Genomic DNA, 104,925 nt, shown 5'->3' on the forward strand with positions numbered 1-104,925 from the left:
AAAGGTGGAACGAGAAGGGAAATCCGCTCCACAGCTCTCACTGCTCTCATACAGGGAATCTACATACGTTTCCACAGGATCAGTGCTCTAATCCCTGCAAAGAACCATGATTTTTACCAACTTCCCCAGTCATAAACAGCGAGAGAGACAGATTCAGTTCTAATGGCAGCCATCGTGTTGCCCGCCATTACCTATCTTCGACATATTGTGCATGCATGAGCGACAGAGACCTACTTGGATTTCCAGCATGGAACAGAAACACATCCGGGAACCAGGGTCTGCTAAGATTCCTGCACCCATATCCACACCATGCAGGTAATTATGCATTGTGGATCTTATTGCTCCGATTCTATAACCTTATCTAGTGTTTTCTGTCTGCTCTTCTCACTCATATACATAGTGTGTCCTGCTCCACTGACCCCGCTGTCTCTCTCCTATGCTTTAAAACATTCAATAATAGCTGTTGTGGTGTCGCTAGCCCCCGCACCATCACCACACGGACACCATCCACTTATCTCTGAAACTGAATAAAACAGAACACCCAGTTTCTAGTTAAACCCTCCCCATCTTCCTCAAAACCACAGTGGTCAGAAACACAAGGCAGCAGGAACCCATTATGTTTACACTGTAACGGAGCAGTTGTATGACAGAGAGGAAGGGAGGCAGTGGAAACGCAAGTTGCTTTCTGCCCCTTCTCTAAGCCATACAAACTTGAAAATAAGCCATGATGTTGATGGAATGAGTAAAAGCCTTATCCAAGGCTGTTACTCCTTGTTTCAGCTCTATTGAACATGATCCCCAAGATGCTGACTGATACGCCTCCCCAGCCTCCATCATGGCTCACAGCCCCTTTGGTCCCCATCACACACAATTAAAAATGCCTGAAGATACACAATGCACCTCCAGATTCCTCACATATCCCAATATCTGTCCAGTTCCTCAAATCATAAAACGGCAGCTAGTGCCTCTTGCCTGCCTGCCTCCCTCCCTCTAGCCCCAGAAACAGAATCTTCTACCAGGGATATGTGATCACTGCAAAATAAACATTATAAAACTGAGCTAATCTCACTGATCACAAACAAATGTGTTCAGTGATTCATTGATAAAGTGCCCCAAAGAATTTATAAAAAAAAGGGTACAGGGGTAAGGGTTAACAGGATGGGTAGGAAGTTGCAAAGGAAGCCATTGGGGTCTCTGAATACAATCAAGGAAAGGGGTATAAAAATGCACTTTTCAAAATAATAAATAGACTTTCCAATTAACAGTTGACTGGTTCATCTTTATGCTGTCTTTCATGGGTTTCTCTTGGTCTTTTTCTTCTCTCTTCTGTACCGTTGTATTTGTTGCCATCATATCTTTCATTGTACCAACTCATTAACTATTGTGACAAATCGCGGGATTCATTCACTTCACCCCAGGGGGAGCCTTTCCCTTTGAAGCTGGGGAGGTGAGTCTGCTACGCAATACCCTTCCTAGGGTAGAGGCAAGCAGGACCTCACCGGGAAAGACACCCCCCTTGGGGACAAGGACTCCCATTCTGATGAGGAACTCCCTAACTAAACCACCAGTAACGCAATAGTAATAACACCTACCAGAAGAAAACATGAACAAGCTGATATTTGTGATTGTCATGTAGAATCCTTGAGTGAACCAGAAAAGATATGCTTATGTAGTACTCAGACAAAGAAAAACACTGGAGCAGTACAGAGTACAAGCAGGACAGAGAAGAAGGACTTTGAAGCTCCACTGTGGATGTCCCACGGCAGCGTCATAAATCTTAGAGTAGGAGACCCGATAAGGAGAGAAGCCCAAGATATTCAAATCAGCTGTGAGGGTGGAGCTGAAGGAGAAGACGCCGCACGGCTTCAGGTGCTGAGAAGAAGCTGGTATGCAAGTCCGGGCATCCTACCCTCAGGAAAACCTGAAGTACGGCAAACTGAAGAGCTAACACAGTGTCTACGGAGTTACTGAGTGAGAAGTGCCAGAGTGACCGAAGCCCAGTGGACTTGGGAGTCCCTAAAAAATGCTGAGGCTGCTGAACGAAGAGGTAATGAAGAGCCGGTAAGCCACCTTGACAAACACTGAGGAAGGCCATGTGCAAACCGCAAGCCAAGTGACAAAATCCCTGAGACAGAAAGGTAACAGGGAGAGCGGGAGACCCGAGTAGAGGTTCATTTATGCTTGTCCCAGTAAGGACCAAGTATGGGAAGGAAGAATCTAATATAAGTGGAAATCATTACTGGAACACTCATACTCATCCCACTAAAGACCAAATAGTGGAAACAAATGAGACTCATTACTGGAGCACTCATATTCATCCCACTAAAGACAAAGTGTTGGTAATACTTAAGAAAAGTGAAAGCTATAATTGGAATAGTTCAATGGGTCCTAGTCAAGAAAAGGATTGCACACTAAGTAAAGAGAAAGGATCAAGTTTAACAAAAGAAGAGCATTGCCCCAAGGAAAAGGGGGGCTAGAAACAAATAAGATCACAAGAGAAAAGAATAAAATAGAGAGGGAGAAACAATATGTAGAAGACACTGTTGAGAAATTGAAAAGCCCAATATCTGAACTATCTACAAACTCAGGGTGCCTGGTAGGCCTTGATCTTCCAGGATATAGTTTGCATCAACAACAGAACATTGTGAAGGCCTCCATGTCACAGAGTATCCACCCACCTCTGCTCAATCACTCAGTTCTGCAAAAATAATCTATTTTATTCATGTATCAAAAGTAAAAAAATGTCCATAAATGTGAGTACATCTGCAAAGCTACAAACAATTCATATATAACTAAACATAAATCAACATATGATCGACAATACATCAGACACAAAACCCTATATATTCAACATGACTCCAAGACAGACTGTAAATAACATACATATATAAGCTAATGTGCAAAACAACCCAGACACATCGGGGGAACCCCTACAATCTTATTAGTCCTTTTCATGGCTGCCCCCTTATTTGCAGTGTCTGAATTTCTTCATAGTCGACACGTTGTGTTTCGGTCTTTCTCTGACCATTAATTGGTGCTCCAACTGTATGCAGCCTTCATTGGGACAAAACCGATGCTTTAACGCCAACCCGATGTGTTCCTGTGTCTTTCGTATATCTTTTGGTCATAGTCGCTCACTAGCAGACTCTAAATGGCCCACTTTCTCTGCCTGTGATTTTCAGTAGTCACTTTTGCCTTATTTGGTAAGTAGCTGTGCCATAAATAATGAATTCAGCTCTAAGAATCGCAGTTATTCAGAGAATCTGACTATGAACTCACTCAACCTCCTGTGTCTGTGCAGTCCCGAAAGCTGTGATTACTCCTAATACCCATTTTCGGCCATGTCAAAGTCAGCACGTAATTAAGGGACCTGCAGGCATGTGTGAGCTGTGGTCGGTCGTGTGAACCAATATCTGAACTATACGCCCTGATAAAAGTAGTTACAAAGAACAACATACGAATACTTTACTAAGGAGAACTTGCTTAAAAGTAGCCCACAGGAGAAGGAAGTCATTTGCCTGTGCCTTAGTTGTTTTTGTAGTGGCAGGGACAGGTTTGATTATTTTGGACAGAGGACAGATCTTCCTTTTGAACTCACTGACAACTGATGAGCACCCAAGTTCGTTTTTGTTAGGTAGGGAAATCCACAATTCAGAGAAAGTCAGGAGTTTTCACTTTTCTTTTAATAAAGAATATTTAAAAATGGAAGACCAAAGTCTTTGTCCTTCTTCTGACCCATCGTATAAGTTGTCAGGAGTGGGATCAGGACCAACTGATAAAAGTGGGGGGACTCTACAGTTTACAAAGCTAAGCCCCAAGGCCCATGCACCCACAGTGGCCACAGCTACATTGTTTGGTTTTGACTTACAAAGTACCTCTGAAATAATAATACCTGCAGGAGAAAGACATCTTCTCACTACAGGTGTCACGTTCCACCCTTGGCGTCTGTGGAAGAGATGGAGATTGAACAGTCCGGACACTAGAACCGTGGTTAACGGTCTAGTCTCCTTCCAATATGGCCGATGGATGTTTATAGGTATACTCTTCTGGGTACTTCCTTGCATTGTATCCGTCTGGAAGCCGCTCTGTTTTTTGGCCATTTCCTGGCTGCTTTCGCTTTTGCTCTTAGAGTGCTATTTTTGCAGTGCTTTCTTTTCTATCTATCATTTTGGCCCTCTTTCACTTCCTTTTCTGTGCTGATTCAAAGTACTACATCTTGTATTCTAATGTTAGTTATTTTATTTCATTGTGCCTTGTATTTTTCTTCCTCGGTTCACGTCTACCCTTGCCTACCATTCTGCCTTTACTTCTAATCCTTCTGCTACTCGTCTTCTCTGCAGTTGCCTATGTTTCTTTCTCTATTGTTCTTGGTGCCTCGCTGTAACTTAATTTCTATTCTTACGTATTTCGGTACGCTTCCTCTTTAGACTTTCTAATTTCTTCTATCTTTAGTTTTTCTTAGGACTTGCTGTTAATCGGTGCCATTCTGTGACCCCGCCACCCATCGGGGGCTGGTGTCGCGGTACGTTTGGGCTTCGTACTCGCTTCTTTCTATTGTTTCCTTTGTTGTTTTTTTACTTACCAGTTTTTCTTTCCTGTTTAGCGCTGTGTCACTTCTTCTTCTGTCTAACTTCCGTACATTTCTTTACTACGCCTTTCTTAGCTTAATTTATCTGTCTTGTTCTGATTCCTCTGTCCTCTCGGTGTTGGTTCTTTTCTATCTATTCCGCTATTCAGTCGGTGGATTCTTCCTATAATCCATTTTTGCCGCAGAACCTCTCCTTTTCCTTTTCTTTTGAAAATAAGGACTTGAATTATCTTGAAGATCTGTTTCACCATCTACCCAGAATTCAAGAAGAACTTACCTTTAAGAAAAAGGACTGTTCCATTCCATCAAGGATAAAACTCGATCCTACCCAGGGTTTTTTCTGCCATTGCAAGGCTTTTTCCCTGGAAGACTTTGGGAGCTTGCTCCTTGGGGGGCACTTTAATCCTGCATCCGAACAGGACAAGGTGGCCACTGAGGGAGCTTGCCCCTATTTGCACAAGAAGAAGGAGAAAAAACCAAAGGAGACCAAGAAGGAATGAAGAAAAAAGATCTCTGAAGGGCACAAACACACCTCTGAAGAATCAGGTGAGGAGAGGGAACGGGAGAGTACCTTTAATCCTGACAACAGGGTTACTCTTGTCACCTCCCAGGGGACCATACATAAGGTTAGCCTCGACATTGGGACTAGCCTCGAGACACAGGTTCGACTTAATGGCAGCAATCATTAACCCAGACTATAGGGGCGATGTGAAAGTCTTTTTGTATAATCATTGGAACAATCCATATACAGTGGACGAAGGGGAGAAGATTCTCAACAGGAATCCAAGGAAATCGTTCTCCTATCCGATTTAGCCTTCGCCCAGTGGACATTGACAGAGGGCGTTTCCAAGATAATCAAGGAGGAGGAAGGCAGAGCTCAGGTTGGCCCTTTCTTTTATTTTTTTTATAAAGTACTACTTCACAGGGGGAGCATTACTCTGGAGGGAACTCCTCAATCCCAACTAGTAATACCTTGAAGCCAAACGAGAGTGGTCTTGGAGTGAGCTTACTCACACTTAAAAGCAGGCCATCAAGGAGTTGTGTTGACTCCAAGTCAAATGACGCTGAAATTCTATTGGCCCGGAGTATTTGCTGATGTTAAGAATTTTGTATTAGCATGTCTTCTTTGTCAAAAAATAGCAGCTACCCCAGTCCAACCGGCCCCTTTACAAGCCCTCACTATTATTGATATCCCCTTCCTCAGAATAGCAATGCATATAGTGGGACCCTTAGGACCATTTATATTGGATAATCGATTTATGCTTGTCATCGTCGATTACATCACTAGGTATGTTGAAGATTTTCCATTGAGAAACAACACCAGATCCTGAAACACCCAATTGCCTTCCTTTCCCGGGCAGGGTTCCATGAGGCATGGATGTTTTTCTGGGGGGGACAAGGTTGTTTGTCCCCGAAAACATTTGTGGCTCACCATTTTGACCCACTCATTTGGCAGGGGCCCCTTTCATTTAGATGTTATGCCCCTCCCCCAACATTTTCAGCAAAGTTACTCCACTGCCCTAAGGGAATATTGACAGACCAGGGTAGCCCCTTTATGTGTCCTGCCTTATTTGTGAAGTGAAGGAAATCCTTCATATAAAGACCCTGAGGACCTCAATGTATCACCCTGAGACCGATGGTCTTGTCGAGTTTTTTAATCAGACACTTAAAAGAATGTTTTGCAAGCTTGTAGAAGCAGATGGCAAAAATGGAAATACCATGATCCTATGGGCCCTCTTCGCCTTAAGGAAGACACCTCAGGCCTCTTTGGGGTATTCCCCCCTTGAATTGCTTAAAGGGAGAGAGCTACGGGATGTCTTGGACATGCTTAAAGATACCTGGGAAGAGAGAGAGGAGGCCATTCTGCCCATTTCACAGACCGAACAAAATCTACGCCGGCACATGGCAACAGTGAGGGAAATTGCCCAAAAACATCTAGAACAGGCCCAGGAACCTCACATGGCCAAATACGATTAAAAAGGCTGTTCCCGGAACCTTTTTAGTCAGCTAATTGGTTCTAGTCTTATTGTCAACAGCACAGAACAAAATGTTGTTGAAGTGGTTTGGCCCCTATAAGATCTTGGAGAAAAAGGGCCCCTTAACTACCTAATTCCTCAGCCTAATAGAAAACACAAGACACAACTGTATCATGTTAATCTCCTGATACAGTGGAGGGTAGATCCCATTGAAGATTCCACCATGACCACAGCCACGCTGATCACGGATATGTAACAAGAAAATACCTTGATCTACCTAGCCATGTCCCCATCTCAACAGGTAGATATCAGCGATTTGATAGCTCAATTACCCTATGTCTTTGTATATGAACCGGGGAAAGTTTTTCCATAGTATCCGCAGTCCTCAAGGGAAAATTATAAATCTCAGGCCCTACTGGATTCCCAAATCCCAGAATAAGATAATAGAACAGCAGGTAGAGAACATGATTCAAGCGGATATTGTAGAACCCCCAGAGAGCTCCTGGTCTTTACCAATTATATTAGTTGCAAAGGCTGATCAATCGTGGAGATTTTTCATTGATTTCCAGAAGCTTAATTCGATCTCACAGACTGACAATTATACAACCTCCTGATAGATGACTTAACTGACAAACTAGGAACGGAAAAATATAGCTCTTCGATTGATCCCCCAAAAGGGTATTCGCCAGTCCCCCTTAATCATTCCGATAGAGAAAAAACAACTTTCTATACCCCTCAAGGGTTATTTCAGTTTAATGTACTACCATTCGGGCTTCATTTGGCACCTGCCACTTTCAAACGCCTAATTGATAACATTTTGAGAGCCTTTTCACATTTCTGTGCAGTTTACCTGGATGATTTAGTGATCTTCAGTAAAAATTGGTCGGACCATGTTTTTCCTCACTACAAAGTCGTTAGGGCTTTACGAAAGTTCAGATTAACTGCCAACCCCAAGAAGTGTCACCTAGCCGAATCGGCAGTGAAATACCTGCAGTTCTTCTTGAGTAACGAATTGATCCAACCCCAAAGTGAGAAGGTAAAAGCTGTACAACTAACTGCAGCGCCCAAAACTAAGAGAGAGCTCCCAGCTTTTTTATGGCTGCCGGGTTATTACAGGCAGTTTATACCAAACTACTTCACCATAGCCACCAACCTAACCAATAAGCTCAAAAATGCACATCCTCAAACGTTCGTATGGAACCCTGAAGACCGAAATAGTTTCAATAGGCTAAATAGCCTCCTATGTAATGAGCCTGTATTAAAGGTACTGGACATTAAAAAGAATTCATCCTGCAGACAGATGCCTCTAACACAGGTCTTGGAGTGGTGTTACACGCAAAAGTACAATGGCATAGAACACCTGGAATTATATAAAAGCAGAACAACCTTTCCAAGGGAACAAAATCATGCCACCATCAAATTGGAAGACTTGTCCATCAAATGGTCAGTAACACACCTCAGTATTACTTAACTGGAAGGAAACGAGTTAGAGCTACGCGCGGTGTCAGAGAGAACTGAACTAAGCAAGGAGACGATGCCGGATGAATAAAAAATCAAACGAAAACCCATCATTGTAAAGGAGAGACACATTGTGCAGCCATCTACAGCTGTGATTTTCCTACATTAACTGACCCACATAATCTATCAGTGGGATCAAATCAAGATACAGGAGCATAAATGCTTTACTTCCAAATGATGAAATTTATAGCACATTTCGCGCAATAAGTCATTCTAAAACGAAAAGAGAAAATCTCTTCGATATAAACTCAGAAGCTCATTTCCGATATTACAAACAGAGCACAGTGACCACAATGCAAGCCTTATTGTGGCCGATTTGATGCCTTCACACAACACACAAGTAACACCCTGTCCTAAAGACGGCTAAAAGGAGTAATAGACACCAGGGGGGGTGCCTAGACCTACTCAGCCGAAACATATGTAGACATATCCCGGAGAAATACAATAAGTGTTCTCAAACTTCAAAAAATTGCTTTAACTTCTTTTTTCACGTAAAGAATTGAATGAAAATGATTGACAAATCAATACAAAGTGGATTAATCTAATAGTCAATCAGGAGACATATAAATATATGTCACGTACTAATCCCACCATCGATTTTAAAGTGAAAAAGAGAATTTCTAAAATATTGTATAGGTTATTTTCAGTTGTGCTATGTGGAATATGCACAAGATAAAGGTGATTAATATGTTTTTTTATAAATGTAGATATATTGATGAATGAATACATTTTGTTTTAACTAATTTAGAAGACTGAGTTGACATTGGTTGTGTTGTGTAGACTAATTGTAGCTTACAACTGATACACAGAACACTGCGGTCTCTGTAAGCGGAGATAGAGAGAGGTAATTGGGCTCACTATGTGCTTGTTTTTGCCTTACCTAACTGGAAGAAAGTTTAGGTTGATCACTGATCATTCTCCCCTCACATGTATGAGTTTAAGCAAGGATGCTAATGGTTGTATTAAGAGATGGTTCCTAGACCTCCAAACATTCTGCTTCAATGTGGATTACAGAAAGGGGCAAGAACAAGGAAATGTTCACTTTCTTAGTCGATTTCCATTTGGTGAAGAAGGGTAATACAGTAAACCAGGGGAAAGGGTATGTGACGAATTGCGGGATTCAGTCAGTTCGCCCCACAAGGGGGCTTTCCCTGTGAGGCTAAGGAGGTGAGCCTGCTACGTAATACCCTCCCTAGGCGGTACAGGCAAGCGGGACCTCACCAGGAGAGACTCCCCCCTTTGGGGACAAGGACTCCCATTCCAATGAGGAACTCCCTAACTAACCTACTTATAGCCCATCAGTAATAACACGTACCAGAAGAAAACATGAACAACAAGCTGATTTGTTATTGTCCTGTAGAACCCTTGAGTAAGCCTGAAAAGATATACTTACGTAGTACTGAGACAAAGAAAACCTTACTGGAGCAATACAAAGTGCAAGCAGAATGGAGAACAAGGACTTTGACTCTCCGCCGGGGAAATCCCACGGCAGTGTCATCAATCTGAGATCAGGATACCTGGGAAGGAGAGAAGCCTGGGAGATTCAAAACAGCGGTGAGGGTGGAGCTGAAGGAGACAGAGACGCACAGCGTCAGGTGCTGAGAAGAAGCTGATGTGCGAGTCCATGCATCTTACCCTCAGAAAAACCTGAAGTATGGGAAACTGAAGAACTAACACAGTGTCCACAGAGTTACTGGGTTAGAAGGTGTGGCATGACTGAAGCCCAGTGGACGTGGGAGTCACTAAACAATGTCGAGATCACTTACCTGAATGCACACCGCTGAGCATGCCGAACAAAGAGGAAACAAAGAGCAGAGAAGCCAACCTTTCAATCACAGAGGAAGGCTCTGTGCGAACTACAAGCCTGGTGACGCGATCTCTGAGACAGAAAGGTAACGGGGAAAAGCCGGAGACCCGGTGGGGGACCGAAAATAACAAATGGAACATTCATACTCGTCCCAGTAAGGACTAAGTATGGGATTGGGAAGTAAGTAATAAGAGTGGAAATCATTACTGGAACACTCATATTCATCCCAGTAAGAACCAAGTGATGGAGAAGAGTGGGAATCACTACTGGAACACTGTTATACATCCCAGTAAGAACCAAGTGGTGGAGAACGAGTGTCATTACTGGAACACTCAGACTCGTCCCAGTAATGACCAAGAGTTTAAAATATCTAAGACGAGTGAGAATCATTACTGGAACACACAGACTCATCCCAGTAAAGACCAAGGCCCTCATTACAGTGTTGCCGGTAAAAACCACTGGTAGGCAGCGAGTTACCGGCAACCCTGTATCATGGTTAACGCTGCCTGACATCCCAGTGCTAACGGGATATCACAGGCCAGGTGGTACGGTTATTTGCCATTCCCACGGAGTCCAATTGGACTCCGTGGGAATGGGAAACCTGAAGCGCTGTTAGTACCGGAGTACTGTGCCCCTACCGGCAGACTCATACATTGCTACCGGCACCTTTATTTCCAGATTGCCAACCTTATAATGAGGCCCCAAGTGTTGGAAATACTTAAGAAAAGTGAGAGCTATAATTGAAACATTTTTAGGTGTCCTAGTCAAAAAAGGATTGAACATTAAGTAAAGAGAAACTCTCAAGTTTAACAAAAGAAGAAGAGCATTGCCCCAAGGCAAAGGGGTTATAGAAACAAATACGATCACAAGAGAAAAGAATACAACGCAGAGGGAGAAACAATGTGTAAAAGACACTGTTGACAAATTGAAAAGCCCAATATCTGAACTATATGACCTGATAAAAGTCGTTACAAAGAACTACCAATGAATACTTTACTAAAGAGTAGCAGCCTACAGGAGAAGGGAGTCATTCTCCTGTGCCTTAGATGTTTTGATAGTGGCATGGACAGGTTATATTTGTTTGAACAGATCTTCCTTTTCCCCTAGTTAGTTTTTGTTAGGAAAGGGAAAACTCGAAGTTTAGGGAAAGTCAGACGTTTTCACTTCCCTTTTAATAAAGAATATTTAAAAGTCATTGTCCTTCTCCTGACCCGCCACACTATGTACATCACTTTGGAGTAAAGCGCTATAGAAGCAGAATAAAATATAAATACAAATGTAAACTGTTGCAGTGATTACAGTGATTTAATTATTTTATTGCAATATTATGAACCAAAATAAATCATGATTCATCGATCAAAATAATGCAGATCTTCTAGCCCACCTGCTTCCTAACCCTCCACTCACCCAGAAGAAATGATGTCTACTGTCACCAGACCGCTTCCCCTACTAGGGCCATACAACCGTTCATGCCTTTAGAGGCAATGGGATGACATCCTACAAGTGCCGCCATAAGAAGCTTCCATATCTTGCTTGCCCTAGAAACAAACAGGCATCCTATCTCGGGTGTGCCCCTCAGAAACAGAGGAGGACTGTTTACCAGTGCCTCCCATGCCCCAGGCTACCCCATCAACCCGGCCAGCCCAGTCTGCCCTCCCCCAATCACATAGAAAATGCTTGGCGCCATACCATCCTACCCCGACCCTGCCTTCCCCAAAACATAATATAATATCTGTTGTCCCTGTACGACTTTCCCGACCCTGGAACAGAAAACAATGCTTACTGTGTCCTGCCATCTTTCCAAACCTCAACAATGGCTTCCTTCCAAAAACTGCCAAAAAAGATCCCCCTTTCTCCTGCTGCTGCCAAAGGGCACGGTCTGGACGTCTGTTTGGGTTATAACGAATTTGTTTTTCAATCCCATTTTCTCCACTTTTGCCCTGAAAACCTTCCAACTTTCCATAAATCATCAGCGTTCACCTAGCTGTCACCTGTGAGCCTAACTAGGGAAGTGGTTTGAAATGGTGGTGTATATATAGGTTATTCCCAAAGGATGCCAGCAACTTCCTAAGAGGGCCCAGTCTCCACAATTCCTCAGGAAACTCCCAGGCCTACTGATAAGGGTGAATTGGCTGTTTGGGCCGCAGCCTCGGTGCTGCAGTGTCAGCTGGGAACCTACATACCCAAAGCCACCCCTATATGGGAGTGTCTTCAGGGTCATAATAATAATAATAATAATAATAATAATGATTTCGCATTTATATAGCGCTACGAACCCTCAGGTATCTGAGCGCTGCTTATTATTACCCATGGTGTGTGGTGCTCATTTATCGACCTGAGAAGGATGAAAGGCTGATTTTGGCCCTGCCGGGATTCAAACCTGCGTTAGCAGGCTCTGCATGAATGTCAAAGCGAGCGGTATACTTACTATAGATTTGGCTAATGGAGACTGAGTAGGCCTCCAGCACAGATCTTTTGGTACACTGTTGCTTACATTGTTGCGCGGCAGCCTCCCTCGCCAAACCTCACCTCAGTGCTGTGAGGTGGCCCTACTGTGGCATAAAACGCTATACAAGCATCAAGCATATCATGCACTTATGTGGTGACAGTCATGTAACACACACAACCCCCTGTAGAGGAACCAGAGCTGTGCAGAGAATGCACACTCAGAGAAGGCTACTGTGCTGTGAAGGTTAACCAATGACAGCTAGGCGCTTAACTGCAGTCAGCTGCTTCAGGATAAATGATCGCACTTTAACTCATTAAACACTCGCAGCGTCCCAATAATAGGTGGCAGAGTCATATTACAGTACTAGTCATCTCTGCCAAAGCAATTGCTATTCACCTGAAAATGTTATGCTCAGTCTATCAAGATGTTTTCAGACTGCAGAATTTCCAGAGAGCCTAAATAAAGCACGTTGGAGCCATAACATTGCAGTTAGGAACCCTACGGTTTAATGGAATTCTAGACCAGGTAAAGAGCATTCAAAGTCAAAGTTATCTGTCACACTAACAACACTGTATTTTGCCCACTTAAAAGTCTGGATTCTGGAAACGTCTTTAAGCATTAAATTGGTAAAGTACCATCCATGGCAAAGGTAAGATGACAAGAGTTAAACAAGAGTGCGGGAACCCCTCTACTGAAGCTGATCATGGTTCAAGTGTCCTGTTCTATGGAATTTCTTCCACTCGGAAGGGTCTGCAACCACGTTTAGTTCACTGCACCCTTCACAGATCAGTCTGGTCCCACCCACAAGGGCAGTCCAGCACCGAAATGCCAGTTAATTCTCCTCTGAACAAGAGCACCAACAGCAACCCCAGACACGTGTTTCACCCTTGTTGGGCTTTCTCGGTGAGGTGAAGCTGAGCCTTTCTAATGCACAGTGATCAAGGGGTCCACATCTGGATAATCTTTTATTATTTATGGTGAAGTCAATGTGGGAGGTATGGGCCAATATATGGATATTCAACAGCTCATTCTAGAAGTATGCTTATATATTTGTGCTTACCCCTATGAAGGAGGGAGTTGCATTATCAAAACCGCCGAATACACCAGGCAAATGTCCTCTTTGTTCTTCAGCAAAGGGGTGGGAGACTTACTTCCCCCCCCCACCCCCCCGTGGACATGCAATTTCCGGTGCACGTTGCAAATGCATTCATGTGCTGTGTCTCCATGCCTCCCTGGCTGCCAGCAGCCTCCCAAGTGGCAAACTATAGTGTGATAGATGAAAACTAAGTAAGACATGTGAACCCTTTCATCTCTTGGGACAGTTTGTAAAGGAGCCAAGCACAGTCATTTCCATCACTTACTCTATTAAAGGTTACAGAGGACAGTCATCTCTCGCTTATCTAACCATTTGAAATCAAATATTTTAGAAAATAAGCACCGCTTTCCTCTTAAATAATAAAGGTATTTACTCACTTAAAAATATTAAATGTTTATGGTGTTGGAATTATTTTTAATGAGAAATATTTCAGAATCCTCAGACTTAAAAATGCCTGTGTTTTATATTCATCTGTAATGTGAGCATTCGGGCGGTGTTTGCTTTTAAGACCTAACTTGTTGCCTGTGGATGCGGGAGAGCCAAAGTATTCATGGCTAGAGCCGAGCCAGAGCCAAGGCATGAGGCCTGGCTTGGCTCTAAGAGCCAAACGAGAGCCGAGCCAGTAAAAGATGCAGGTCGTGTTGCATGCACCACCTTCAAACACAAATCCCTTACCTGTCATACTGACTCCTCAAGCCCTACAACAAAAACCCCATACCTGGCATCCTCCTCCTTGCCATCACAATGCAAACCAATACCTGATTCCTTGTGATCCTGTCCCTCACAACAGGGGTACTATTTGGGTGTTTATTGAGTGCGACCTAGCATTTTAGGGGGAAAAACAAAGAGAGGGAAGCAGAGAAAAAGGGAACGGGAAGCTAACGGTGGAGGGCGATGATGGTCCATTGACAGCAAGGGCTCTACAAGCATGCAGGGGAGGAGATAGTGGGGAGCAGATCACTAAGTGTCAGGTAGGGTGGGAAGTGCAGGGTGTGTGGCGCTATGTGTTAGGGAGGTGACATTTCTTGAAGAGGAAGAACTTGAGCTCTTTCCTGAACTGTAGAAGCGATGGGAAAAGTGTGAGTGTTGATGGGCAGGAGGTTCAAGAGTCTTGGAGTCTAGACAGAGAAGGCATGTCTTCTGGTTCTTTCCATCCTGCACCGTTGGAGCTCAGGTCTGCACATTTCCTTACTTCTGTTGGATCGTAGGCCTCTGGAGATGCTGGGTATCTCAGTGAGGTAGCTTGGGGACTTCAGGATGACAGCCTCATAGACAACGCAACAGGATTTGAAGATGCTACGTGCTTGCAGTGAGAGCCAGTGCAGTTTGATGAGGGTCTGGTGATGTGGTCGAATTTGCAAAGTCCTTTAATGAGTCTAGCTGCAGTATGCAGGACACATCTCAGGGGTGTCAGGGCAGTTACCAGAAGGCCTTCCAAAAGGGCATTGCCACAATACAGGCTGGGTTAGGACCAAGGCTTGGACATCGGATCTGAAGTTGTTTTCTGGGGTGAAGGGCTTGATTTTCTGCAGAACAGAAAGTTGGTACCAAGCTGTTTGTGTCTTCCTTCCTATGTGCTGTTTGAACGTGAGGTGTCTGTCTATGTTGAACCCAAGGGACTTGGCACAGGTGGTCAGCTGGGGTGCAAAGCCCTCAAGATTAATAGCAGAGAGCCAGGTCTGGATTTCAGGGTGTTCGTTGTTGTTAGTCAGCAGTAGGAATTCAGTCTTGGAAGAGTAGAGCTTCGGGTAAGCATTGGGCATCCAGGAATGGATCAATGTGAGGCAGTGGATGTCTTCAATGGAGGATATCTTGAGGCAGATCTGCGTGCCATCTGCATATTTGTGGATGTGGATGTTGTGTGGAGCGTGGAGGGCTCTGAGAAGTTCCTTGCAAAGATTGATGATCACAGGAGACAGGATAGATCCTTGCGGGACTCCACAGGTGGTGGGTAGAGTTGGTGATCTGGAAGAATTCATTTGTACAAACTGTTGGGGATTAGCAAGGTAGAATTTGGAACACCTGAGGACGATCTCACTGATTCCCATGCAGAGATGTACATTGTTGGTAAGTGTCTGGTGGTCTACTCTGGCAAATCCTGCTGAGAGGTCAAGGGGAACTAGGAGGCAAGGAAGGCCATCATCAAGGATTTTAAGGGCATCGTTAATCACCTTGATGGTGCACATTTGTGGAAGTGCTTTCTGCAAGTGCTGTTTGGCTGACCAGGCTGCCCGGACTCTATTTCCTGTAAAGAAAAATACCCTGACAGAACAGGTGGAATTTAGTTGCACTTGTCACTAAGGCATTGGTAACTCCATCCATTTCTACCCACAAGCCATATACAAGCGCCCGCATTCGTGGAAGTGCTTTCTGCAAGTGCTGTCTTGCTAACCAGGCTACCCAAACTCTATTTCCTGTAAAGAAAAATACCCTGGTATGAACCAAGGATTGCGTCAACAGCAGCCCTTCTAATACACCGACTTTGTTGTTAGCAGCTTCCTACCTAACTTAATCTTCATATTATTATCTTTGTTTCACTTGTAGGCATAACAGTTTGAATTTAGCTGCACTTGTCACTGATGCACTGGTAACTCCGCCCATCTCTACCCACAAGCCATATATTGGGAGCGCATGTGCGCGCGCATTCACAGAAGTTCTTTCTGCAAGTGCTGTTTGGCTGTTTAGCTGTGCAGTGGCAAGCGCTGCTTAATTCCCCCGACTCGACTTCACAGGCAAGCAAGAATCCTATTGTCTGCAATTTGCAATTTGCAAATTAAAACCACTGAATTTCGAGTGCTAGTGAATTCAGCATGCCGTCCGGCTCATACACACTAAAATCCACCATGCCGCTTCAAACGGAAATCTCAAAATTGTTTATCTTTCCAAAAAGGACGCTGCAGAGGGCATCTCACATGCTGAATATTGCAACAAGCAACAATGCTATCACACGGACACACACAAAATCCCTCACCGCTGATATTCGAGGCTTCTACTCTCCTGAGGCTCTAGCGCTTGAACGTGTTGCACTAAATAGTAGCGGTTCAGAAAGGTTTATATTCATTCCATCGACAGCCAAAGCATCTAATGCCATACCATCTAAAAAAAAGCATCTAATGCATTTTTTTTTTTAATGGGGGTCCCTCCCAACCCTCTTTTTTTAACGTTTAAAACCTCATTTTTATTAAACTAAACCCTTTACCATCTAAAAAAATGCATTAGATGCTTTTTTTAGATGCTTTTTTTTAGATGGTTTGGCTGTCGATGCTTTGGTTGTCAATGCAATGAACGGATACCGTTCTGGGGAAATACACCCTATACCTGCTTCGAGAGATAAAATATCAATCTCACTTCCTCCCGTAATTGATCTTTCCACACCGCCTGATTCTCTGCTGGCAGCGGGCTTGACTACCATGCCCTCGTCCTTACTCCAGTCAGCTCCTCCCAATCCATCCACAATTGCGTTGCAGCAAACCGAAACCTTACATCACCAAACTGAACATGCGATTTTAGGACAAACTACTATTGCTAACCAGATTCACAATGAAGTCCTGACTGATCATTTCATAGAAATCCCCCTAGTAACAGACAATCGGCAAGCCAGTGATTCTTAACAACTGAATGCTGCGGTCCAGCAAAAGGTGTCCCCTGTTCTGCCCAACTCCCCAGAAATACTCAATCTGCCCTTCCCCCTACCCTTCTAGGCACCATGAATCTTTCTCAATCACCAATCATGTTCGCTAACTCTTCACATAATTATCTGCCCTGTCCATATCCTTTACGAATCCCACCCCGAGAAAGCATACGTCTGTTAAACACCCTGAACAATGTTTATCTCCCAGAACTACAATCGCTCTGTTTGTGAAGATTACACTTGTTGCTATGAATGCAGCCCTCATGTCATTGACCAAACTTGATGAGAGTCTGGATAACAAAGTTAACATACACAGACATCTTTAATTTTACAACTGCTCCAGAACGGACCGTGCACTGTTGATAGTCCAAAATCACCCCCACAAATTGTCAATAACCCAACCTCGGAAGCTACCTCGCCTAAGAGCTGCCAAACCAAGGTAGCTCCTCTGCAAAATGCTGGAGAAGATCCCTGCGTCGCTGACGCTTCGGCCACCCTTGAGGTTATTGATTCAATAAAAGAGCCTCCAGCTGAATCCCCTTCACTGAATATACCTCCGGACAAACCTGCACTTTCTATGTGTTCTACAGCTAAAAGGAAAGCTACGAAGTCCTCACAAAAACCTAAGAGAACAATAAATATGAAAGCAATTGCATCACAAACTCGCCCCAGCTCAAGGCACTTCATAAACTCTCTGCCCTTGCCTAACAAACAGACAGAAGCAGCTTAATCCGCGATGATGAAGAAATATGTGGTCATTGCCCACAGTAAAAAAAGTTTGGGAAGCAAAGATCCTTCATGTGACTCAAGATATGAACCGATAGACGATCTCCTAGCAGCAGAAGAGCTGGAGCAGGATCGTATTCCGCCTCCTGTGATTCTCGCCTTAGCAGTGTCTTCTACTGCAGCGACCATCCCTTCTCCTTTGCCTCCTTCATCGAATGGCCCTGCATTTCTAACCTTGGAGCCAGGGACGTCATTTCACCAAAATGCCAGGGGTAGGGGAAGTGACATCACACGACCCTTGACCCCCTGATGACATCACAGGAAGTGATGTCATTTGACCCCACCCGAAGTGATATCGCGGAAGCAATGGAACACGACCTTTCCCCCGTTGACAAAACAGGAAGTGGCATCACATAGCATTGTATGAAAAATATGGTTACAATATCACTATAATGTGATGTACATTTCATACAAGAATGGATCGCCAAATGTACCATTAAGATCAGTGTGTATAGGCCCATATTACCAAATTACTGTGAATGCAAGCAGACGTCCATGACCAAATGATAATGATGCGTTATTATATAGCACTTACACTTAAGCGCTTTATATAGAAATAATATACACCCAATATCACCCAACCTGTGTTGGTACTCATTTATCGAGATCAGAAGGTTGAATGGCTGAGTTGAGGCGTTTAAGAACAGACTAAATCAGTGACTCACCCCCTGAAGTGTGCCTGAAATAAACCTTTAATGAGTCTAGCAATTATTGTATAGAATTCCAGAAAGACACATTATTTGGTATTCCTATTCTTTCTTGTTTAGGGTCAGTGCTGAAAGTGTTAGACTTGTGGCACTCCTGTTCTTATTTTTCTTCTTTTTTTTAAGGAGCATGAACAAGAAAGCCTGTCACTGCAGAAGTAAAGAGCCACATGCTGCTGGACACAGCCCAGGAGGCTGCATTACCAAAAAAAGAAATAGAAATATATACTTTTAAAAATAATTATTATTATTTTTTTAGAGGTCGCAAGGGAGACCACAGAGATCTCAGTTGCGACCTCTGGCGACCCCTAAATGAGGTACCTGCTTGGAGCAGAGACGAGTAGAAATAGCTAAATCAATCGCCTTTTATTTTAACTCTTCAAAAATGTTCATTCTGATTCGCATGACAAATCTAGTGCACAATCATTCACAGCTACTACTAGACACAACAATTTGACATCTAATGCCCAAACTAACATAGGGAAAACCACCACTTTCGCTGACAAAAGCATGAATGCCATTCTTCAATCTCATTACCACAATCTAATAATTGAATGCAGACCAAGTCCTTATATGGCATACGATTTGAATAGAACCAGAATTTTCAACATATTTAGTGATATCCCTAGCCTGGAAGATCTGGCATCGTCCGATATAAACCAGGTGGAGTTCATAACAGGCTCTGACTTATCTGTAGCAAGATTGTGGATACAATCTGGGGTCATCCTCAATACAATATGGCAAGCAAAAGCTTCTCTCTTCGATCTGGGTTTTCTCCTTTCCCAAGAACTCTCGTTTGACAAATCCTTTAAATCCAAGCAACAAGTTGCACTGAACATCCCCAAAAGAGCAGCGTCTGTCCTCCCGTCTTTGAAAATTACATGCACACAACCATCTTCTCTTTATCCACGACAACTACAGAACACCACAAGAAATAAGTCCCCTTCAATCACGCGGCTAGTTACCCAGAATTAACAATCCAAGTTGGACGCCACTGAGAGCTACAGCCTTGCTAGCTGGAATGCTGGAGGTTTTAAACAGCCTTTGAATTAATGACCTTGACAATTATGATATTGCTGTTCTACAGGAGACGTGGCTATCGGAACCACCTATATGGGACAGTCATAATATACTATTATTGCCTGCGAAAATTGCCTGAAAGGAAGACCCATGGCCGGATTGCTAATTGCCACCAAAATATCATCCAGCCTACATATAGAATCTTGGGCAACTCCTAATATCTACACCAAGCTAGCAAAAATCCAATTTCCTTTGAAAACAATTGCTCTGATAAACGTCTATTGAAATTACTCACAGATATCTTTTTTCGCTGTTGTGTTCTTGGCTTTCAGCTGGATACAATGAGAACATCTTTTTCCTCCGGGGTCAGGGCCTCGTCACCGCCCCTCCAACACTTGTGGGCTCCCTTCTTGGCCCAGGGGAACAAGCTTTTCTTATTCAGGACTTCAAAAGGGATCAGCACGCCTCCCGGCTCCATTCTATGGACTTCTGCAGCTCCCTGGAAACACAGCTCCCTTGCCAAGCTTCCTCTCACTGCCTTACTCTGCAGGCTCTTGGCATCTCGTAGTCTCGTTTCCACCGGCTGGTCCTGGGCTATTCCGACGTCTCTGCTGCTCTCCCAGCTCGCTCTATTTCCTTTCGGCTGCTGTTCTTTTTATACTCTCCTAGGACTTCAATAGGTGCAGGTGGGCATAGTTAGCTTCAATTGCCTGACCTTGCCTGAACCTATTAGTGGGACATGTCTGTTCAGTATACTGGTGTGCCTCTCACGTCATCTTCTTCGTCTCAGTACCAAAGTGGTGACAATGAGTGGTGTTTACTACTCCCAGTTGCTTCTTCCTGGTATCAGTACGGAAATGGGGCGAGGGTGCAATGTTCATTACTGTCAGATGTTTCTTCCTCATCACAGTAATGTCAGGTACCCCAAGAGTGGAAGAAAGAGAACTGATCTATAGTAAACCATAAAAGTCGAGGGAGGGTTAATCTGGTTGATTAAGACAAGGGGAAAAAGGGGATACAATGGAGGTCATTACGACCCAGGCGGTACGTACACCAACTATACCATCATGGTGTAAACTATGTTTACACCATGGTGGATGGCGGATTTACCACCCCATTCCAAGGTGAGCGGGGTGGTAAATCCCCATTTCCCATTTACCCTTCCCCATTCCCATTTTTGCCCCAAAGGGCATAATGGGAGTGGGGAAGGTGCTAATTACGGCACCGTAAATTACGGTGCCGTAATTAGCACCAAGGCGGTTTAGCGCCATGGATTTTAACGCCTGCTAAAAGCAGCCGTTAAAATTGGAATCAGGCGTTAAGGGTTAACGACGGTGTTAACCCTTAACGCCTGATTTGCAATGACCTCCAATGTCTCACCTAAAGGTACCTCACTATCAATCCCCAAGGACCCCAAGGACCCTCCAGCCAGGTCATCCTCCCTCACTCGTTCACACTCAGGGATGGGATCCAAAAGCAATGGCCCTTCCCTGGCCAACTGCATAGAGGATCCAAGGGGAGTAGATGTTAGGACGCCCTCAGGTTTCTCACACTCTTCCCCTATAAGAACGGCTTCCCGCACAAGGGATGGATGTTACTGGATTTTGAGGGGGTGACTCACCCTGTAATGTTTTGAATGGATTCCCTTGCCAAGTACTAGATGGCAAAAAGGAGGTCTGTGAGGGACTGACTTACTGCAATAATGATGTAGAATTAGGGAAGTCAGTGCCAATACTGGTTTCTTCCAGCACTATGGGAATAATGGCTGAAGACATACATTTATTTCCAATAGTTTTTTATCTTAATTGTGCTATCTGGGAAACCCATTGATCAAACCGGGGTAATTCCGTTCCCAACACCAATTGAGTGGGTAAGTTGAGGATGACAGATACTACCAGATGGATCTTTTTACCCAGAATAAAATGGGTATTTGAGCTTGTGGATAGGTTTCAAGATGGTCATGTACACAGCCTACCCTTTCCTCACCCTTTTTCGTCCAATTAGGAGTAGTAATTCTGCTTGAAAGGCACATTTCCTACTCCCACAGTTTAGTTGGGCCCAAAGCGTTTTCTTTCCCAAGATGGCAGGAACCTGATAGGAGGTCTTATTTCCTGTACATAAAAATATATCTGGTGGTTTCCAGCTTCCCTTCTTTTTTCATGGTGACTTTCTTCCTGGTAAGTTTCAATTTTATAAGGCTGTATATGTACTTCCTTATCTGACGGCACAATTCTCTTATCTCTCTGAATATCATTAGATGGTTTGACCTATGGTGAATGAGAATGGTCAATTCTATTTAATGGAGAGTATCTGGCCACATGCCCATACCCCCTACAGGAAAAGCATTGTAAGGGTCGAGAAGGGGGTTATTATTTGGTGGATAACCTTTTCCTTTTTCTTCATCTCTTAGTGAATCACCCTTTTGCTATATCATGGTTGTAATCAAGAGTGGGTGGATAGTGATTCTTTCGAAAGTAGCTAGAATGCTAGATGACAACTCACTAGAACTGCCTAAGATACCTCCCAATGCATTCCCCTGGGTGTTTTCTCTCACTATCTGAGGAGAAAAAAATTCCTCCAAATGTTCGTACCTTAAATTACCGACCAATTGGCCCTGCTTAATTTCCATGGGGTCATCTGAAAAATTCAAAAAAGATAAACTACAATTAATCTTCGGAGAGAACGAGAGATCTCTTTGATTCTTTCTCTTCCGGCGGTATCACATACAAACCTGTTCCCAGGGGAATGCTTACCTGTAACCCTAAAGAGATCATTACTTTATTTCCTCGGGTACCCGGCATTCGTGGGGGCAAAAAATATCAAAATCATTCCCCTCTACAACTTTCCTAATGGGAAGAATGGCTTTAGGGTTCAACAACTTAAATTTCACCCCTAACGATTGGGATTTATAATGAATAAGGTGAAAACTGTCCCCCAAAGTCTCAATTTTTTAGTTTGACCAGCTGGAAAAAAACATTTGGTCATCTTCTGCCTCATAAATTCTTAGTACCTTACTATTTTGTTGGGATCTCAGGCTAGAAGGCTCATCAGAGGTCATAATGGTTTTCCAAAACCTCTGAGTTTCCTCATCAACTTTCTCTTGGAGCCTAGGGAGCATAGCCCTCTCCAGTACCCCTTGAGCGATCCTATGACCTTGAAAAACTTGTAAGGGGTCCTTCGCATGATTTATTACCAATATCTTCACCTCACCTCTGATGTTTGGGTCTATTATCCCAGCTAGAACATCGATCCCAAACTTCCAGGCTAACCCTAACCTGGGCGCTATCCTGATGTAAGTGTCTGGAGGTCAAATCTGTGGGTATTAACTTTCTCTCACCCGGAGGGATTAGCTAATTCCTACTGGTACAGATGTCATATCCAACAGGGCCCTTTGTGGCTACTAAGGGGTCTGATCCTCTGGCACTCAACTTTTATTTATTTTTTTTCAACTTGAATTTGATTGATTTTAACATTGGAAATGAACATACAGGTGGATATATATTATGCATTAACAGTTACATCAAAAGATTGCTCTGGTCCACCTTGACAATACATAACAACAAAAACGTGTGTCATGCCAATGAATGTAAAATTTAAAGCCCTGGCCCCCTCCCCCCCCTCCGAGCTCTTAAGTCCTCCTTGTTCATGGCATTGCTGTGGCGAGCCGTAGTGGGCTGTGTGACGTTCTTCTTTGGTCATACTTGGATCATGGATCTCCAATGGGGTCTGTGACAGGCATGGGTGGGTGGCAGTGGGTCATATGATGTTCCGCTTTTGGTGGTGTGGGCTGCGTGCTAATGTTTTGCTACGTCGGATCCTCCGTGGTTGGGGATGTGATGTATTGCTCGATAAAGTCGCACCAGGCTTCTTCTTGTCGTGCGGCCTTTTTGTGAAGTATTGCTGTTATTTTCTCCATTGCATAAATGTTTGTGGCAATCTGTATCCAGTCCTTTTTATCTGGAAGGCGTGGAGATTTCCATTTTATGACCAGGCATGGCCTTGCCATGAGCAGCAGGGGGGAGACTAGTCCTTTTACCCTAATCAGCACGTCTTCTTCTTCTTCTTACAGGCCAAAAAGAATCAGGAGGGGGGATGGTTCCCTCTCTATGCCGTCCAGCTGTTTAATCCATCCCTGGACTTCTTCCCAGTAGATGCGAACTTTGGGGCAATTACATCACATGTGCCAGTAGTCGGCATCCTTGCCACATTGTCGCCAGCATCTCGGGCTGGAGGTTTGGAACATTTTGGACAGCCTGTGTGGGTCGTACTGCCACCTGTGGAGTAATTTTATGGCGTGTAGTTTATACTGAGCTGCGATCGATATTTTGGATGGCGTCTCGCAAATTTTGTCCCAAGCCTGTTGGTCAAATTCTCTGCCAAAGTCTCTTTCCCATCTTGCTTTGAGATGGAGAATCAGAGCATCGTCTTTGGTGATTAGGGCTCTGTACATTCGTGCTATTAGGCCTTTGGAGGTGCTGGACGTGTCCAGGATCGTCTCAAAGGGCGTCAGTTCTTTTTGTGTGGTGGCCTTCCATTCTCTTCTGGACAATACTCCTTTCAACTGCAAATACAAGAAGATTGGTATCGGGTGAATTTGAAGGGCTTCCCCTAGTTCCGTAATAGAGATGAATTTTCCTTTTATCCACAGCTGACCGACTCTCTCAAGACCGGCGTCGAACCATGTTTGATATCTAGCGTGTTCTGGGATCTCTTCTCTGATCCCGGAGGACCAGAGATGGCTCAGAGGTGAAGGCCACGTGGTGACACCCGACATTGCTTTCCCTTTTTTCCATATGTTTCACATTGTGCCCAATATCGGGTGATCGCGCAGTCTTCTCGTGAGTTTCGATCTGGGGACCCATAACCATTCTGCTAGTGTTACAGTGGCTAGAATGTTGTTATCCAGCTGGACCCATTGGAGGTCCTTTCTGTCTCGTAAGTGTGGGATCAGGATTCTGAGTTGCGTGGCTTGATAATAGCGTTCTATGTCTGGAAGGCCCACTCCGCCTAGTTCCTTTGGTAGGATTAAGACGTCGTAGGGGATCCTGGGTTTTCTTCCATTCCACAGGAATTCTAGTATGGCCTTCTTGACTTGTCTGAAGAAATTTTCTGGGATCGTGATGGGCAGGACCTGAAAGGGGTATAAAAACCGTGGGAGGGTCACCATTTTGATTGCGTTTAGGCGTCCCATCCAGGAGACCGTCAGTGGTTTCCATTTCCTAAGATCAGCCTTGAGGGCTTCAAGCAGTGGAGGAAAGTTTGCTTCGTAAAGGTTGTCAAGGCGGCGCGTTAAATTGATCCCTAAGTAAATTAGCGTTGGACCTCCGATGATCAGCTCAAGGTGTTCGAGTGCTATTTGTTGTTCAGGGGATAAGTCATGGAGTGGAAAAAGAATAGATTTGGTTTTGTTCATTTTGAAACCCGAGAGTGTGCCGTATTCCTCTATCAGGTGGATCGCTCGTGGGATTGAGGACGCTGGGTTTGATACATGGAGCAGGATGTCATCGCATACAAGGCTAGTTTATATTCTCTGCCATTTACCTGAATCCCCTCCACAGCAAGATCTGCTGTGAGCATTAGGGCAAGAGGCTCCAAGGACAGCGCGAAGAGTATTGCCGAAAGGGGACAACCTTGTCTCGTACCCCTACTGAGAGGAAACCAGCAGGAGAATTGGGAGTTCACTGTCACTGATGCTCTCGGGGCTGTGTAGACAGCCTTGATCCCTCGACGGAGTGTAGGGCCCAAGCCTATCTTCTTCAACGTGGCCTCCAGGAAATGCCATTCGACTCTGTCGAACGCCTTCTCGGCATCGATTGAAAATAGTGCAGGCATGCTCAACGATTTTTGGACCTCGTGAATTAAGTGCGGGTCTTTCGGGTAGAGTCTGCACCCTGTCTGCCTAAAATGAAGCCCACTTGATCATTGTGGATTATTGAGGGCATGTGTGACTCCAGCCTTGCATTGAGGACTCTCGTGTAGATTTTAGCATCGATATTTAGAAGGGATATTGGGCGATAGGAGGCGCACTGCTTTGGGTCCTTACCCTCGTTGGGAATGACTGTTATTAAAGCTTCTGAGAAGGATTCAGGCGCTACACCGGATTGAAGGATGCTGTTAAAAAGGTCGACCATGAATGGAAGAAGAGCATGTTTGAAAGTCTTATAGAATCCCTGCTGTATAGCCGTCGTTCCCGGGAGCTTTCCCAGTCGGAGTCTTTTGATTGCTTCTTCAATTTCCTCTCCTGTGATGGGAGCTTCCAAGGTTTGTACTGTATCGGGTGGGAGAGCAGGCAGGGATATTTTGTCCATGTAATCTGATATCGCTTCTGGGTGCGGGGCAGCGTGTGAAGTGTATAATTTTTTCGTAAAAGTCGGGAAAGGCTTCAGGGATGCTGTGGGGATATGGGTCGCTGAGGCCTCTTTGGTTTTGGATTGTGGGTACCCATCGCTCTTGGCGTTGACCGCAGAGTCTTGCGGCTAATAGGGTGCCTGCTTTATCCTCATGTTCATAATGCTTCTGCTTCAGGTATTGGAGCTTGCGAGCGATGCTACCCGCCTCCAGCGCCGTAGTTCTTCCCTCTTGTCGTTGGCCTGTTTAATCTTTTGTGGTCCATCTTGTTCTGCAGATTGAGCCATGAAATCGAGTTGGGTGATTTCGTTTCGGAGCCTGCATTCTATCAGTTGGCATTCTCTTTTCTTTGCTGCTCCCTCTTTAATGAGTAGCCCTCTCCAGGTCGCCTTGCCTGCTTCCCATACTGTGTTCATGGAAACTTCGCCGTGTTGTTGTGCTCAAAGCATTGGGTAATGTCCTGCTCAAGCTGTTCCCGAAATATTGAATCCTTAAAGAGAGTCTCATTGCAGCGCCATTTGGAGCTCCTTCGGGGGAGGGCCACCTGATCAATAGTGACCGTGACCATATCATGGTCTGACCAGTGCTGGTGGATTCGGACATCGCTGCAGTGAGGTCTGAGGTTAGGTATATATAGTCTATTCTGGAGAACGTCGCATGCCGTGTTGAAAAGAAGGTAAAGCCAGTTCGGTTGGGGTTCATATGTCTCCATGCGTCAGTAAGATTGTAGGCATCCATCATGTCTGCGGCCGGTGGACGTCCGGTGCTCAATGGAGGGTTCGTGGAAGAGTGACCTGATTGCCTATCTTGATTCGGATCCATCCACGTGTTCAGATCACCTCCCAATATTACTTCACCCTCTGCTTCGCTCATGACTTTCGGGATTATCTGTTGTAAAAATCTAGATTGTCCTGTATTGGGTGCGTACACTGACGCAAGGGTGATGACTGTGCCTTGTATCTTGCCCACTAATACTAGCGCTCTGCCACTCACATCCCTCCAGGACTTTAGGAGTTCAAATCGGATCATTTTATTGACTAGGATGCCGACTCCCGCTTTCTTTAGTGGGCCGGAGCCCCAGTATTCAGAGCCCAGCTTGGCGTATAGGACTTTCCTCTCTTCTCCTTGCTGTATCGAGTTTCTTGTAGAAAGAGTATGCCCAGTTTTGCCCTCTTGAACTCTCTGGACACCAGCGATCTTTTGGTGGTGGAGTTAAGTCCCTTAACATTCAGTGTGCCAATTTTGAGTATGCCATGCCTGTCACTTGATTCGTTGTGACTGTGGATCATTGTTATGTTCATAGTAATCGGTCGTGACGTCACGCTGCCCATTCCAGGAAATTGCCAAGGTGGAAGTAGTGTGATAGCTGGTCTTGATTAACGGAGGCTTTAGGATTTGGTGTGCCCCTTGCCCCCCACCCCCTCCGGGTATTAAACCTCATACCCGTTGTCCCCAGTTTCAACTGTCCGCCCCTCATTTTACTTATGGGGGTCTGTGTCCCAGTTGGATGGCGTCCGATTTGGACCAGGTGCATGCAGCCGGTCTACTGTTGGACCACTAGTGAGGGTCGTAACCGCACGACCCCGACCGCGGCTATCATCTATATAACATTCTGAGCCCCCCCTTTTTCATTTCTTTTTCATTTTGCTCTTACCAACACATTAACAAACAATGGTAACTGCTATTGAGATCTAGTTTGTGCATTGATACTTGCAGTTTTAGGGTTCATCTCCACCAGCTGATCATTCGTGTGCTTCTGATGGCGGTCTTGTCATGCGCCTGAACAGGCTGGGCCACTGTACCGAACTCGAAAGTACCAATAATCACCTGGGCTTGGCATTAAGGCGTACGTCACCGTGAAGAGGGTCCTGCGTATGTCCTGTCACTTGTTACAGTCTGGAGTATCATTGGGCCGTCTATACTTTCTAGATCCCCAAATTTCCTTTTCAGGCCCTGGGGTCCCTCTCTTACTCTGTTTTGTAGTGATTCTTCCTGCATTCCATCACTTGGGTCGGTTCCGAGCAGGTCTGCGATACACTCACGGATATCCTCTTGAGAGCGGAGGATTACCTTCCTACTTCCGTGTTCAAACGTGAGGGAGAAGGATATCCCCACCTGTATCTGGTCCCTTGTTCTTTCAGCCATTTCGTTAGGGGGCTACAAAGATGGTGCACGGCCAGGGTAAGAGAGGATAGGTCTTGAAAGATAGTTATCTGGGCTCCCCAAGGGTGAGAGCATCACAGGACCTGGCATTCACGAGTATTATGGCCCTGTCCTGGTATTTGTGAAATCTGGCAAGGACGGATCTCGGACCACCCGGGGGACCACCGGCTCTGTGTATTCTCTCTATTGTTGGTTCATCAATGTTCTCGTCTGCGGCTAGGATTCTAATGATGTAATTCACAGTTTGTTTGAGGTCCTCCTCTGTTTCCCCTTCACGTTGCGGGATACCGAAAAACCGCAGGTTATTTCTTCTTTCTCTATTTTCTAAATCGTCAATCTTCAAACGAATTTCATCCTCCTTCTCTATGTTGCGCATTCTGAGGTCCAGTTTGGTTTCTAATGTATCTATCGAAGCTTGATTGTTTTCAACGCCTTCCAATCTCTCTTCAATTTTGTCCACTCTTTGCGTCATCCTATCAATTTTGCCGCCAAGGTTGACACCCATGTTCCGGATTTCGCTTAGGAGGGCGGCGATGTCTCCCTTCGTGGCTGCCGCTCCTGGCTCAGACGTTTCCATTGACATGGTGGCGTTTGTATCCGGTTCCAGGTGTGGCGTGGTGTAGGTGAACCTGGCCAGCTTGCTTTGGAAATTCATATGATGCCTGTATGCGAGGAGGCACACGCCCCGGGAGTGAGGGCCTTACCCTCTGCACTGGCGTGATGTAGAGTTCTCGGAGTACGTGGTGGAGCGCCGTTTGGGAAGTCCAAAATGGTAGGGTCTTACTGGCGGGAGGAGGCACACGCCCTGGAACCAGGGGCCGTTCCCTCCACTTGCGTCTGTTTCCGGCTCCGGGACCGCTGTTATGCTAGGGGGGTCTAGTGTATGGACCGATCTTATTGGTGGGCTTGAGAGGGGTCGTGGTGAATAGGTCCCGCGGCGGACGGCCCAAGCTTTGGCGAGGTTCAGAGGGGTACCTGTATGGGTGTCGCGACTGTGTGTATTGATGATCCGTCTGCGTGGCTCTTAGCGGGGGCAGTTGAGTATACGGTGCACTTAGGAGGGCACACGCCCCACTGGTGGGGGCCCAACCCTGAGCGTTGTCCTCTGTTTAGAGGCTCATCTCTTGCGTCATGTGGCGTAGCCCCTAGGGGTATATCCAAGAAGCGTTCTCCCGGAAATGAGCGGTGGGCCTCAGCCTGTAGATTATGGCAGATGGCGGAGGGTAGGGCTCAAAGTAGGGTGTTCTTGATTGAGGAACACTGTATGTGGAGGTTGAGAGGATTCCAGATGCCCTGACTGTGCTATGGGTTGTTTTGTGGCCAGGGGCTGATTTCATCGCCTGAACCAGGACTGTGAAGGGGTGCTTGGGCCACAAGTCACAGTTCGTATGGGCCCCCGGGCCTTTCAGGGTAGGGAGTGCTGGGGGAGGTCCCCGTGGAGGCGCCCCTCCTGGATGGGCCAGGTGGCGAGTGCCGCTGTCTGTGGCGGCAGATGCAGGACGAGGCACAGATCACTCTGCGTTCCGTCCGCAGCCTCGTCCTCTGTCGGAGGCAGGGTCGGGGAGCAGGAAGGGCCCTCCCTCCGCGACTAGGCCCACGGAGGGCGCCTCAGGGGAAAGCAAGGTCCGGTGAAGGCACAGGCTCGCCAAGTGTTCCGAGGGAGGAGTCGGGGGGGACCCACCCACTCCGTTGTGCTGGTGCTCCTTTCTTCTGGGCGCCAAAGTCCGACACCGCACGAACGGGAGGACCGGGGGCACACCGCAGGCCTCCCTGTCTTGCATCCGGGGGCTGCTGCGGAGTCCTCGAGACGGGCAGGGAAGCCAGGACTGCCTGTGGAAATCGCAGCGGGGTCTGCGCTCTACATGAGCGGGCGGTGGGAGGGGCCGGGTACCTCAGTGCCCGCTCCAGTGCTGCCGTCGGCTCATCTGCTGCGTGTGCGCTCGGAGGGGGGGCTCATGCCGGGGGTCTTTTCTTCCGTCTGGGGCCATCGTTTTCCACCAAAATTTCGATCCTTTGGTGGAGGAAAGGTTCACGCTTCAAGGGGTGTCATGGTTGTGCGCGGGGGGGGTCAAAAGTGGGGGCTCAGGTCACTTTTGGGGCCCGTGTGTACAGAGCTCACACGGAGGTGCTGCTCATCCGTGCGCCCCCTGGTGGCCAACCCGCACTCAACTTTTCAAACATTACGATCCCCAACTAGCATCGGATGAGTGGCATCCCACTCCTTACACCATTGGTGAGGTTGGCTTCATAGAAGGAGACACAAACAACAGATTCAATATATAATAAAATATTTTTTATTAATGAAGATGTCAGGATGGTGTAACGCCTAACTGGCCCTATGCTTAGGTGGGATTGCCCTACCTAAAGAAACTAAGGATAGTCTGAGTGAGCAAGTTCAACTGAAAAGTCTATCTGTGTCAAAAACCTATGCTTGCCCTCACAACTAAGACAAAACAATGTGTAGGAATGTCAACCATAAAATAAATAGTGTTCCAAAAGTAAAGTTCTCAGCTATTTCCAGCTCCAGCTTAGTCACCAGCATCTCTTCCCAAATATAGTTCAGCACAAAGTTCAAGTAACCTTCTCTTGGATTGAAAGTCCAAGTTCCACACCTTTGTAATTGTGGGAAGGATGCCCTTCCCCAAAGTCAATATAGTTCCAAGACAGCAGGTCTTGGGGCTACCTTCCCCAAGTTCAATATAGTTCCAGGGTAGCAAGTCTCAGGGTTTCCTTCCCCAAATTCAATGTAGAAAAATGTCACAAAAGAAGTACCTTGAAGCGTTATCTTTAAACTGAGTTTCAACATTTCCTGAGAGCTCAGGGTTCTCTTCCCCAAGTCTCATATGCATCAATGGTGGTTTTACTTTTGACACAATGACAGGTTTTCTTGTTAGCATATAAGGGCTCTCTGGTCCTGGCGCAGTTGCCAAACCACATGGTCTACCCATTACAGGTCACGCAACCAGAAGCCTTGAATTGCACATAGGTGTTCCCTTGTATTGGCACAGTTGACAGACCACAAGGTCCACCCGTTACAGGTCACACAACCAGGAACCTTGACTTCCCTTCCAGCAGTTCATTATTCAACATATAGGAGTTCTCTTTGTGTATTTCAATATTTAACAAACAAGTGATTTCTTAAATGCAGCTCTTAAAGAAAACAGTTTCTTCAGACTTGACTTCAACCCTGCAGTCAGAGTCCTTCATTCACTTGAGCTTCCTGTTTTCTTTCAGTTCATCATTACCTTTTGGCATATTTGCTATTTGCATTCAATTCAAAATTTAAGTTTAGCAGTTTTGCTGTTTTCATTTGATTTGACGTTCAATAATAGAAGTCTGCTGGTTGATAAACATTCAAGGTTAGCAGTTTGCTTATTATCACACAGTTCAATGTTAAATGTGAGCAGTTTATGTATTTTCATTCAGTTTGGTATTCAATATTATGCTATTTTGCTCACACTTCGCTATTTCGCATAGCTCCCCTTTTCGTAGCAGGCTTTGTTTCTTAATACAGAGGCTTTCGAGAACGCATCTTTTGATACGCGACCCCTTTGTTACATAGTATTCCTCAACTTCCCTGCTGATCATCATTCATTCTTTAGCTTTGCTCGGGGATTGTGAATGCATATTTGTTCACACACAAGTTACTTTGTATTCACTCGCGCCTTTCACATACTGGGTTTCTTATTGTTTGAAACACACCGGTTGTGTTCTTGGCTTTCCGATGGATACAATGAGAATGTCTTTTTCCTCCATGATCAGGTCCTCGCCACCGGCCCCTCCAACACTCCTGGGCTCCCTTCTTGGCCCAGGTGAAAAAGCTTTCCTTATTGAGCACTTCAAAAGGGATCAGCACACCTCCCGGCTCCCTTCTGTGGACTTCCCTGGCTTCCTGGAGACACAGCTCCCTTGCCAAGCTTCCTCTTACTGCCTTACTCTTCAGGCTCTCGCATCTCGTAGTCTTGTTCTCCACCGGCTGGTCCTGGGCAACTCTAGCGTCTCTGTTGCTCTCCAAACTCGCTCTCTTTCCTTCCTACGGCTGCTCTTTTTATACTCCCCTAGGTTGCAGGTGGGAATAGTTAGCTTCAGTTGCCTGACTTTGCCTGAGCCTATTAGTGGAGCATGTCTGCTCAGTATACTGGTGTGCCTCTCTGGTCATCTTTTTCATCTCAGTACCAAAGTGGTGAAAGTGAGTGCTGTTAACTACTTCCAGTTGCTTCTTCCCCATCACAGGACCAGAGTGGGGAGAGGGTGGAATGGTCATTACTCTCACTTGTTTCTTACTCGTCTCAGTACTGTTAGGTACCCCAAGAGGGGAAAAAAGGGGAACTGCTCTGTAGTAACCCATACAAGTCGGGGGAGGGTTAATCTGGTTGTCACGAGGATAAGGGGGATACAATGTCTCATCTAAAGGTACCACACTCCCAATCCCCAAGGACCCTCCACCCAGGTGATCCTCCCTCACTCGTCCACCCCTAGGGTTGGAATCCAAAAGCGAAGGCCCTACCCTGGCCACCCGTGTAGAGGATCCAAGGGGAGTAGATCTGTGGATGCTCTCAGGTTTCTCACTGGGGGTAGACGTTGTTTGTACAGCTAACCCATTTTTTCCTCTCCCACACGGCACCTTTCTAACTTAGCAGAAGGCACGGCCTCACTCGCACACACCTCTGCACTCACATATAACACAAACACTATTGCACAACACTTCTGTCATAAGAATTAAGCTACCTTTCATGACACAAAATTCGACCTGTAGCTACTCGCATAACTCTTTATGCATTAAACACAACCCCTCCTGCTTAGTTCTTAGTATACGTCCTTTCTGAACATCCACATGCCATTCAGACATGGGTGAATAGCAGGTATTTGGCCAGCCTCTCATAACTTTAGTGCCTGAAATGCACACATGCATAATAACACCTCCCAATTGCTCCACATTTTTGGGACTTTGGTCCCTCTGAGGACGTTCAACCAACGGTACGTGGGACCATAATTATGGTGAATGTTCCCAACTGTGTCGGTCCTCTTTCACTACCAGTTTCCTCCTTCCCCACCTCCCTCTGCTTCAGTTACCTCCTGGCATAAAGAAAGTGTTGCGGGTGCATATATGTAAATATTGAAACACGTCTTAGCAGTTTCTTTAATTAGTGAAACACAAAGGAGATCATTTTGATTAAATTAGTAATTTGTCGGCAGGGAGCTATTACATGTTGACATACATGTAGGCCGCTCCCCGCTGCCGAATTGTCATCATTTGCACAGCATAGTGCAAAAGTGCAAAGCCCTGCACTTTTGCAATCCACCGTGCAAAGTGAGTAAAGTGAGTAAACGCTGCCGGGCATGCTTGCATGCCAGGTAGTGATTACATTTAATTGTGAGCGCTGCTTGCCAAGGGAAGGCAGGCGGTGGAAGCGCAGGTTGCATTCCGCCTCTCCTCTCCGCCATACAAATGATTGAAGATATGGCGTGGCATGATTGGAAGACGTTAAATCCTTTACTCATGGTTTTTACGCCTTCCATTCACATTACACCAATAAAGAACCTGAGCTCCATAGTGCTAACAGAAGACATGAAGGCACTGTTTGCGTCACTCCTAAGTCATTTTAGACTGAAATTCATGCATGGTTTCAAGCCTGCAGTTATAGGCAAGGGTCTGCAACCCGTGGCTCTCCAGAGGTTCTGGACTATGGACCCCATGATCCCTCATCGTTGAATATACTGGCTAATATCGGTAGGAGTTGCAGTCCAAATCAAATGACGAGCCAAAATCTGCAGAGCCCTATCCTATAGTATTGCCCTACAGTATGTGAGGTCTACTGCTAGTCCCCACTAAATAAGTAACAATTACTGTAGTTGAGCAGTAGTTATAATCCACACCATTGCATTACCAATCTGTTTATGCACATGCATGCCAAAATATAAAATTGGATATCAAATTGGGGTTTGGCTTGATGAGTGATTTTCATTGAGAAAATTGCTATATTTAACACAAATGTCCCTTACACCAAGGTTATAGTATAGCCTTAAAGTGTCAAACGTATTGACTTCTTTTCTTGAGTTGTGTAGACAGCCAACATGTATTTCAAATGGAATATGAATTTTTGGGCTATTAGGTGTCGCTTGTGTCACGTATAAACCGAAACTATTGCATTAGAGTACAAATAGGGATATATGGCATATGTGGCGGGACACACAGCTTGTGGTTGTTTGGTTATTTGCCCACCCATTTGCTGCCCATGGCCATGTTAATCCTTGCCATCCCCACCCAGTTCCTGCCCATCCCCAACCCACCCAAAACACCTCCTCATGAGAACTCTTTCAGCTCGCTTTAATCAAGCGTTACCATAAAACTTTGCACTCCAAGCACTTGCCAGTGTTTTTTCATAGCAGTCTTCTGAGATTGAATGCCTTAATTGGAGCTGTAAACCTACGACTCATGCACACTGGGCCTCATTCCAGGTCCGGCGATAAACCTGCCAGTGCTACCGGCAGGTTGCCGCCGAACCCGTAAACAATTACTGGCACCGGACTTCCCAGTGCCACCGGGCTATTCCAAGTCCGGCGGCCAGGAAGTCAGGTGCCGGTAATTTAGTTAATCCCCATTACCATAGAGTCCTATTGGACTCTATGGGTGTGGGGACACGGAAGCACCAGCACTGTTGTTAACGGTGCCGGTGCTGTCGTGACGGCTTTGCCTGTCGTGACCACTGTGTCCGCCATGGTCAGACCTGTCGGGCACAGCGGCTCTGGCAGGCAAACCCATAGTTTGCCGGTCCAGAAACAAGGGGGCCGGTGAGCTTACTGGCACCCCTATTTCCAGACCAGCAAACTTGTAATGAAGCCCATTGTCTAAATCAGGTCTGGCTTCAGTCACGCGATTTATAAGCCCTATGCATGTCCTCCACTGAAGTCCTGTTAAAAACAAGCCTTGGCAAAGACACCAGTTTTGGCTTGTGTATAAGTATTAGACATTTGCCAGGCACTGCTATTAGATGCCCAGGTACTCACACGATTTTGCAGCTGCTACCATCAATGGCCAGTTACTACCACTACAGCTGTGCCAGGCAAGTGCCTTTCCCATGTCTACACAAATGTCCAAACTGTTGGCATTCACAATGCTTGCTATTAATTGGCGTGCATAAATTAAGATTGACAAGTGAATGACGTGGTTTATTGCCACCCCTTAACTACAGTTCCAGTGTCCAAAACCTCAGCTTCAGTTCAGCCATTTTGTATTCAGCTAAAGACCTTTGCATATTTTTCTTTTCATAGCCGAATCGTTAAACAAATACAATATTCTGATTGAAACTAAACACTTAATTTCAGAAATGGGAATTACACATATTGAAACGAGGCTGTCACTTGATGACTAGTTGTTTGTTTCAAGCTTCCATTCTTTCAATGATACAAAGCCAAGTTTTTATGGCTTTTGTTGGACTAATCCCCTAGATAATAAACTGAGATGGCAGAATGCATTAGCTTTCAAAGTCCCATAGGCTTCATAGTGAGATGGTGGCCATAGGCTGTGCTGGTGAAAAGTGAGAGGAATAGATGAAACGTGGGAAGAGGGATGCACAAAATTGCATTGTTCTTGTCTTCACAAAGATTGATTATCAAGTTGGGAACATTAATTCAAAATAATTTACTTGGCTTTATGTTGGACTTCGTAGGAATGTGTAACCAATTGTTTGGAATATGGTCAGTGAAGAAATCACCTTCTGCGCTGTTCATGTGAGCCTCAAGCTCCTCACACTCAGTCCATGATTACCAAGAGCCACATAGTCTATCCATAAGCCCTCCAAGCTGGCCGTGAATGTCAAGCTTGACACCCCTGTCCTTGCACCCTCAGCTCCTCACACTGTCTGTCCATGTGCCCCAAGTTCATCAATACGCCTGTCCAAGTACCATCAGCTCTTCACAATGGTCATCAGTGTACCTATGTACCCAAAGCTCTCCACATTGTGCAGTGTGCACATGCACCGCGGTCCAACAATGTATATCAACCCCTGCACATGGTGTGTCTGATCCCAGGTCCTCAAACTGTGATGCCCGAGTATCTCACACTGTCTGTCCATGCATGTCCACGCACCACCACCTCCTCACATTGGCCATCCAAGTTCTCCATGATCCGTAAGGTCTCTGACCAGATGTCCAAGGTTTCACACACTATCTGTTCTTGAACTACCAGCTTCATGCACTGTCTGTCCATGCTCATAAACTCCTCACGCTGTCCAGGTAATGCCGGCTCTTCTCAATGATTGATCATGTGCCCCAGAGCCCCTTACGCGGTATGTCCAGGTAATGCCGGCTCTTCTCAATGATTGATCATGTGCCACAGAGCCCCTTACGCGGTATGTTCACAAGCTCCTGGGGTACTGGCCATGGGCCTCAAGCTACTGACGCATTCTGTCCATGTACAGCCAGCTCCTCACAATGGTCTTCAAAGTCTACCAAGATCGTTTTGCTGTATATGCACATGCTCCAAAGCTCATTGCACTGTCTGCCCATATGTCCAAAACTTCTGACATTTTCTGAGCACTGGTGTGGCAACTGAACTAGACCGAGTGATCGATTTACAAGCTCTGAAAATCATTTAGGGAAATAAGACATGTTCCTAAGCTCAAGAACAGCCCGTCCCTCACATCCATAAACTAACTGTGCCCATATGAATGTTTATGGCTTGTAGTTTGCAGATATTATGGTGTTAGGGTGAGTGTTGTTTTTTTAATTTGCATATATATGGCCATTATACATGAATAACATTTAATTTATAAAAATAAAATCATCCTATATATTTAACATACACAATACATCAACCATCCGAGACCATAAAACACATTCTATACAATGGAATGATTATACATACAACATTTCAGATATCATAAAGATCACTGAGTATCTCAAATATTCTCTCACATAAATAAACCACATAATACATTAAGTTAAAATCATCTCCATTTAAAAATCTAGACCATAACAATTGTAGATCAAAACAGGAAATTTCATTACTATATCTTCTTAAAAATTGCTGCCTTAAATAGCTAAGACTGGAACATTCCATCACTAGATGTTGTGTTGTTTCTAATTCTACCCATAGACAACAATACATTTAACTGCAAAATATTTTCGAATAATGTAACAATACGGGTTTGATTTTGAATATCTCAGAGGAGTGCAACGGTTATTAATATATGCCAAGAACTCTCTACAGTTAGACTTCGTAGTTAGTGATAGTATATTTTGTCCATATTACAACATTCTCAGAGAGTTTCTCACTAGTCTCTTAAAATTCCCCCCATTTTCCAACGTGGACCCACGGTCTAGTTGTTCTACAACTAACTCATCAATAGTTCTCAAAACAATTGTGTCTCAGTGGAGCGGCCAATAGTTTGTAAGCATGTCATAGCCGCTTTTTGTCTACAATGTGGGTCGACGGTCCACAAGTCCAGCTGCGGTCCCAGAAATGTTAAGTATTCCTTCTAAAATATTTGCTAGTATTCTTCTTGAAGAGCTAACTGCTTGGAGTGATCAAGTGGATGTAATGCCTTTTAATCACACCATATTTCGGAAGGGCACTGGTGTAATTGGTAAGTTATTGACACTGCTCAGTATTTATTGAATATTCTTGGTACAGGTTTGGTTTTACAGTTTATGCAACATACATTGATTATTCAGCAGCATTGTGTACTTTCTCGTGTCCATGTGCGTGCTAGGGAGACCGGCAGGTGTCTTATATGTACTTGGCTCCTATGTAATAGCTAGTGTTCTTCGTGTATGGATCATGTGTTAGGGGACTGCGATGGAAAATGATTTTCTTCTTATTTATTGAGTATTTAGCTAATTCTGATGTGCATGTTATATTTCTTGTTGCCTCTTGGGACACCCTTTACCTATTCTCTATGGAGTTTTTGGCACGTTGTTCTCATGCACCCGGACATCAATGGCTGTCTGTGTTCCTATTCATTCGATTAACTTGGAAGGCTACTGCATCGTCTCCTGGGATCTGTTATCGCGTCTCTGCGTTCTTCATTTCCACTACTTCCTTCTGTGCCTGGCCTTGGCACACGCTACAACTGCTGTCTGGTGCAGCGTCACAGCTTCTAAAATAATGTGTTTTTGTAAATTCAGCATCTCATTTGAGGTCTTGCTAACTTCTAGGCCTGCTGCGGCTTTTAAGATAAGAAAATGCCTGCACTCCTGCGCTCCTCTCGCCTCCACATTGGCCACCTAAATTCCCACGTGATACTGTTAACATTTGTTTTATATGTCTGCCATACATTGGGTTCCCTGCTCGCGTGTTCAGCATCTATCCTACCTATACCTTTACGTGCCCTATCAGTGTAGTGAGTCGCTCTCTTGGTATTCTGGAACCCTCCTGTGCGGTATACAGCACACTACTTGTCCTTTCTTATTATCTAACTACGATCCTTAGAATCAATACTTAGTGTTGCACGACCTAAACTCTTTCTTTATGGCAGAAGCGTATACATTGATTGCTTAAGGCATTGTTTCTTGGGGTCTATCTTAGTTTGTCTCGTCTTCCCCCCTAAACTCTTGGGGCGGTATGGCCGTCTTAGCTGGTACCGTTTGTCACCTGGGCGGTACTAGCGGGGATCCGGTATAGGAAGTGGTATTTGCATACTTATCTGAGATGGGGCAGTAGGAGTTACCTGCATATTCATCTGCCCCATTACATGAGTATTGCAGTGGTGCCATTACTCATTACTTCACTATGTTTAAAGATGACTCATATCAGTACAGGTCTTCTGTGTGCTTTTTGATTTTAAAGTGTAGCTGTGTGTAAAGGCTTGATAGTAAATAATGCTCTTTATGGAAACTTATAGTAGTTCTTAGGTATATATATATATATATATATATATATATATATATATATATATATATATGGGGTATTGGTGCATCTCTGCTAAATCCCACATACAGGGTCAGACGGGCCATGAAATTGTCTTGGGTACCAATGAAAAAGTGGCCCACAGTTGCAAATGACTATTCATTCCTTTTGTGACACTGTTTGAATAGAACCCACGGGGGAGTTTTTTGATAAAACGTAACGTGATGCAAATTGTGCATTTTAAAGAATATTTATTCAGCAACACTGGTCACAACTACTAGCCGCAGAGTGAAGTAACTCATCAGACTGGCCCACATTGGCCAAAAAGTGGCTCACTTTGAGCAAAAAAAACTGGCTCACACCAGCATTGTGTGTTTTTGGTTCGGCCATGGGCCTAGTGCCCTATGGGCCAGTCCAAGCTACCTGCCCACATAGATTGATAACTGGGTATGTGTCTAAGTGGACTACTAATGCTTGGACAACTGCAACCTGTGTTTGATCTCACGGTGCCAGCTTCAAGTCCACCAAGCTCTTCCTGCATCTGAACTTTAAAAACAGGTGTACAGTTGAGTTTGGAAACAATAAACATCTGTTATCTGTCTACAGCACCAAGAGCCCCCGTGGGGATCGTTATGAGCCATACAAATACACAGGGTGTGTTATTGATTGAGCTGCTCGTGTATCGGAAACTCAGGCGTTTTCCAAAAATAAGTCGAAATATGAACAATGGCGTGTTCCCAGTATTGGCGGTTGCTGTGGCGTGGGCTTGTGGTGCAGCAGCGTGCGTGATCGCGTGCGCAGCGCGGGGTCAGTCACCTGCCGTTTCTCCGTATTGCTCCTCATTTTCAACTTCCAGGGTAACCTGAAACCGCCGTCCTTTTTTTCTCAGACTTTTCGAGAGGCTCCTACGTCAGGCCTGCAATGCTGTCAACAATCTGTTGCTGGGGGGAAGTTCTTGGGGTCGAAGGTCAATGCCTCTGGCCCGCTCCTGGGACGGTATATTTACCAGTCGCGAGGATTGAGCTCTGCAGACAAGTCCTGCAGGGTTGGCCTCTGATGTGCGAGTGCCAGGACGAGGGGCGAGCGGGGAACTAGAGGGGCAGAATACCAAGAAGGGAAGAAAGGGCGAGGGAGGGGGGGCGTTATACCAAGTGTAGCGACTGTGAGAATTCCGCACTTCTGGGAAGCGAATTAGTGAGAACTGCACTTCGTGTACTCTCAGAGTACATTTCATTTTGCAATTTCTTTCTACGAAATTTAGAATAGATGGGAATTCGGAACTGCTGATTACCAAATTAGGGGGTAGTAGAATTGCGAAAATCTACATATAAATTAGGGGGAATTGGACTTCAGGCTACCTAATTAGGTGGAACTGGAATTTAGATTTTTTGAGTAGTGGGATTGGGGGGAGTGGACATTTGGAACTCCAGACTGGCAAAACAGGGAACATCATAATTTATAACTTTTTAGAGCCAGCACCAGGGGAAGCATCGCCTCCATGGACGCCCTTCACGACTCCGGGGCCCAGATGGTTCAGTACCTCCAGGTGCACTACAGGAGCTCCCAGGACTGGTTCATGTTCGTCTCCTTCGCCGCCGACCTGCGCAACACCTTCTTCGTCTTTTTTCCCATCTGGTTCCACCTGCGCGAGGCGGTGGGCATCAAGCTCATCTGGGTGGCGGTGATTGGAGACTGGCTCAACCTGGTCTCCAAGTGGTGAGTGCCCATTTCGCGTGTGTGTGTGTCACACGGCAAGCAGCTTGTTAGGGAATTGGAGCATGGATTATGAAAGTGCTTAGAGGCCACAATGGAATCTTTTTATACATTCCTTGAATCATCAATTAAGAAAAATAAGGTTGGGAAATGGAATGTATGTGTACATGGAGAAGAGGGTAGAAAAAATGGGGTGTGGAGGGAGGGGTGTAAAAATGAGGTATGGGTGTGGAAGGGGCAGGATGTATTCTCAAAAAAATTAAAGAGCCAATAAAACTCATTACAATAAAGGGCCATTCAGAAGCCCGTGACCCCTACCCCTTTAACTAGTCTGCTCTAATTTCTCATAAACTGGCATGGCGGCTCGGTGGGTTAGGCGTTTACTGCTGTGACAGACTAAGCCTTTTGTCTGCTGTAGGAGGATAAAACGAGTACCATTGCGTCAGATGATATGTTAGCATATTATTTGTCCAGCCGAGCAGCAGTTTAACTCTTGTGTGTGCTGTGTAGAGTGCAGCCCTCCTCCATCACAGCCACTCCAGATGGGGCAAGCATTCATAGTATTCTGGGCCTACTCTGATGTTACTGGGTTGTGCTCTATTAGGGTATATGGGTGCATGTTTGTTTGTACGTTTTATATAGCGCTACCAGGTATCTGAGCGCCGCTTATTACCCACAGTGTGTGGTGCTCATTTATCGGCCTCGAAGAATGAAAGGCTGAGTTTGGCTTTGCCGGGATTCGAACCTGCGTCAGCAGGCTCTGCTCAGATGTCAAAGCGAGCAGTCTACTCTCTGTGCTATCTATCTGACCAATATATGCCGACACCGATGTCAGACCGCCTCAAACCACAGACGGAACGGAACCTAACAAAAGCCACGAATAGTCTAATCTCAAGAGCAGACGTGTTTATTTACAAACCAGCAGCATGACGTCATCGGTGACACTTTTCTGGACTGGACTACCATGGGCTGACTTTGAACTAGACTTGGAATTATTCGTCCAAAGTCTGGACTACAGTTGACATTATTCAGTCCAGAGTTTGCACTAGAGTTGAAATTATTCAGTCCAGAGTTTGCACTAGACTTGGAATTATTTGTCCAGAGTTTGCACTAGGCTTGGAAATATTTGTCCAGAGTTTGCACTAGGCTTGGAAATATTCAGTCTAGCGTGCACGAGGAGCAATAAGGCTTGAGATTCGCAGCGCCGCGGCCGGGTGCGCTTTTAAAGTTTATTTTCCGAGCGTCATCAGGAAGCACACATCATAAAACACAGCCCCTGTCCTTGATGCAGACAGGGTACGGCCACTGAGGACTGGGGAGGTGGAAGGGGTGATTTGCCTAGGATCACACAATGTGGTCAATCGGAAATCCGGATCAGAAATCACGGGCCTGGCTCGCGTACCTCTAGGCCACTACGTTCTCAGTTTCTTCGTTCGATTGATACCTCGGCGCAGAAGCCCTGTCCTTGGGAAAGCCTGCAGACAACGGAATTAGCAAACTGAGCCAAACCATCCAGTGGCTTCTCAACAAGCAAACGTTGTGTTCATTGTACGCAATAATGGCACCCACAACGTATTGTGCTGAATTATTCTTCGAATTATTTTTTTACTCTATTCTGCCCCCCTGTGTTTCTTTTGGGGCGGCGCAAACGGGACTCAAGGGCGCGCTCAAACCAGGCCGCCCAGAGTCTCCATAAGTTAAGGCACACCAAGATCAAATCTCCCCGTGACACTCTGCACTTCAAGTCTCCCCGAGACATTATACATACCAAATCACCCTGAAACACTCTACCCTTCAAATCTCCCAAAGACACCCTGCACTTCAAAGCTCCCAGAAATGCACTACAATCAAATCTCCCCGAGACATTATACATATGAAATCACCCTGAAACACGCTACACTTCAAAAAATCTCCCAAAGACAGTGCACTTCAAATCTCCCCGACACACTCTATACATCAAATCTCCCTGATACACTATGTACTTCAAATCTCCCTGAGACACTCTGCACCACTTCAAATCTCCCCCAGACCACCAACACGTCAAATCTCCCTGAAACACTGCTCTTCAAATCTCCCTGGCCGAGACGCTCTACATATCAAATCTCTGTGAGACACTCCGAACTTCCAATCTCCAGGAGACCCTGCACTTCAAATCTCACTAATAATTGTATTGTATTTATTGTGTTTATATAGCGCTTTAATCCAAAGCTTGCAATTGCAACGGAGCTTCTTACTATAGATTTTAGTATTAAAGAGAATTACATACTCGGTTAAATACATCGCGTACAATTGTGACAGACAATCTGTGAATTTTCCGTGTTTTCCCTTCTCCAAACTTGATTTCCGTTCTAAGATTTTTGCAAAAGAGATTTTCTCCATAACTTTATATCGGGGCATTCTCAAATCAAGGACAGCTCAGCCACAAGCGGGCCAGCCCCATAACCCACCGTGCCATCCATCCCAATGCGTTATGTACTTTGTGAGACTCGATGCTGGGGTTTGTGTTTCTGATAGCTCAGCGGATTTTGCGCCTGCAGGTTCATAAATGTATGTCATAAAGATGCACAAAATGAGAAAGATTTTTAAAATGTTCCGAATGATCTATAACGTGTAATACCCCTCTACAGCTACATAATTAGTATATATTTAAATCGTTCAGGAAATTTCAACCTGGGTCTAATCCTCACTTCTGTACAGATCATTCGTGATTCTGGGCAAATCACTTTGTTTCACTGTGCCTCAAATTGCAATGGGCTGATTTCTGCTCCTCCTTACTTTCATCCACCTCAAACCTCCTCCTCTTGGGTGACTTTGTTATCCAATTGGATGCCCCTGCTTCAGCATCCACTCTTTTCATTGGCCTCTGCGCCTCTCCCTCTCCATCCTGCCCTCCGGTCCAACCCACTCGGCTGGACAAACCCTGGATGCCATCATCCACTCCTACCTCTCGCTCGCTCCCCCTCTGGTCACCCCTCTCTCCTGGTCAGACCATGCTCTCCTCTCCTCCCACCTGGGTCCCTTCGGCCTGCCTACCACACCCACAAAGGCCCTGCCAACCTCGTTCTCGAACATTTGCCCGATGGACCGAGTGTCAGCTGCTGCCTTTGCTTCTACCTTCTTCCCCCTTTAGCCTCTACCTCAGACTCTACTCTCTGCAATCTCCACTTAGCAGTCACCAATACTCTTGACATTGTTGCTGCTGTCACGAGGGTCTGCCTGAAACCTGCCTCTAAGTGTAACACCTGGTATGACTCTGAACTTGCAGCTGTGCCAAGAAAAGGGCCCACATTCAGGCACGGGTATTAGATTAGGTGCATCCAATAACACGGCTGAACTTTTCAAAATCTGCAGGGCGCTAGCCAACCCTTCCACAGTCTCGTCCTCCCATCTTCCTTCGCAGGCTCTCTACAATGCACTGGCCACACACACTGCCACCAAAGCTCAGGACATCCCGAATACCATTGTTACTTACCAACTAAACCCACCCCACACCCTCTGGCCTCCCTTGACCACTCCCCCCTCCTCCTTCACCCCTGTCACACCTGAAGAAGTTACCAGAGTTGTCCGCTCTATGAAGGCTTCTTCCAAACAGGTTCCCCCCCTGTTCGTCCAGAACTTTCAAGGGCAACATTGGCTCGCTTACCCCTGGACTCGCTGATTTTTGCAACTACTCTTTCACCACTGGCTGTTTCCCCTCCTCCCTCAAGCACTCCCTTGTGTGCCCACGATTGAAAAAGCCATCAGCAGACCCTACCTGTCCATCCAACTACCGCCCTATTTCAATCACCCCCTTCCTGGGGAAGCTGCTGGAGAAGCTAGCATTGCCCCATCTCAACTCACACACTGAACTTGTCCATGGTCTCCACGATCATCAATCTGGATTCAGAGCATCCAGAGGCACGGAAACTGCTCTTCTGAACACCCATAAAGAACTGCTCGCATCCCTTGACTCCAACTCCCCAGCTGTCCTCATTCTACTTAATCTCTCTTCTGCAATTGACACTGTTAACCAGTTCATCCTCATACAAAGGGTCCACGATACCCTTGGTATCTCAGAACAGGCACTGGAATGGCTGACCTCTTTCCTAACTGACCACTCTTCCCATGTCATCTTGGGCACCTTCTCCTCTCCTACTTCCTTCTCCACCTGTGGTGTCTCCCACAGATCTGCCCTCCTAAACCCTGGCTCTTCAACATTTAAGCCGGTCCGATAGCACAGCGAGTAGAACGCCCGCTTTGACATCCGTGCAGAGCCTGCTGACGCAGATTCGAATCCCGGCAGGGCCAAACTCGGCCTTTCATCCTTCTGAGGTCGATAAATGAGTACCACACACCGTGGGTAATAATAAGCAGTGCTCAGATACCTGAGGGTTCGTAGCGCTATATAAATGCTAAATTTTTATTTATCTATCTCGCTCAGCTGGCACACCTCATCTCCTCCTTCTCGAACCAACTACCAGTGTTATGCAGATGACACTCAACTCTTTTTCAGACTTTCTACTGACTCACTGCACCTTCCATCATCCCTGACTGCCTGTCTGCCATGCAGGCTTATTGCACTTCCAATGATCTCTGCCTCAATGGCAGCAAAACTAAGATCCTTCCGATTGGGACTCCTGCTCCCTCCTTCTTCCCTTCTCTCCGACACCCCACCTTGGGCTCTAACCCTGCTCCTTCTTCTGAAGCCAGAAGCCTTCTGCCCCAATTACACACTCCCAGTTACACCCTGGCTTGTCATCTGGACTCAAACGCACCCCCTACTGTCTGATGGATAGCACTGCACATCTGACGTGCTTCTGCTACAAGCACTGTGTCTGTAAAGCGTGCAGCTGCTTTTTGGCGCTAGTATCTGCACGATGTCAGATGCCAAAATATAAATATTTAGTAGGTATTGGAACGTTCTGATATGTTACGTTAAGCCACATCCTGAGGCTGAAAGTGACATTCAGGCATCATGACATCAGTCTGCGTGTACAAGTGTCGGGCACCGCCATGTCATCTTGGGCACCACTGCTGATGCTCAAAAGGGCCCTCCACAGACGGGTTTATGACCCCATAGTCTGTGCTCGGCAGGATTCCATTTCGCTAGGACAACACTTGTCCGTTCACGCTTCCCTTTTTCAATTCATTAGTATGAGGTGGTTAGGCCATATTTGTTGGCTGGAAGAGAAACAATACTACAACTCCCAGAATGCTTTCACTGGGTGAATGAAAGCATGGTGAAGCGAAGTCCTGGTGTAATGGGGTCACCAGGGCCTCCCTGCCGCTGGTGCCTGGAAACAGGATACCTAGATATTGAGGAAAGGTGAAGCCCACCCACCGGGCCTTTTTGACGGCCTTGTTGAAACCACAGACCCTGCTGTATCTCCAACCCTGTCTTTGCTCTCGCGCTTCTTCTCCCGGCACGCTCCTGTCCCAAAGGAGATGACCACTGCGAAAATAAGGCAGATTCAGCTGTCGAGTGAGTGGTTCGTGATCGGCCACTCAGCAGAGTTCTCTGGGAGACTTGCTGAGCTTAGTGAAAAGGATGCAGGATACTTATCTGTGAACGCAGGGCCGGTGCACACTTCCTGCGCCAGGGCGCCAGGGCACCGGTGCCATTCACCCCGCGCCCTGTTCGTGCAAATCCTCCACGGGTTATTGCACCAACGAAAGAAGCTAGAATGAGCAGGCCTCCCCGCCCGAGGGACCGCTGCGATTGGTCGCCCATCTCCCCAATGAGATTCTGACCCCAAGTATCTTTGTGATGTCGACCCCCTGCATTTAAAATCTACAGAAAATAAAACAAAAAACATATGGCAAGTGTCCACAAACATGGCTAGGATGATCCCAAAGGTACCAGAAATAGGCCAGCATATGTGCATGCCCCGACTACATGCAAGTTGGGGCCACTGCTTGCCCACGGTGTCCCAGCCCACGTCAGGTATTGCTCTCAGCCACTCCGTGCCACGTGCTGTTATTGGTTTATGGTCACTGCATCAAATTCCTTGCATCGACATGCATTTCCATCACATTTTTTCCATCTAAAAAATTTGCATCAAATGCGTTTTTTTCTTCTTATTTTTGTTGTTGCCCCAACCCTCATTGTTACCCTTTACAATGCACCTAAACAAAAATTAACCCTTTACCCACAAAAATATGCATTTGATGGACATTTTTTAGATGGAAAAATGTCGATGGAATGGCATTAGATGCAATGACCAGAGACCGCTGTCATTGTATGCCTCCTATGGCCATGATATATGCAGGTGCTCCTACCACAAGCCAGGCCTGGCCATCACATGCCCATGCACATCCACTACATGACAGGTATTGTCACACTATGCCCAGGTACTCCCGGCATATGCCAGGTACGGGTTCCATTGGACCAGCAAATCAAGTTCGAAGACCTCTGCACTGTGTAAAAGGTCCCTGCGGTGGGGCCCACTGCAACACTGCCAGAAACGCAAAGTCGAGCGATAGGCCAAGTGAAATATAGAACGTGGGAACGTGAAGATGATCCACGTGGGAAGAAGCCCCCACCTGTAGGGTGCTTGCAACCCCAATAACAGCGACTGACCCTTCGGGAAACTGTACTAGTCAACACTTCCACAAGCGCAAACCGCATTCTCCCGTAAGTGAGCCTGGGACTGTAGCCCCCCACAACTCCATATGAGAGGACCTACCATTGAAAAATAGGTTTTGTTGTCACCCCAAGTAAAGTTGGCTAGTGTGGTATTCGGGAGGGGGGGTGGGACTGGGAACCAAAAGAGGCCCTGGAAAGAATGTTCAAAGTGGCCCCATATTACACATTTTCAGCAAGCCCAGCCCCTTTCCTATGAGAGAACATTTGGAAATACCCCACAAAAGAGGCCCAGGGTGCAGAGGCCCATCAGGAAATCTCCAGGGTTTCCTATAGGCCAGTCCAGCCCTGGTGGTATTGATGGGGTGGTCGGGTCCAGGTGGCTCATTTAAACCTTCCAAGTGGCCACGTGCCATGCGTGACAACTCCTGGCAGGCTGGGCTTCTTAGACAGAAATGCTTTGCATGCAAGGACTACAAAAGCGACACTGCAAATCCCAGAATGCAGAGGGCTGTTGTCTAAAATCCCTGAACTGGCCGAAGTTGTCTCAAAAGACATGGATCCACTTGGCAGCTCTCAATCGTGCCCCTCAAAACCTTATCACTCCCGGGATTGACAAATACTTTTGGCCTGAGCAAATTTCATAAATTAGTGAGTAGCCCTTCTGTGCCAGAATGCTATCTACTAAGGTTAAATAGGCCGAGCCTTTTAGGTTTTTAGAAATAAAATCACGTGGGTAATTCTGTTTCAGAAAGGAAGGTCTGCTAATGAGACCCCCACAATTCTCCATACCAAAATCATGGTGCACTCATGTGTCTTTGCTCAGACAGTCCCCTAACATTCCCAGCACCAGCTCTGCAGTGGCAGCAGGGCAGGTTCAAAGGTCACATTTGCATTCCCAACAGCTGCTGGAACAGAAATTTCCAACAGGCACTGGTGGCTTTTAAAGTTCTACCCTCTGATTCAAAACATGATAACTGTGTAGCGTAGTCACCCTGGTGACACGTTAAACTGTAAATATAAACTGTGTCTGGTTATGACATAGTGGCTACTCGGACCACACAATTATATAGCCACAGAAATTTGGATATCATATTAGCGTCAATTTTGTGAGCACTGCTTAAACTGCAACAAGGCTGGTGCGTATTGGCTGTCTATCCTAGATGTTCCTACCATGTGGGGCAATACTCGGGAATCTTGTCTTTGGATCCCCCTTCCTCCGAGATAACAGCAGCCCTCCCAAGGAGGTCCCCTGGGAACCAGTGCTTTAAAGCAATTCCCGACATAAACAAGCATCTCTCACATTAGAGTGCTGATCACTGGAGTGCATTTGAAGTCAGTGGACCTGGGAAGGGGTAGAGTTACAATAACCTATAAGAGAGTTTAGGCTAGGAGCAGAGTTTTACCATCTTGGTTTCTGCTAGTGCTCCCACAAATCCTGCCCCTACCAACTTCCTGCAGACAAGGCACTCTGGGTGTGATGTCAGAAGGTGAAGGACAGTTGTTACAACAGTCTGAATTAGACCACTGACAACAGGCTTGCTTTGGACCAATCCCATGTAATATTTTGCCTTTATATGGGAAGCAAACCCTTCTCCTAGTTTTATCTTTGAACTCTCATACAGTCTTTTCCAAAGTCCTCTGCCACAGAGGTGAAGACAGAAGGCTCAGAGGCAAGCTCTTCTCCCTACCCTAAGAGCAGATTTGAGGTGACCAGCTGGCAGGATTAGGCCTACTGCAATTGAGACACTTGTACTCAAGACCCTGCTCACTAGAGGTGGTAGAACCCTGCAAGTGTGCTCTGCAACCCTCCTGGAAGAGAGGTGTAAACATAAAGGGCTTACCTGGCACATGGGCATCCTGGATTGGGTCTCCCTGGCACCCAGACGTTAAGGTGAAGTTCTAGAACCTTTTCCCAGCTTTGAAGCATTTTCCTGCTAATACGTCCACTTAGAAAGTATTTTCGAGCTGCCATAAGCCACAGGAGCTGCTTTTGACACTTGCCGCTGTCTGATCTGCTGTTGAGCCGCTGTGCCGCTGGCTCCATCTTCGTGGTGGTCGCCACTGAAGCACCACGACTCGCTGCCGGACCTTCGTGAGACAACTCAACTCATCGAGGCAGCACCTCCACCCTTCGCTTGCCTGTGCTTTGGCCGATTGAGCCAATCCTTGCTGCGGATACTGTATCACACCGTTATACAGCTTCAAGGTGTCTCGTCCTGTCTCAAAGCTCGCAATCTACTGCAACCCCAATTTGAAACACCTCGACTGATTAAAAACACCAAGAAGCTAGCTTGATGTTGTCGATCTCCAAAGAAAAGACACAAAGATATTTGAAGTTGCCCTGTCGCCATGTCTGTTTTTTAATTAGTTGGGTCTATTGTTAGTTTTTATTAAAGTTCCTACGTTTCTGGAGCCTTGGACATTCTTTTATTTCTGTACCACCATAGTATTGTTTTTGTTGCAACTGCATCAGCTCACACCCCTCCTGAAGAGTATAGCATGTCATTGGCCTGCGCTACCAAAAGAGGCAAATGAGGTATACCCATCGGGCTGCGCCCGTTTCACCTTCATGATTGGGATCACTGATTGAGTAGGCTGTTTAGCTCCTTCTCATCCCTGTACTCCTGCAGAGGAATTGTGATTTCATCACACCATCTCAACCCCACCGTGAGTGAACAGAATCAGTGTTCCACATGTAGGCAGTTTGCATTGAAGAAAGGACAGAGTCACAGGTGACCCCCTACTGCAAAAGGTAAACGTGCAGCACTAGTGACCAAAACTAAACATAATTGTCACGTAGCATTGTGCAACATTTCACCTATTGCAAGATTTTTAGCCAGCAGCACCCTAAATGTGGTCCTACAAGTCCCAGTGCGCAGACTTCTCACGTTATGTATCAGTTGTGAGAATATAGCCATTCCTGGTTTTGTTCTTGGTGTTCTGAGGCTTTTAGTTTTGCATTAAATTCTACATGCAAGGCAAAAACACACAAAGGCCAATAAGAAAACCTTAACATAAGAGTTACTTACTTCGGACATGGGACAACTTCAGAACTCAGTAAACTATAACGGAATTCTGGCACTTGTAGTGTTTTTTTCTATGTCCTTGACTGAAAATCCAGGAGTGTCGAAAGATGTCATCAGTGTAATTGGAACACTTGCCAGCTATAACGATGGCAAATAACCGTCACTAGCCAAAAACAAACCTCCCTAAAAAGGAGTGAGCATTTTGCACAAGTACTCTGGTATCTTTTGGCCCCTTCCTGCCATAGGTTCATGCCTTTGTAAACTATGGTATACCAGAGGACCGAGGCTTGTGCTAGACAATCACTGTACAGCAGAGTAACCAGGGCCCAATGAACCCTCCCCCGGTAAATGACGGAGGACTCAGCCAAGGGCAAGTTAGAAGTGTCCTTTATTTTCCATAACAGACGGGGATCATACAGGAAAATAATTCTGCAATCACAGCTCCTGAGCCCGTGTTATGAGTTGTTAGCAAATTTCATCACAACTTAGAACCATTCCCCAAAAAGCTTTGAGCCCATACTATTGGCTGGAGTGGTAGTGCCTATAGACAGCACCTATAGAGGTTAGCTGACTATTCCTTGTATGTCAGGTGGTCTCGCCTGAGACTTCCCCAAAAACGATCTATTACATTGTTGCAGGGTGGCAGGACTACCATTGGCCCTTGCCCTTTTCCACTCATCCCTGGATTTGCATTCCCTGATTGGCTGAAGTGCATCTCCTCGGGCCTGGGATCCCGCTCTGTTCTCAGCGCTCTGTGTGCCTTCTGAAGGTGATAAGAAAGACTATGTGTCCCCATTGTTTCCACTGGTATAACCACCTAGCCTGAGAGACTGCTGCAGGTTGAAACATTGTTAGACAACACGTGTATCAGTTCTTGTCTTCTTCGCTGGGAACTACTCTCTTCCCACAGCGGGTAAATGGATATTGCTCAGCCGCACCACGTGGGTGAGGACCGCAAAACTGAGCTTTTTTTGTCTGCAATTAGTGAGGATTTATTCTGCAGGTGGCTCCCTGTCCTTGAAGACAAGAATGTTCTGCTTGCCTCTGACCTTGGCTGTGAGCACCAGTTCTGAGAACCATGCTGTAAAATCGGCTTTCCTTTGTGCCTTATTACGAGGCCTGTGCCTTCATGTAACTCTACTATAGTGATGCTATGATTTCTATATGTCTAGATTGTACCATTTTCCTTATGGGTTAGTGCTAAATGGCTCTTCCAGGCTCCTTACACGGCCCTGTATTTCCATATGGTTAGTTGCAATAAGCGGCTGCAAGCTTGCTCTGCATCTTTTGCTTTCTTGCGTTTCTGCGTTTGGCTAATGAAAAAAAAATAGGAAAGACTTTCGACAGTATGTGCATATATCATCTGTCCTCTATCTATGGAAGTGTGTATTCATGTTTCTTCATGTGTGTGTCCGTGCAACTTCGTGCAGGGATGCAAGTTTGCTTTGTGGCTAACGTTACTATGTCGTGGTGTCTCTAATAAGATCAGCACAGCTGGATATTTATCATTAGTCAATCAGATCCAGTGTGGAGGCACCTGTATCCGCGAAGAGATCAGCTGGATAAGGTTTGAATGGTTGTCTAAGACAATATCTGGTCACATATCTAGAAGTTACTAGTCCTGCTGGGGGCTGGCCAAAGAGTGACTGGCATCTCTCGTTTCTTAGTCTTCAGGCTGTCATGCGTATAGGGGTCTGAAGGGGCACACCATGGACCCTCTCTTCACCTCTGTTAGAACTAATAGTAATAGTGGTCTGGCGTGTCTTTGAACGTCCACTCTGATCCCTCATGCAGGATGTCCCGTCTGCAGCACCACTAATGTGGCCCTTAGTAACGGAAGAGCTGCCTTCAACACTCGTCCGCTGATCCCTCACACAGGAAGTCCCAGCGTTAGCATTTCTGCTCTGATACGCAATCTAAAGTCCCCACCAGCGTGGTCATGTTCCAGAGGCGAAATCGAGGACCAGAGGGGTGGCAGAAGAGTGTGACTCACAGGGGGTCAAGGACCAGGGTGACTCACTCAGCAGGTAGTCAAGTACCAGAGGGGTCATGGACTAGAGGAGCATCTCACAAGGGCATTGCTGCCAAGTTGGCCCATGTCGTGCTCGACACCATGAGCCAGTCCGGGATGTTCACTTTGCTCAGCCGCATATTTATAATGGGAAGAACAAAACTACCAGTCCCAGCATTCCTCAGGAAATGCCTGGACTGGCTCCCACGTGGCATGGGGCTTCTTTGCAGCTATGCAAGGAAGCCAAGGACCAGAGGGGACAAGGGCCAGAGAAGACCAGGACCAAAACAGCCAAAGATTGTATAAATCCCATTTGTACCAGAAATGAAAATAGACGCGATCAGAAAAAATAAAATGCAATATAAAGGCTTCCCTATACTTCTTACCCTCTCGCATCCTGCAACTAGCGCCTAGACGCCCCTGGGTTAAGTGCACGCCTACAAAGGTTCAAATAAATAAATAATGTTTTTATGCTTTTCTTTGTATGTTTGCATTATTGTGTTATGTTTCTTACTTTTGAGACCTATTAATAGTTTTAGATGTTCACTTGTATCTGCAGGTTATTTGGTTGGAAGTCAGCTTGTTATGACAGGGCATCCAGATATTTTGTTTCCTTCCGACCTGGCAACTGGGACTACAATGGAGCTCGGTACCAAAATATGCGACCCACGTTCGCACATCGCAAAGCAAAAAAGAGAGGCAAAGGCAACGGAGGGGTGTGTGTGTGTGTGTCTCCAATAAGCAGAAATCTCAAGGAGTCACGTGTTAAGCGTGGCTAGTTTGCAATCTGGGACAAGTGGCCATTTCTAATAGGTGAATACGTATCAAGAGTGCATTCTCTCGACTTTTCCATTAATCTCAGGGCCCCCAGGGCACCAGCTGGGGGAACTTTGGGCACAAGTCGAACCAGGGAAGGGCTGTATCGCCAACCAAACAGGGACACATTGATATCACTACACCAGCTGTAGTGAGGCATTAAAATGCACCTATGCGCTAGTGAACCGGTTCACACTATGCCACACTGCTACTTTGTCCTGCTTACAAAGGACACCATTTTCCCCACCCACCACCCTTAATACAGGTTTGTTAAGGGGCTATTTCTTTGTCACAACCACGAGGAGCAGTAAAAGTGGCATACATGCCAACATATTCCATTCGGGAGACACTAGTTCAGTTCAGGTTAGTTTTGGCCTATATGCCATTAGCGTGCAGCTAGGGGGAAATGGCATATGAGGAGGGATACAAAGCTTGTAGGTGTCGTTTGGTTATTTACCCACCCACTGACTGCCCGTGGCTTTGCTAATCCCGCTGGCCATTTCCACCCACTTCATGCTACTCTCTGCCCAGAGCACATCCTCATGGCATCTCTTTGAGCTAACTTTATCAAGCATTACCTTCAAACCTGGTGTTCAAAGTTCCTTTTTTTTTTTAAAAGCAGTCATAGTTAAATTGGAGCTGTAAACTCGCTACTGGTGTAATAAAAATGTCCTAACCAGGACTGCCTTCAGCCACTCGATTTATATAATGGATTCACTGAAATCCTTTTAAAAACAAGCACTGGCAAAGCCAACAGTTTTGGCCTGTGTATAATTATTAGGCATTTGTCAGGCACTTCTCTTAGACGCCCAGGTACTCACACCATTTTACAGCTGCACCCATTGATAGCCTGTTCATACCAGTAGAGCAGTGCCTGGCAAATGCATTTCCAATGCCTACACATTACGGCATTACAAATGCATGTTTTCATTTTGCTTTCTGGGATTTGTAGGCCTGGATTTCCTCATTTTAAACCCATGACTACAAGTCCCGAAATGCAAAGTTAAAACCAGGACTGGTCTTTTGTCTCTCTTAAGGAATGAATATTGATGGCATGTACGCAATGGGGGTAATAACCCAAACCCTTATAGCGTCTTCTTATTCTGCTCTCTCTGACAAGAGGAAACGGGGGTAACACATCACCTCTGATACAATGGGATGGGAAACAGCAGCTTGAAGGCCCAGGTGGACCGGCGCCAGTGCTTCCACCAAGTGTGGGGGCTGGGTGGTACTGTCAGCAGGGTCCTCCTATGGGCAACCACTTCTCTCGCCTTGGCGTGACGCGCTTGGGCTATTCTCACCATTTCAGATCAGCCTCTAATGTTTCAATCGAAAGTCTTAAACTCAAGATAACGCGCAGCCTCATTCTTGTTTTAGTTCCTAAGTTATTTGATATATCTCAAAGTTTCTGTGTGTGAGAATAATGTCACCCTTCTGACACAAAGGGGCGAGCGGGACCGGCCCAACCGCACTCCCGCCAAAATCCTTCTTACTTCCCTTTGTAGTTCTGGGGAAGCGTTTGTTTGACCACCTGGAGTGTGTGCTCACCTGTAGCCCTGATTGTCCACAGAGGTTCCAGACTGCATTATCAGTGTGCCCAAGCCATGTTGTTTAGCAGTGCATTGTCTATGAGTTCACTGAACGGCCCTCAGTAATAATATGATATGATAGGTTATTTATAACGCGCTTAATACGGAGAGGTTTCTAAGCACGGACCCGGGGATCGAACCTGTGTTGCTCCATGTCGTCTTGCTTCTAAGGCGAGCACATTGCCCCCTGAGCTATCCTCCCAAGACAATCTGTTATGTTCTGTTATAATATCATATCATGTTCTGTTATATGGCATTTGTATAGTGCCTACTGCCATTGGTATGGCCTCAAAGCTCTGTGGGGTGAACGCCCTTGGAAGGACCGGGGTCTGAGATGTGAAGGAGGATTCTATGCGGGTGCATTTTTAGCCAGCTCGAAGGTAGTTAGGGGTGGCTAGATCCCTGATAGTGACCCAAGGAGATCTGGCTGGTGGATAGGTGCTCTGATAGGCTGTCGGAAGAGTATGCGAGTTAAGAAGACTGATTATGTGGACAGCTGGACAGAATTTTTTTGTGGGACTCTGCTGCATTCTATTGGCACTGGTGATGTGTGTTGTGGAGTCAATTTGTGATTGCTGCAGATGTATGCGGGCGGGTAGCTGTTCCCGGGAAGGATACAGCTATGTTCCATTGTGATGGCGGTCTATGCTATATATTGTTTCTTACACACATATAGCGGCACTCGCGTCTCCAGTGGTCACATGTTTGTGATCACATGTAGGAGTTCAATTGACTCACAGGCAACCACCAGAGTCATGGAGCCGGCAAAATCATGAATCATTGTGCATTTTAGGCATAGCTAACCAGACAAGAACACTGGCAGTGGATATTGGTTTCCGGCTATCCCCTGCACACGGTTCTCATGTTGGGAGAACTGTGAAGGACCACTAGAGTCAGTCCATATCAAGTAGACGAGGCGGCAGATGTGGATTGCATAATCAGGCACTTGGAGGTCTACATTGCACCTTTCCTGGCAGCTCACACCTGAGTGGGCTCGGGCGGGTCTACAGGTTATGGTTACACCACAGGCACTACAAAGCTGCTAGCATTTACATCATGGATGACCTTGATTGATGATTGCTTCCCTGATTGTAGTCTGAGAGTCGGAAGCGGCTGTGTTTGCGATTGCTAGCGAGCGACAATGCGGCTTGACTCTGTGAACTCTGCAGGTCCCTTCCTCTAATCTCTCTAATCCCGAGTTCGCAGGAAACGCAGTGCTCTGAGCTCCGAGGCTCTGTGACGGCTCCGGGAAGGCTCAGTGAAGGCAGAGGTTCAGCTGTGAAGCTGTGAGGCGCGGGAGCCGAGACGCCGAAGCTCTGATTAACTGGCAAGTCTGTCGAGGCAGCTGTGTGCACAGAAGATTCCAAGTAGGTCTCGGGGCTCAGGGCGATTGGAAGCCGTGCCGAGCCGAGGCGATTGGGAGCCGAGAGTGAGAGTGTATGAGTGTGTTGCTCGGCAGCGGGGGGTGCTGAACGCAGGTGCTGGGCTAGGTGCTGGGCTAGTGGTCCGCGTCCTGGTCCAGACCTAGGGCTATGACCATTGTTGGACTCGTGGTCCCCAGCGGCCGGACCGCCGAACTGCAGTTGAGGTGCTTATTGGAGGCGTGTTTTGTAGTTTTCAGCCTCTAGCCCCCAGCAGTGCCTCCAACATCCTGCGGTGCCCTAGTGTCTTAGTGCACCGTCCGTTGTCCCAACAACGTATCTCATGAACACCATTTGTCCGAGTGTCTGTGTCGGAAGCAGCCTCACTGTGTGCGTAGTGGAAAGCGAAGTGCGGCTTGACACAGGGAGGTAAGGAGGCTCCCTGCATAGCTGACCTGCAAAACACCGATTAGCGGCCTACTGTACTTGGCCTCAGGTATCCCGCAGGTACCCCATACCCACCCTCTCTGACCTGCCCACTCACCACTGCGCTATCGTTGCACCTGCCGGGAGGACAGCAAGACCAGCGCAGGAGTGACAGTAAGGAGTGGGAGTTTGGAGGTGGGATCAGGTGGCGTAAGTATCCCTGATATCCCTGATAACCGCTCCCCTAGGGTACCGGAAAACAGACAGTAGGGGTGTTTGGGGAATAGGAGGGGCGCAGGGCAGTTGGCACGTGAACTGCACTGACCGTCTGCACACCCTGCATTGGTCCTGGAAGCGACCACTTCGGGGTGGTGCACCGAGTAGTACTGCTATCATTGAAGTAGGACTCTGACAAAGAAACTTCCTACGGATTGTGTTGTCACTTTGTGGACATGCAGCGGGGGAAAAGAGTTCCCCAGTCGAATTACAACTTGCGGAAAGGTAAGACACAACTTTTGAAAGAAGACAAGGAGAACAATAAGAAAGGCAAAAAATGCAAGAAGAATTCAATAAATCCAGTGCCTGCGGCACAAGGAGCTATCACAGACTTTTTTGCTGTGAATCCACCACCGGAAATAAATTCAACAATTAATGAGGAAACAGCTGTACCAGGCATTAATGGCAGCATCTCACTAAATTCCACGAACTTTGAGGACATTGATAACAACTCATTACTTGACCTCTGTCTGAGTATTCAGAGAGGAATGGCATCACAGAATCCACAGAGGGCAGCTAACAATTCAACTCATCAAAAAGAAAGCATCAGTACAACGTTGGAGGTATTTAATTCCGAGGCCAGTTGTGGTCGCCTATCTGCTTCTCCAAATCTAGCGATGGCATCCATGGAGGACGGCCCCGAAAACGAGGCCGAAGAGGATAACAGCCCGCACGCCAATATTACGGCAATAACCGAGCTCCAATCGTCAGTAGCCTCTTTACAATTTGCACTTAAAATACTCTTGCAAATGTCAGAGCGCATATTGACAAATACTAACACCATTACGAGGGCATTGGAGCTTAAGGACCTCCCTCGAGATGAGGTGGAAGCGAACCTTTCGGATGCAGTTCATATTGTGGAAGAGATGGAAGAGCTGGAAAAGTTTATTGAGGCAGCTGCCGAGCATCCTGTCCCTAAGGACAATGCCCTAGTTGAGGAACTTTCAGTAGCAAATGTAGAAGATCTAGAGATTGCACAAAGTCCTGGGACCTTTCCCACACGGAAACAACGTAGATTAGCCAAAAGGGCACTCAAAAACAAGAAAGTATCAACGAACGCCCCACTCCCTATCGCGAGACCTCAATCAGCCCCGGAATCGCGCTCTAAAAAAGCCAGAAAAAGAATGGCACGAGCGGCAGCTCGAGCTATAAAAGCAAAGGGGCCTTTGTCAGACTGGCTAGTACCCGGGAGAGAAGTCTAGTGTGGTGGATCTAGATGAAGTCTCAAGGGTGGACTCGGAGCAAGACCTAGACTACAGTGCTACATTATATCCTGAAGATCCCATAGGGTCGGGCGGAACAGGAGAAACACTTGAACCTACACGGCCCGTACAAAGAAGTTCAGATGAGGAATGTAATCTGAGTCGCATCTGTTACATTAAGAACCTCTATCCTAGTGGAAAAAATCCCTGGTTGTCGCGATCAGAATTCTTAACTAGACTTCACTATATTCCTCAACTTCGAGTTATGAAATCTGATGACTTCTTGTTTGTTGAACCCTTACAGGTTCCTAACTCCCATGTCTCTGCCATACATTGCACTTTCTTGGCTTCTGCGCAGATGATTAGAAAATATAAAGAAGAACTGATAGCGGTAGATATTGCCATTGACGTTGATCCACAGGAGAGGGACGCAAATGAGGAATCTGAGTCCATTGATATACAAGCCCCCACGGCCAAAGAACCTAATTTGGTGGCACTGGAAAACCCGGCGATGACTGAAATACAGCAAGCTCTTAAAACATTGTTGGAAGCTCTCCCGCGAATCACACACAACCATTGAAGCTTTTCTCTTATATCGTGGAACTGTCAAGGCTTTGTCCATCTATTGAGGCCAGAGGGATCAGTGGACTTGCTGTCTAAGCATAATTGCATATGTCTCCAGGAAACATGGACACTGAATCCACTAATGCTTGATGGTTTTGTAGTATATCAGTCACTTGCCAAAAGGGGGGACAAGGATCGCCCATATGGGGGTTTACTCACGGGGGTGGTTAACACGGTCAACTCTCGGAAGATTCAGTCCAAAGCCGCTGATTACCTTCTGGCGGTTGAGGTGGACTATCCAAATGAAAATGGGCAAAGTAGATTTTTAGTAATTAACTTCTATAATCCCCCTGGAGCGTTGTCAAGAGAACCACTACAAGAGGCTATTCATGAGTTATTGTCATCTTGGACACAAAGGTCTGGTAATCTAGCGGTAGTGGTTATGGGGGATTTTAATTGCCATATGAGGGGCGATCATCTGGTTTCTCCTAACCCTGTCCTGAGTGAAATATGCTTGATGTCTCATGGGAAAAGGGAGAGTGAAGGGTTAGGGTGGTTACAACTGTTCGATACCTGGGAATTAACCATGATTAATGGTCGAACATTAGGTGACCGGCCGGGGAAACACACATGGTCCAATGGCATATCATTTAGCACTTTGGACTATATATTTATGTGCCCCGTAATGCAGTCCATAGTTACTGACATGAGGGTAATACCCAATAATTGGAGCGACCATGCGTTACTTCTTTGCTCACTCAGCCTCCCTCTCCCTTCCGCCTCTCATTTGAACATTGGCAATATTCAAACCAATTGCTCAGGATCCAGAATAGTATGGTCGGAGAGAACCATTAGAGCGGCTACAGAAGCACTTACATCTCCCGCTCAGTGGTCTCTTCCTCATTTCGAACAGATGACCGCAAACGAAATAGAAGAATGGATCCTAGGATTCTCGGGTTTGCATGCCACAATAAAAAAGAAGCACATGATAAAATTGGGAGGTTCAACTCCCCCTTATAATAAGGGTATACGTGACGCCAAGAGAGGGCTAAGAGCAGAGATTCGGGGTCTTAAGCACTTTCATATAGTGGGAACAACCTATTACGAAAAAGTCAGAAAAGCCAAAAATAAATACAGAGCCTGTATTAGGAACATCAGAACAATAGAGAGGAATATCAGAAATCAAAAGCTTGTTAAAACCGTTTGCTCTGGAAACTCGCGTAATATATGGCTACTATTAAATGAGAACAGAGAGAAGTTTAAGGGCCATTTAGACAACCCCCTTGGTGAGGAATCATGGGTAAAATCTTTATTAGATCGTAATTCTGGAGAGGCGGATGATCCGATTACACCTGTAGTGAAGGCTCCCTTTCCTCCGCCTCTTGATGTCTCGGAAGAGGCCATATATAATAAAATAGCCACCTTTAAAGCTTCCAGAGCTCCTGGCCCCAATGGGTTGGCCAATGCAGTTATTAAGAACCACCCTGCTTTTTGGGCACACCTCCTCTCTATTCTTTTCAAAAAGGTCTTAGCTCAGGGGACGACTCCCCGCTCATGGCAAACGGCTATATTGGTGCCGGTGTTCAAAAAGGGTAGCCGCATGGATCCAAATAACTATAGGCTTCTCTCCATGCTTGATACCACGGGAAAACTTTTTGCAGCACTTCTGCTTATGGAGCTGCAGAATTGGGTAGAATACACCAACATTCTTAGCAAATTCCAATGTGGTTTTCGCCGTGGCTTCTCTACCACGCACAATCTTTGGGTGATGGATACGCTCCGAACGCGGGCACTTAGCAAGGGACAGCCCCCGCTCTATGCGCTATACATTGACTTCAAGGCTGCCTTTGACTCCATCCCAAGAGTTAGGCTGTGGACTAAGCTAGAATCCGTGGGCTGTCCGCCTGGTCTCCTTCACTATCTAAGACAGTTGCATTATAATACCACGGTGTGCCTCAGATTAAACAAAGAGGGCAGTATGACTAGACAGGTGAGACAGAACAGGGGGGTACAACAGGGATGCGTAACAGCACCCCTGGTGTATAATCTATACGTTTATGATATCCCATTAGCACTGGCCGAGGCGAATAATTGCCCACCTAAAACGGGGGAAGCACCGTGCACTGTCCTAGCATATGCAGACGACCTGGTCGTCTTTGATAACACTATAGCTGGTATTAGGCGCTCTGCGGTGACTCTATGGGAATATGCCAAGATCAATGGTTTGTCGATTAACCTAGACAAGACAAAGGTGATCAGATTTACGAAGAAAAGAGTATCCCGAGTCGAGCTCTGGGTGTATAATAACAATATACTATATTCTCCATCCTATCGCTATGTAGGTGTTGAAATAGAACCGCTGGGCGATTATTCCCTGTGCAGACAAGGGCGAATAATTAGGGCACAGCAAGTAACAGCTTTAATTGCGTCATTCACCTGCAAGCAAGCCGGTTTTACCCTATGGGGGACGAGACACTTATATATTCAAGTGTTTGCGCCCATGATTACGTATGGGCTGGAAGCCCTTTCTTCATTCGACCTGCCCTGGTTGCAAGTGATGGAGGGAAAATGTTGGCGACGTATACTGGGATTACCTCCGAGTGTCCCAATGGCCCTGATTAGGCTTGAGCTGGGCCTTCCATCACTTAAAGCACTGGTACTTAGAAGCCCGCCCTCTTTTTATCTCAAGATGAAGAGCAGTTCTCCTAACCCGTTATTGGCTGTTATACATCAAGAAGTGAGTAAAAAGGATACCACTTCCCCCCTCCAGAAAGATATGATCAAATTTCTCAGAGACATAGGTTGGACTCATAGAGGGGCAACTGTCTCCCAGGACGTTTTAACAGCGCTTGGTAAAAAGGTAGACCTCTGGGACTGGTTAGAGAACTTCTCACACTTGAGTAATTTAAAGTCATGTGCTTTTGTTAAATATAGACTCTATAATTTTATGAAACCCCAAGCCTATTTGTACCTCTGCCCCTCCATAAGGCTCAGACGTTTTATTACTCTGTTCCGCCTGGAGCAATTACCAACTCTGTATAATTTAGGATCCAGGAAAAAGATCACTACTACTGAGCGAGTATGCCGTTTATGTAACCTCCCTGAATGCCTGGAGACCGCCAAGCATCTACTAACCGAGTGCTCTGTATTGGGATCCTCCATTTCTAAATATCTTGGGGAATTTGTGCACGACCCTCAAACTATATGTGAAAGACCATTCTGGCTTTATTGTACTAAAAGTTCCAATATGCATCTCTATATTGCATTGTATAATGTATGGCTACAGATCGAAAAAGTTATGGGCGCCTTGATTTAAAATGTCCTAATAAGAAGGGTTCACTAATAATCGAGTGACTCTGATTGGGAAGAGGTAATCCTTCTCCCACACAGTTAATGGGTATAGAGGCATGACGTCTCTGGTAGGGGTGTATAACTCCTGCATAACCATTACAATGTGTGTGTTAACATGTAGCCAAGGATAACTGACTATGTAGCATTTTGTATTTTACTTTACTTTCTCTTTGAAGTAATCTTGATGTATGTAAAGGAACTATGTATTGATGTATATATTTATGTCCTATTTTAAAGAGCTCATTTTTTTAATGTAATTTGTAATGTGTAAAGTTTGAATTATTTTCAATCTGTATCACATTAAAGTATTATTATTGTTTCCCTGAAGAATGTTCTCAGTGATAAGAACAGAAACATGTTGGACATTATAAAGAGCTGTTCATATTAAGTTTTGAAATACTCCTCCATGCAACAGGGGTGAAACTAGTCTTATTCCGACTAGCGTAGCCTTTTGTGTCACTGGGTGAGGTGTTGGATACTTGTTTAGAGTCCTATTGTTGTTATATCATTGTGTGGTGGTCTATTATATAAGTCAAACCTTTTTAATGAAGTGCACAAGAAAAAGGTATGACGAATTCTTAAACGCAAAAGAAATGAGGATATATTTTTATATTTTCACGTGTAAGTGACCCATATTTACTAGTGCAGTAATTTCATTATACCTCATTGCAGAGGCCCTTTAGTGAGGGGATTTCTTGTATTCATATAGATTGCTTTATCCAGACATTACCCTCACTTATCTGGGTCCCTCTCTTTTGTGTCAAGGTGCTATGCGTACCAGAGATCAAAGCTGATATCTAGTTATACTGAGGTTATGCAGGTCGTATCATAGGGATTGACTGGAATCCATTCCGTGCAGACTAGGTACTGCCTTGTCTCCTCGGATGACTTGTCGGGTCTCCCATCTTCCTGTCTGGGGTTGATAGTTCACCCAGGAGGATGTTTTGGGAAGAGCCCCCTTTACCGTTTCGCCAAATTCTGTGCTTGGCATCAAAGTGGAGGATTTCCCCTCCATCGTCATCTGGAATAAATTACATTTCCGAAACATTATTATTCCCAATTGCACTCTGACAACCATCCAGCACTTTCCCAGCTGCCACCAGGTAGCACAGTTCTACCCACCAAGTGGCCACATGCCATGTATGACACTGTCAGTCATAGCTTCTTGTATATGAAGGATGACTTAAAGGCCCATATTAAATATGGTGAAACCCCCACTACAACTCCCAGAACGCAAAGTGCTGTTGGCTAAAATGCCAGGGCTGGCTGAATGGGTCACCTGTGATTACAGACCCACTAGGCAGCTGGGCATAATGAGCAAAGAATCCAGCCACTATGAAGAATGAGAAATGCATGATGTGATTGGGGTTGTTCTAGCAGGCTGCTGCCATCTTCATGCAGCAGTCTACCCCCCCATCACCCTGAATCCAGAAGTGTTCACCTGTGGCCCTGATTGTGCGATGGGGGGGGGGGGGTAAGCGAACGAGTCATCAACAGTTCAGTCTTTGTAAGGAATGTTCTTTCTGAATTCCACTAGGGTCCTGTTCGGCCAGAGACCGTACTGGTGGATCCACGACACTGATTATTACAGCAACGCATCAGCGCCAGTTATCGAGCAGTATCCGGCCACCTGCGAGACCGGCCCCGGTGAGAATAAAAACCTTAATAACTTCTTCCATACAGGGGAGCGAGCAACAACTCCATGCTACTCATTTGATCAGCCTCGACAGAATGGATGTTCCCAGTCGACATGTGACTAGAAGGTTGCAAAGATGTCTGCATCACATGCATTAACCTACTGGGCTGTGATTTCCATGTAAATATAGGGGGCGGGGTGAGCTGCTTAACAGCATCTGAAGGCCATAGCTGTTGAATTCTAGGGAGGTTTGCTCCTCTTACTCCATCCTAGGCCATTAAAACTGGTCCCATTTTTCCTTGGGCTGTCAGCGCTGCCAATGAGCTGGAACTACTGGCAACGGTGGAGACATAGAAGAGAGATGGGATGCGAATCGGGGTTGACACCCTTTGAGAATGGCCATTCTCAGCCACCCACCACTAGCTGTCCCTCTACGCACTAACACCTCATCTCGCACATGCACCGGATCTCGCTGAGCTAGGTCTATGCTTTTACGGGGTAGCCAATGTTACATCTAAGCAGTCTTCTGAAAGGTAATGGCTTAAATGCAGCTGTAAACCATCTCCTTATGTAATGAAAATGTCCTAACTAAGTCAGCCTACCGTCATTTGGTTTCTAAGCAATATGTATGTCCTTGCATCTGTTCCCTGCACTGAATTGCCAACAGTCTTGGCTCTCGTATTGGCATTAAGAAAATCATAAGTTTGAGTTTTGATACATTTTATTGGTCTAACTGGAAATATTACGCCGAGTTGTAATAATGCATTAGCTTTCAAGGTCACAAAGAACATCATCAGATAAAAAGCAAAAATGAGGGGCTTTTTACCATCCGATTAAGAAACCCTTTGTGACTTCTAAAAGCCAACACATTATTCCATTTCAGCATAACATTTTCATTAAGAACAAAAAAAAGTATCCGCACTCAAAATTGTGTGATTTTTAGAAAAACTGGACTAAGGCTGAGAAAAACCTGTTTTGCACATTGCAATGAATAGGCATTTGACATTTGCCAGACGCTGCCATATGTCCAGGTAGTACCATTTGCCAGCTGTTGCCACCTACGGCCAGGCAGCACCATTGTGTCAGGACCTGGAAAATGCATAGCCCATGCCTACACAAAAGGCAAAACCTTTGGCTTTGCCAATGCTTGTCATGTCTTCCTAATAGTTCAGTATAAAAAGTGTCATGTTAGTTACAAGTAACCAAATGATTGACATTGGTCATGCAGAAAGAAATGAGTCCAATGCTATGCAGGGGCTTGTTGGAGGAAATACATACACTGAGAGGTTAAGAGACACCCGCGTGCCTTTCTTCAGGGGTTAATCCTGTGCTTTACCCAGAATGCTCTCTGTGTGCGATCTTGCAACGTTAGACATTGTATAGGCCACGAAAAACGTGCAAGGAAGGCAGAGCCTGAAATATACTCTGTTATGTGACTGTTGTGGTAGTGGAAACAAAGGAAGTAACAGTAGTATTAAAATGAACAGTAGCAGTTGGCAGAGTAATAGCATTTTAGTGAATTTAGAAGCAGCAATAATACTAGCACTGATAGGAATACCAGTAATAGTGCTACTTGTAGTAATTCCTGGATAATATTTAAAAGTCGATTGAAATACTAGTAGAATATGTTGCGCTAATAATAGTATTACTAATAGTAATAACATTAATAGTTTTTTAATAATAGGTAGTACTATTTTTATTTAATGTGTTGGAAGCGCCCAGCCCGAGAGGTATCACAGCGCTGGTACATCTTAGTAAAGAAAGGCAAAAATTGAACAAGGTGGACAGTAGATGGGACAGAATGGGTGCATGGAAAGGAGGAGCCTTGCAGAGTGCCATCTTGCTGTCTTAGTTGAACAGCCAAGTTTTGAGTCTTTTTTTGAACGCTAAAGTAGGAGGGTCTTCTTGGATGCAAGGGGGAGGGCGTTCCACAATGTGGGGGCCGTGACAGTGAAGCTGGCACCCCTGCTCGCTTTCTGGAGTATCTGGAAGTGGCCAAGGCCCGGGCAGCAGACCAGCGCGGTTTAGGCCTTAAAGTTATGCACTGGTTGAGGAAGGCTGGGGCAGTGTTGTGGACACATCAGTGAGTTAACGATAAGATTTTGAAATCAATGTGGCCGTTGGCAACCAATGGGCCTCCCGTCTTGTTTCAGATGTGTTGTCAGTTCGCTTCATGCCCCAGGTACCCCGTAGGGCGTTATTTTGGATCAGTTGGAGCTTGGATATGTTTTTGGTGGATGCTTGATAGAATGGGGTTGCAATAATCCAATTTTCTAAATGATGGCCCTGTCGAGGGTGAGGCCAGGGTATGGAAATGTTCTGCTGAGGTTGATGAGCTTAGTGGGCTCAGCTGCTGCTGATGCAAGCACCTTGACGTGTTTCTGCATGTAAAGCTCTGCATCAAGGTAGATGCCCAGGGTCTCCACATGGCTTGAGACAATGATACTATTGCCATTGATGGAGAAGGCGGCGAACGCAGGATCCAGGCATTTAAGCCGATGTGGGATCCAACAATGCGGAGTTCAGTGTTGTCATTCAGGCAAAGATGGTGCTCAGTGTTGTCGTCATTCAGGCAAAGATGGTGCTCAGTGTTGTCATTCAGGCAAAGATGGTGTTTGGCCATCCATGTTCGGCCATCCAAGCCTGGACGATGCTGTGTACGTGGTTGCATTTAGCAGAGTCTAGAGTGTGACTTCCGGTGAGTTTGAGCAAGATTTGTATGTCGTCGGTAAAGCTGGTCTAGGGGAACTCGAGATTGTCAAGGTGGTTGAAAGGAGTTTGGTATACTTATTGTACAGGGTGGGTGAAATGCAGGAGCCCTGCGGGCCCCCATATGATACAGGGATGGGGTTGACCGCTCCAGAGCCAACAAAAACCCTCAAGGAATGTTTGCTGAGAAATTAATTGACTCAGCTGGCAGCTTCTTTGGAGAAATTGAATTTGGTGGTGAGGTGTTGACGGAGGATGTCATGGTCAACAAGTTTGAAAGCTGCAGAGATCAAGTAGGAGGAGGATGGCGAGTTCTCCTGAATTCCAAATGCTGTTGAGCTGGATCTTGAGGTCAAGGAGGACGGCCTCTGTACTCTGTCTGGTATAAAGCCCGATTGACGTGAGCCAAGGAGGCTGTGGTTTTCCAGGTGGGCTTGTAGCTGGTGTATGCAGTGAGGCCAATCATTTTAAGAAGGTATGGTACAGTAGTGATGGGTCGGTAGTTTGCAGAGAGGGCATGGTCGAGGGTGGATTTCTTAAGTAGGGGGGTGACCCAGGCTTCTTTGATGGCTGTGGGAACACACCTGGATTCAAAGAAGGCATTGATGAATTAGGAGATGGTGGGTGCCAGTGCACATTTTGATGATGTGTGAGGGACAGAGGTGGCCTTTGAAACTTTTTGAAAGGTTTTAGGGGCTAGATGATAGTTTGGATCTCTGAAGGTGTGACTGAGGAAAAGTGGAAGGGGTGGTCATGGACAGTTTGGCTTGAAAGGTGGGGGATACATCTTTAGCAATCAGAAGAAATATCTTAAGGAACATTAAGCTTGTTTCTAAGCTTGACAGTTTTGTTAGTGCAGATTGGACGAATGTGCACCATGCTTTGTCCTTTGGGAAGCTGACCGTGGGGGGTGCTGAAGATTCAAGTTCTGTAAAGATTTTGAAGAGCTCTCTGGTGTTGGAGCAGGCCTCCCTGATTCTGGTGGTGTATATTTCGAATTTGGTGGTGATGATGGCTACTTTGTATATCTTGACTGAGGAGAGGAAGGACTCGAAGGACTGCTGGTCGACTGCGGAGGGGTTTTTCTTTCAAAAGTGTTCTTGTGCCCATTTGGGTCTACGCAGGGTGATTAGTTCAGCAGTGAACGAGTTGTGGAAGGCAGTCTTTTTCTGGGATGTGTTTTTCTTTTTTTTTGGGATGTGGTTTTAAGCGGTGCGTGGAGGTCAAATATGTGTAAGAGCATGGCATTGTAGGAGGCAAGGATGGCTTTGGGTCGTTACTGTCTGGCAGTGTTGCGAGAAATGAAGAAATGGTGGGTTCTGGTAGCTCTGCCATAGGTTTGCGGGTGTGCCTTGAAGTAATGTGGGGGGGCGGTGGACGTCCTTGCTGCAGCACACGGACTCTAGGGGTAAGAGGAATAGGATCAGGGAGTGGTCTGTCCAAGGGATGGGTCGATGGAGGTAGCCTTTAGCGTAGATGGGGGTTCTGATGGCTTGAGAGAAATTCATCTATAGATTTAATAATACCAAAATAGCAGTAGAAATAGTTTATTACTAATAGTAGAAGCAGAAATAGTAATAGCAGTACTATATGTTGTGGTGGAAATACAAGTCGTAGGTGCAGAAATGTAACAGTAGGGGTGCTAGTTGTAGTAATAATAATGGTAGCCACAGTAATGGTAGTGATAGTAGTAATAAGAGCAGTAGTAATGGTAATAATAGCAGAAACAGTAATAGCAGCACTATATAGTGTGGCAATACTAGTGGCAGAAATGTAATAGTAAGAATTCTAGTTCAAATAATACTAGTAGTAGTCATAGTAATGGCAGTGATATCAGTAATAAGAGTAGTAATGGTCAAGGTAATCATTGTAGCAGAAATAGTCATAGATAGTGTTGTGGTAATACTAGTAGTAGTTGCAGAAATGAAATAGTAGGAGTTCTAGTAATACTAGTAGTAGTCGTTGTAACTGTAGTGATATTATTAGCAAGAGTAGTAGCAGAAATAGTATTACCAGTACTAGATATTGTTGTGGTAATACGAGTAGTACACACAGAGATGTAAGAATTATATTTGTAGTGATAACACTAGTAGTAGTCACAGTAATGCTAGCAAACGGAGTAATAGTAATGGTCATGGTAATATTGGTAGCAGAAATATAAATAACAGTAGTACATATTGTTGTGCTAATAGTATTAGTAGTCACAGAAATGTAATGGTAGGGGTTCTAGTTGTAGTAATACTACAAGTAGTAGTCACAGTAGTGATATTAGTAATAAGTTTAGTAGTAATGATAAGAATATTAGCCGAAATGGCAGTACTAGATATTGTTGCAGTAATACCAGTATTAGTAGCAGAAATGTAACCGTAGGTGTACTAGTTCTAGTAATAATGCTAATAGCAGTTCCAGTAATTCTAGTGGCAGTAGTAGCAATGTTAATAGTAATAGTACATGCAGAAATAGTAACATTAGCAGTACTAGATCTAGGTGTAGTGATGGTGGATTTGCCAGAGTCTTGGATTTTAGGAGGGGGTCCACTTTGATGCCCCTGCCACTGGCAGGCACCGCTTTTTCGTGTATGTGGCAAAGCCATGCCTTCCAAATATTTGGGGGTGGAGGGGAGGTAGAAGGAAATTCGTCTTTTTGGGCGGTGTGTAAACGTTGCCCATTTCCAGATTCAGAAAGGTTAGAAGAAAGAAATCAGAAGGTGAGAGCAGAGGCATAGACAGACGCCAACCAGGGCAGCGTGACCAAAGAGGGGTCAGAGTTCACCGCGCAAGCGCCTGCTCATAAATCCACAGATAGTCTGGATGTCTGCGCATAGTGGGGGGGGGGGGCATCCCGATTGTTTATCCTGGTCCCAGCACCTCTGTTGGAAGGGAGGTTGAAGGTCAAGTCTTGGCCCCCTTACCAGATGTCGACATCGCATTAGGGGTAGAACTAGTTCCCACTGGATTTCAGCGTCCCCATTCCAGTTCCTCCTGCGGGGGCCGGTATGGAAGGAGTTGGGGGGAGGCCCCCCACAGAGTCTCTGAAAGGCTGGCAGTACCCACCCGCGCATTCAAGCTACTATATTACAGCCAATGGCAAAGCCGGTGAGGACGGCTTCCTGCCGGTGAATGGGACGCATGTAAGTCTGTGGCACACAGAGACAACATGGATAGACGGAGGCGCGTGTAGGGTACCAGACACAGACAACATGCATAGACGGAGAAGCGTGTAGGGTATCAGAGACAACATGGATAGACAGAGGCGCGTGTAGGGTATCAGACACAGAGACAACATGGATATACGGAGGAGCGTGTAGGGTACCAGACACAGAGACAACGTGGATAGACGGAGGAGCGTGTAGGGTACCAGACACAGAGACAACATGGATAGACGGAGGAGCGTGTAGGGTACCAGACACAGAGACAACATGGATAAACGGAGGAGCGTGTAGGGTACCAGACACAACATGGATAGACGGAGGCGCGTGTAGGGTACCAGACACAGACAACATGCATAGACGGAGGAGCGTGTAAGGTATCAGACACAGAGACAACATGGATAGACGGAGGCGCGTGTAGGGTACCAGACACAGAGACAACATGGATAGACGGAGGCGCGTGTAGGGTACCAGACACAGACAACATGGATAGACGGAGGCGCGTGTAGGGTACCAGACACAGAGACAACATGGATAGACGGAGGCGCGTGTAGGGTACCAGACACAGACAACATGCATAGACGGAGAAGCGTGTAGGGTATCAGAGACAACATGGATAGACGGAGGCGCGTGTAGGGTACCAGACACAGAGACAACATGGATATACGGAGGATCGTGTAGGGTACCAGACACAGAGACAACATGGATAGACGGAGGAGCGTGTAGGGTACCAGACACAGAGACAACATGGATAGACGGAGGAGCGTGTAGGGTACCAGACACAGAGACAACATGGATAGACGGAGGAGCGTGTAGGGTACCAGACAGAGAGACAACATGGATAGACGGAGGAGCGTGTAGGGTACCAGACACAGAGACAACATGGATAGACGGAGGCGCGTGTAGGGTACCAGACACAGACAACATGCATAGACGGAGGAGCGTGTAAGGTATCAGAAACAGAGACAACATGGATAGACGGAGGCGCGTGTAGGGTATCAGACACAGAGACAACATGGATAGACGGAGGCGCGTGTAGGGTACCAGACACAGACAACATGGATAGACGGAGGCGCGTGTAGGGTACCAGACACAGACAACATGGATAGACGGAGGAGCGTGTAGGGTAACGCTGGCAATACATAGTTGCACACTAACCTCAAGTTTACTTATACTCGCGGAGGGCGGTGCGCAATGCGTTGCAACACACACCATATATTGCTAACATATGCGCAGGTATTGGTGACATGGCGTCTACGCTCAGTGAGTAAAGTGATGGCTATTAGATGACGGCAGCCTGCACTGCGCAAGTTCGAATCGCGAGGTTGATAAACGGAGTACTGATAAAAAGGTAAAGAATAACAGCACGTGTAATTACAGCACTTAGAAGCAAGAAGAATCTGCATGAAGCACTACATAAGAACACACATTATTATGAAGTCAAGTATGATCCACATGCCAGGCATTGTCATCCTATTTTTTTTTTTAATTATTTTTGTATGGTTATATAATTTTAACCTTTAACAAATGACTAGGTTCTCCCAGCACACTCCAGATGTTGGCATCATACCCTCCAGCTGCTAGATATTGTAAGCATATGCCCAGAAGCTCCCACCACTTGCCCGATAGTGCCTTCTTCGGCCCAGGTAATCTCCGCATGTGCATGGCAGTCATCCTATTCAGTTTGATCATGGGGGTGTGGACTAGAACTTCAGTATGGACCTGCAATATTATATGTGCATTGAAGTGATGATATATATGCGCCCGCCAATCCTAACAAAGATTCACGTTTCCTGGAACCTGCAGTTGCTGATGGTCCCTACACTATCTCCTGCTAACCAACACGTCATCTCTCCGCAGGAAGCCCCTCCGGCCACGCCATGGCCGCTGCTGGCGTCTGCTACGTGATGGTGACCTCTGTCCTCGCCACCCTGCTCCGGGAAAAGCAGGGCCACCGCTTCCAAAACAGGTAAACCCGATCCCCACCGAGCATGGCCCCTGCCCTCGCCACATAGAAAGCAAGGGGAGTCCTAGACATATGTCGAGGGGCTTCGAGGCACTGTAACCATACAATGAAGAAGGGAAGGATTGGGGATTCTGAAAATACAGGCACCTCTGAACAGTGGTTCAGAGGTGCCTGTATACCCTGCACCAAAGGGTGTAGGCCGGCTGCCGAAGCCTACTCTGAATCGGGATTCAACATTTCTGGGAGCTATTTAGCACCTGCTTAGAGCCTGGAAGTCTCCGGTCATCTTGAAACTAACCGCTTCAAAGAGCTATTTTTAACGCCCCAGATTATCTAGTGCCATAGAAGCATACCTCTCTAACATGAACTATGTGTGCTTGGTTATGTATATGAGAGTATTCAGACATATGTTAAGTTATGGGGCATTTGTATAGCGCCTTTCACCATTGGTATGATCTCAACGGGGTGTGGGTTGAACACCCTCAGGGACTGTAGTCCAGGATATGGCATGTATAAAGTGCCTATATACAAGTGTTTCAAGGCGCGACGAGACAAGGGAGGTAACCGAGGGAAGACAGCGAGAACGATCTTACTAGGCCAGGTGACATTGAGATCGCGCTAGTGCAGGAGAAAGGGATGGGGAAGTGCAGCACATAGGATGAACAGTAAATAAATAGAAGCAATAAATAGGAACAATAAATAAGTGCGGCCAGCTGGTGGCAGGTGCAAGGGTAAGTGGAGTCGTCAGGTGCTGGTAGGGGGCTGTAGGGATACAGAAACAGCCCCAGGGTGCAAGGGTTGCCAGGGGGGCAGTGCAGGTGTGCAACTGGCGGGGAGGGGACCTGGGCCCAAGAACAGAGAGTAGCCAGGGCACTGGAGAAAGTAGGATGGTAAGTAGTGCGTGTGTGTACTCACTGTGTGCAGATAGACCGAATATTTAGGTGGGTAGCTGCATTCTAATGCTAGTTGTGTGAGTGTGCAGCTAGGCCGGATTGTCTTGGCTAGCTGCATTCTAGCGGATGTGGTATATATATATATAAGGTTATGTGTGCAGCTAGGCCGGATTGTCTTGGCTAGCTGCATTCTAGCAGAGGTGGTGTATATAAGGTTATGAGTGTAGCCAGGCCGGTTTATTCATGGGGCATAGCTGCGTTCTAAAGATTGTTCAGGTGTGGGTGGAAGCATTCAAAGGATAACTTGTCATCATGGACAGAGTGTTATAGCTTGCATTGCATATGAAAGTTAGATTGGCAACTTGCTATGTACTTGCTGCATATTCTCCATAGATAGCGACTGCTTACTGGGAGATGCCTTGCTCCCGATCATCATATCTGTATTTCAATCCATGTACACATTGTTTCTACTGGATTCCATTTCTGCTATATGATCTGCTTTGAAGACAACACTGGTTGGTGTCATTGGTTTATTTCAAGGCTCTGGCACCCCTGGCCAGCCAGATGTTTTGGACCACAGTGTCCTTCAGCACAAACAAGCTGGTGCGTCAAGGAAAGAGATCATGGGAGTCGTAGTCCAAAACATCTAGGGAACCGCAGATTGCAGACGCCTGGTTTATTTTAGGACAATGGTGTAATTGATGTCACAGGTGTCTGTCTACTGGTTTATTCCAGCAGTAGAATGCTCCTTGTTTTACCCATGGACTTATATTGTCCAATGTCCCAAAACCCATATGCAGCCGCTGGATGTAGTAGAAACCATTTGCAACTGGTCATTTAATACATGCCACAGAGGTCATGCATCCTGGGCTACTCCGATGGGATGGATCCGGATTTAGGACGGCTGATTGTACGGGACCATAATTGGAGACACGTAACGTTAAGAGACCATTGAAGAAGCCAGAAGCCTCCTCCCACCTGCCAATGTCATGACTGAAAGCCCCCACTAAGACATTTTTTGTTTTTGTTTATTGATTTTATATGGCGCGCCAAACCCAAAGGTAACGGGGCGCCACAGAGAACAGGAAAACAAGATTGCTTAAAAGCTTAGTTGCAAGGCACAGTATAAACATATACATTACATCAGTTAGATGCCAGTGTCGAGTATAAGCATATACTTGACATCACGACAAATCAGTTAAAGAATATACATATGTACAGTTAGGTTAGCAGGTATGGATTGGTCCATGGTTAAACTTGGGGGTCATTGGAATGTAGCCATGCGAGTATATTCCGTCTAAAGCTGCAGTTGGACTGGTCTATTCTGATGTCAAGTGGGAGGGCATTCCAGTATTGGGCCGCCTTAACTGGGAAGCTACTACTGCCGCCTGTTTTTTTTTTTTTAGTCTAAATTTTGGTATCTGAAGGCAGTAGCAGTTGGCGGTTCTGGTGGGGCGAGTGGAAGTTTTTCTCACAATTCTTGCTACCAGGTGGGGGGGGGGGCTGCATTATTAAGACATTTGAAGGTGAGTGATGCTGTCTTAAGTGAGATTCTGTCACAGATTTTGAGCCATTTGTGTTTTCTTCTAGTGTTAGAAATGTTTTCTTTAGAAGGTATATTGAGAGCAGTTCTAATAGCGTTATTTTTTAATTTTGTCAATGATGTATTGGTTAGCTCCCAAATACAGAGCATTGCAATAGTCAAGTTTGGAGAGTATTAGGGCATTGGCAATGATGATACAGCTGGCTTGGATGAGGAAGGCTCTACTTGCCCTGATAAGCTTACAGGTGTAAGCTGTAGAGGATGCAAGGGAGTTCACTTGTTTCTTTAGTGTTAGGGCTGAGTCAAGGTGAAAACCTAGTGTTTTTACTGTTTTGGAAACTGTGATTATGTTGCCATCAATGTTAAATGATGAGTAGTCGGGGCTACGTTTTTTTTAAGTTGGCAGTGGATCAGAGGAGTAGGATTTCAGTTTTATCATCATTCAGGCATAGTCCATGTGTGGCCATCCATGCCTGAATGATGAGATATATTTTGTTTACCAAGGCCGTATCCGTGTCGAAATTGCCCGAAAGGGGAATGAGGATCTGGGTGTTGTCTGCGTAATTTGTGTAGGTGACTGTAAAGACCAGAGGGGGGGTCTGCACTTCCGCTCTCTATATGGTAGAGGGGAGGCACAGAGACCCCTGCCAAGATTCTCTATTATTGGTGCGTGGACGAGCAATCAAGGCCTAGCTTCTCAGGAGGTGATGCGAGCTGATTCGTAAATACAGTGTAGTCCCCAGGCACCCACGGAGGAATGTCCGCACACTGTATCGGTTAAAATACAGTCTTTATATAATATTCAAAGTCATATACACGATCACAATAACTCACTTTGTGCTCTGAAAATCAACAATGGTAAATATGTACAATTCTAAAGTGGTACCACTAACGTTACTCGATCTTATTAAAGTGCATAAGGTCAGAATGACACACAGATCAAAATAAAGAGGAAAACCAGCAGTAGAGAGAGGAAGGAAAGCAAGATGGTTGAGCAATAGGCAGAATACTGGCCCGATACCTAGACACAGTTCTGTGTGGAGATCCCCCCCCCCACCTGGGCAACCTGTAGAAGAAAGATACAAGCCCAGTCCATATATTGTTCACACTTAGACTTTCCAATAGTTCTGCAACCCCAAAGTACCTGGTGTTGTAGCGTTCCTCGTCTGGGAAATCGACAACCCTTCTTGAGTGTCCTCCCTTTCAGGCAGGAGTCACGGGTCGTCGAACGTTTGACGGAGAACAGGTCGAGCTACAACAGTGAAGTGGCCGCGTCGTTCCTAGCGGTGCTCGTTGACGGGGAAGCATTAACATCCTGCCAGGGAGAGGCGTGCGGGGGACATCGGTGTCGATAGTTCTGGACCGCAAAGAGTTGAAGAACTGTGGCCCAGCAAGGGCGTCGAGTCGTCGGCGTCTCTGTGGTCTTTGGGTGGTGGGAAACACACCTGTGGATGCTCGTCGGCGGTCAGGCCTTCTCCAGCAGGATACAGCGGCTACGATGCGGACGAGAGCGTCCTTGGATCAATGAAGTTCTTAGGCAACGGGAGCATGGCGGCTCCAGTCGGCGACGGCGGTCGTCGACAGTGGCAGACAACAGTCTGGGCACTTCTCCTTGGTGTTCCGCAGCAGTCCCTGTATCGGGTCGGCAGCCTGTCGAAGGTCTGTCTACCAGGGAGCTTAGGCAAAGATCAGCTGTGCACAATGGTCCCTCGTAGCTCGGGAAGAGGGCGCCTTAATAGGTCCTCTCTGGGTCAGTTCTTGAAGCACAGCAGCTTTCAGATTGCGAAGGAGAGCAACAGCAATTCTTCTCGTCCAGCAGGGCTCAAGGTTAAGCTTCAGTTACTCGTCGTAGTGGACTTCAGCTTCCGAACACGATTCCTAGCAGTGAGAGGTCCCCAGATATACTGTTGATCTCCCATTCATTCCGCTGCGTCACACTCAAGCATCCAATCACGACTACGGGCATTCATGGAGGCAGGCAGCTAATCGGGCACACGAGGTAATCAGGCCATTCACTTCTCTCCAGACATTCACAACAAGTTGTGTATTGGGACAAGTACCAAGCCATTCAACACTCCAAGCTGCATTCATACTGGTTTCGGGCAGTGCTGTCTCAACCATTGTGTCAACCACCAGATACTAGACAGCCACAACATAGAATGCATATTTGTCACACACTCCATTCACCCAGGTCCCACCCACAGGCGTACCCACAACATACGGTCGTTGAGAAGGCTCCAGCCAGTCTGGTCGGCCCTTCCCCACACTACCATATATACGGAACTTCCACCCAACAGCCAGTCAGGGGGAAGGGGCAGAGGCAGGGCTTCCCGGGACTCCGGGAAGATCGAGGTAACAGGTGATGGAAGGCAAGAGGCCATGGGGGCCATTTTGTCTCCATCAGGAATCTACCGATTCCAATGACAGGGCCTGGGCATCCCAAAATGGAGGACGCTCAGGGCACTAGTCATTTCAGCACGGAGCTTCCACCAGCCCGTACCCTGCTCTGTGGGTCACACACAGGTGCCCAAAAACATACACTAGGGGCACAGGGTTGTACCCCTACCCATGGGTGCCATAAGGGTATCCCACGGGTATGTCATCAAACCAAAAGAGAGAGAGCTGCACCACCAGGAGTCCCACATGAACTCCTGCACAGAAAACACAACAGAACACACGCTAAAAAGCAGTAAAGGACAAGGATACGGAGGCCCTGTCCCTCCGATGCATTTCCAGCATCACAGTGACACCCAGTCTGTCCAATTTGTCAAATAAGGGCTTGGTAAAGATATTGTATAGAGTTGGCGAGACGCAAGAACCGTAGGGTACACCGCAAGTTATTTTGATAGGGTCTGCTGATGCCAATGTTGAGAAAACTCTCATTGTATGGTTGTCCAAAAATGATTGGATCCAGGCTATAGCCTCATTTTAAAAGTGTGCAGCCGATGCCAGGTGTTTGCCAGCACTGCGTGATCCACCAGATCAAAGGCCGCCGACAGATCAAGGAGCAGTAGCCTGGCAGTGTTTCCCTTGTCATTGAGTTTGTCAATATGTACTTTAAGATTAATTAAAGCAGCTTCTGTGCCGTGCTGTGGTCTGAATCCTGATTGGCGGGTGCCTAGGAGTTGGTTAGTTTCAAGGTAGTGCTGGATTTGCAGGTATGCTACTCGGTCTATAATCTTGAGGAGAAAGGGTACTGTGGTGATGGGTCTATAGTTAGTGGGAATGGCGGGGTCTAGGGTTTGCTTTTTGAGGAGGGGTAGGACTCTTTTAGGTTACTTGGGATGGTGTTGGAGGAGAAGGAGGCATTGATCAGTTTGGTTATGAAGGGGACTAGGTCTCTTGCGGCGTCCTTAATTAACTGGGCTGGGCAGCTGTCTCCCTTACAGTTGGATGGTTTGAGGGAGGCAATGATCTTTTCAGTTTCCAGGATGGATATTTTTTGGAATTTGAAGGGGTTGAGGCCACAACATAGAATGCATATTTGTCACACACTCCATTCACCCAGGTCCCACCCACAGGCGTACCCACAACATACGGTCGTTGAGAAGGCTCCAGCCAGTGAGTTAGTAGTCATAGGGATGGTGATGAGTGATGTTTCATTGGGAGTTAGGGAGTCTTTTTTTAAGGCAATTTTAGTTTGGAGTATCTTCATTTTATTTGCTAGGGCATTTTGGATGCTGGTGCACCATTGTTTGTCTTTGGCAATGTTGTTGGGTGGTGGTACGTCCTCTCTGGATCAACCCAAGTGTTTGTCCAAGCCCCTGGTCACAGCCTTTTCCAGACAGTGGCTGCAGTAGTTTATCTTTGCAAAGGCAAACTTCACACTTCCTGAATCGGTTTGCAGTTGTAAAGACTCCAACTTTACACCACCCCCCACATTGCACATTTTCTGACTACTCAGATATTATTTGCCAAGGAAGCTAAAAGCAATGTCTTCCAAGCTCTTACGTTCTACAAGTGCCCCATTCAGATGTTCATCGGCAACCAATCCATTACCTTGTGCTCGCCATCTATCCCTGCCAGCCCCAACCCTTCCTTGCAAGCACAAACCTTACTGCACCACCTGTGAAGTGATGATGAGCGTTGCTGTTCCCTGCTGGCGTTGTTCCACCTTGCCTCTCCATCCCTGTCGGCTGTGCCACCTGCAGGGCAGGAGGAAGGAAGGGGCAGGAGAAGGAAATGTGCTTCATTAGCTTATGCTGGTAAAATGCTTGCCCGGGCAACATTTCTCTTTGAAATGACTTCCATGCTTTGAACAAATACATAATCGCTTCAAAGCACTGGTGAAGACCAGGACAGGATGGCGAAACATGCAAGAGAGGAAGAGTGCAGAAGGTAACAAAGGGTCTGGTTGGAGGTATATTTGTTTCAGCTGGTGGCAGTGTAAGGGTTTGTTGGTGGCTATGCGGGTGTCTGGTAAATATCTATTGGTATGCTGTCCTGCCATGTCTGATTCTTGTAAGGTACCTAAAGGCCTCTTAAAACTCCTGCAGGAGAACAGAGGGCTCAGTGGAAGTGAAGCACTTGTTGTGTTAACTTTGTGGCATGTTTTGGAGTGTCTTGCAATCTCCATCCACCATCGGTCCCATATGCTGAGTCACATAGGCTAGCTACCTTATCATTATGACTCACCCCACAAGAACCACCTGCTGCTGTACAGTACCCAGGAGCTTTAACTCCTCACCAAATCCTGCCTTGTGGATTGTGGTCTTTAAATGCTGCCTGCTTATTAGAGAAAAACAAATGGTACCCTGTACGGTCCAGTGCCATCTACAAACCGCCTTGTTTCCTTGCTCCGTTTACACCCAATGCCAGGTTATGGCAGTGTTATGTATTATTTTCTTTTTTTCTTGTTAAGTGCACTTTAGCTAGTGAAACAAGCTTTTTGCACTGTATACAATAAGAAATAAACACGTCTAGAAAATCTTAATTGATGATAAATCAATGCTTAAAAGAACAAAGGCACATAAATAAGTACAATTCATCAATTTCTTCAAAGTTAAAAGAGAAAACAAAATAATTAATAAAATCCATCAATTTCATCATGGTTAAAATGGGTAAAATTGAAAATGCGCCATTGCCAGTAATGTTTTGTGTCATTTGTCATGTGTTTTGATCAGGGTCTGGATCATCTTCCAGTTTGTTGAGGCACTATCAAATTTATGACTGCGGACCCAGTTCTTGTATTTAGTGCGGAGGACTATAATCTCTTTTCTTTTCGCACTCTCAGGAATCTGCCATCCCCTCCTGATTTAACAGATAGCTGCGTATAGGGCTCTCTTGCTCTTGACGATAGTCGAATATTATGGAACCCCGACTTTCCGGTGGATTTATGTCCAAACAGGTGGCTAAATTCAGTCGGCCAAAAATGATTTTTTTTTTTTTATTTGTTTATTTATAAAGTTTACACATAATCAATCAAACAATCAGAACAAAAATACTCAGCAATAATACACAGAATAACAGAATTACATATACATAGCTTGCAATAAATCAATAAATACTCAGAAAGTCATCCCACACCTTTCCGTACAACCTTAACTTCCCTTGCCGCTTGTAGACCACCCTTTCCATGGATGCAAGGGCAGACATCCCCTCAACCCAATCATCAAGAGAAGGTGCATTCCGTGACTTCCAGCCCCTGAGGACCAACTTTTTGCCCATACAAGCTCCACGGAATAAAAACTTTTTCCGTGACATAGAGAGATCATCCAGCAATTCACCACCTCCCAAAATCATCGTCATAAAATCCAATTCAACATCCAAATCCAAAACACGCAGACAGGCAGCACAAACCTCGTGCCAAAATCCCCGTACACGCATACATTCCCACAACAGATGTTCCAGACTTCCCTGTCCATTCCCACAACACCAGCATTCATCAGAGTCCATCAGCCCCCTCTTAAACATTCGCTCCGGGCTCCAAAAGACTCTATTGAGGATCTTTATCTGTCTTGACCGTTCCACCATATCAATTGCACAGAGTTTAACATTCGCACACATATTCAACCACATCTCAGGCGAAATCTCACACCCTAACCTCCGTCCCCATTCATCTCTCAAATTTGAATTTTCCTTATAAGCAGATACAATACAATTATATATCCTGCTAGCAATGGAACAACCACCTGGCGCCCTTCCCATAAGATAAAGATTCACCATTGAACTTCCTAGTTCCGCCACATCTCCGATACATCTTTTCAATTTCCTGAAGTCTTCAGTTCTGAAATTATCAATGTGAAACTTTGCTCGTAACTCACATTCCCCAATCCACCCCCCGTCCACCAGAACATCATCAATCCAGAGCACTCCGCCTAGAAACCAATCCGGCCAAAATAGAGACCTGCCCCCGATAGCAATCAATGGATTCAACCAGATGGATGAGTGAATGGTCCTTGAAGCAACCGAGCCTAACAATTCATGAACCTGTCTCCACGTCTCTCTCAGAAAAACCGTCAAAGGTGATTTATTACATGACTTGTTGGTCGCTTGGTCGCTGTGAGAATTGCCCTTGGAGGGAGCGGACCCAACATACTAGCCTCTGCAATTACCCATTGATCTGGCAAATCCATCAAAAAAGGCACAATAAAATGACTTGAAAAGGCTAAATGATATGCCCTGAAGTTCGGTACTCCTAGACCACCTTTTTCTATTGGTAACTGAAGTTTCCACAATTTAAGCCTAGGCGGCTTATTATCCCACAGGAATGACTGTAACAAACCATCAATTTTCTTCCAATAATGCTGACCAATCTTTATCGGAAGCATACCTAGAACATAATTAATCTTTGGGGCTGCATTCATTTTGATAGCGTTCACTTTGCCCCATAGAGACAAATGAAGCAAAGACCACCTCAAGATGCTCATTTTTAAATCAGCACAAACCTCGTTCATGTTCACCACAACCATCTCATCCACCAGTAGGGTTAGCCATATACCCAGGTACTTTAGTTTCCTTTCACACCATTGAAATCCTATCCCAGTAATCAAATTCTTGTCACAATATCCTGAAATTGGCAACACCTCAGATTTAGACCAGTTAACTTTAAAGCCAGATACAGCATGAAATCTATGATTTACCATCTCCTCATGGTCCCAATTACTACTAGACAATAGTTCCCTGGGGGTTGTTAGGGAGAATTCTCTCTTTAGGCTGAATTTCCTAACCTAGTGAGTCCCCCAGCAGCTTTGCTGGATTTCTGGAGTTGTTTTTTTCCCTCCTGCCAAGAGCGAGACTCTTTTTCTCCCACTCTTGGACATGATTTATGGTATTCCTTTGACTAGTAATGTGTTTTATGGGCTATGGGGTCCTTTACTCCATAGGGTCTCATGTGTTTTTTCCTATGTGTGTTACACAGCACCCTCCGTGCAGTAACACAGGGGTGTCATAGTGACACCCCACCATAGACTCCATACCCTGGGACTGACTACTGTCTCCCAGGGCATGTAAAGTCACCATTGGCTTTACTAGTCCCAAATTATTAACAGAAACCAGTACAAACCATCATATTGTGGACGTACTGGTCGGGGCAATTCGATTTCCCCGGGTTCTGTTATTCGAGGGGGCACGTCTCCGTCCCCCCTGATCGAGTTTTGGCTGGTGGCAGTGGAAACTACTTTTTATATTCGACCGCGAATATTTTCCTATGGGATTTTCCCATTGCTCGAGGCTACCAACTTTAATTCTTTAATTCTCATAGCCTCGAACATACCGCCAGTTTATTTAATTAATATTAATTCTCCGGTTGGTATTTTTTGCCAAGACTCGATTCTAAAAATGGCGCTTGTGTTCTCTTCTGTGACTCCTACCCAAGTCGAGCCCTTTGTTCCACTTTTTGGAGGGTTTCTCCACAGAAGCCTCCAAAGTGGTGCCACTCTGCCTGGGTACCACAGGGGGCGTGGGAGGGGGTTTAGGCACCCTGGACTGAGTTACCTTGGTAACTCAAGTCGCACTCTTGTGTGATTGGCCCAAGTGGTGAGCCGGCCGGCTCACCACTTAGCATGTTTGATTGACAGCTAGGCTGAGTGAATGGGGGTATGCTGCATAAAAGCAGGGCTTTGGGGACTGGAACTTCAGAAGTTGCCACAGGACCTGAGAATCCGACGAGGGAGAAGCTGAGCCAACCTACCACGACTACACCACCGGTGGAGCCCTGCAGAACTGACTCACCACTTCCCGACGACAGAGAAGATCTTCCGGCTGGAGAGGCTTCTTCCCCTGACTGGTGGGCACAAACAGTTTACCTTTCTTTCTTCGCACCCCAACCCGGTTTGTGGTCGAACTGCCCGTGCCAAGCACCCCGGCAGCCGGATAGCCACTCACCACTGAACCGCGAATCACCGGACCGCTCCTTGTACCTGAGAAACTCTGCGGCTGGTTTCTTCCCTGGCAGTGCAACGGACTCCTGTCTTCCTCCACGACGAGATCCTCTCTTCCCCCGGACGAAGCACCGACTTGCACCCGCTGCCAGGAACAACTGCCCCCGCTGGAGCGTTCTCACCACTGTAAGGTACCGTGTCCGCCAGGCTTCCCTTTCTAAAGATTGCTACAAGGTAATAATAACCCCTTAACCTTCTGGACTGGGCTGGCCGCCTTGACCCTCTAACTGGTCCCTTTCTTTGGTCCAACTCCTTTTTGAACCGTTACAAGACTTTTGTGCACTGCAACCGTGTGACCTTGGACACATTTCGTTTTGATCCTCTTAAAGCGGATCCGGCCTACTGACTCTGAATTCACGGTGTTACTTTGCCTTTCTCTCTTGTTGTGTTCGTGAAAAAGTGTTGGGATCTGTTTCCATTTATTCTCTGCTTTTCTCTCCCTTTTTAAAACAAACTATTAGAGTGCCATCTACGTTAAGCGCTAACCGCTGTCTGAAAATAAGTGGAGCTTTACTTAAGACTTGTCTAATATTCTTTTAAGGGAGTGTATATCTTTTAGTGACCGTGTTTTTGAATTGCTTACTATTAGTGCCTGTGTGTTTTTCAAGATGTGGTTTTAAATAATAATGATATCTCTTTTACACCAAGCCCTGGTCAGTGTTTACTTGTTCTACTGTGTTCTCTTGAACTATTGTGAATACTCTGTATACTGCCTAACTCTTCTTGAGGGAAGTCTGACTGCTCAGCCACAGCTACCAAGTGAATCTGTGTGGTACAGACTGCTACCAAGTGGGTTTACTGCCAACACCTGTAGTCCTAAATCTTTTGCAGTGGTCCCAGAGGGAACTGCACAGGTTTCTGACCTAACAGGGGTACATCCACATCTGGACAAGGTAGAGTGAAGGCTGTTGATGTGCCCCGTGGAGCAAATTAGTCGGTTTCCCTTAATGTTAGCAGTGATATTTGAACAGGGCTTTTCCCATGTTTTAGTAACATTTAACCTAAGGCATTCTTAACATGGCATTAAGTCGACACTAAAGAGGGGATAAGTCAAATTCCGATAATACAGCTAGCTATCGGCCACCTCTTTTGTGTGATTTGGGCACTACTTCATCCACTTCGTCGGAGACATGTTGTATCGTGCTTAGTGCTCTTAGAACAGTCAGCATTGAAATCCCCCGACAGAATGATGCCACCCCAGGAGCCCCTATTGGACCAAGACCTTAACACATCAGAGACCTCCTTCATTACTTCCTCTGTAGTTTGACCATCCGGGGGGTGGCAAAGTGTTGCAAGCAAAGTTTGAGTTCCTCAATCGGGAAGTTAGGCAGCGTCGCACACAAGAAGTTCGGATGGCGTCTTACACCAGGCATTGTTCTTAGAGAGAGTTCCGATTTCGCGCCAATGCAGAGTCCACACTTCGGGTGCCCCCCGATGGCAGGTTGGGCCAGGACGGAATACCAGAGTGAATCCACCCAAGTCCAACGGGGTCAAGTGCCAGGTCTCTTGTAGTAGAAATAGTTTGAGTTTTCTGCAGCATTTCTTTTGCCAAAGGGTGGTGGAAAAAAGGAACAATGGCGTTCCATGAGAGAGCACAGAAAGTCAGGTCATTGAAAGCTTTCGTCAGTCTGGGCAGGGCTTCCATAGGGGAAGCCCAAGTGCCTTCCATTCGCAGTGGGTGCTGACGTGAGGTCTGTGAGCTAAGAAGTGCTTTAAGCCATCTAAGTAAATAGCCATGCTATTTGGCTTATTCTCTTCGTATTTACCATCTATGGAGTTTAACGATGCAAATCGCTTGTCCCTGGTTGGTTTAGGCTTAACTAATATATTGAGGCCCAGTTGCTGCAGGGACAGCAAACAAGTTATTCTTTCCACCACCAGAGGGGAAAGGAAAGTAGCCAGAATCCAGTTTCTTGTGCTGTAATAATCTGGTAATTCTAAACATTCAATATCACTTGATATTATTCTCAATTAAGGAATGATGTGGAATATGCCCAGAAGTCTAGATCAATTTAAAAAAGGGCTTGTTTTCGTTGGGTATTGCTCGATATACTTTAAGTGCCTGAGGCCCGCAAAGCAAGAATAATCTAACACAGATGTAGCATTAGGAACTCCTTTCGCTAGAGACCCAACTAATTCGAGTTATAGATTACGCCTCATTCTATGGCGCACATCTAGCGGGTTCTTGTGAAGGAAAAATGGCATTCTATGGGGGGATATTAAGGTTATTATGCATACCTGTTGTGCTACTAAAACATGCGCCGGTTCTCTGCTCAGATGATCCAGCCGGAGCTCCGTTTTCTAATATGCCCCCTAGGCCAGGGCCATATTAAGCAATTTTGGGGCCCCCCTCCACCAAACCAAACAAATTAAGGGATCAAGAATACTGGTCCCGCGCCCCACCCGGCACACTCACAACCTATAGGTTGATCTGCTGTCTCAAAGCATAATAAGCACATTTACTCCCTTTAAGTCCCCTTACCATCTTCGTTCTTGCTCTAATCAGAATGATAAACAAGTAGCATTTAAAGACCCTCACATTACCAAACATGACCATTTTTAAACATAATATCATAGAAGGGCGTGATGCAAAATTTTAAAGCTTTAAATACTTCAAAAACAATGGCTTGTGACATTTTCATTTACAAACGTGCATAAAAACCTTTGACTTTTACCAAAAAGCAAACCATTTTTTGTGTCAAACAAGAAGACCGTACAATATGCTTGCCTGAGGCCTGAAACGTCTGGTCCCCTCTCTTCTGACTACCAGGCCTTCCACCCAAATGGCTGACATAAGAAGAAAGATCAAGTAATGGGCTAAACGATGCCACCAGCATGCAAGAAGGCAAACCTCACAGAAGACAGCACAGTAATGTAAGATATATTAGATGATTTGACCAGGATCACTGTATTGTCTGCTGGAAAATCCAGGATACAAGATACAAGCATGAACGCTTTTGTTGCATAGTCTTGAATTAGGATACTTATTCACCTCTTAGACTAAACAGTTCATGCCATTGCTGGAGGCGATTGCCTAGGTTTTACAACACACCAATTTCTAGACCTTCGCCATACAGATGATATGTTAATTTTTTATAGCAACCCCTATCTGGTGCAGGTACATTGCTGATAATAGCAGATGTTCTCCAAAACCAAGTACATATGCAGGCAGGTTTATACACTTCAGACATAGGAAAGCCTCAGCCAGCCTTGCTGGAATGTGATATTCTAATTTGACATATGAACACATCTCTGCAATGGGTGCTTCACACACCGGGCTAACTTCTGAACCATTGTGGCACTCAATTTATCAATAGGCATTTCACCATTGCCTATTGCACACGATCAACATAATTCCCAGAGCAAGGAAAGAATGATACAGAGTTGTGCCGTAAGGAACACACAAACTATGTATACCACAGTGAACCCAGAAAGAAATACATGATCAAGGCAGAATGTACTTGTCAAAACAGAAAGGCAATGGGTTTCGAGCCTCAGCAGCATTCCATAAAATATCCTGACGTGTGCTATTTATGACTGGTGAACAATGGAATCTTACTTCTTCAGGTCAGGCAGTCGCCTGGGGCTCCCTCCAAGTTGGGGGCCCTTAGCAAGTGCCCCTTTTGCCCTCCCATAAAAACGTCTCTGCTCTAGGCTCTCGTTTCTCTGCTTTAAATAGAGACATTTCTCCAAGGCAACCATACCCCAAGACAGTTCTGTGTGCCTTGCGTCCAGTGCTTTGCTAGAGACCTTGGGGCATTGAGGTACAATTGTGTTTATGCTGAGTGCGCTACATCTATGGCTCCCATGCCAGCCTGAGCCTCATGTGTTGGTACGGGCCTTGGATCCTTGCGATAGGACACCTGGTAATGTTTTGGTTTTCAGGGAATGGAGGGCAAGTGCGAGACAGGTTGGGGAGGGGGCAGAAGATCGGATATTGCTATTATTTGAGGGCGCAATAAACAGGAGGAAGTAGGCAAGAGGCCAGGTTATTGGGGGAGGGGAGGGCAGTTAGCCATCCCGGTTGTTTATGCTTCGTGCACGATTCTCCTGTCCACTCCCTATACTGCTGGTCTAGGGGGAAAACGCAAAAGGGGGGGGGGGGGGTTTCAACCCTTTCGGGTAGAATGGTCAAATTCTTGTAAAGCGCAGAATCGCCTGGACCAACATTTCCCTGATGTCGGTTGTAACCCCCGAGTGCGAGGATACTCACATTTACCCATCTACTACAACCCTACACACCTGCCCTCAACCAGCCGTTAAGAACGACGGTTTGATTCACCGGAAGAGCCTCTTGCGTGCCCTGGAGACATTAAAACGCTGCTCCAGGTAGTGCAACCGCTGCTGAGGAGTAGTTCTCATGTATCTCTTGCTGTGAACGGAGCTCCATAGCCGGTGCTATGGTAATATCATAATGAAATATGTTTTTGTTAATTGCTGTTTGTGACTATGCACGGTAAAAAAAAACGTGTGTGCTGTTTGATGAGATATTTCAGTCCGCTATAATAATTAAATAAACATACACATCGCACGTTATCTTTGTTATTCGAAATTTAGAAATGAGAACGAGGTGTTGCTAGGTCTGGAAAAGATCCGAGGCTTCACCGATTTTGGGACTGTTAGGACACAGGGCTAGCTAGCCTTTTTGGTTGTAACCCCTGAGCTTCTATCCAGGGCTACAACCAAAAGACCTGGGGCTATAGCCCCCCTCAGCCGCCCCCCCTCCTTTAGCAACCCCTCTGCAGTCTGGTAACAGGGACATCAAAGGAACACCCCAGACAAACGGTCCATCAACACTTACCACAACAAGAGCAGAGGCCTTTGAGATCAAAGCAAAGTACCCAGGCTAAGTGATGCGGAAGGCTTACCGTTAGCATCACGTGACCATGACAGCTTGATCCCTGCCAGGCAGAAGTGAACCCTTGACAGCAGACACTGACCCCAGTGGCATGTGATCGGTAGCCGAGGGCCTTGTGTTACCAGAGGTGAAAGGTCAGATAGGACTATTGAATTCACGCAAAGGAGCCAACAGGAGGAAGGGGGGGGGGGCAGCCGGGGGAGGGAATGAACGTGCAAAAACGACCCGAAATGCAAAAAGATTACTTGTATGATCTGATCTCACCCACACATGGAACCTAGACAATTCCGCCTGTCTGACCTAAACCTCTCCCCTTCTCTCCACAGGTGCGTGCACACCCTGCTCTGGGTCGGATTCTGGGCAGTCCAGGCCTGCGTCTGCTTGTCCCGAATATTCCTTGCCGCTCACTTTCCCCATCAGGTGATCTCTGGAGTCATTGCAGGTGCGTCCCAAAGTCTTTCTTTCCTTTCTACTAATGTGACTGCCTCATGTGTAATAAACAAACTGCAGAAACACCTGTTAGTTGAATGGCTGCCAAAGAGATCACACGCTTGGATGAGTCTGGGCGTTCGAGACTTCCATTCCCCTGCGGTTGATTTGAAGAGAAAACTCAAAATAAAATGTGGGAGGAAACTGAAGTGCCAGGATACAATACAGTTATGACTGTACGTTGTATTGAGAAATAAGCATGTTATGTTACTAAGCTTTTTATAATATATGACATATGCATAACTAGAACTTTTGGAAAATAACCGACAGATAGATAGGGATTCATAAAGAAAGCGCAGACACCAGCATCTGTAATCCGACCTTTGTGTGTGGAGTACATAGCTCATAAACAAATACAAGCATTTTTAAAAATTATGAAATAGTATTTTTTTTTTTGGTTCCTCATCTCCAAGCATTTTTTTACATCCAGTTTGTCTACAGAGTTTGGAAAAAAATCAAATCAGTTGGAGAACGTTTGCACACTACCTCACCACTTGAGCCCAAACTGATTTAGTATTACGTGGACTAAAAATGGTGCCAAGGGCATGCCTGCAGGTGCACGAATACTCACAAAGGTTGTGTGTCTGGGTGTTTCGAATTTTCACTACTCTCCCATCATGGCGTTCCTGGGAATGCCCACTGACACAGTGATCCAGCGGGCGGGTGTATGGGGTACACATTAGTGCATAGATTGCACAGATTACATCAACACACATGCACACCTTTTTTTCTGGTGGAGGGCCCGATTCGGAGGTGCATTCAAAAAAAGAAAAGTGTTCTATGCACAACACTTTTCTTAAAGCACCATTGTCTGATGAAGTAAGAATATGGAGGCCTGGTATCAAAGCCCCGATTATTTCATGTGCGTGATTTACACCCGGCAACAGCCCTAGCCACCAGCAGTAATGCACGCCAGGCACTGCAAGGGAATTCTCCTTGCAAACCCTGGCTTTGCATGTAAAAATAAAGGAGATCCACTATGGCAGGTGTGAGGTGTCCATAGCACCTACTGCACACATCTTTCTTTTATACTCCAGGCATTTCTCAGAATGCAGCACATTTCAAATGTCCAGAAGGCTAGGAAATCAGAAAAGTGGTAGCCTTTTTATGAATCTTTGAGGTGACACTAATGCACACACAGGCCAACAACAGTAGATCTGAGCAGCTTTTACAGCTTGAACGCACTACAGCTCCCCTCCAGTCCCTTCAGCCACCTCAGAATGGTGGTGCTGGAAACTGGAGGGGGGAATGTTGGATTTCCACACTACTTTTCTCCCGAGTTCAGAATCATACACTATGTGTCATATGAATGCACAAATGATAACATTTTCCAGCTGAAACACCTAAAAAAAAAAAAAAAATAATAAAATAAATGACCTTTGTAAATCAAGGAAATGACGTGGGGTAACTCTCCTGAAGTTTCACAGAGAAGTTACTAGGAGTACCTGGGCCTAATCCCGGCTTTCATCTGGAAAGGAAAGAAAGAAAAAGCATGGGGTAACGGCTTTGCTAATCAGCCCCAGTGGGGTTAACTCGGTTAACAAACAACATTACATTTCTGTGTGCCAGTCAAAACTCTTCCATTGCAAGTGGCATCCTCGTTTGTTTCAAGTGCAGTCAAGTTAATGCAGGGAAAGAAACTGTCGTCATCGCTGTGCAACCTTTGTTTTTCTTTTCAAATATGAAGGCTCGGCGCATTTTCTGGCCTTTGGTTTATTTGAATGGATGATTTAAACCTGTGATTTGAATATTTATCAAATCAGAAACTGGACGTTACCATAGGATTGACTATAATTTTGAGCTACACAAACTGAACTGATGCCAGATCTTCATGGCAACAGCCTGAGCCTCACTGGGGCGAAGCCCATGAACTGTGATAGTATAACAAGCTTAGAGGGCCCTGCTGCTTATCGAACCTGTAGTCTGCAGGTTACACATGGGGTTACAGGGGATTGTATGGCATGAGTGACCTCCTAATTCAATCCTGAGCGTTGCTTTTACCTTCTTTTTTTTTTTTACTTCAGTCCATTTTTATTCAAGCCTGCAATACATAACAGCAGGGAATAGCTGGAAAAATGCAAGTCCAGTACCGGGACCTTGTCAACCTCCTAATATACAGTCCTGTGGCAACCCCAATTACGATCACTCCAGCAGGATTTCTACACACTGAAACACTGTACAGGTTTATATGTCACATGTTCCTTTCTTCATAATCTGGTGTGTTTTGAAACAATCGTACTTTTTTGATTTGATAGACAAAAAATGAACACACACATACATTTCTGTTCTTCAGTTAAGCCATTTTCGATGTTTTTGATCCCGTAGAAAGCCCTCAAAAGACATCCAAATTATAAGAACCAAGAAGTCAAAACCTTTCATATATTGCAGTGTTTCAAATAAACTTTAAATTGAGAAGTCTTATTAGACTTGCTGATGGTATATTTATATAACCCTACATTTTTCTTGACATATATTGTTCCCAAAACATTAAGAACTGATGGAAGTATAGCACATCCCCTCCTAAAAAGTGGTCTAGAGCTTTGCCTGCATTAGCTTTTGAGGCCACAGCTGTCCCTTCTTTAGACGACAACTAGAGCTCGTAAGATTCCCGTGGCCATGCACGAGAAGACCATGCAGTCCTCTTTTTGCTTTGAATTCCTGGACTTGTAGTTTTCCTAACATTCAAATGAGCAATAAAAACTACAAGTCCCAGAATCCAATGCGGAAATCAAGGACTGGATGGCCTTCTCACGCATGGGCACGGGAAACTTGAGAGCTCTGCATGAACAGTTATTAACACAGAAGGGACATTCAATTTTACGTAGTCAGAAGGGCTAGTAAGTAAAAAGAGCGAAACACGGCTAACTTCCGATCCCAGACAGAACCTATATTTCTGGTGTCAGGGAAGAGAGAAGTGTTCCGTCTCGCTGTCTGTAGGATGGTAGAAAAATCACAAATTTAAAGGGTTCATCACCGAGTTTTTGTATCTGTATTTCTGAGGGAGAACATGGCGCTTTGGCACGAAACACTACAAAATCAAAAGATCACATGGCAGGCATAGCAGTCCGATGGTTGGGTGCTTCACAGCTGAGGATGGTCAGGGAGGCAGGGAATGTGGGCATTTAAAAAGGAGACATCAAAGTCATAGGGTTGCTCCCCTGCCAATATCAGAAGTGTGGTATAGGCCTTGGGTTGAGGGGTCATGGGGCGGGATAATACACCATTACATTTCCAGGTGTCCTTCTAGGGGAAGGTGGTGCCATTTTAGCCTGATCTTGAACTCTAGCATAGTGAAGGCGCTCAGTCTTTCGGAGGTACCGCGTTTCCATGAGGGGGGATTTTCGGGTAAAGGATTGGAAATGGCACAGGGTGGGTCCGAGTCAGTGAGGTCGAAAGTGGTTTTGGGAGGAGTGCAAAGATTGCAGACAATTGAGTAGTGTGAACTAGTTGGCCGGATATCGTAAGGATGGATTTGGATCCAGCAGTCTGAGTGGGCCCTTCCAGAACCATGTCCATGTCCCTGTATATTGCGCTGGATTAACAACGAAACCCATTTCCAATTTGAGAGTAATTTACCCAAGAGTGAGACTACCTGTGGGCCAGTCTAGGTAGAGGTCCTGGCAGGATTATGGTGGCATGAAGCTGGGGGTTATGACCTGACAGATTGCCTGGAAGAAGAAATGTTGAAGATCTGCCAGGAGGTTGAGGGTGCAGCAGCTCATACTCCCTTCTCCAGAGCTTGGTGTTTAAGCACTTACAATGAGAGGACAAAGATCCAGAAGCTCCCAAAGAACCCCCTCATCTAGGTTCTAAGAGGGTGAGGTTCCACCGGCTCCTTACAATACTGTGATTTTCAGGTGCCGTTTCACTAAGAAGCTGGAGGTCCTAAAGCCCCCATGATTAAACCCTCACATGGTGCCCTCATTGAAGTGTTGCTCTACATTTGAAGCCAACCTCTCAGGTGCACCACATAGACATGGATATTAAAATATAGGCGTTCCACAGGTTTCTAGTTGTGTGCATCAGCACAGTAGTGCGGGGTGCCCCACTCATCTGTGCATGCTTATAATGAGGAAACGAGGGGCTCCTATGTTCCGGCTTGGAACAACACATTTCTATTTTTACATGGACTGATTATTGTGCGTTGTGCTCGGCAGAGCAGCAGTGCGGGGGAACAGGAAGCAATCCCGGAGCAAGGCGCTTTAGCCCAGTGGCTATTATATAGATTTATGTGACACTGCAGGAATGTTACCACGGATACTGGAGGACTTATTAATCTAATATGAGTTATCATGATTGTCACTATGAAGTACGATTGCTCTGTAAAGAAATTCTTTTTAACATTTTGCCTTTTTTAAAGTTTTTTTTACAACTCCCGTTGTTTATGTATTTTCTGGCTCATTGATCTTTTAAAGTCAAATGTTACACATATGAACTGTTTGACTACGGAAACCCTGGTTGTAAAGATCGATTGACTACATTTCGGCGTGGAAAACATCACCTGCAAGGGATACTGGGATTGGATTGTGGCCTTGCAGCTATTTGAGTTGGTGTTTTGTGCTGCAGAATCTATCTGCAGGTTTCCCTGCTTTCACAGATTCTTACTGCGCTTTCTATTGGAAGGAGGAGCCTCTCCCATATATTCATCACACCAGCTCTTTGTGCGGTACTGTGTGTTTTGTGTTTGGTGATTGGCGATGGTGAACGCCTATTGCTGCTCCTCTTCCTGGCGGACTTTGCATAAAGGGTGAGACATTGTGATAGAACGAACCTTGTATCCCCCTGATCATTCAACATAAGGTTGGAACAACTTCCTCCCTGAGGCACGGAGAGAGATGACCTAATCATATCAGTGATTTCAATTTGCCTGAAATAGACTGTTCAACAGTGTGGCCTGTAAATATATTTTTGAACCTAATTGAGATACAAAATAGAGCGCGATTAAACAGTGCTACGCAGAGTATTGGATACATTAACATTTTTCCAGGTTAGGTGCTGCAAGAGTGACTGTAGGATTTATCCTTTGAGCTCTCTCCAGGCAAAACCTCCAATGAAAGTAACTCTGACAGAGCACGTTTATTGCCTACAGCAGGAACGAGTTATAGTGATCAACAAATACGCCCACTACAAATGCGCGCTGCTGGCACTATACAATTACACACTTACAAAAGGTGTGGTTTGACTTACTATGGTGTTGAAACTCAACTGATTGATGAGTGCCCCTGCCAACTGAGACAGTAATTTGACTCCAATTCCTCTGAATTTGGTTGCCTAATAGTCAACCTCATTAAGACACGTAATAGATGGTGACTGAAAGGTGTGAAGTCGAGCATCGGGCAAATTGATATAACCCGGATTACACCTTTAAGAGTGGCTGTGGGATTTATCCTTTGAGCTCCCTATAGACAAAACCCGGTACGGAAGTAACTTTGCCCGAGCATGAATAATACTCGCAGTGAGAACAAGTCAAAGTGAATTACATCACGTCCACTCTTACCAACCGCTGCAGGCTTCATATACTTATAAGACTATAAAAGATAAAAGGTGCAGCTTGGCATAAAACAAAGTTGAAACTCAATTGGCTGATACGTGCCCCCTTTTCTTTCAGATTGTAACCTTATTATGCCGGCGTGCTCAAAAAGGTATCGGTTACGTTGTGGGGCGAGCTCAGTAGTCCTAGTAGGCAAACAGCAATCTATTATTGCCAAACAATCCAATAAAGAAACCTTACTAAACACAAAAACAAGGCAGGTTTTGTAGCCTTTGGCAAAGCACATTAGCACCAAATCCAATGCAAGGGAACATATCTACGTTCTTGAAACGTTCGACTAGCTGCAATATGGAACCTAGTGACCAAAATAACAGTTACTGACACGCAAATGCAGGAAAATGAACCACTGGTGAATACATCTGGCCTTCCACCTATTGATTTAAAATTCTCTGCTCAATTTAGTTCCAGGTCTACAAAGTGAGGCAAATGCAGTGAACGAAATACAACAAAGTATGCAAGTCAATGAACAAGCACTTCAACTAATGTATCTAAATTGCCAGATTTAGCATATAATGCAGCTGAATCACATGACCAGCCTCTTATGCACCATAATGATACTTACTCTTGCACCGATAGCGCGGAGGAGGAGGGACAGAGAGACGCGGAGCAGCTAATTTATTAAAAGCCCTCTATACTATTTGCTCTAAATTAGTAAAAACAGCAGATAACAAAAGGTCTGCTTAAATTGGTTGCTATAGTGCTATTCAATCCCCGGAGGTGGTATTCCAAGAGAACATGGATTCTATATTGGCAGACCCGAGATTATCACCATCTGTAATCATTATTAAGGATATCCCTCTATCCGAAGAGACAGTGGGTATTTCTCAATGTCTGCCAAATGGAGTTGCTAGCAAAAATCGAATCCTGGTGGACCAAACCACCACAAAAAAGTGTGGCTAATTTAAAAACACAATGAATTAAAAATATAAAAAAGAGGGTTAAAAAGAAACATAAGAAGCAAACTTAGACAAATACATCACAATCTTTGGCACTGACAACAAGTGACAGCATAGTCTGTAATGAGACTGAGAATGGGTATGATCTAACCACAACAAGATAACCCAGAGTTACTTGGAAGGACAAAAAAGTTCAATCATGCCCAGGGCCTTTAGATCATTGGATAATGAACCAAGGTAGAAAAACCACACCTGAAGAAAAAACAAAATCCCTTGAGACAAATGCAACTGGCAGTGGCATTAACCATACATATTTAAGTAATGGTTGTAGCTTAGATCCTTCACCACACTAGGGGTTTACATACAAGGCCAACAGTGTGTCCACTGATACAACAAAATCTAGTACAGTGTTTTCTTTTGGAACAGATAAAAATGGTGGACACATATGCCACCTGTAATAGCCCATTTCCTAACTGCTCAAATGCATTGGAAATTATCCATCACCTTCCCCGACTTCTCTGATTTCTTTGGAACTGATGATGCTGCATGTGTCATGATTTTCGGAGTTTGAATACGAGTTTATTAAATATGAAGAACCTTATAAACCCAAATATAAAAAAACAGAGGGATAACAAGTAAAGAAGTGAATTGAAGTTGACTGATCTAGATATAGGGCCTCATTACGAGGACGGCAGTAACCTGCCCGTGCTACCGGCGGGTTGCCGCCATCCCCATAACACCGAATCCACCGTCTGACTTCCTGATGCCACCTGGACATTACAAGTCCTGGCAGAGCGGGAAGTCAGGCGGCGGATTTGGTAAGTCCCCATTCCTGTGGAGTTCCATAAGACTCCATGGGAATGGGTTCACGGAAGCACCAGCACCGTTGTTAACAGTGCCAGTACTTCTGTGACAACTCTGCAGGCGGGTGGCCATGTGCCAGCCAAGTCAGGCCTGCCGGGCGTAACAACACTCGTCCGCAGAGTCGGAGTGTGGCGGTCCGGAAAGGGTGCCGGTAAATTGCTACCAGCACCCTTATTTCCAGACTGACACACTCATAATGAGGCCCATTGAAAAGATTGCTAAGAAAGTAATGGGAGCAATCGGCTTCAGTGCTTCGAATGCCACACAAAATTATAATCAATGGGGTCGGACCAAGATGAAGTCAATTGACTTCCCACTTCGTTAAACGTAAGCACATTGTCATGAAACACTAGGCGTTTCAATTCATTCACAGCCAAGGCTGAGGGCCTTAAACATTTACTAAAAGCAAATATAATTGTGTTACAGTAGACTTGGCTCCTGAAAGAAATAAACATTGGTGGTTACTACATCATCCACAGACCTGCTAGACGTAATGTAACTAGAAGGACATTTGGTGGCTTATTAAAAGGTGCAAGAAATTATTTAATGCTAAAAGAATATGCCAACATCTACAGCCCCTATATTTTACCACAGGTTTTTAAGATAAAAACGCACCTTAATACTATTCATGTATTACTTATCAACATCTATAATCCTCCTGGTCATGGGTGTGCGGTTGACCTTATAGAAACCATTGAAGCTTTAATCAATCATCGGCTCACTCACAACAAAGAAGGCTTATACATTGTGTTAAATTACTTAAATTATCAAAGACCCTCCTCCAAGGACGTAGGCAGCATAACTGTCAATAAATTGGTGTGAGTGCTATCAGTCCAAAGGAAACTTCCACTCTTAACCCCCGTTGATCCCTGGAGGGATTTTATGGAAGTTCTAGGTCTTTACCAATTGTCATTGTGTCATATAGAACCCGGTGTATTTGCCTACACTTGGACCAATGGCCGAATGTATACTTGGTTAGATTATCTTCGGTTATCAAAGGAGGTTTTTGTGAAAACCAGTGAGTTCAGGTTGATCCCAAATAAACTTAGTGATCATGATATTTGTGCATTCACCCTTCAATACCTGCAAAAGAGATCTAATAATATAAGAGATCTCAAAGTAAAAACGGCTGGGGAACAGGACCCCCTGGAATGATACGAACATAAGAGTTTTCAATCGATAACTGAGTCATGGTTTGATAAACATTGACAGGTCTAAGCTTTGTGATGAAAGATTTGTTAACATTGCTGTGAAGGATGCTTATGAATATACTCTGGTCTATGGAAAAAAGATCTGTACCAACAGGAAAAAGAGCTTTGCGATTGTCTAATGATGTTGTTATAAGGGCAACAAAGAATTTATACAAGAAAGAGATAAAAAAAGATGTAGTTATTGAAGTTGGAGGTGGTGATGAGAGGGAAATGTTAATTAAATTGAAAACCAAATATAAAAATGCCATAAGGGAGCATAAATCATCTATATTTACTACTCGGTGGCACAACGTTTTTAGAGCCCTGCAAGAGACCAATTCCTGTAGATTCTGGTCCTAATACAATTCTTGGACAGAAATTATGGACAGCGAGAAAGAACTCACTTCCACTGATGTAACCACTTGGATTGGGCATATAGCTACTCTCTATAATAAGCCCATTGTAAATAAACCCTTTAGTGGCCTTAGACAAATGGAAGCCACAGGTGGAGACTTTATGCGCACCATGGATGACATCAAAAGTTTAATAGCGAAACTAAAGCCATCTAAAACCCCCGGTTCTGATGGAATCCCAAATATCATTCTAACACTGACCTCGATTTATGGGCAGTTGTGTTACATACTCTTTTAGTTAAGATATTAACCACTGGTGTTGTCGCTCAAAGCTGGAAATAATCTATTGTTATTCCTGTCTAAAAGAGGGGGGGACAGGTCAGACCCTTATAACTATTGTCTATTAGTCATGGTTGATGCCAGTTCCAAACTATTTGTTCAAGTGCTATGTTATGGAACACATAAACCAGTGGATTAAATCTCATCAAATTTTAAAAAATCACCAAGTGGGTTTTTAGAAAAGTTTTGGTACACTAACTTATGGGCACTTTCATATTTGATAACCGAGGCCATATTTGACAAAGAGTGAGTTTTATGTCTGCTTTGTAGACTACAAAGCCACCCTTGACACAGTAATTAGAACAAGCCTCTGGAAAAATTGGAAGGTTGGGGTCTTGATCCTACCTTACCTCACCTCATGAGTTAAATGTATTCTAACACTTCAATGAGAGTTTGAATTAATCAAGAAGTATTCCTTAACAATATTATCCCTACTAGTCATGAACTTAAACAGGGCTGTGCATTGGCCCCTCTTCTTTATAATCTCTATGTTGCAGATTTGCATGAAAAATTAATGAAATGCCATAATCTTCCCCTGCACATAGGTCTCCAACTAGTATCTTGGCTCTTGTATGCAGACGATAATCTATTATTGATCAAACCTCCTTGGGATTACAACATACACTCGCCGCTCTCCAGAGTTACTCCCCAGAAAATGGCTTAGAAATCAATTATAAAAAAAGTAAAATACTGCTACCCCATAAAAGGAATAGAAAAATAAAAGCTTATGATTGGAAAATTGGGAAAGAAACTATCGAAAGAGTGGATGGTATATTTACTTGGGCATTCATTTCTTTGAAACTGATAATGGAGATACAGTGGGAAATTCCATCATTACCAAAACATCTAGAAAGTTCAATGTCAAAGAATTATGTAAAATACAAAGGGGGTCCATTCGTTGAGGGCCTGTTGAAAATGTACAATGCTAGCATTGTAGCTAGCCTTTTGTATGGTCTGGAGATATTTACTGATAAGGAAACCTCATGGCTGGACATTCTGGAAGGGAAATTGTGGCAGTAAATAGTTCTCGGCCTCCACATCTCGAGCCCGATAACGCTAGAGACGCTATATCCCAGGGAGCTCAACCAGCAGATCCATGTGTTTTCAAGCTGACGCCTGTGTCCACTGAGACGGCAGTGGATGTCTAGGACAGAATCAGAATAGTTGCATCTACAGAGGAACACGCGGTTGAAGCATTGTGCACTGAGGTATCCATGCCTAACAGCCCACTATCACTACGATATGGAACTATGGGGGAAAATCTTGAGACCCAGAGTGGCTAGACCTGCCACCCGCATGACAAGAAACAGGAAAATCACCATAAGGAAACCTACCCATATTCAAGAACGTTCAAAAGTCCCCCCACCTGCAAGGTACTATTATACCCTCACTAATAATCTGAGTGAGGGCAATGTCAGACAAGTTCTTTTGCATGGGCCATTAGATAACTGGTTGGAGCCCCAAAAACCTATCTAGCTCAATTGTCCCGAGCGCAAATCAAGACAAAACTAGAGATCCTGTAAAAGTGGTTGCTCCCAGGAAGGTCTCGATCATGCCAAACAAATCCCTGAGCATTGACGTGGAATGTACCAATCCTGCCCAGCAAACTAGGAGTAGTAGTGCAGCTGTTGCTGGACAGGGAAGGGGTGACCAGCTAAATGCTAGTGGAGATTTGACAATGTTCGTACCACAAGGTGGTCAGTGGAATGCAACCGTGCACAGGGGGAAATACTCCTCAATTACTGGGAAAGGAAGATGGTTCCAGAGCTGACTTCTATCATGAATATTGTCTCTCGCACGTGGATTCCACACAAAACCCCAACCGGGTTCAGCACACACTCAATTTGGATTTGTTATGTTTATCGAATGCTAAATATATAAAGATCATAGAGACCAACCATAAGGATCAAGCCCATTCCTGAATTGTTCCTGGCTGTTGGAATAGTTGCATTTTGTTCCAGATCTTTGCAATATTACTTCTAGAGATATGAGCCTGGAACCTTCTTAATGCTCTAGTCTAACAAATTGGGTTGTGGCCTCTTTTGTCTCACCGATAGTCGTGGAACACATTTGCAATCATGCAGAGTCCTTCTTCGCTTTGGGTTTTGAACTTGCTGTATTTCGGCCTTTGAATCTCATTGAGAAGTGTGCTGAAATGGGCCAGAAGAAGCTGATACATCCCACTGGGGTCAGCACTAGCAAGGAACATGGCCAGAGGCGGGAGACAGAGCGTGTAGCAGGCCCCTGGATAAAGGTGCATCGATCTACAAAATGATATAAACAAACCTTTCCTGAGAATATTTTCCATCTGATATCATGGAATACTCATGGGTACCGTTCCTTTCTGTATAATGCCACAAGATTAGAGAAGCTAAGGACTAGCTGACTAATTCATTTGACCTTAATGGCTATGTACTACTTTTATTTTTGTTGTTTTCCTCTATACCTACAGCAGGCCGCCCTAAGGGTGAACTTTGTATTGGGGCTCAAGTAACATGTAACTTGAAGGAATTGTCAAACAAAGACACATAGGAATAGTCTCTGTGCTGAAATGGTCTGCCCCCCGCTTTTGGTAAAGGCCCAGTTATGGTTGTTACTCTATAAGATTGCCCTGGTGCCAACCCTACTCCAATATTGTGTGACATATTGGCTGACTCCCTAAGATCATGGTCCTTGTTACATCCCAAGGGTGGTATTATTTTAACGGGTGATTTTAACGCTGACTGCAGGGTCATATCACCCTCCTTTAGAGGAACTGCCAGGGCCCACCTTGATAACAGAAGTAAAAGATTGTGTGAAGCTCTAGCAGAGTTTCATCTGCAACCGGTTATGATTGAGCAAGATGGCCCGTTGAACACTTGGTCCAATGGGATTAATAACAGCTGTATAGATTTCATCTTTGTAAATCCGGCAGTAAAAAAATATCTGCCTTTGCTCTCAATATCACATACCAGTGCTAGTGACTAAGGCATTTGTGAGCTGTCAAGGAAATACTTACCCACAACCCCATGGCAAATCTCCAAGGTAATAGATTACGTTGGTTGGCAGCGGATACTATTTCAACACTGCTCTAGCCTCTTTGGGGAAATGGAGGGGGGGGGGGAATATGTTGTGTGAGTCTGAGTGCTTGAAAATATGGTGGACTTATATGGTCCACGGTCACGCACTTATATTCACAGGTGTGTCCCTCTTAATAAAGAGAGGCACCTCTTTGATGTGGGGATTGCAAGAAAAAAAGGAGCCTAATGCAGCATTGCAGAGGGTTAAGAGAAATGTTGATATTCATCTATTCACCAAGAAGGTGAATTGCTCTAAACTGAAAAGAGAATAGGTCTTGGCTGTGTGGATATCGTTCAAGCAAAGACTGTGCAGGGTGGAAATACATAAACCCCCTCCTTATGACAGGTGATTCCAGAACGTTTCGGCACATGATACGCACCTTTAGCGCAGGGTCGCTAGCAATAGAAATATTGTGTGTCCCTGAAGGAGCATGGGCAAATCATCTGAAAACTATCTTCTGGAACCAAGAACAGCCTCTCGTGGAGATCAAATATACATCGATGATCAGGTACATAGTCTGGCATCAAATAAAAGAGGCCGACTTTGTCAAGATGATAATGAGAGTAAAGTCATCTAGAGCAGACTGGTAGATTGCCATGGTCTTGGCATCAGTCAATTTTGATTCCAGTTCATAAAAAGGTCCTCGGCAATTCCCGGAAAACTATAGACAGCTAGCAATGCTAGACATGGTTCTAAGATTTTCTCGGCCCTGCTTCGGGACCTTTGAACAACCTGGGCGTACAAAAATAATTTGTTGAACAAGACCCATACTGGATTAAAGAAAAAATGGAGCACACTGCATTCTATCTCGGTGATTCAGATTCTTTACATATGTTTTATTGACTATTCCTCTGCTTTTGACAGCGTTGTTCGCTCTAGGCTGTGGGAAAAGTTAAGCAAGTAGTGCATTGATTCTTCTATTCTCTACTTCCTTAAATTGCTACACACCGATACACACGTCAGAGTTCGTTTGTCCCAAAAGGGAGACGTATCAGAGTCTTGCACTACTAATAGGGGCCTAAAGAAGGAGTGCGTTCTTGCCCCCATGTTATAAAACCTCTACATTTCTGACTTTGTAGCTGCATTACAAAAGGTAAAACACCCCCCACTTTAGTAATGAGGACATCTATTCTTTAATATATGTTGATGATACTGTAATAGTCATAGACTTTTGGCATTCAACGATCACTGGAGGCGCTTACCCAATATGCTGAGGTGAACGGTTTACAGATTAACATCAACAAAATCAAGATTATGACTGCTGGGAAAACAGCATGTGCAAATACAGACTTCATCTGGAGGATTGAGGACCGCCAGCTGGAACCGGTAGACGATCACAAGTACTTGGGCATAACATCTATAACACAAAGTCTTTTATACATCTAGCTGAAAGTGTCCCAACCAAGGCTTGGAAGAAATGGTTGACTATTAGAAAAATCATTGATGCTCATGGGTGGGGGGGGAGAAATCGACCGAGGCCAAGATACGAGCCTACAGGGTCTCCATAATCCCAACAATTTACTATGCCCTGCAAATATATCCCGAAATGGCAATGACATGGTTGACCAAAATAGAGGAAACTATACTGCGTTCCCTCTTGGGCACACCCGGGGCGGTGCCAGTTGAGGGCATCAGATTGGAACTGGGCCTCCAATCTTTACTTTCTTTATAGAAGGTTTCGGTATGCCAATTCTGGGCAAATATTAGATATGCAGGCACTAGTGACCCTCTTCTTATGGCCCAGATGATTGAACACGCATGCAGGTGCTCACGTAGCATCTGGTTCAAAGACATGGAGTGTGCTGTCTTCAAACACTTGGATGACATTGGTCGGAGAGTCTGCCCCAGCTCTATTGCGGATTTATATCTTTATGAAAATGAGGAGAAATCCAGAGAGTATGATCGAATACAATCCCAAGATTATTTGGCCACTAGCCATAAATATGCCACTTATTCTCATCAGGGTAATTTATAGAACAGCCATACAAGTACCTTACTAATATCCATCATACACATGCTTTGTCCTATGTCTAAGGCTTGAAGGCCTCCCTGTTTATGTATGGAGGGGCCCCTGGTGCATGGAGGGGCCTTCCAAGGGAGCACCGTTTGTGCAGGATATGTAAATCCATGTGGAAACATCTGCGCATATTCTTACCCAGTGTCCATCACTGGCTGAACTATATGGCAAGGCATAAGCAAATGTCATTGACTTCCAGTCGGATCAGTCCTGGAGTATGATCTATGGTGCGGACTCACAGTGGTCACAGCTGAAGCATTCCATCTGTGTATGGCAGCTGGTGAAACCAAGTTTGACATTGTAAAGACTAAGGGTCTGATTCATGGAAGTGTTTTATAATGGCGCAATCCCATAGGAAAACATTCCATGAATCAGGCCCCACATGCCTGCATGGTTTTCTTTTCTGGTTTCCCCCTCCATTTTGCATTTATCTAAGATTATGTTTAATGTTGACATGAAATGAACCATGTACACTTATTTTCTTTTAACTTTGATGTATTGCTTTATTGATTTTACATACTGCTTGTAAATGGAATGTTTTTATGGTACAATTTTATAGTGTGAAAGGCTGTATTAACCATATACACTTAAATTTAAAAGAAAATGTAGTCTCGATCACAGCTGAGACTTCTTGGTAATGACGTTATGTGTAACATTACCCATCGTAGCACGCAATATTCCAATCAATATGTGAATTCAGGTACTTGAATTTGTAGTACAAAGAACCAACTTATTATAGTGATTGATCTTCAACAAATACAAAACAATGCTAGAAGAATAACACACAAAAGCTGGAGTAATTAGTTCAGGGCTGTCTAAGGAAAACTATTATGGTGATACAACATACAAAATGACCTTAAGTGATTTGTGAGAAAAGAATCATAACTTGCATAATTTATTTTAGCAACTTTTGTTAATGTTATTATTCTGTTGACATGTATGTTTCAATAGACTAATGCCTCACACCACGGTTAATAGTACAGGAAAGGTCAGTTAAAGCTATTTCATAGTGCCTCCAAGATCCCATGCCAATATTCAGGCCCATGTTCATTAATTATATTAGCTATACATTCATGGATCATAAATATATAAAAAGCAGGTGCTCTAGAGTTTTTTTTAAAAACTAAAATAGAAGTTCCTGCACTGTGTTTTTCTTGTGTAAATTATTTCCCAAATGGTTTATCAGCTTAGATTCATCCTGTTATGCAATACAGGTGGTCTCCTTCAATTATTGCTCTCTTAAGCCTTCCTGGCATTGTTATGAGGTAAGCAACACTGGAGGATTTCCAACTGTAGAACCACTCAATAGATGTTGATGAATTCTGATGTGTTTGGTGGATGGATCCTGTGTTTGATACATTGTCACATTGTTACTGACCAAGACTAGAAAAAAAGATTACATACATCAAAGTAATTTGTTAAACTTGTGAGTCACTGAATTAGCAGATTCTGTAGTGGATAATGAATTTGCCGGATAAATCTAAGCCAAAGACTAAAATAGTTTGAATAGTGTCACTGAAAATTAGATCTTTAAGAATATTACTAAAATAATATAACAGAACTTAACAAATCGAACAAGATTCAGGGTATGTTTCAAGAGTCGCAATTAGATTCCCAAATGTTACCGTTTTTGTAGTCAAATAATTGCATTACATTTAAAACTTATTTTAATACTTGTCTAACTTGTCTACTACTTAAAAACATATCAACCTCATTGTTAAAAAATATTTAAGCCCTTGACTATTATAAGAACAACATAAAACTTAAGACCAATTTTCTGATTTAATATCATAAAAAAGGTTTGGGTCTTCCAACATGATATTGACGTCACATTCCTCAAGTCTAGTTCCTTCGAAGGTACAACATCTAAAACCTAACCTTTTTAAAATTATGTTTGTTTCTAAACCTACATACTTTTGTTGTAATGTATTTGGTAAAAGTATTGTCGTTTGTAAATGTACCCAGTTCTATTTCAATGCAATCTGGTTAATGGTGTACTTTAAATCCATCTGATTTTCTTGATGAGGATTCCTGTGTGGGGAGTGTCTGGTGTTTCTGTAGGTCTTATTACAGAGACCATGCACACGGAAGAATGGTAGGAACCCCTTTTGTTGCTATACAACCACCCTTGTCCTCCCCGGCCTTATAGAATCATCAACATGGTCAGATGTTTTGCAGTAACTTATATGAATTAAGGGCTTTGTAAACATAGTGTGGTTAACCTGTGCCACATCAGTACAGTGGTTATAATTTTCAAGAGTGAAAGGCTTGTGCCGAGTTAACACTTCGTTGCATTCTTTCCCGAAGTAGCACTTAACAAAATGCTAAAAAAATGTTTTTCTTTTTGTACAGGGATGGCTGTTGCCGAGCTGTTTGACCACATTCCCTCCATCTACAAGGCAAGCCTGAAGCGATACCTCTCTACCACACTCTTGCTCTTTGGGTTCGCCCTGGGGTTCTACCTGCTGATGAGAGCAATGGGCGTGGACCTCCTCTGGACTCTTGAGAAGGCCAAGCGCTGGTGCACCAGGTCAGAGTGGATCCATATCAACACCACCCCCTTTGCCGGCCTTCTCAGGAACCTAGGAATCTTCTGCGGGCTTGGACTTGCTCTCAACACCCGCATGTACCGGGATAGTTGCAGAGGACAATGGGGCTCTCAGTTGCCCTTCCGCCTATATTGTATCCTTGCTTCTCTCATTATCCTCCATGTCTTTGATATTTTTGAGCCCCCCGCGCAAACTGAGCTGCTGTTTTATGCGCTGTCCTTCAGTAAGAGTTTGGCAGTGCCACTGGCTGCAGTCAGCATCATCCCATACTGTGTAACCCTCCTTCTAAACAAGCAGAAAAATATATAATCAAGAAGCACACTGAAGTATTTACGTATGCGATCTTTAATGATCTGTACACAAGTAGGCTAAGGCACTTGAATTAGGATCTCAGCATCCTATTTAACAAACAAGTGAACCAACCACAGTACTATTCCGTCTATTGCTTCAGGCATCTGGCTTGGCGTATGATGACTTGTGGTGCCATTATGTGACCCCCAGGTGCTAATACATCAGCAACCAAAAAATTAGAGGAATTTACAGTGGACCAGGACATCCTTTTGCATGTAAACTGGAGTATCCACGCCCAAGCTTCATTCATTTTAAGTATAGGTGCATTTGACATTGCTGATGTAAGTCTATACCACT

The 104,925-nt window shown here is 45.3% G+C and overlaps 1 protein-coding gene across 1 annotated transcript; it reads left to right on the plus strand.

Annotated features, from left to right (window-relative positions):
- Positions 1-39,941: 39,941 nt before the first annotated feature.
- Positions 39,942-104,709, plus strand: LOC138521397 (glucose-6-phosphatase catalytic subunit 1-like). The gene is made up of 5 exons (XM_069634185.1): positions 39,942-40,651; positions 63,373-63,482; positions 71,189-71,297; positions 87,296-87,411; positions 104,081-104,709. Exons 1-5 carry the CDS (start codon positions 40,434-40,436, stop codon positions 104,584-104,586), a joined length of 1,059 nt encoding a protein of 352 aa, XP_069490286.1. The 5' UTR covers positions 39,942-40,433; the 3' UTR covers positions 104,587-104,709.
- The last annotated feature ends 216 nt before the right edge of the window (positions 104,710-104,925 follow it).

Source organism: Ambystoma mexicanum, chromosome 13 (genome assembly GCF_040938575.1).
Source record: "Ambystoma mexicanum isolate Mex_15411 chromosome 13, UKY_AmexF1_1, whole genome shotgun sequence".
Lineage (NCBI taxonomy): Eukaryota > Metazoa > Chordata > Amphibia > Caudata > Ambystomatidae > Ambystoma > Ambystoma mexicanum.

Coding starts and splice junctions, on each gene's coding strand:
- LOC138521397 (XM_069634185.1), top strand. CDS start 40,434: ATGGACGCCCTTCACGACTCCGGGGCCCAGATGGTTCAGTACCTCCAG. Junction 40,652..63,372: donor CTCAACCTGGTCTCCAAGTG/GTGAGTGCCCAT, acceptor GAATTCCACTAG/GGTCCTGTTCGGCCAGAGAC. Junction 71,298..87,295: donor GGCCACCGCTTCCAAAACAG/GTAAACCCGATC, acceptor TTCTCTCCACAG/GTGCGTGCACACCCTGCTCT.